We start from the raw sequence: 144,179 nt of genomic DNA, 5'->3' as shown, positions 1-144,179 counted from the left end.
GGGAAAAACGAACACCTAAACCTTTCTGTACGCGCTCTGATTTCTCTTATTTTATTTTGATGATCATTCCTACCTATGTAGGCTGGGCTCAACAAAATATTCTCGCATTCGGAAGAGAAAGTTGGTGACTGAAATTTCGTAAATAGATCTCGCCGCGACGAAAAACGTCTTTGCTTTGATGACTTCCATCCCAACTCGCGTATCATATCTGCCACACTCTCTCCTCTATTACGTGATAATACAAAACGAGCTGCACTTTTTTGCACCCTTTCGATGTCCTCCGTCAATCCCACCTGGTAAGGATCCCACACCGCGCAGCAATATTCTAACAGAGGACGAACGAGTGTAGTGTAAGCTATCTCTTTAGTGGACTTGTTGCATCTTCTAAGTGTCCTGCCAATGAAACGCAACCTTTGGCTCGCCTTCCCCACAGTATTATCTATGTGGTCTTTCCATCTGAAATTGTTCGTAATTTTAACACCCAGGTACTTAGTTGAATTGACAGCCTTGAGAATTGTACTATTTATCGAGTAATCGAATCCCAACGGATTTCTTTTGGAGCTCATGTGGATCACCTCACACTTTTCGTTATTTAGCGTCAACTGCCACCTGCCACACCATACAGGAATCTCTTCTAAATCGCTTTGCAACTGATACTGGTCTTCGGATGACCTTACTAGACGGTAAATTACAGCATCATCTGCGAACAACCTAAGAGAACTGCTCAGATTGTCACCCAGGTCATTTATATAGATCAGGAACAGCAGAGGTCCCAGGACGCTACCCTGGGGAACACCTGATATCACTTCAGTTTTACTTGACGATTTGCCGTCTATTACTACGAACTGCGACCTTCCTGACAGGAAATCACGAATCCAGTCGCACAACTGAGACGATACCCCACAGGCCCGCAGCTTGATTAGAATTCGCTTGTGAGGAACGGTGTCAAAAGCTTTCCGGAAATCTAGAAATACGGAATCAACTTGAGATCCCCTGTCGATAGCGGCCATTAGGTCGTGCGAATAAAGAGCTAGCTGCGTTGCACAAGAACGATGTTTTCTGAAACCGTGCTAATTGTGTATCAATAGATCGTTCCCTTCGAGGTGATTCATAATGTTTGAATACAGTATATGCTCCAAAACCCTACTGCAAACCGACGCCAATGATATAGGTCTGTAGTTCGATGGATTACTCCTACTGCCCTTCTAAAACACTGGTTCGAGCTGCGCAATTTTCCAATCTGTAGGTACAGATCTATCGGTGAGCGAGCGGTTGTATATGATTGCTGAGTAGGGAGCTATTGTATCAGCGTAATCTGAAAGGAACCTAATCGGTATACAATCTGGACCTGAAGACTTGCCCGTATCAAGCGATTTGAGTTGCTTCGAAACCCCTAAGGTATCTACTTCTAAGAAACTCATGCAAGCAGCTGTTCGTGTTTCAAATTGCTGATTCGTCCGCCTTAAAGATGCAGTTTCCTAACCTAAAACTCGTTCCGCTCCTCCTCCCATTCAGTCAGCAGTACTGGCCACCATTTATGATGATTTTTGTTCAAAATTTAAGCAGTAGCAGGTTTCAAATACTGGACACAGAGCGTTTTGATTATTGGAAAAAACGCTACCCCTAGACCACAGCATTTTCGAAGATTGGAGTGATAGGAAGTCAGCTTCATTTGAAAACTCAGATGACATAGCCCTACCGTTCGGATTCCAGTCCAATTTTGTGACTTGCCTTCCTTGACCCCACGATAACGTGTATGTTATCTTTTTCAGAGTAAACTGTGACACTACTTGTCTGCATGGCGCTCACCTATCGTAACGTACAACTTCTTTGGCTATTAACTGTGTATGTGAAAAGGCAAAGTTGTTCCTTGGTTCGGAACCCACCTTAATTTGTGTAACAGCCGACGTAGACCAGTTGAAAGGTCGGAAAAAACCTAGAACGTATCGTCTCCCATAGGGTGTTCGGGATAAGGAGAGCTCTTGCATTTAGCTGCTGGCGTCACTACAAAAAGCGAGGGAATCCGCCGTATGTTGGAAAGCACCTTACACCATTTCTGTTCTCTGCTGGCGGTGCTGTTGCAAAACACGTACTTGGGGCTAGGCAGTAAAGGTGTAGCAGGCTTATCAGAAATGTCGTAACTCGCTGGATCGTTTGCCTTTACGACCCTCAGCTGCACACAGCGTTTGAAGCTCCGTGACACTGAAACCTGTAAGACATCAGACTTAGGATTTCCGTGATTTCCCTAAATCGCTTCAGGCAAATGTCGGAACGATTGCTGTGAAAGGGCACGTCCAGTTTCCTTCCTCATTCTTTCCTAATCCGAGCTGGTGCTCCATCTCTAATGAGCTCATCGCCGACGCAACGTTAAACACTAATCTCCTCCTCACACTAGATGCAAAAACGTAGCTATTGCCAGACGAATTACGAAACACGGAAACCTAGTCTGTATAGAGTCTGATTACTATCCTAGTGATCTGTGCTTAGCTGAAAATATTTTTGGTCATGTTAGAAAGGAAAAACACCTCTTAATAACTGTTTGCGTCAATAATCGACTTCTTCGGTAACAACTATCTATCCGTTCTCCTAGATATCTTCATAGCAATCTCCAATAGAATCACCAGAAGTTACCACTCAAAGAGATCAAAAATATATTAACTGAATTCTCTGTCGGTGCTTGGCAGAACATGATAATAATATTAAAAAGGAGAAACAGTTCCTAATGTTCTGCAAAATTATATTCATTTGGTCACGAACCGGCTTTCGGATTCTCTGGTCATCTTCAGATGACAAGTGAACGTCGCAAACACTTATAAATATGATGTGCGACTTACGCGGATATTATTTATACAGAATATACAAAAATAATAGAATATTTACATATCAAAACATTGCACTTTTATCGCATATAAATAATTACGTTAACTAAAAAGTGGGTGAACAATGTTTTTATGTGCTGATAAATTTAACAACTGATGAGAAATAAGATGAATTTATAGTTTGGATTTAGTATGTGTAACGAAAATTTAATTTAACAAAGGAAAAAATGGAAAATGAGTCTGATTTTTCCCTCTGCTGAATTAAGTTTTCGTTACAAATACTGGATTCAAACTAAAAATTCATTTTATTTCTCATCAGTTGTTAAATGTACTTTCAAATAAAACCTTTGTTTACCTCTTTTTTTAGTTAATGTTATTATTTCTATGTTACAAAAATTTTCTGTTTTCTTATGAAAACGCTCTATCATTTTTGTGTCTTCTGTAAAGATAATATCTATGCAAGACGCACATCATGTTTATCTGTGTTTGCGACATTCAGTTCTCACCTGAAGATAGCCTGAGAAGCCGAAAGCCGGTTCGTGACCAAATAAATATATTTTTGCAGATCATTATGAACTGTTTCTCATTTTTAATATTATTATCATGTTCCGCCAAGCAATGACAGAAAATTCAGTTAATATATTTTTGACCTCTTTGACTGGTAACTTCTGGTGATTCTATTGCAGACTGCTATGAAGATATCTAGGAGAACGGATAGATAGTTGTCACCGGAGAAGTCGATTATTGACGCAAACAGTTGTTACAATGAGAGATTTAAAGTCAGAAAGAGCTTCTGCTATAGAGAACGGGTACATACTTGTTACCGAAGAAGTCGATTATTGACGCAAACAGTTGTTACAATGAGAGATTTGCAGTCAGAAAGAGCTTCTGCTATAGTACCAGAGAGGGTTGCATCAAGCTACAGATATGTTTCCTCGTGTACCTTTTTTCTGTCGCAACTACCGACGCGTTAAGCGGTTGATAAGTTGCTCTTATCATAAAGGATGGTGCAGAGAAATGGGAAATTTAGAACGTTAATATTGTCAACGTTGTTAGGAACCGAAGCGTAGTTGTGAAAGCGTTACCATTCAGTAATCGTGCAGTAATGGAATACTGCGGAAGGTGCTGTCGCTGTGAAAGTAGTTTAGGCAGGGTGATATTGTGATCTGCGAGAAGATTATTTCGACAGTATTGCAAGCTAGGATGCCATGCTCAAGTCACATCTGCTCATCGTGCGATTACATCATGGGCACTTAATTTTGAAGAAACTGTTTCAGCCCCGAAAAAGAAGCCTCCAGATGTTGTTCCAACGATATGTACCCCAGAGTACACTGCATTTCGATCGAGGGGAACCCTCGCCGCTCCCTTCTACAACATGCATCTGCGCCTGAGATTGGGCGACGAAGTGTACGAAGATAACTGTACGAATTAAAATTCTTTCCCTATAAATTACAGATTGGCAGCAATTAAATGCACGAGTTCCTTTGTTGCGTACGGAGTTCAGCGAACGGGTATTCGTTAAAATTAACGAGGACGCCAATTTCCTTAACAACATATCGATGTCAGACGAAGTTCACTTCCACCTTAACAAACACATTAACAAACAGAATTTCCCTTATTGGGAGCAGGAAAATTGTTGTAAGTTTCAAGAGCTTACATTACACAGCGCCAAGATGATAGTATGATGTCCTGTATCATGCCAGGGTGTCATTCGCCCTTACTTTTTTGAACGCATTGCAACAATAGTAGCATCTGCTCCGTATGTTGATATGCTTGGAACTTATTTGATCTGAGAGCGAATGGAGCCACATCACGTGTTGACCGACAGTCGATAGAAGTGTGTGGAAGGTACTCCATTTCACGGAACGGTTAAGCCCCATGGCATACGAGATGCCCTGATATTAGTGTGCCGATTCATTCTTGTGGGGAAAATCTTAAGCAATATGCACCGTACACGTTTTGCCCGATATCCAAGAACTGAAACAGAAGATTCAAGACGAAATTACTGCCATTCCCTGAGATACGCTAGACCACGCATTCCGGATTTCTGGTTGTTGTTGTAGTCTTCAGTCCTGAGACTGGTTTGATGCAGCTCTACATGCTACTCTATCCTGAGCAAGCTGCTTCATCTCCCAGTACCTACTGCAGCTTACATCCTTCTGAATTTGCTTAGTGTATTCATCTCTTGGTCTCCCTCTTCGATTTTTACCCTCCACGCTGCCCTCTAATACTAAATTGGTGATTCCTTGACGCCTCAGAACATGTCCTACCAACCGAGCCCTTCTTCTAGTCAAGTTGTGCCACAAACTTCTCTTCTCCCCAATTCTATTCAATACCTCCTCATTAGTTATGTGATCTACCCATCTAATCTTCAGCATTCTTCTGTAGCACCACATTTCGAAAGCTTCTATTCTCTTCTTGTCCAAACTAGTTATCGTCCATGTTTCACTTCCATACATGGCTACACTCAATACAAATACTTTCAGAAACGACTTCCTGACACTTAAATCAATACTCAATGTTAACAAATTTCTCTTCTTCAGAAACGCTTTCCTTGCCATTGCCAGTCTACATTTTATATCCTCTCTACTTCGACCATCATCAGTTATTTTGCTCCCCAAATAGCAAAACTCCTTTACTACTTGTAGTGTCTCATTTCCTAATCTAATTCCCTCAGCATCACCCGACTTAATTCGACTACATTCCATTATCCTCGTTTTGCTTTTGTTGATGTTCATCTTATATCCTCCTTTCAAGACACTGTCCATTCCGTTCAATTGCTCTTCCAAGTCCGTTGCTGTCTCTGACAGAATTACAATGTCATCGGCGAACCTTAAAGTTTTTATTTCTTCTCCATGGATTTTAATACCTACTCCGAATTTTTCTTTTGTTTCCTTTACTGCTTGCTCAATATACCGATTGCATAACATCGGGGAGAGGCTACAACCCTGTCTTACTCCCTTCCCAACCACTGCTTCTCTTTCATGTCCCTCGACTCTTATAACTGCCATCTGGTTTCTGTACAAATTGTAAATAGCCTTTCGCTCCCTGTGTTTTACCCCTGCCACCTTTAGAATTTGAAAGAGAGTATTCCAGTCAACATTGTCAAAAGCTTTCTCTAAGTCTACAAATGCTAGAAATGTAGGTTTGCCTTTTCTTAATCTAGCTTCTAAGATAAGCCGTAGGGTCAGTACTGCCTCACGTGTTCCAACATTTCTACGGAATCCAAACTGATCTTCCCCGAGGTCGGCTTCTACCAGTTTTTCCATTCGTCTGTAAAGAATTCACCTTAGTATTTTGCAGCCGTGACTTATTAAGCTGATAGTTCGGTAATTTTCACATCTGTCAACACCTGGTTTCTTTGGGACTGGAATTATTATATTCTTCTTGAAGTCTGAGGGAATTTCGCCTGTGTCATACATTTTGCTCACCAGACGGTAGAGTTTTGTCAGGACTGACTCCCCCAAGGCTGTCAGTAGTTCTAATGGAATGTTGTCTACTCGTGGGGCCTTGTTTCGACATAGGTCTTTCAGTGCTCTATCAAACTCTTCGCGCAGTATCATATCTCCCATTTCCTCTTCATCTACTTTCTCTTCCATTTCCATAATATTGTCCTCAAGTACGTCGCTCTTGTATAGACCCTCTATATACTCCTTCCACCTTTCTGCTTTCCCTTCTTTGCTTAGAACTGGGTTTCCATCTGAGCTCTTGATATTCACACAAGTGGTTCTCTTTTCTCCAAAGGTCTCTTTAATTTTTCTGTAGGCAGTATCTATCTTACCCTTAGTGAGATAAGCCATTTTGCTTACATTTGTCCTCTAGCCATCCCTGCTTAGCCATTTTGCACTTCCTGACGATCTCATTTTTGATACGTTTGTATTCCGGCTTTCTATAACTGGCTATTATGGGGCGTTCAATAAGTAGTGCAACACATCTGTTCTCTGCCAATTCTGTTTGGGAAAATTAAGAATTTATCGTGGGACATCGTGAAATATTCCAGCTTCAGTCCCTACAGTTTCGTGATATTCTGGTATGTGGCAGCATTATACATTGCCTTCAAAATGGCGCCTATAACGAAGACGCGTTTCAAGCAGAGAGCTGTCATTGAGTTCCCATCGGGGAAAACCAGAGCATCGCGGATATTCAAAGGCGCTTGCAAAATGTCTACCGAGACCTGGCTGTGAACAAAAGCACGGAGAGTCGTTGAGCGAAACGTCTGTCATCGCAACAATGTCGCGCAAACCTGTCCGATCTCCTGCGTGCCGTCCGGCCGCACACAGCTGTGTCTCCTTCGATGTTGGAACGTGCGTGTTCGTTGCCGCAAAAAAACCGAAGAACCTGTCCTTCTCCATTACAACGCAGACCTCGCACGAGTCTGGCAACCCGAGAGGAGCTCACAAAACTTCGTTAGATTGTTCTTCTTCATCCACTCTAAAACCCGTACCTCTTACCTTCTGACTTCCATCTGTTTGGCCCAATGAATGATGTGCGGGCGCAGTACGTGGATGATGTGGAACTTATGGATGCAGCGAGACGCTGGCTCCGACGTTGACCAGTAGAGTGGTGCCGTGCGGGCATACAGGTCCTCCCAGTAGGGTGGCGTAAGGCTGTTGCATTGAAAAGAGATTATGTTGGAAAGTAGGGATTTGTAGCCAAAAGAGTGGAGAATAATGTGATGTATTGAAATACCAAATAAAAACCAACCTGCTCTCAAAAAAAAAAAAAAAAAAAAAAAAAAAAAATGTGTTGCATTATTTATTGATCGCCTCTCATACAGTGTGAAGGCTAAAAGAGAGTTCATCTTTCCGACGTCATCTGTAAGAAGTAAAGAGACAGTTTGTGACAGTTTGTAGTGAAAACACGAATGGCATACTATATACATGCTCTTTCGTCAGTAAAAAATATTTTTTTCTGCGCATATTCGTGTAAATTACGTTACTTCAAAACTTCCCGTTATTCTGCGCCACATTATATTTTTATGACTAGGCCACTGGTGTCTGCAAAGAGGCGAGAGGTTTAGGCACTTTTAGCATAACGTAAACGATACAGTGAAAAATGCTATGGCTTCTAAAGTTGCTGCGTCATTTATGTTAAAGGGAAATTATGGCTTTTTCTTTGGCACAGCTGTGTTGTTGTGTCGACCTGAACTCTAGCAGATATGAACGTTAGCAAATCAGTGCTAAAACAGAACCCTCAAATCTTTTTTATGCCGATTTCCCGTAGCCGCTATTGTTGGGTACAGGCATTGCAGATCATTAGACCGATCCCAGAACGCGATAGTGTTATACAGTAAATGTGCTTGTTTCAAGTGCAGAACATCCTTCATGGAAAATTGCCTGTCACTCTGAAGTTAAGACATCTAATGGACAGTCAGATGGAAAACAAGTAAATCGTGTCGCTAGGGCCTCCCGTAGGGTAGACCGTTCTCCGGGTGCAAGTCTTTCGATTTGACGCCACTTGGCGACTTGCGCGTCGATGGGGATGAAGTGATGATGATTAGGACAACACAACACTCAGTCCCTGAGCAGAGAAAATCCCCGACCCAGCCGGGGATCGAACCCGGGCCCTTAGGATTGATATTCTGTCGCGCTGACCACTCAGCTACCGGGGGCGGACAAACAAGTTATAGAACTGTTTATTATGTCAAAAGTAAACGCCTCAACTGTTAACATACTTATCCAACTATGAGAAATATAGTCAATGCCTTCATGGAAACATGTCTGTGGTTGAATACGATTTCACGATTACTGCCGCGTGGGCACCTCTTCGCCTGAAGCAAATCGACAGTTACGAATGTCTTTCTTCAGGGCTCCAAAGATATGGAAATCTCATGGGGAGAGATCGGGACTGTAAGGAGGATGTGTAAGCGTACTTTAAACAACCATGGCAACATGTGGGCCTGTCTACATTTAGCCAAGGTTGTTTAGAATACGCTGCAGAAGTTTCTCACTGAAGCCTTTACACATCTTCCATACAGTCCCGATCCCTCTTCATGCGATTTCATGCTTTTTGCAGCTTTGAAGAAAGATATTCGTGACCGTCCATTTGCTTCGCACGAAGAGTTGCACCCTGGGTGCACTCATGGTTCCGTAGGCAACAGCAATCATTATTCCATGAAGGCATAGACCGCCTTGTCTCACAGCGGGAGAAATGTATTAACAGTTATGGCGATTACTTTTGAAATAATCAACAGTTTACTTTCTTTTTTTTCCATTTGCCTCGTTTTCATTTGACTGCTCTGGGGCATTAATACACACGCTTTTATCTAGCTCATAGGACATAGTATGTGTGACACTGTCGATTTTGCACGAAAGCTATAATTTTTCTAGGTTTACTCAAAAATCCTTTGTTTAAAGGTTGTTGTACGAGGGCAGTTCAATAAGTAATGCAACACATTTTTTTTCTCGGCCAATTTTGGTTGAAAAAACCGAAAATTTCTTGTGGAATATTTTCAAACATTCCCGCTTCGTCTCGAATAGTTTCATTGACTTCCGACATGTGGCAGCACTGTACGGAGCTGTTAAAATGGCGTCTGTAACGGATGTGCGTTGCAAACAACGGGCAGTGATCGAGTTTCTTTTGGCGAAAAACCAGGGCATCTCAGATATTCATAGGCGCTTGCAGAATGTATACCGTGATCTGGCAGTGGACAAAAGCACGGTGAGTCGTTGGGCAAAGCGTGTGTCATCATCGCCGCAAGGTCAAGCAAGACTGTCTGATCTCCCGCGTGCGGGCCGGCCGTGCACAGCTGTGACTCCTGCAATGGCGGAGCGTGCGAACACACTCGTTCGAGATGATCGACGGATCACCATCAAACAACTCAGTGCTCAACTTGACATCTCTGTTGGTAGTGCTGTCACAATTGTTCACCAGTTGGGATATTCAAAGGTTTGTTCCCGCTGGGTCCCTCGTTGTCTAACCGAACACCATAAAGAGCAAAGGAGGACCATCTGTGCGGAATTGCTTGCTCGTTATGTGGCTGAGGGTGACAATTTCTTGTCAAAGATTGTTACAGGCGATGAAACATGGGTTCATCACTTCTAACCTGAAACAAAACGGCAATCAATGGAGTGGCGCCACACCCACTCCCCTACCAAGAAAAAGTTTAAAGCCATACCCTCAGCCGGTAAAGTCATGGTTACAGTCCTCTGGGACGCTGAAGGGGTTATTCTGTTCGATGTCCTTCCCCATGGTCAAACGATCAACTCTGAAGTGTATTGTGCTACTCTTCAGAAATTGAAGAAACGACTTCAGCGTGTTCGTAGGCACAAAAATCTGAACGAACTTCTCCTTCTTCATGACAACGCAAGGCCTCACACAAGTCTTCGCACCCGAGAGGAGCTCACAAAACTTCAGTGGACTGTTCTTCCTCATACACCCTACAGCCCCGATCTCGCACCGTCGGATTTCCATATGTTTGGCCCAATGAAGGACGCAATCCGTGGGAGGCACTACGCAGATGATGAAGAAGTTATTGATGCAGTACGACGTTGGCTCCGACATCGACCAGTGGAATGGTACCGTGCAGGCATACAGGCCCTCATTTCAAGGTGGCATAAGGCCGTAACATTGAATGGAGATTACGTTGAAAAATAGTGTTGTGTAGCTAAAAGATTGGGGAATAACCTGGTGTATTTCAATGCTGAATAAAACAACCCCTGTTTCAGAAAAAAAATGTGTTGCATTACTTATTGAACTGCCCTCGTAAAATGATTATTACAGTTCGCTAGTAATTATTCTGTTTCAAGATCATAATCAGTTGTTTCTTATACTTTATGTAGGAATTTACCCAGGATGGCGAGAGCCTGGACGGATCCTGGGTTAGCTATCAATGCACCCTCTGAGTTGACTACAAAAAGTACTCCATATCTCTGCTATTTTCTTTGAAGTCCTGTTACAGGACTTAAAAATAATTTCGACAAAATAACCTCTGTTTACTACATACTATTACATTTGAGTATAACAATAATATATTCGCACTCTTAAGGACAACCTTGGCGAGGTCACTGAGTAGATTCGTTGATTGAAATCGAATGCTGGTAATTGGTATTAGACAACACACAACAGTGCATTTAATGGGAATAATATGTCAATCGCGATATTAAAATTAATTGGACATAACATTTCAGCACACTTCTGATCTCGTAAGTGTCGATGCATTAAAATGTGTTGTCTGCTAGTTCAGGTTAGAGGTTGCCAGAAATTAGTTGCCGTACATTCATTGCCTGACAGATATTGGGCAACAGCTGTTGTATTTATTTCTAGTAACGATAAAGCCATCGGCTGTATTTATTGATTTTATTTACATGCAACCGGTTTCGTTGTTACAATAGACCACTTCGGGACCGCTGCACAGAAGTTTTTCGCATAACGACAGTTTCTGGTCGATCTAAAAAAAAGTGTGGATATGATCGTTGTTATAAACGTGATAGCTCAGAGTCGTAGAGGAGCTGTATCGGCCTTGCAACTGCCTAGGAGAACCTGGTGTCAGCTGAACAGAATCTGATGTGGAAACGGAAGAGTTAAGTCATCCATGTACAAATGGGGAGTCTCCGTCGCCCCTTTGGGTGACTGTGAACTTCTGAGCAGACCACTGACCACGTTGTAGGGCAATGTCCCAACAGATGATTCACTGAAGGCTGGAGAGGTACCATCATTGCCTCTCCAGAAACATTGGAATGGGTAGATTCTCTTGACATTACGCTACAAGGTCAATTGAGCCCAGAGCTCTTGCATATTCCTTTTGTACTACATTGTGTAAATATGACTGTGAACCGTATGCGTATATCCGTCCGATAAGTAAATAAATAATAATAGAGGAACCGAAACCTGTTGCATGTAAATAAAACTAATAAAACAGTGGATGGCTTTATTGTTACTACATTGAAATCAGTTAATACTGGTACATGTAATTTGATTTCTGTCGAATCAAGTAGTACCATCAGCCACTTCCCATAGGGGCGTGTATATATAATACAAGCACGGCAATAACTCACACAGAACAGCTTGTACGACGTAGGGGATTCACAAAATTCCATTTTATGAGTTAAACATGTACAGTCTGGGAAATTTAATTACTCCGTCGGGCTACGCCTTGTTGTCAGTTTGACAGCAGTATCTCGAAGACAGCAATAATGGAAATAGGTATCGCACAAATGAGCATCACTTCTCCAGCCTTCTTTTCTTTCTCTGTTGAGGAGAGAGTTCAAAAACGTGGACGGGAGAATATCTCATAAAGCAAGGAAATGTGCGCTCGACAATGGAGTGCCTTGTTTTATCCTTTCTCACTACCTTCTAACAGAGATAATAATCTTCACCCCAAATGATGAAACATCTGTTAATTAATGTCATCTTTCTTATATTCTCTCTTTTTTTAAAAAGGTGTAGTAAACTTCCCGGCTCCTTGGAGCAGTCAATGCCTCAGGGGTGACTGTCAGTTTTCTTAGATATATTAACTTTTCTTTGCCATCTATAAAATTTAATTCTTGTAGCAAAACACATATCCAAATTTACCAACTCAGTTACATAAAAAATATCAATTTTAGTGTCTTGTCCCTCTTGGGAATCCTGCCGACAGCCCATGACCCAGCCGAATTAAAGTTCGCTCGGACGTTTATGAAAAACCCAACATCCAGATGACGTGAACTGACTAAATCCATATTCGGAGGATGTGTAGAGCACTGTGTAAGCCTACTGCAGTGTCGCTGTTACATCTACAGTATTATACCTGCAAAGAGGGAACGTAGGTGCCTCTGTTATTTGAAGAGTAGCTACAGTTGCATAAGGATTGCGAGATTGCACGGACGCGGACTTGCGGAACTGTGAAGACACGGCGTTTGCACAGTCATGTGAAACGGAAAATGGGTCATTTTATTGTATGTAACAGTTGAAACTTAGGAGTTCGGGCGCTCCGTAAAACATAATGTTGTGAAGGATATTTCATAAGTAAAGAATAAATTTTTGTGCGAAAAAAGAGTTCTGAGTACTAACAACTGGTCACGCTGCGGAAGGATGTGTGTAGTCCGGTAATTTACATGATTAACGAAACTGCAACGACTGGTTTATGAACTGCAATGCTTAGTAATTCAAACCGGTGCAATAATAGCCCACCCAGCGAAAACACTAGTACAGTTGACCAACTGTAGATTCGTGACTATAAAGTCTGAGAGACACACAATGCATGGCTCAAATGGCTCTGAGCACTATGGGACTTGACTTCTGGGGTCATCAGTCCCCTAGAACTTAGAACTACTTAAACCTAACTAACCTAAGAACATCACACACACGCATGCCCGAGGCAGGATTCGAACCTGCGACCGTAGCGGTCGCGCGGTTCCAGACTGTAGCGCCTAGAACCGCTCGGCCACCCCGCCCGGCCACACAATATATGGCAGTTCAGATTGAAGGTTCTTAAGTTACGAACAATGTAGTCAGAACGTTGCTCCTTGTTGTGAGGATGTATGAGCGATATTTACAAAAATTTAATGATGGCTAATGTTGGAGTGAACCGCCTCCAATACAGAGCGGGGTTTCTCAAACTGTGTTCCGGGGAATTCTGGTGTATCGCGAGAAGTGAATTAGAGTTCCGCGAAAAACTATTAATAAAACGGTGTTTTTCGACATTTTGATGATACTAATTATTTCTCAAAATTTTATTATTTACTTTGTGTTATTAGTTGTTATTTAAAATTGAAGTAATAACTAAATAAAACAAGTTTTTCTTCTTTTTTGTAAAAGAAACTTATTAACCTTCAAAACAAAGAAGGTTTTTCATGAAAATTCCAGGATTCTCAAAGTTTTTCGTAAAAGGAAAAGTTTCGCAAACCATGGTGTAGAGTACAGCGACAGGTGAACTTTATGAAAACTGGAGGAGATTCAGCAGCACAGTGAAACAGGCCGCGGCGCAAAGGTACGTGAAATTGAGGCACTGGTCAACAAACGTATATCTCACGTACTGCTACTCGTATAAAAGACTGCCACATGACTACACAAGTCAAGGTCTCGTATTTAAAATGATTGTGGCCGGACAGTGCTAACATTGCCACTTTACTGCTGGCCGCCTGTTATATGGCGCTCTTAACTGGGCAGCGTCGAGAGGTCGAAAGAATGTTGACTTAAGGAGTTTCGAATACAGAACTTGGATGTGGCCCGAAGAAGCGGAATATGCTAAATTCAAATATTTGGAGTAGTGAAGAAGAATCAGCTTTGGCACTGCCTCAAAATTAATATGACACAGTCTCATTTATAAATGAAGCATAGAGATTAGTGCGAACAATGACCTTACCACCTTATTTTCATTGCAACGCTTTCACTCCTGCAACTGATGTTAGTACACACATTCAAATTAAGCATTTTTCCGTTTCACGTGATTACATACACGTTACACATTATATTAGGTGAAAATATGAGGGCGCAAGATCAGATGAATAACTTGGGTGAGGAATGACTTCCAACCCAACTCCTGCATAGTGTTTTTGTCAGTCTATCAGAATGCATGGGGGAGTTATCGTGGCGAAGTAGCACTTCACGCAGTCTTCCTGGTCGTTATTCTCGGACCTCATCTGCAAGATGTCTCAGTTGGTGACAGTGAATGTCAGCACTGATGGCTGCATTTGGGGAAGCAAGTCGTAGTACACCACACCGTCGTTGTTCCACCAGATGCATAACATTGTCTTTCGTGGAGGCGCGCAGATCTTCGTACTGGCAGTTGCTGCTTTGTTTAGGCTCAACCATTCCTTTCTTTTCCTTATGTTAGCATAGTATGAGTCAATTGATGACAAGGAAGCAGAGATACACACATGGCCACCTGCTCATTTTTGCGATAGTGGCTTAGAGAATGCGGTACCCATACAACCAATTTTTGAACCTTTCTCAGCGTACGCGAATGTCTCACGATGGTGGAAAGATCACAGTTCATCACACAGGCCAGTTTTCGAGAAGACTGACGTGGATCATTGGATTAATGCCTTCAAACGATCTTCATCAAACCTCGAATGTCTGTCTGGAAGTGGAGAGCCACTAATATCAAAACCATACTCCTTAAAAAGAGAGAACCATTTTTTCTACGGTGATATATCCAATGGCATTATCCCCATACACGGCGAAATGTTTCAGGCTGCCTCCACTGCTGTTACCCCTTCATTGAACTCAAACAGAAGACTACGAGGGAAATGTTCCAATTTCCGCATTAGGCACTCCTTTTTCTAACGTCCAGAACTCCACTTACTGTCTCCAAATGACAAAATGACAATCTGTAAACCCAAATAGCAACACTGAACTATAAATAAAAAAGACAAGCGATAAATGAAACCATAGCAAACGGAATACCGAGATGAAAAAAAAAGACGCTGCAGTGATGGTACTATCATATTACCAGCGACACTGGAGTATGCTTATAAGTAAACCAACAATAAGTAATGGATATACACACAATTCCGCTTATGTGACCAGAAACGTGTTGCGCCGAGCTCTTTCAGAGAAGAATTGTCGATCGAAGCGCAAGCACGAAAGCAAGACCGGTACCTCACCTCGGTCTCAAAGGGTTCGTCATCAGCCTTTGACAGTATCGACATGTGATGATGATCGTTTCGCGTAAAATAAGTTTGTAATGCTCTAGGGGCCGAACCGCACAATAACCCTGGGTTCGGTTTGGGGCAGCGGTGGGGTGAGTGGACTGCTGAAGCTTGTTGAGGGGTTGTGGGCCACTAGGTCCCCAGTTCCTTACAATACAATACGATACAATGGGTGCTTGCTACGAGATTTCGCTTGATTCCACACAACCCTACATAATGTACCTGTGATACATTTCCTTCCTCATGACAAGTTTTGGCCATAACACTGCAGGCGCAATGAGGTCGCCGCTGCAGCATTTTCGCTGAGAAGTGTTTGATCACCAACCATCTCTGCTCACATGAACCGCTGTCTATGACAACATTCTGGCACAGGCACCAAACTGTAGACCCGCGTAGTGAGGTGGCGGAAAGCACAGCCATCTGCTTCTATGACGAGGGTATTGGGAAGTTGGTACAACGCTATGACAAATGTCTAAGTCGGATCAGTGACTATGTAGGGAAGTAGCTGGTAGGTTTAGCGAACCGTTTCAAGTCAAACATTTTTGACTTTCACTGTGGGTTCCATCTCGTGTCCGATCGGACCTTACTATCCGAACAGTTCTTGTAGTACAACACGACTTCACATTGTACCGATTTCACGAAGTCACAACTTGTGAGTTTAGTGATGCAATTTTAACCGAGTTTAGTGTATATCGTTATGAAAATCATAATTTAGCATTTAGTTAATTTCACTCCTTTGGGTATTACCGAACTACATCGCAATAAAATATTTCATAAATAATAGGGTCATGTATTCCACACATATGAGTGTGGGGGAACCAAAATGTGATAGTGTCCGTAATAACTGTTTCGCACAACGACAACTGTCCCATATGTGAAGCCCATACGTAAAAAAAAAAAAAAATAATAATTTTAAATATAGACTTCACCTACGGGATAGTTGTTTATTAAAAAACCCAGTCAGTTCCATGTAACCACAGCCCACACCACTATGGAGCCACCACCAGTTGCCTTGTGATAACTTGGCACGATAATGCTCAAAGGGCCCAAACTAGTTAATTGTTAAATTATGAAATGACATGTTTATTTCCCCCCCCATGAACCATGGACCTTGCCGTTGGTGGGGAGGCTTGCGTGCCTCAGCGATACAGATAGCCGTACCGTAGGTGCAACCACAACGGAGGGGTATCTGTTGAGAGGCCAGACAAACGTGTGGTTCCTGAAGAGGGGCAGCAGCTTTTTCAGTAGTTGCAAGGGCAACAGTCTGGATGATTGACTGATCTGGCCTTGTAACAATAACCAAAACGGCCTTGCTGTGCTGGTACTGCGAACGGCTGAAAGCAAGGGGAAACTACAGCCGTAATTTTTCCCGAGGGCATGCAGCTTTACTGTATGATTACATGATGATGGCGTCCTCTTGGGTAAAATATTCCGGAGGTAAAATAGTCCCCCATTCGGATCTCCGGGCGGGGACTACTCAAGAGGATGTCGTTATCAGGAGAAAGAAAACTGGCGTTCTACGGATCGGAGCGTGGAATGTCAGATCCCTTAATCGGGCAGGTAGGTTAGAAAATTTAAAAAGGGAAATGGATAGATTGAAGTTAGATATAGTGGGAATTAGTGAAGTTCGGTGGCAGGAGGAACAAGACTTCTGGTCAGGTGACTACAGGGTTATAAACACAAACTCAAATAGGGGTAATGCAGGAGTAGGTTTAATAATGAATAGGAAAATAGGAATGCGGGTAAGCTACTACAAACAGCATAGTGAACGCATTATTGTGGCCAAGATAGATACGAAGCCCACGCCTACTACAGTAGTACAAGTTTATATGCCAACTAGCTCTGCAGATGACGAAGAAATTGAAGAAATGTATGATGACATAAAAGAAATTATTCAGATTGTGAAGGGAAACGAAAATTTAATAGTCATGGGTGACTGGAATTCGAGTGTAGGAAAAGGGAGAGAAGGAAACATAGTAGGTGAATATGGATTGGGGGACAGAAATGAAAGAGGAAGCCGCCTGGTCGAATTTTGCACAGAGCACAACATAATCATAACTAACACTTGGTTTAAGAATCATGAAAGAAGGTTGTATACATGGAAGAACCCTGGAGATACTAAAAGGTATCAGATAGACTATATAATGGTAAGACAGAGATTTAGGAACCAGGTTTTAAATTGTAAGACATTTCCAGGGGCAGATGTGGACTCTGACCACAATCTATTGGTTATGACCTGTAGATTAAAACTGAAGAAACTGCAAAAAGGCGGGAATTTAAGGAGATGGGACCTGGATAAACTGACTAAACCAAAGGTTGTACAGAGATTCAGGGAGAGCATAAGGGAGCAATTGACAGGAATGGGGGAAATAAATACAGTAGAAGAAGAATGGGTAGCTTTGAGGGATGAAGTAGTGAAGGCAGCAGAGGATCAAGTAGGTAAAAAGACGAGGGCTAGTAGAAATCCTTGGGTAACAGAAGAAATATTGAATTTAATTGATGAAAGGAGCAAATATAAAAATGCAGTAAGTGAAACAGGCAAAAAGGAATACAAAGGTCTCAAAAATGAGATCGACAGGAAGTGCAAAATGGCTAAGCAGGCATGGCTAGAGGACAAATGTAAGGATGTAGAGGCCTATCTCACTAGGGGTAAGATAGATACCGCCTACAGGAAAATTAAAGAGACCTTTGGAGATAAGAGAACGACTTGTATGAATATCAAGAGCTCAGATGGAAACCCAATTCTAAGCAAAGAAGGGAAAGCAGAAAGGTGGAAGGAGTATATAGAGGGTCTATACAAGGGCGATGTACTTGAGGACAATATTATGGAAATGGAAGAGGATGTAGATGAAGATGAAATGGGAGATATGATACTGCGTGAAGAGTTTGACAGAGCACTGAAAGACCTGAGTCGAAACAAGGCCCCCGGAGTAGACAATATTCCATTGGAACTACTGACGGCCGTGGGAGAGCCAGTCCTGACAAAACTCTACCATCTGGTGAGCAAGATGTATGAAACAGGCGAAATACCCTCAGACTTCAAGAAGAATATAATAATTCCAATCCCAAAGAAAGCAGGTGTTGACAGATGTGAAAATTACCGAACTATCAGCTTAATAAGTCACAGCTGCAAAATACTGACACGAATTCTTTACAGACGAATGGAAAAACTAGTAGAAGCCAACCTCGGGGAAGATCAGTTTGAATTCCGTAGAAACACTGGAACACGTGAGGCAATACTGACCTTACGACTTATCTTAGAAGAAAGATTAAGGAAAGGCAAACCTACGTTTCTAGCATTTGTAGACTTAGAGAAAGCTTTTGACAATGTTGACTGGAATACTCTCTTTCAAATTCTAAAGGTGGCAGGGGTAAAATACAGGGAGCGAAAGGCTATTTACAATTTGTACAGAAACCAGATGGCAGTTATAAGAGTCGAGGGACATGAAAGGGAAGCAGTGGTTGGGAAGGGAGTAAGACAGGGTTGTAGCCTGTCCCCGATGTTGTTCAATCTGTATATTGAGCAAGCAGTAAAGGAAACAAAAGAAAAATTCGGAGTAGGTATTAAAATTCATGGAGAAGAAATAAAAACTTTGAGGTTCGCCGATGACATTGTAATTCTGTCAGAGACAGCAAAGGACTTGGAAGAGCAGTTGAATGGAATGGACAGTGTCTTGAAAGGAGGATATAAGATGAACATCAACAAAAGCAAAACAAGGATAATGGAATGTAGTCTAATTAAGTCGGGTGATGCTGAGGGAATTAGATTAGGAAATCAGATACTTAAAGTAGTAAAGGAGTTTTGCTATTTGGGGAGCAAAATAACTGATGATGGTCGAAGTAGAGAGGATATAAAATGTAGGCTGGCAATGGCAAGGAAAGCGTTTCTGTAGAAGAGAAATTTGTTAACATCCAGTATTGATTTAAGTGTCAGGAAGTCATTTCTGAAAGTATTCGTATGGAGTGTAGCCATGTATGGAAGTGAAAAATGGACGATAAATAGTTTGGACAAGAAGAGATTAGAAGCTTTCGAAATGTGGTGCTACAGAAGAATGCTGAAGATTAGATGGGTAGATCACATAACTAATGAGGAAGTATTGAATAGGATTGGGGAGAAGAGAAGTTTGTGGCTCAACTTGACCAGAAGAAGGGATCGGTTGGTAGGACATGTTCTGAGGCATCAAGGGATCACCAATTTAGTATTGGAGGGCAGCGTGGAGGGTAAAAATCGTAGAGGGAGACCAAGAGATGAATACATTAAGCAGATTCAGAAGGATGTAGGTTGCAGTAGGTACTGGGAGATGAAAAAGCTTGCACAGGATAGAGTAGGATGGAGAGCTGCATCAAACCAGTCTCAGGACTGAAGACCACAACAACAACATGTTTATTTCAAAACAAAACAACGACTTAGGAGAAAAATTAACCTCCTTCGGGAAATTCTCAGCGGCTGTGGACCCATACTTACAAAAGCCTATTTCGTGTATACATTTGTTGATGCAGCGGTGGCTCCAGTCTTTATCTGGACATGTACACTGCGGTGACAAAAGTAATGGGTCACCTCCTAATATCGTGTCGGACCTCCTTTTGCGCGGCATAATGCAGCAGCTCGACATGACATGGAATCCATGAATGGCTGCAAATTGTCTCCAAGCAGTCGAATATAATCATTTATAGTCAATGATCGGTTCAGTTGGACCAGAGGACCCACACCATTCCATGTAACCACAGCCCACACCATTATGGAGCCAACACCAGTTTGTACAGTGCCTTGTGAATCTTCGGTTCATGGCTTCGCGGATTCTACGCCACACTCGAACTCTACCATCAGCTGTAACCAGCTGAAATCGGGACTCATATGACCAGGCCACGGTTTTACAGTCGCCTATGGTCGAGGTGTAACGTCTTTGACTAGTAATTGAAACGTTCTTGATCCCACTTTCGAAACCCGCCACCGCCACCTACAGCATTGATGAGCGAAGACTTCCGGCATAAGAACTCACCCTCATTCTGCCACCGGCCTTGTCAAAGAGGGTATCACCATGATCCCTCCATTGGCAAAAGATTCCGGCGGAATAGTTCCGGGGGGGGGGGGGGGGGCAGGATGACTATGAGAAAAAGATTGATTAACCAACGAAAGGATAACGTTCTTCCTGTTGCGGCGGCCGGCCTCAGTGGTCGAGCGGTTCTAGGCCCTTCAGTCTGGAAGCGCGCCACCGCTACGGTCGCAGGTTCGAATCCTGCCTCGGGCATGGATGTGTGTGATGTCCTTAGGTTAGTTAGGTTTAAGTAGTTCTAAGTCCTAGAGGACTGATGACCTCAGATGTTAAGTCCCATGGTGCTCAGAGCCATCTGAGCTATTTGAACTGGTCGGGGCGTGGAAGGTCAGAAGCTTGAACGTGGTAGGGAAGCTACTAAATCTGAAAAGGGAAGCAGTGCAGCGGCAGTCACGGAGCCGAGAGGACGCGCAGCAGAGCAGCGGCAGCATTTGTGTGATAAACTGTAAATTTAGTCTTTGTTTTGTTTTTCGTTCACGTGTTTCTGCAAAGAAGTGAACTGTACGTGTGTATTTTTCTGTGTAGAATAGTGGTTAGAAAATTAATACTAGCTTTTGCTTTTGCGTAAATCTTGTTAATATCCTTATGTAGGGCGGCTTCCTAGTATAAATTTTCCGTGTAGAGAAATTTATTTCTGTTTGATAGCTTGCGGTCTCAGTGTTCAGTGAGAAATCTGCACACCAACTTTAAGTGTTACTTTATTCTCCTTTGATATATTTTCAAACTCAGTAGCGCCATTTCAGTCCATATATCTATTTTATACACAGTATGATATGGCCAGGGACTGTGCTTGTTGTGAGCGAACATAAGGGGAGTTGGCTGCTGTCCGTAAACAGCTGGAAGCTGCGTTGGCTACCGTCGACAAGCTTCTAGCTAATGTTCGAGGTTGCGGTGGCGTCGGGGCGCCAGTGACGAGAGCTGCGACACCTTTGGTGCCACTGGAATCCCCCGGTGGTCCGGACGTCGCTGCGGCTTCCGATGCGCAACATCTGAGCGGTCCGTCCTCACTCCAGAGTGGGTGGCAGACAGTGGTGTGTTCGCGTGTCACTGGGCGGAAAGCGAAAGAGGGAGTTGGCCGTGCGGCTGGCTCCCTATGTCTTAGCAACAGGTACGAGGTGCTTCTCACTGTTGATGATAACTCTGAGCCAACACGAGACGCCTCTCCTGTTGGGCCAGCGGTCGATTTTCCTGCCCAGTCCGGACAAGTACAGAGGGTGCATATGATAGTCATTGGGAGCACTAATGTTATGCGGGTGATGGAGCCCCTCAGGGAGATAGCAGGCAAGGCGGGAAATTCCAGTGTGCATTCGCTATGTTTGCCGGGAGGTCTCATCCGTGAAGTGGAGGAGGTCCTTCCGACGGCTATCGAGCGCAATGGGTGCAGCCGGCTGCATGTGGTGGCAGGTATCGGCACGAATGACGCCTGTCGCTTGGGTTCTGAGGCCATCCCCGGCTCCTTTCGGCCGCTGGCTGATTTGGTGAAGGCAACTAGCAACGCACGCAGAGTGCAGGGTAAGCTATTTGTAGCATCGTACCCGGGGTTGATCGCGGTGCTCTGGTTTGGAGCAGAGTGGAAGGTCTAAACCAGAGGCTCAGACAGCTCTGCGACGGTATCGGATGCGAATTTCTCGACCTCCGCTATCGGGTGCAGAATTGTAGGGTTCCCCTTAATAGGTCAGGCGTGCACTACACGCAGGAAGCGGCTACTATGGTATCAGAGTACGTGTGGCGTGCATATGTTTTTTTTTTTTTTAGGTTAGAGTACCTCTCCCTTGGGAGCAAACGCGATTTGCCTGTTAAATCAGCCACAGCGACCTCAGACAATCTGGGTCCTGGCAGATCAGAGATAGAAAAGATTTAGTAAACTGCAGGTGCATCTAAGGGAAGGTCCCAGAATTAGTATCGTTTATTCAAGGTTATAATGCACAGATAGTATTGGGAACAGAAAGATGGTTGAATGGTTGAAGCCAGGCGTCAATGACAAGGAAATCCTAAGGTCAGACTGGAATGTTTATCGTAAGGATAGGTTAATCGCCAATGGTCGCGGCGTGTTTATTGCAGTAAAGAAACTGATAAGATCTAGCGTGGTTATCACAGATTCGGAATGTGAATTAATCTGTGTGAAACTGAGTATCAATGAGCGGTCAAAAATAGTGATCGGATGATTTTATAGATCACCTGGGTCAGGATCTGTAGTTGTAGAGCGCTTCAAACAGAGCTTGCAGAATATCATCAGTAATTTTCCTGATCATGCCGTTGTAGTAGAGGGTGACTTCAATTTGCCAGGTGTAGACTGGGAATGTTATGCCATCAAATCTGGTGCCAGAGACAGGGAAGCGTGTGGCATTGTTCTGGATATCTTGTCCTAAAATTACCTTGAGCAGACAGAGAACCAACTCGTGAGGGTAACGTCTTAGACCTCCTGGTAACAAACAGACCTGAACTTATCGAATCAGTTACCGTAGAGGAAGGTATTAATGATCATAAGGCTGTGAGAGCATCTATGACGGGTCCTACAAAGAATATTAAGAAAAGTAGGAAGATAAATTTGCTCATCAAGGGTGACAGGATACAAATTTCAGAATATCTCAGCAGTCAGCATTAAATATTCGGTGATGAGGACGAAGATGTGGAGAACAGATGGAAAAAATTCAAAGGCATCGTTCAATATGCCCTAGATAAGCATGTTCCGAGTAAGGTTTTAAGCGATGGGAGAGATCCACCATGGTTTAACAGCCGTGTTAGAAAAGCGCTACGTAAACAAAGAACACTTCATCTCAGATTCAAGAGAAGTAAAAATCTAGCTGACAAGCAAAAGCCGAACGAGGCGAAAATGAGTGTAAGGAGAGCAATGAGAGAAGCGTTCAATGATTTTGAAAGAAAGATGTCGTCAACCGAGCTGAGTAAAAACACAGAGATTTTGGTCGTATGTAAAATCAGTAAGTGGGTCAAAACCATATATTCATTCTCTCAGCGACCACACCGGCACCGAAACGGAAGATAACAGATAGAAGGCCGAAATACTGAATTCCGTCTTACGAAGTTGTTTCACCGCGGAAGATCGTAACACTGTCCCTCCTTTTAAGTCGTCCTGTGGACGTCAAAATGGCAGATATTGTTGAGATAACCGATAGCGGAATTGAAAAGCAGCTACAACAGCTCAGTAGCGTAAAGGCTTCAGATGAAATACCTGTAAGATTCTATAAAGATTATGCGAAAGAACTTGCTCCCTTTCTAGCAGTAATTTATAGTAGATCGCTTGAGCAATGAAAGGTACCTAATAACTGGAAAAGAGCGCATTCCATTCCTGTTTTTAAGAAAGGCCGTAAGACAGATCCACACAGTTATAGATCTATATCGTTGACGTCAATCTGTTGTAGAATTATGGAACATGTTTTATGTTCAAGAATTATGACGTTCTTGGAAAATGAACAGCTCCTCTATAAAAATCAACATGGTTTCCGCAAACAGAGATCCTGCTAAACGCAGCGCGCTCTGTTCCTTCATGAGATCCACATCGCAGTGGACAACGGCGCTCAGGTTGATGCCGTGTTCCTTGATTTCAGTAAGGCATGTCGTTTAATGAAAAAAATACGAGCTTACGGAGTATCGGAGCAGACCTGCGACTGGAATCAAGACTTTCTTGCAGATATAATTCAACACGTCGCTCTTAAGGGATCTAAATCGACAAATGTAAAGGAAATATCAGGAGTACTACTGGGAAGTGTGATAGAACCGTTGCTGTTCACAAAAAAATATAAATGATCTAGTAGAAGGCGTCGGATGCTCTTTAAGGCTATTCGCAGATGATGCAGTTGTTTATGCCAAAGTAGCAACGCCAGAAGATAGTAAGAATTTGCAGAACGACCTGAAGAGAATTGATGAATGGTGCAGACTCTGGCAGTTGACCCTGAACGTAAATAAATGTAACATATTGCGCATACATAGGAAAAGAAATCCACTAATGTGCAGCTACACTATTGCCCAAACAGCTGGAGACAGCGTTTGCCGTAAAATATCTAGGCGTAATTATCCAGAGCGACCTTAAATCGAATGACCATATAAGACAGATAGTGGGAAAAGCAGACACCAGACTCAGATTCAACGGAAGAATCTTAAGCAAATGTAACTCATCCACGAAAGAAGTGACTTATAAGGCTCTTGTTCGCCGATTCTTAAGTAGTGTTCATCTATCTGATAGAGGAGATACAGAAGATGCAACGAAGAGCGGCGCGTTTCGTCACGGGATCGTGTAGCTGGCGAGAGAGCGTTGCGGAGATGCTAAACAAACTCCACTGGCACACGTTACAAGAGGCACGTTGTGCATCACGGAGAGATTTACTATTGAAATTTCGGGACAGCACTTTCCAGGAGGAGTCAAACAACATATTACTTCCCCCCACATACATCTCGCGTATTGACCACGAGGAGAAAATTTCGAGAAATTAGAGCCAATACAGAGGCTTACCGACTATCATCCTTCGCACGCACTTTTCGAGAGTGGACCAGGGTTGGAGGGATCAGATAGTGGTACCGAAAGTACCCTCCACCACACACCATTAGGTGGCTTGCGGTGTATGATGTAGATGTAGATGAAATGCAAAGGCTCAATCTAGAAACACCTGTAGTATAGGTCAGTGAAATGAAATGGACGGAAGACAAGGATTTCTGATAAGATGAGTATAGGAGAAAATGGTATAACGGGAGTAGGATTCGTTATGAATAGGAAGGTAGGGCAGAGAGTGTGCTACAGTGAACTTTTCAGTGATATGGTTGTCCTTTGTCAGAATCGACAGCAAACCGACACCGACAGCCATAGTCCAGGCAAACATGCCGACGTCGAAAGCTGAAGATGAAGAAATAGAGAAAGTATATGAGGATGTTGAAAGAATAATACAGTACGTAAAGGGAGATCAAAATGTAATAGTCATGGGGAACTGGAATGCAGTTGTAGGGGGAGGAGTAGAAGAAAAGTTTACAGGAGAATATGGGCTTTGGACAAGAAATGAGAGAGGGGAAAGCCTTATTGAGTTCTGTAATAAATTTCAGCTAGTAGTAGCGAATACACTGTTCAGGAATCACAAGAGGAGGAAGTATACTTGAAAAAGGCCGGGTAATAAGGGAAGTTTTCAGTTAGATTACGTCATGGTCAGGCAGAGACTCCGAAACCGGATATTGGGTAGTAAATCGTACCCAGGAGCAGATACTGACTCAAATCACAATGTACAAGTTTTGAAGAGTAGGCTGAAACATAGGAGATTAGTTAGGAAGGACAGTGCGCAGAGAAGTAAGATACGGAAGTACTAAAGAATGACCAGATACGCTTGAAGTTCTCTGAGGCTATAGATACAGCAATAACGAACAGCTCAGTGGACAGTACAGTTGAAGAGGTAGGGACATCTCTAAAAAGGCCACACGGAATGTGGGAAACCGGAACAGAAGGGAATCGAAGCATTTGAGATGTGGCGCTACAGACGAATGTTGAAGACTAGGTGGACTGGTAAGGTAAGGATGAGGAGGTACTGCGCAGTATCGGAAATAAATAAATACGTGGAAAACACTGACAAGAAGAAGTGACAGGATGATAGGTCATCTGTTAAGACATCAGGGAATGACTTCCATGGTATTAGAGGGAGATGTAGAGTGGAAAAGTTGTAGAGGGAGACAGAGACTGGAATACATACAGCAAATAACTGAGGAAATGAAGAGGTTGGCACAGGACAGGAATTCGTGACGAGCCACATCAAACCAGTCAGAAGGCTACTGACTTAAAAGAAGAGCGTCTAACCGATTTGGTCACGAGCCTAGGAGAGGCACTGCTGTTAGCGAAGGCACAACTGTCAGTCGTCTGCTGCCCTAGCCCATTATTGCAAAATTACGCTGTACCGTCCTATCGTATACGTTTGTCGTACGCCCCGCATTGATTTCTGCGGCTATTTCAGGCAGTGCTGCTTGTTTTTTTTTTTTTTAGCACTGACAACTCTACGCAAGCGCCTCTACTCTCAGTCGTTAAGTAAGGTCGTCGGCCACTGTGTTGCCCATGGTGAGAGGTAATGCCTGAAATTTGGTGTTCTCGGCACACTCTTGACGCTGTGGAAATCGGAACATTGAATTCTCTAACGCTCGACGAAATGGAATGCCCCATGCGTCTAGCTACAACTACCATTCTGCATTCTAAATCTGTTAGTTCCCGTAGTGCGGTCATAATTACGTCGGAAACCTTTTCAGATGATTCACCTGAGTACAAATGCCAGCTCCCCCAATGCACTACGATTTACAACTTTTGTTCGCGATAATACCGCCATCTGCATATATGCATATCACTATTCCATGACTTTTGTTATCTCAGTGTATACCAATTAGCGTAAAATACTTGGTACTTATATCTGTCCTAAAAAAAAGTGAATGCATATGCCGCTGTTCATGGTAATTCCTCCGTCAGATGAGGACATTAAGCTCAGTGGACCCTTAGATGCTCTAAAACAGGAGTAGTTTGGGAAGACAACGGCTGTCAGCCTCCCACATCATCTCATGCTAAACAATACACACTACACCTACACACACTCGTTACACTAACCTGTACCAAGCAGATACACATAAAGTGCCTGGCACCAAGAGCGTTCAAGTGGTATCAGTTAGAAAGGGTTGCACTCAGCCTTGAGCGACACATTGCGTAGTCAACTTTCCATTTTCACACAATACTGTGCTTCAGTACACTTAATGACTTTCTCCACCAGCTTCATCCCATTATTATCTACATCTGCTGTGTCATATGTTCTGGCCATCTTGTGTGACATTGTTGTATTGACAGTACAAATTTCCCTCTTTTTCCGCTACTGCATCTTCCTTAGTTTTAAGGTTTGGAAGTTCGCTGTTTAACTTTCTAGAGCTGTGCATCAGTTTTATTTTACCTTCATGTACCCCTTAGCTAATTTCAGTGCTGAGTGTCTTGTCTATTTCTATGGTACATCTAATTCCCCTTCTTCAAGCATCATTACTCTTTTGGCATACTCAAACAACGGCGGTGATGTGTTGCAAGTCCATCTTAAATCCTTAATACGTGTCTTAATCGATTGTCTACTTTTATTACTCCCGTGTGTTACTGTCCTTAATGCGAACGAATCGTTTCTCTCTGTTCTTCATTCCTCTTCTTCTTAGGCTGTCGAAGGTCTCGTTCAGTCTAACGGTCAGAGTATGCAAAGATACGATTATTTTTCTGTAATCTTCCTACCAAAATCAGAACTCCATTTCTGGTCCTATTATCTTTTTCGTATAGAACTGATATTCGTCCTGCATCTCTTTCAACTTTCTTGCTGTTTGTAATTTACTAATTAAAGTTTCTGTCAGAGATGCAAATAATGTTTTATCATTGATTAGTTTCGATCATTTTGTCCGTTCTCAAACCATTGCCTATATTAGAAGATGTACTGTTATTAACAAAACACGAAATACAACGTTTTCAAACATATTGTATGCACAGATTACGGTTGCGCAATAAAACTTTCGTGATATACCTGCATTTCTAATGTTACTCTGTACATAATACATTTGTTTTTACATCAGATCAATACATCAAATGTTACATTATTGTAATAGGATTGTCTTGATACATTCAAAATTCGATAGGCGTCTTCAATTCTTTGGATATAAAAATTTGACAGTCACTTTCAGTTATGTGGCCATACGCTCTGTCTATCCGCGATCACAATGTTGCAACTCAGTAAGTAGATAGTGTATTTGCAAAGGTCTCAGAGTGTTTTATAAATTACTGATATGTCATAAGGTAACTGCTTTACTGAATCATGAATCTTTGAATTATTTTTGAAAAGAGGAAAGAAATATTGTATTTAAATACGAACTATTCTTTCATCAGTTTGTCCGGTTCCTTAATCTTCCATCTATATATTAGCCATTCTTCGAGTGTGTCTAACTTCATCCCTTTAGGTGCCAAGTATAAAATTTTCATAGTAGTGCCAATGTCACCGCTGTACATTTTGTGCTTCGCAGACCATGGCCAAAGAAAGTCTTGTTATAAAGTTTTGACCAGTTTGGCCTATATAAAAGTGATCAGACGTTATCCTTTGTAATTTGTACACACCAGATGCATGTCGCTTTTTTTCATTTTTTATAATTTTATGAAGTTTAAATCTCAAGTACGAAATGCTGCTTGTACTGTTTAGGAAAAGCGGGCGCTAAGTTTTCTGTAATCGGCAATAATATTTCAATGAAATAAACTTTTTTCCTGCCTTATGTGTTTTTCTTTTTTTTTTTGTTTTTATATTTTTTTGAGAATTTGTCTTACTGAGCATTCCTTAAAACCACTGGCTGCTGCTACACGTCTGAGGACAGTTGTACTTCCGATTCAGCAGAAGAAGCGAATTACCATAGCAAAGAAATACGTCTTTTTATGTTGTATGGATATCTTGTGTCATCCCTTGCTATTGCATCTGAGTGTGCTGGTGTACGACAAATGGAAAATGTCAGCTTATTTTGTGCCCTTTTTACGGGTAAGTGGAAGACTGCTCATCTGTTAATTTTCACGTTAATCAGCTTGCTTTCTCTCCTGTAAGTCGATGAAGATATATTTTTTCGGAAAAATCATTCGCTGTGACCATTTTTATTTCTTTTTACACACTCGTACAGAAACAGTCTGGAGAGCCAGGATCCAGGAGAGTAAGAAATTTACGAAATCCCAGCATGCTGGAGTAGCTATGCGTCAGCAACTTCTATTAATCAGTATAACGAAAAACCAGTGCAAAGTTGCAAATTTTACTTTTTTTTATTCACTCAATGACTAATTTCGGGCGCGAGAGCCATTTTCAAATCATCGTAACATAGAAATGGTATTTATGAAGATGTAAAATAAAAATCATGTAAAAAATGTGCAACGAACATATTCATTGCACATTCTTCACATGGTTTTCACATCTTCGGAAATACCATTTCTGGCTATGTTACGATGATTTGAAAATGGGTCTCGGCCCGAAACTAGTCGTCGAGTGGTATATACACGTAAACTACCTCGGTCTGCGTCTGGGGCCGCACTGTGCAGTTGGTGCAGTCGATAGCGTTTTCGGTTATCGTGCAGGAGCTCGACGGTTCGATTCTTGGTCGAAGCTTATTTGTCTTTATAAGCTAAAAGTAATCTGAGTGGTACGAAATCTGGCGTCTTAATCGTCATACAGCGATTACTGTGGGCCATTTACAAAACATTTGCAGTTACGTTTTACGAACACAGAAATGGAAATACAATCGTTTCCACTGGTCAACTTTCAAAGAAGCCTTTTGCACCTCATGGACGCGAATTGTTTCGCACCGCTGCATCTACTAGATTCCAAACTTCTTTTGTGTGTACCCTCCCACAATGATTCCGTCGATTAATACGAACTATTATTCTTGCCACGTTCGGCTCCATTACATTTCATAATGACCTTACGTCACCAGTAGGGCTAGCAACGTCCTTCGCAAATAATTTTAGTGGGCCCATTCGGGGAGGGGGGGGGGGGGGTACATAGAAAACAGGTTTGGAATCTAGTAGATGCAGTGGCGCGGAACAATTAGAGCATAGGGCGTGCAAAAGGCATTCTTAAAAGCTGATCAATGAAAACGATTGTACTTCCATTTTTGTGTTCGTAATACATAACTGCAAATATTTTGCAGAAGCCCCACTGCAGGTAGTAACAGAGTAGTAATAATGGTCGTGATTACAGTGTTGCCAGATTGCCAACCTTTAACGTCCAATTACTGTCCGAAAAATGCGCTGGACGAAATTTGGCGAGACACATTTTTGTAATGCCAGTATGTGGGGAACCGCGCTGGGAATTCAGAATGCACGAATTTTTCTTCAACCCGTAAAAAATAAAGTAAAATTTAAAACTTTGGACTGGTTTTTCGTTATACTGCGTAATATTCACGTGGAACTCCGATACATTACTGGCCATTAAAATTGCTACACCAAGAAGAAATGCAGATGATAAACGGGTATTCATTGGACAAATATATTATACTAGAACTGACATGTGATTGCATTTTCACGCAATTTGGGTGCATAGATCCTGAGAAATCAGTACCCAGAACAACCACCTCTGGCCGTAAAAACGACCTTGATACGCCTGGGCATTGAGTCAAACAGAGCTTGGATGGCGTGTACAGGTACAGCTGCCCATGCAACTTCATCACGATGCCACAGTTCATCAAGAGTAGTGACTGGCGTATTGTGACGAGTCAGTTGCTCGGCCACCATTGACCAGACGTTTTCAGTTTGTGAGAGATCTGGAGAATGTGCTGGCCATGGCAGCAGTCGAACATTTTCTGTACCCAGAAAGGTCCGTACAGGACCTGCAACATGCGATCGTGCATTATCCAGTTGAAATGTAGGGTTTCGCAGGGATCAAATGAAGGATAGAGCTACGGGTCGTAACACATCTGAAATGTAACGTCTGCAGTTCAAAGTGCCGTCAATACGAACGAGAGTTGACAGAGACGTGTAACCAATGGCACCCTATACCATCACGAGGGGTGATAGGCCAATACGGCGATGGCAAATACAGGCGTCCAATGTGCGTTCACGGCGATGTCGCCAAACACGGATGCGACCATCATGATGCTGTAAACAGAACCTGGATTCATCCGAAAAAATAACGTTTTGCCATTCGTGCACCCAGGTTCGTCGTTGAGTACACCATCGCAGGCGCAGCGTCAAGGGTAACCGCAGCCATGGTCTCAGAGCTGATAGTCCATGCTGCTGCAAACGTCGTCGAACTGTTCGTGCAGATGGTTGTTGTCTTGCAAACGTCCCCATCTGTTGACTCAGGGATCGAGACGTGGCTGCACGATCCGTTACAGTCATGCGGATAAGATGCCTGTCATCTCGACTGCTAGTGATACGTGGCCGTTGGGATCCAGCACGGCGTTACGTATTACCCTCCTGAACCCACAGATTCCATATTCTGCTAACAGTCATTGGATTTCGGCCAACGCGAGGAGCAATGTCGCGATACGATAAACCGCAATCGCGATAGGCTACAATCCGACCTTTATCAAAGTCGGAAACGTGATGGTAGGCATTTCTCCTCCTTACACGAGGCATCACAACAACGTTTCACCAGGCAACGCCGGTCAACTGATGTTTGTGCATGAGAAATCGGTTGGAAACTTTCCTCATGTCAGTACGTTGTAGGTGTCGCCACCGGCGCCAACCTTGTGTGATGCTCTGAAAAGCTAATCATTTGCATATCACAGCATCTTCTTCCTGTCGGATAAATTTCGCGTTTGTAGCACGTCATCTTCGTGGTGTAGCACTTTTAATGGCCAGTAGTGTAGTTACGTGGAAATCACTCTTTTGCCATCCCGATGTGATTAAAATGGCGGCGAGTCAGTCCGGCATCAAATGATTCTCGCGCAGGGTGGACAGACGCCGGCTGTGGTAAGCGCGCGTGTGGCGGTGCTGCGAGGTCGCGTGACTGCAGCCGGGCTGCGGCACGTGCCAAGCGGGCCAGCGCCGGGAATAGAAGCCCGGACACTACGCAACGCCTGTGCGGCACGCGCTGTGGCGCACGCCAGCTGGCCGCGCTACGCAGCCACGCACTGACCACCGGTCACCACCTTTTTCCATGCGATACCCAGATACGAGCCGGAAACGTCCGGCAGCCAACTTGGGTGTGCAGACTGGAGGAGGAGGAGGAGACTAGTGCTGAGTGTCCCGTCGGCAACGATTTGATTAGTGACGGAGCGAAAGTTCAGATCAGGGAAGAGGGTGAAGGAAATAGGCCGTGCCCTTTCAAAGGAACATTACCACCATTTGCCTGAAGCGATTTAGCGAAATCATGGAAATCCTAAATCAGGATAGCCGGACGTGTGTTTGAACCATCGTCCTTCCGAATGCGGCTCCAGTGTGCTAACTACTGCTCCACCTCGCTCAGTTTTGGTGTGCACCCCTAACAAGGGAATGATCCAGTCCCACATGTCCAGCCGGCCGGAGTGGCCGAGCGGTTCTAGGCGCTACAGTCTGGAACCGCGCGACCGCTACAGTCGCAGGTTCGAATTCAGCCTCGGGCATGTTGAAATATGCCCAGAATTTTTTTTTATACAGGAAGATTACATCGGAAGAAAGACCCTTTCAAAATCTTAGCTGCTAAGACGTACAGCAAGGTTTTTCTTACAAAAAGCTGTAAATTGCAAGATTCTGAGCTCATAAGGTAGCTGGAGGATTGTACACTACTGGCCATCAAAATTGCTACACCACGAAGATGACGTGCTACAGACGCGAAATTTAACCGACTGCAAGAAGATGCTGTGATATGCAAATGATTAGCTTTTCAGAGCATTCACACAAGGTTGGCGCCGGTGGCGACACCTACAACGTACTGACATGAGGAAAGTTTCCAACCGATTTCTCATACACAAACAGCAGTTCACCGGCGTTGCCTGGTGAAACGTTATTGTGATGCCTCGTGTAAGGAGGAGAAATGCGTACCATCACGATTCCGACTTTGATAAATGTCGGATTGTAGCCTATTGCGATTGCGGTTTATCGTATCGCGACATTGCTGCTCGCGTTGGTCGAGATCCAATGACTGTTAGCAGAATATGGAATCTGTGGGTTCAGGAGGGTAATACGGAACGCTGTGCTGGATCCCAACGGCCTCGTATCACTAGCAGTCGAGATGACAGGCATCTTATCTGCATGGCTGTAACGGATCGTGCAGCCACGTTCGATCCCTGAGTCAACAGATGGGGACGTTTGCAAGACAACAACCATCTGCACGAACAGTTCGACGACGTTTGCAGCAGCATGGACTATCAGCTCGGAGACCAAGGCTGCGGTTACCCTTGATGCTGCATCACAGACAGGAGCGCCTGCGTTGGTGTACTCAACGACGAACCCGGGCAAAACGTCATTTTTTCGGATGAATTCTGGTTCTGTTTACAGTATCATGATTGTCGCATCCATGTTTGGCGACATCGCGGTGAGCGCACATTGGAAGCGTGTATTCGTCATCACCATACTGGCGTATCATCTGGCGTGTTGGTATGGGGTGCCATTGGTTACACGTCTCGGTCACCTCTTGTTCGCATTGACGGCACTTTGAACAGTGGAAATTACATTTCAGATGTGTTACGACCCGTGGCTCTACCCTTCATTCGATCCCTGCAAAACCCTACATTTCAGCTGGATAATGCACGACCGCATGTTGCAGGTCCTGTACGGGCCTTTCTGGATACAGAAAATGTTCGACTGCTGCCCTGGCCAGCACATTCTCCAGATCTCTCACCAATTGAAAACGTCTGGTCAATGGAGGCCGAGCAACTGGCTCGTCACAATACGCCAGTCACTACTCTTGATGAACTGTGGTATCGTGTTGAAGCTGAATGGGCAGCTGTACCTGTACACGCCATCCAAGGTTTTTTTGACTAAATGCCCAAGCGTATCAAGGCCGTTATTACGGCCAGAGGTGGTTGTTCTGGGTACTGATTTCTCAGGATCTATGCACCCAAATTGCTTGAAAATGTAATCACATGTCATTTCTAGTATAATATATTTGTGCAATGAATACCCATTTATCATCTGCATTTCTTCTTGGTGTAGCAATTTTAATGGCCAGTAGTGTATAACCCTACCGAAACTGTAGCGGACTGCGCACATTCAATATGGCAGGCACACATCCTTGATTGGCAGCGCGTTGGTAAACAATTTTTAAAACGATTTTCGGTTTTCGTTGATAAGTTTCTCCGAAATAGTTGTCCATAGTCACTGTCCACGCAAATTTGCAACTCAATTTGTATCCATAGTAATCACCAGTTGTTTTTGTGGTAGTGTAAGTGTTAACAGTGCAGATAAAACTGAATTAATATTCATTGTGTCTAAGTCTTAATGTTAAGCAGTGTGTAGAACCGCTTTTGTGCCATAAAATCTGACTGTGAACTGTATAAATGGAAGAAAGACTTACACGAAGTAATAAATATGCGCCCAAATTAAACTCACAAAACTACGAAAGAAAAATTCCCCGAAAGATTTACTATAAAGGATGGCCACAAAGTTCTATTACCAACCTCCCCCCCCCCCCCCCCCCCCCGCCACCTATACATAAACCCCGAAACTTGAATAAATAATATGAACAACTGTTCTTTAGAGGAGTTTTCTTGAGATGCGAAACATGTAGAGTCGCTCGTGAGAGGCAATGCGCTGATAAAGATCTATGAGACTGGGCCCACCGAATAGTAGTTGAGATGAACATTACTGATTTAAAGTTTTCTTCGACCTGGTTAAGCAGATTCAAGATGACATACTGTACAGGAAGCCGCTAAACGACGAAGTTTACTTCAAGTAAAATTCTACAGGAGACGCCATAAATTCATAACTGACGTGAAGATGCAAACTGCACTTCATTTCGAGGTGAAAAAAGACAGAGTCTGCGTGCAATCGATTAATGCTGTTACACACTCATATACGATAACAATGACAGTGACTGGGTTACTGTTTTCGTAGGTTTATATCTGTCTTCAGGGACCTCAAGGCAAATGAGGATCAGAAATAAGATAAAAGGTCTTTCTAATGGTACAATCTTATAATCGATGTATCAAAATCTGAATAATTAGGAAAGAATAATTTTTAACATTTCATTGGAATCAGTTTCCAGCTGCAGAAATTAATTCATTGCTCTTATTGGTCTCTTGCCCTGCGCATAACAATACCCCTCTGTCTTTCAGGAGGACGACGGGAAAACTGTTGATATAATTCAGATTCCACCAGGAAAAACTAATGTGAGTCTCGCTAAAGAAGTTTTTCGCCTGTGGAAAGTATTTTTAAGGAAATTTCCGACAGCATCGTGTCATTTGAGGTTTATCAGGAGAACAGAATCCTTAAATTTCAGTCGTTTGTGCATTGTGAGTTGACATCGGTACATTTTACGAACTGCTTAAGTATGCTCGGTATGAAGCACAACAAGCAGAGCAACAAGCAGGACCAGTTTTTACTCCACAGCAGTTCCGTCTGAGTAAAATTAATAATTAGGTTGACGTGCCTGAAAGCATTAATTTTTCTTCCGTCAGGTGTGCCTGCTGAAAGGAAAATGTATGTTTTCGTCATTCGAATGACACTTCGTTATTGTCACCACTAGAGAGAATAAACACGGAACTATTTCACTGTTACTAAAATATACATTATTCAAAAATTATTGTATGAACTATGCTGCAGGAACTGTCGTAAAATGATTTGTGTAAGAAATATTTCAGTTCAATAAATAAGTCACTGTTCATGGAAGTCATCTGTAACGTAACATCACACACTGCCTTTATTTATTTTTTTCCTGATAGCGACCTTTGTAAGAACTGCATATTGAAAGGTGGCTACACTGAGTCACAGCGCCAGAGATTGCGCCAAAGATTATTACTCCGCCGCCTCCACTGGGCAGTTGTAGTTCAGAGGATGTCGAGGGCGGTTGTTGTTCTGTTGGGCGAGAGAGTAGACGCTGTTCAAAATGGTTCAAATGGCTCTGAGCACTATGGGACTCAACTGCTGAGGTCATTAGCCCCTAGAACTTAGAACTAGTTAAACCTAACTAACCTAAGGACATCACAAACATCCATGCCCGAGGCAGGATTCGAACCTGCGACCGTAGCGGTCTTGCGGTTCCAGACTGCAGCGCCTCTAACCGCACGGCCACTTCTGCCGGCAGTAGACGCTGTTCGGTTGGTGTAATGTATAGATGGAAGAAGTTGCAATTGTCAGAATATATTTGAGAAAGGAGATGGGCTTTTGATTTATGATGCTTGTGTAATGGAATATTTTCGTCAATATATAATGAGGTAAAAAGGTATTACAGTTTTCTTTAATGACAATCCCTCTTGCTCACAGGTACAGTCAACAAAGCATCTGGTTCGTGTCATTTATTAGACTTGTAATTCTGGTTTCTATGCGCAATTATAGTATTTCTGGTTTTTCAATTAGTTCATTGTAAATGGTGTTTAAAATATTTTGTCGTATTGAGAAAGAACCGAGCCAGATACATGTACGTTGAGTCACATTACCACACACACAGAACAGTTACATTTGTGCTTTGTTGTTTCGTAGCTTTTATAGTTGCAGGGGACTTAATTAATCAATTGTGTAAATGGAAATTCCTTGTCATTCTTTATTTTTATTTTATGCAGTCAGATTGCGTGCTAATACTAGTCAGGGCCAACCGGCTACGAGACTTCGTAACCGGTCACACAGCTACAAAAATTATAGCATTTATTCATTTTCTTTTTAATTAAGCCCCCATGCAATATGCAGTAATTTAACTTTTGATACGGCACATTAAAGATATGTGACATTATTTATGTGGTTTAGATGCTTGAAATTCGCTTGTGTCGCTCCGGATACTAGCATTACGCAGCGCTGTGCTCTCTTGTCACGATGAGACGCGTTAGGAAGGATAGGCTGTACAAAACTCTGTCATAAGCGGTTCTTCGTACGACCAAAGCGAGTAAACTCAACAGCTACAAAAAATACTTGTAGAGTATCTTAGCAGCTAAAATTTTGACAGTGCATTTCTTTCATTCTCTTATTCTCATATAAAAATATCATTGTGTGTTTCGATATGTCGCAGTAGACCATCCCCTTGTAGCAACATCAGTCCACCTTTGTCACTCGAGAAGCACCGATGAATGACGTGACTGGTGTATGGAAATACTTCAGAAAACAGAGAATTTGTCTTAATACGACGGAAACAGAAGGGTACTACAACCATGCGTGCACTATATTTACAATTGTTAAGTTAAACTGTCAGAATAGTTTAACAGCATAATCTCAGCCATCAGCGTCGGTTTATCCATACAGCACAAGTGGCACATGCTGCGAGCCTAGCACTGAGAGGGTGCTCACAGCAGCTGTGTCCAGTTTCTTTAGGTCACATTAATCGTTACCATTTTGGAGTGATTCGTCTTCATGGACCTTCAGCTGAATTGATATGCTGTTAATTCGATGATCCATTCAGCTGTTTGGTTGACGGTAATTAGTTAGCACTATCGATTTCGAAATTACGCAATTTAATCTTCAGAAGTGCTAGTGGAAGTTCAATCGAAGTACGTAATGAGCTCCAAAACAAACCATATCGAAATTCAGTAGAACTACAGTGAACATGGGATATGGCAGTTCTTGTGTATGCGCAGTAGGGCCAAACATACAGTAGTTGACGTTATATGCCTGTAACTTACAAATAAAACCACCTACACTAGCCACTCATCTTTTATTAATGTGTTGGATACGACTAACAAGGAAGTTTACAGTCCTCTTTACCCAAGAAATAATTTGCTGTAACCCATTAGTGCATGTGTTCAAGCACTCCATGCGAAAATGTCGAATTTGGGATATGCTTAAAAAATAGGATTGCACTGATAATTTATGTACTTAAATTTTCAGTTATTGGTAGTTGCCTTCAAAGCAACACACGCCTGAAGTTGTCATTTCCACTGCTCAGTACGCTATGTATATTGTTTTTAGTGTGGCTGCGCATAAACTCTCTCGTTTCTGCCTTCCTGTTTCTTTCGTCGGGTAACCGCAAGAACACCCCCGCAGTAAACTACTCGTCCGTTGCCATTGTGTTGAACGAGTCGTCAGAACTTGCATAATGTATTGAAGCTTTCAGAATTTGAAAAAAGCGTATCGCTTAACATAAAAACGTACTTAGCTGTTACTGATTTCAGGAACGACTCTGATAACATTGTTGTTGTTGTTGTTGTGGTCTTCAGTCCTGAGACTGGTTTGATGCAGCTCTCCATGCTACTCTATCCTGTGCAAGCTTTTTCATCTCCCAGTACCTACTGCAACCTACATCCGTCTGAATCTGTTTAGTGTATTCATCTCTTGGTCTCCCTCTACGATTTTTACCCTCCACGCTGCACTCCAATACTAAATTGGTGATCCCTTGATGCCTCAGAGCATGTCCTACCAACCGATCCCTTCTTCTGGTCAAATTGTGCCACAAACTTCTCTTCTCCCCAATCCTATTCAGTACTTCCCCATTAGTTATGTGATCTACCCATCTAATCTTCAGCATTCTTCTGTAGCACCACATTTCAAAAGCTTCTATTCTCTTCTTGTCCAAACTATTTATCGTCCATGTTTCACTTCCATACATGGCTACACTCCATACAAATACTTTCAGAAACGACTTCCTGACACTTAAATCAATACTGGATGTTAACAAATTTCTCTTCTTCAGAAACGCTTTCCTTGCCATTGCCAGCCTACATTTTATATCCTCTCTACTTCGACCATCATCAGTTATTTTGCTCCCCAAATAGCAAAACTCCTTTACTACTTTAAGTATCTGATTTCCTAATCTAATTCCCTCAGCATCACCCGACTTAATTAGACTACATTCCATTATCCTTGTTTTGCTTTTGTTGATGTTCATCTTATATCCTCCTTTCAAGACACTGTCCATTCCATTCAACTGCTCTTCCAAGTCCTTTGCTGTCTCTGACAGAATTACAATGTCATCGGCGAACCTCAAAGTTTTTATTTCTTCTCCATGAATTTTAATACCTGCTCCGAATTTTTCTTTTGTTTCCTTTACTGCTTGCTCAATATACAGATTGAACAACATCGGGGACAGGCTACAACCCTGTCTTACTCCCTTCCCAACCACTGCTTCCCTTTCATGTCCCTCGACTCTTATAACTGCCATCTCCTTTTTGTACAAATTGTAAATAGCCTTTCGCTCCCTGTATTTTACCCCTGCCACCTTTAGAATTTGAAAGAGAGTATTCCAGTCAACATTGTCAAAAGCTTTCTCTAAGTCTACAAATGCTAGAAACGTAGGTTTGCCTTTCCTTAATCTTTCTTCTAAGATAAGTCGTAAGGTCAGTATTGCCTCACGTGTTCCAGTGTTTCTACGGAATCCAAACTGATCTTCCCCGAGGTTGGCTTCTACTAGTTTTTCCATTCGTCTATAAAGAATTCGTGTTAGTATTTTGCAGCTGTGACTTATTAAACTGATAGTTCGGTAATTTTCACATCTGTCAACACCTGCTTTCTTAGGGATTGGAATTATTATATTCTTCTTGAAGTCTGAGGGTATTTCGCCTGTTTCATACATCTTGCTCACCAGATGGTAGAGTTTTGTCAGGACTGGCTCTCCCACGGCCGTCAGTAGTTCCAATGGAATATTGTCTACTCCGGGGGCCTTGTTTCGACTCAGGTCTTTCAGTGCTCTGTCAAACTCTTCACGCAGTATCATATCTCCCATTTCATCTTCATCTACATCCTCTTCCATTTCCATAATATTGTACTCAAGTACATCGCCCTTGTATAGACCCTCTATATACTCCTTCCACCTTTCTGCTTTCCCTTCTTTGCTTAGAACTGGGTTTCCGTCTGAGCTCTTGATATTCATACAAGTCGTTCTCTTATCTCCAAAGGTCTCTCTAATTTTCCTGTAGGCGGTATCTATCTTACCTCTAGTGAGATAGGCCTCTACATCCTTACATTTGTCCTCTAGCCATCCCTGCTTAGCCATTTTGCACTTCCTGTCGATCTCATTTTTGAGACGTTTGTATTCCTTTTTGCCTGTTTCACTTACTGCATTTTTATATTTTCTGCTTTCATCAATTAAATTCAATATTTCTTCTGGTACCCAAGGATTTCTACTAGCCCTCGTCTTTTTACCTACTTGATCCTCTGCTGCCTTCACTACTTCATCCCTCAAAGCTACCCATTCATCTTCTACTGTATTTATTTCCCCCATTCCTGTCAATTGCTCCCTTATGCTCTCCCTGAATCTCTGTACAACCTCTGGTTCTTTTAGTTTATCCAGGTCCCATCTCCTTAAATTCCCACCTTTTTGCAGTTTCTTCAGTTTTAATCTACAGGTCATAACCAATAGATTGTGGTCAGAGTCCACATCTGCCCCTGGAAATGTCTTACAATTTAAAACCTGGTTCCTAAATCTCTGTCTTACCATTATATAATCTATCTGATACCTTTTAGTATCTCCAGGGTTCTTCCATGTATACAACCTTCTTTCATGGTTCTTAAACCAAGTGTTAGTTATGATTATGTTGTGCTCTGTGCAAAATTCTACCAGGCGGCTTCCTCTTTCATTTCTGTCCCCCAATCCATATTCACCTACTATGTTTCCTTCTCTCCCTTTTCCTACACTCGAATTCCAGTCACCCATGACTATTAAATTTTCGTCTCCCTTCACAATCTGAATAATTTCTTTTATTTCATCATACATTTCTTCAATTTCTTCGTCATCTGCAGAGCTAGTTGGCATATAAACTTGTACTACTGTAGTAGGTGTGGGCTTCGTATCTATCTTGGCCACAATAATGCATTCACTATGCTGTTTGTAGTAGCTTACCCGCATTCCTGTTTTCCTACTCATTATTAAACCTACTCCTGCATTACCCCTATTTGATTTTGTGTTTATAACCCTGTAGTCACCTGACCAGAAGTCTTGTTCCTCCTGCCACCGAACTTCACTAATTCCCACTATATCTAACTTCAACCTATCCATTTCCCTTTTTAAATTTTCTAACCTACCTGCCCGATTAAGGGATCTGACATTCCACGCTCCGATCCGTAGAACGCCAGTTTTCTTTCTCCTGATAACGACATCCTCTTGAGTAGTCCCCGCCCGGAGATCCGAATGGGGGACTATTTTACCTCCGGAATATTTTACCCAAGAGGACGCCATCATCATGTAATCATACAGTAAAGCTGCATGCCCTCGGGAAAAATTACGGCTGTAGTTTCCCCTTGCTTTCAGCCGTTCGCAGTACCAGCACAGCAAGGCCGTTTTGGTTATTGTTACAAGGCCAGATCAGTCAATCATCCAGACTGTTGCCCTTGCAACTACTGAAAAGGCTGCTGCCCCTCTTCAGGAACCACACGTTTGTCTGGCCTCTCAACAGATACCCCTCCGTTGTGGTTGCACCTACGGTACGGCTATCTGTATCGCTGAGGCACGCAAGCCTCCCCACCAACGGCAAGGTCCATGGTTCATGGGGGGGCGAAACTATCCGTGCGAAGCATCTATTTTTAGAGTGAGTGGACACTAGAGCATTGTTTGCAAAAATATTAGTTCATAAATTATTGGAAATATAAGCAAAGCGAACATTTGGAAATAAGTAAGATAAATGTGTTCCTTATCATTGTCCTTACCCAGTTTTCCAAAATCACAAACATCATCAGCTAAGTTAAATGTAACTATAAGTTGTATTATACATTGTATTATTACTGTATTGGTAATCATGAAAAAGTACGTGAAATAAATAACAAATACCTTAGAAAAGTTTTTAAATAGGTACGTTATCCATACGTGAAAATAAGATTAATATTATGATAATTATGAAACCAGGACAGTAAGCAATAGCCAATTTGCCAACTTGAAAAAAACAAGTGAATAGCTTTTCCTAGTTAACATAGAAACATATTTGGTAGAATATTTCCGCGACTTGTCTGTTTGAAATATAAGCAAAACAGCTACATAACCAACCACTAAAGCTTAAGATTTTTTATTTATAATATCTTCCTGAGGATATTCTCATCGTCAGTGGCGTGCAATTGATAATGGAACAAAGCCTCCGAAACACTTCGTTAATAAAATAAAACTTATAATTTAGTGAAAGCTTACGTTGTGTTTTTATTTATGTTTTATGATTCCTACTTACTTCCGATTATTAAGGACTTCATGTCTAGTTTATTTCTTGTACAGTGTTTGGACATGAACTCCATGCGAAACACCGTCTTTCAGCCAAACAAAAATTCTATCCTCGTAAGATTAGAGATGTTTACAAAACAGACTTAATTCCTCTCTCGCCATCGTATACCGCCATTTTACAATTTCGCATTTAATTTCCAAGTATTTCTTTCTCAAGAAACATTTAGGTGTTTTCTTCTCAGCAGGCAAACATTCTAGACGTCACACTCCACAACTGGAGTTAAGATTTGTGTTAAAGAAAAAAGATTCAGCGGTAAATAAAATTTGTCATATGCGTGGTTGTAATGATGCGTGACGCTTCTATGGCCCCGGTGATTCCACTGTCATGTTCTTCTTCTACGACATCTGCCTGATAACAAAAGAGACATTAACCTGAACATATTACATACGATGAGTCATACCATCTCTTAAATCAACAGGAAGGAAAAGTCTTTCCAATAATATATAATATGTACGTATGTAACTTGAGTACTCTCCAACATGTTCGTAAAAGGAGTTAGAAATGCGGAAGTGATCTGATGCTAAAGAAAAACAAGAAAAAAGAACTATGAAGGTAGATACGAATTCCTCTCGATGAACGAACTACCATCTGTAAGTTTTATTCAGTTTAAATGTTCAGTAGAAGTAACTGGCAAATCGTGTACCTATAAGACATGTTGATATCAAACCTTCACAAAATTTTGCAATGCTCTTTAAAGATAGGGTGCCTGCAAAAAGTTATAGGCCCACATGAGAAGAACTGCATTTATCATAACTTACTAATGGCAGAACATATATTTTTCGTCTTTTTATCAGTAATCCTCTTTATTTCTCCGAAATTTCAGTCAATTTTCTGCAGAATGTGCTATCATTTGATAGTATTGTTTTGTTTTCTACTTGCTGTTTTCCAACAATGAAGATCTCGAAATTGTTTTTATGGAAGTTGTTACACCTTGCTGTATATCCAAAGACTATTAATTGTCTTATTTCAGCTTCAGGGAAAGTTTCTCTTGTCTCTTGCTAAATTACTGCATAAATGTCCTTACTGAATGACCTAATATTATTTATTAACCTTCTTCACAGTAACAGCCCCACTGCTACTTCTTGTTTTATGTTGTCAGTGAAGAGAGTGAACATTTATCGGTAAAGTAATACACTTGAAGTCCACTCCAAAATTTATTCCTTGTTTGTTAAAAGCCGTTAATGAATCGTTAACTAAACTTGATTTTTTTCACGTGCATAGAAGTTAATATATGGGGATATCTGATCAAGGTATTTCGACGCTCTCCAGTACTAGAAAGATTTTGACTAGATTGAAACAGTAGGCATTGAAAGAAAGAGAAATCTGTGGACTGAAGAGCAAAGTCAGTAAGAAACCGACGAAACCGGGATAAGTGAGAATACTGCTGTTAAACGTTTATTTTGGCATCAGAGAAATATCTTGTAGCACGGCCGGCCGGAGTGGCCGTGCGGTTCTGGGCGCTGCAGTCTGGAGCCGAGCTGCCGCTACGGTCGCAGGTTCGAGTCCTGCCTCGGGCATGGATGTGTGTGGTGTCCTTGGGTTAGTTAGGTTTAATTAGTTCTAAGTTCTAGGAGACTGATAACCTCGGAGGTTGAGTCGCATGGTGCTCAGAGCCATTTGAACAATTTTTTCTTGTAGGACGTGCGGGAACATGACGAACATAAAGTCGGCGTTTAGTAGATAACGTGTAAAAGTCAGGAGACGTAGCAAACACGAGAGACGTCATACAGATTCAAATGATGCCGAGGTTACTCTTGAAAAACGATTTTACGTTTAATACGTTGTTTCTAGTTTCCCACAACACAGAATAGAATAAGTTATTTTAAAAGTATATAATCAATTACGCTAGAAACTGAGGTAGTTTAAGGAATTGGTGAAGGGGTGACTTCGAGAAGTAGTGGTGACAAATACACGGTCATAACAGAAGAAGTTCCTAAAAATAAAAAAAAACAAAAAGCATAAAAAACACAAACCAACGAAAGAGAAGCTTCTGTGCGCTTATGCTGCAGGGGGAGGTAAAATAACAAACGTTGCAGTAAAGTACTAAGTGATGAGATACTAAACAACAGGGCGAGGAAAATCGTGTCGTTGAACTCTCAAGAAAATAATTACCACTTCCCTACGACATTGCATAAGGAATACTCACGTAATTTGACAATGTAAGAAGAAGCAAACGTTTACTCTAGTAAGCAAGGAGATTACACTACACTATTAAGTTTGAGGGTGTACGTACACGAAGCTATTGACAGATGATATACAGAAATACGGAATTTACTAGAATAGTCGAAAGACTGTTGGAAAATGAAATAAATTTAGAGATCTTACACCGCAGGTAATAGTCAACAAAAATGATTTTGCAAAACGTTAATAATACTCACACTGATAGCGAATTCGTTGAGGCCATGGGATGGAGACGGGGGAGGGGGAGGGGGGGGCCGGTGGAGGAAGGGGGGGGGGGCAGACGTCCTTAATAAATGGTTCCGGAAGGCCTCAGATTCCTTCAGGCTAATGCTCCTTGACTGGTTGATTCCTTCAAAGGGGCGTTGGCAGCCTTCCCACACAGTGCTCTGGTGTCCAACCTTGTACTCACTCATGACTCCTCGTTGACCGTGCGTAAAAATTCGAAACCGTTTTGCTAACGAGACACACACTGAAATGACCAAGTCATGGCATAGCTTTATGCACATATACAAATGGCAGTAGTATTTCATACACAAGGTATAAAAGGGCAGTGCATTAGCGGAGCTGTCATTTGTACTCGGGCGATTCATGTGGAAAGGTTTCCGGCGTGATAATGACAGCACGATGGGAATTAATAGACTTTGAAATCGGAACGGCAGTTGGAGTTAGACGCACGGGTCATTCCGTTTCGGAAATCGTAAGGGAATTCAGTATTCCGATATCCACATCGTCAAGAGTGTGCCGAGAATACCAAACTTCAGGCATTACACCTCTCAAATGGTTCAAATAGCTCTGAGCACTATGAGAATTAACTTCTAAGGTCATCAGTCCCCTAGAACTTAGAACTACTTAAACCTAACTAACCTAAGGACATCACACACATCCATGCCCGAGGCAGGATTCGAACCTGCGACCGTAGCGGTCGCGCGGCTCCAGACTGTAGCGCCTAGAACCGCTTGGCCACTCCGGCCGGCATTACACCTCTCACCACGGACAAGGAACACTGCGTGGAATGACCGCAGAATTTAACGTGGACGTACGACGAATATATCTGTTAGGACAGTGCGGTGAAATTTGGCGTTAATGGGCTATGGCAACAAACGACCGACGCCAGTGCCTTTGCTAACAGCACGACATCGCCTGCTGCGCCTCTTCTGGGCTCGTGACCATATTGGTTGGACCTTGCATGACTAGCAGACAGTGGCCAGGTGAAATAAGTCTCGATTTCACTTGGTAAGAACTAATGGTAGGGTTAGAGTGCGGCGCAGACCCCATGAAGCCATGGACTCAGGTTGTCAACAAATTACTGTACGAAGTGGTGGTGGCTCCATAATGCAACAGATTGGATCCTCTGCTCCAACTGAACCGATCATTGACTGGAAATGATTATGTTCGGCTACCTGAAGACCATCTGCAGCTATTCATGGACTTCATGTTCCCGAACAACTGGGCATTTTTATGGATAGCCGGCCAGGGTGGCCGAGCGTTTCTAGGCGCTACAGTCTGGAACCGCGCGACCACTACGATCGCAGGTTCGAATCCTACCTCGGGCACGGATGTGTGTGATGTCCTTAGGTTAGTTAGGTTCTAAGTTCTAGGGGACTGATGACCTTAGAAGTTACGTCCCAAGGTGCTCAGAGCCATTTGAACCATTTTTATGGATAACAATGCTCCATGTAACAACATCATAATTGTTCGCAATTTGTCTGAAGAACGTTCTGTACAATTTGAGCGTATTATCTGGCCGCCCAGATCGCCTGACATGAATCTCACCGAACATTTATGGGATAAAATCGAGAGGTCAGTTCGAGCACAAAATCCTGCACCTTCAACACTTTTGCAATTATGGACGGCTATAGAGGCGGCGTGGCTCAATATTTCCGAAGGGGACTTCCAACGACTTGTCGAGTCTATGCGATGTCGAGCTGCGTCGGGCGAAAGGAGATCCGACACGATATTATGTCCCCCCAGGGGATCCACAACTCTTTAGTGGATACGTGCGTAGCGAGCACGGGACCCCGAGCTTATGTGGCCTTCCTTCCTTTCCGGGCTGCATACCTTCCCTTTCCGCATCCTTCCCCATCCCCCATCTTTGCCCCCCCCTCACCTCTGGCTCTTTCCTTCCCCTTCTCCCCCTCTGGGAGTATGGTTTGTGCCTACGTCCGGAGACGGACGCTTGTAAATGTACCGCATTCTTCGCCTTCCTTGCTTGTATGTCTTCATCCTTCCTATGTACTTCTCTTTTCCTTATCTCTTCTCTTTACCCTTTTCTCCGCTGCGACGTTTGAGAACCCTCTTCTTTCCTTTCCCTTTCTCTTTCTTCCTCCCTGTGCGTGTCTGAAGGCCGACCCACGCACTTCCATGCGTAGCCGGTGACGGGGTAACGCGTAATTCCCCGCTCCTGGTAGACAGGTAGGACACGTACGTACCCCCTGGTAACGGCAAGGCCCAGGGAGGGGTGATTACCCGAGCTGATACCTTCCGAAAGTGCCGATTGGTCCCTCCGTCCGTTTGTCGGGAGGTGTGACCTGAGGTGTGAACAATCACCTAAGGCGGGAGTGCCCTCAGAGAGGGCCCCCACAAGGGAGGAACGCGCCATCGGAGACGCCGGTAATCATGGGGGATTCTTCCGCAATGGTTTCCTCACCTTCCACTATGTCTGCTCACAAACGTGAGTTCACTGAGTCTCAGCCACAGACAGTTCTTCCATCGTTGCCACAGTTCCTTGTTGTTTCTCGGTCTGACGAAGGTCACGACTTCTCCACAGTCAACCCTTTCATTATTCAGAAAGGTGTCGACGCAATTGCAGGTCCTGTAAAGTCTTGTTCCAGATTAGGGAATGGCACCCTGTTGTTAGAAACAGTCAGTGCCCTCCAGGCACAAAAATTGCTGCGTACCTCACTACTACACACCTTCCCTGCCCGGGTGGAACCACACCGTACTTTAAATTCCTCGCGTGGAGTCGTTTATACACGCTCCCTCGATGGCTTGTCTGACGAAGAAATTCAGCACTACCTGTCTGACCAGGGCGTAACGGCTGTTCATAGGGTTATGAAAAGGGTTGACACGAACATCATTCCAACCCGCACTGTCTTCTTGACATTTGACAAAGTTCAACTCCCATCAAAAATCAAAGCAGGCTATGAGATAATTTCCGTTCGCCCTTACGTCCCAAACCCTACGCGTGGCTATCGGTGTCAGCGGTTCAATCACACCAGCCAGTCCTGTTCCAATCCGGCCAAATGTGTTACATGTGGCAAGGATGCCCATGAGGGTGCTTGTCCACCTCCATCCCCTCACTGCATCAACTGCATGGGTGACGACGCTGCTTCCTCTCGAGATTGCCCCGTTTTTAAGGACGAAAAGCTCATCCAGGAAATCAGAGTGCAGGAAAAGGTGTCGACCTTTGCTGCTCGAAAATTATTCGCCAGTCGACAGCCCACCGTGCCTCAGAAAGGCAAATACAGCACTGTCCTTGCTTCTCCTCGGCCAACAAAGGAGGGGGCCACGCAGACTTGCGACCTCACCTTTAGTGCCACAGTCGTCAGATCGGCCAGCGCAAAGATCGCCCGTTCAAACTCACCACTTTCGCCTGCCCACTCTCTGGCTCACTCTTCGTCGGGTTCTGCTAAATCTCGAGCCCAAAAGTCAGACACCAAGACTTCGAAAAAAGAGCATACCCGTGAAGAGTTTTTACGTACGGCAACTTCCCAACCATCGGTTCCTCCTTCCTCTAAACATCATACTTCCAAGAAGGCTACAAAGAAACCCAGTTCCTCTCCTTCTCCGCCAAGGCGTGTCCCATCTACAGCACCACCTGGCGGAAATCGCCCTCGGCTGTCTTCTGTGTCGCCGAGGCGCACTGCTGGCGGCCGATCAACCGGCCGATCGCTGGTGGCAGGAGCTGCTCCTGACCAACCTATGGATCAGGATCTTCTGCCTTTGGCTGAATGCCATTCCATGCTGTCGGTCGCAAGCTCAGAGCAGTCGTTGAGTTGACAGCGACCTTGGTCACATTCCTCCATTTTCTGTTCACCCTATGTCCATTATCCACTGGAATATCCGCGGTATTCGAGCCAATCGGGATGAATTGTCGATCCTCTTACGATCCTACTCGCCAGTCATCTTCTGTCTTCAGGAAACAAAGCTGCGTCCCCATGACCGCTTTGTTCTCCCTCATTTTCAGTCCATCCGATATGATCTCCCCTCTGTTGAAGGCACTCCAGCACATGGAGGACTCATGATTCTTCTCCATGATACTCTCCATTATCACCCAATCCACTTAAACACTTCCTTCCAAGCTGTCGCCGTCCGTCTTTCCCTTTCCGGATACACGTTCTCTCTTTGTACTGTATACATTCCATCGTCCACACCAATGGCACGAGCTGATCTCCTTCATCTCCTTGGTCAGCTTCCACCCCCATATTTGCTGGTTGGGGACTTCAATGCCCACCACCCGCTTTGGGGAGCTCCACATCCTTGTCCACGTGGCTCACTATTGGTAGACGTCTTCCACCAAGCAGATCTAGTTTGCCTCAACACTGGGGTCCCTACATTTTTGTCAGCCTCAACGACAAATTTATCTCATTTGGACCTTGCGGTCGGTACTGTTCCGCTAGCTCGGCGCTTCGAATGGTTCGCCCTTGATGATACACACTCCAGTGACCACTTTCCATGTGTCCTTAGACTGCAGCCTCAACTGCCCTACATGCGCCCTCGACGCTGGAAGTTTGCCCAAGCCGATTGGAAACTTTTTTCGTCTCTTGCGACATTCGATGACCGTCACTTTCCCAGCGTCGACGATGAGGTCACACATATTACCGACGTTATTCTTAGAGCTGCGGAACATTCAATGCCACACACCTCCGAATTGCCCCGGCGCCCCCCGGTTCCTTGGTGGAACGAGGCATGCCGTGATGCAATACGTGAGCGGCGACGTGCTCTCCGCGTTTTCCGCCACCATCCTACTTTGGCCAACTGTATCCGCTATAAGCAATTCCGAGCGCGATTCCGTCGTGTCATCCGCGATAGCAAGAAGGCAAGCTGGAAATTCGTTATTAGCTCATTTAACACCTACACTCCCTCCTCCGAAGTTTGGAGACGGCTTCGACGGTTCTCAGGCGCGCCTAGTTTCTCCCCGGTCTCTGGGCTCACTGTCGCGCATGATACATTAGTGGACCCCGTCGCAATTTCTAACTCATTGGGTCAGCACTTTGCTGAGATTTCGAGCTCTTCAAATTACCCGCCAGCGTTTCTCCCGAAGAAACGTGCAGCGGAAGTGCGACCTCTTGCTTTCTCCTCTCAAAATCGCGAAAGCTACAATACTGTTTTCTCCTTGCGGGAACTCCAACATGCACTCTCTTCTTCTCGCTCCTCCGCCCCAGGACCAGATGGTATCCACGTCCAAATGTTGCTGCATTTATCACCCCATAGTCTGCGTTACCTCCTTCGCCTTTATAATCGAATTTGGACCGACAGTACTTTTCCCAGACGATGGCGGGAAGCTATCGTCGTTCCTGTTCCGAAACCTGGAAAGGACAAACATCTCCCCTCTAGCTATCGCCCCATTTCTCTCACGAGTAGTGTCTGTAAGGTTTTGGAGCGTATGGTGAATTACCGTTTAGCTTGGTGGCTGGAATCCCGCAGTCTTTTAACACCTGCCCAATGCAGATTCCGAAAGCATCGTTCTGCAGTTGACCATCTTGTTGCTCTCTCCACTTATATCATGAACAATTTTCTCCGGAAACGCCAAACAGTAGCAATATTTTTTGATCTGGAGAGAGCATACGATACCTGTTGGAGGACAGGCATCCTCCACACACTGTTCTCTTGGGGCTTTCGAGGTCGGCTGCCCCTTTTTCTTCGCGAATTTATGGCAGAGCGCACATTTAGGGTGCGGGTGAACACTACTCTCTCCCGTACTTTCTCCCAAGAAAACGGGGTACCCCAGGGCTCCGTGCTGAGTGTTGTACTGTTTGCCATTGCCATCAATCCAATTATGGATTGTCTCCTTCCTGATGTCTCGGGCTCCCTCTTTGTGGACGATTTTGCGATCTACTACAGCTCTCAACGGACCAGCCTTCTTGAACGACGACTTCAAGAATGTCTCGATCGCCTCCACTCTTGGAGCATCGAAACCGGCTTCCGTTTTTCTCCCAGTGAGACCGTTTGTGTTAATTTTTGGCGACGTAAGGAGTTTCTTCCACCCTCCTTACTCTAGGTCCTGTCAACCTTCCGTTTTCAAACGTCGCTAAATTCTTGGGTCTTATGTTTGACAGAAAACTGTGCTGGTCCTCCCACGTTTCCTATCTTTCGGCTCGCTGTCTGCGATCCCTCAACACCCTCCGTGTCCTGAATGGTACCTCCTGGGGAGCGGACCGAGTGGTCCTTCTCCGCCTATATCGCGCCTTAGTGCGCTCGAAATTGGACTATGGAAGCATAGTCTACTCCTCTGCTCGGCCGTCTATACTTCGGCGTCTCGACTCTATCCACCATCGTTGATTACGTTTAGTGTCTGGAGCTTTTTACACCAGCCCTGTGGAAAGCCTTTATGCTGAGACTGCTGAGCCTCCGCTGTCCAATCGGCGAGCAGTCCTTCTGAGTCGTTATGCTAGCCATCTGTCTTCCATGCCTGCTAATCCAGCCCATGACATTTTTTTCGACGCCTCCTTTGATGTAGGGTACGCAGGCCGCCCCTCCTCCCTACTACCACCGGGAGTCCGCTTCCGTCAACTGCTCCATTCTCTTTCCTTCCGCTTTCCTAAAACCTTCTTGACAACTTGGGGTACAGCACCGCCTTGGCTCCGTCCCCGGATCTGCCTGCTCCGTGACCTTTGTCGATTTCCAAAGGATGGTACCCCTTCACTTGTTTATCGTCGGGCATTTGCTGGTCTATGTGCACAAATAACGGATGCCACATTTATTTACACCGACGGCTCGAAAACATTGTTAGGTGTAGGGAGTGCCTATATTGTTGGCGACACCCCAAATCACTTTCGGCTTCCCGACCAGTGTTCGGTTTATACTGCGGAGCTTTACGCTGTTCTCCAGGCTGTCCACTACATCCGCCGCCATCAACGGATACAATACGTTATCTGCTCAGATTCTCTCAGCTCTCTCCTCAGTCTCCAAGCTCTTTATCCTGTGCACCCTCTGGTCCACCGGATTCAGGACTGTCTGCGCTTGCTCCACCTGGGGGGCGTCTCGGTGGCGTTCCTCTGGCTCCCGGGACACGTTGGTATCTGTGGAAATGAGGCGGCCGATATTGCAGCCAAGGCTGCAGTCTCTCTTCCTCGGCCAGCTATTCAATCGCTTCCCTTCGCCGATCTACGGAGCGTTCTATGTCGACGTGTTGTTCATTTATGGCACACGCATTGGTCGACACTTAGCCAAAATAAATTGCGGGAGATAAAAGCTCCTCCTTGTGCTTGGACCTCTTCCTCCCGAACGCGTCGTCGGGAGGAGGTAATTTTAACCAGACTCCGGATAGGGCACTGTCTTTTTAGCCATCGACATCTTTTAAGCGGCGATCCTCCCCCACTCTGTCCTCACTGCTCTCAGCTGTGGACGGTAAGGCACCTTTTAATTGAGTGCCCCTATTTTAATCCGTTACGCTCCCGTCTACAGCTATCGCCTGATATATCGTCGATTTTAGCAGATGACACGCGCTCAACCGACCGCGTTCTGAAGTTTATTAGTGCCAGCGAAATGACGTCAGTCATTTGAAGCTTTTTTTTGGGGACAACCAACCCCTTTCTGTAGTGGATTTTTAAGCCTTCTTTCTGCTTTTAGTTTCTCCAATTTTGTGACTTTAGTTCCCATTGCTGCTGGTTTTCAATTTCGGTTTTTTACTGGTTCCTAAGTCACGGACCGGGCGCTAATGACCATAGAAGTTTTGCGCCCCAAAACAAAAAAAAAAAAAAAAAAAAAAAAACGATATTACGTGGTATCTCACGACTTTTGTCACCTCAGTGTAAATCGCTGACCTTATCATAGGTTATGAAACAACGCTGGGGAACATCTGAAAGACAGTTTGCATATTAGATTTTGTATCCCGCCTGGAAGGCGGCACGTGGGTCTTTTTTTTTCTTTATTGTGATTTTGATACCCATACAACAACAGGTAGGCTGGCAGCAGCACCTTACGCCGCTCTTCAGCCCAAGAGTTAACAATAATAAAATATATAGAAGACACATGAGTTTGAACAATCGAGAGGTAAAAAACAGTAGACACAGTAACATACAAAACATGAAGCCATTCACACTCGACGACAATCCACACTACAAACTGTTGACACGACGCACAAACACTGATGATTTCGATGGCACATGTGAACGATGGAGCGGAACGGTGAACACTAAACACAAAACACGACGGCACACACGAGAAACGGATGGCGATGATCTCCGGCGCGCGAAAGTCCACGTAATGTGTGCGAGTCCGGGGACCTGCCAAGAGGGGAAGAAGCGTGAGGGGGAGGGAGAGGGAAGAGCAAAGATGCCAATGGCAGAGGAGATGGAAGGAGGAGTGGAGGGATAGGGGTAGGGGAAGCCCAGGGAGGAGTGGGGAGAAAGGGAGGAGGGAGGGAAGGGGGAGAGAAGGGAGAGAGGGTGCCCAAAGGAACAAACACAGGACGCCTGGGTTCCCGGGTTCGATTCCCAGTGGGGTCAGAGATTTTCTCTGCCTCGTGATGGCTGGCTGTTGTGTGATGTCCTTCGGTTAGTTAGGTTTAAGTAGTTCTAAGTTCTAGGGGACTGATGACCGTAGATGGTAATTCCCATAGTGCTCAGAGCCATTTTTGAACAAACACAGGAAGAGGGAGGGAGGATCAAAGTTGGTAGGAGGGGTAGATGGAGGGGAGGGAGGCATCGTCAGGGAGGGGGAGCTGGCGGAATCCACCTTGGGAGAGGGTAAGGAGGGTGGAGAGATGGAGAGCAGGTGGGACGTGGAGATAGAGGCGCGGCAGTAGGCGGGGGTGGGAGAGGATGGGTGACACAAGTGGTTGAGGAGGGTGGAGGAAAAGGAGGAGGTGGGGGAACGGAATGAGGTCATACAGGATCCGCGTGGGGGAGGGGAGACGGATGCGATAGGCATGGTGCTCAAGGATCTGAAGGGATTTGTAAAAGGTAGGGGGGGGCATAGATCCAGGCAGGATGGGCGTAACAGAGGATAGGGCGGATGAGGGATTTATAGGTGTGGAGTATGGTGGAAGGGTCCAGACCCCACATACGGACAGAAAGGAGCTTGAGGAGACAGTCGGGAGCGTGCCTTGGCTTGGATTGTCCGGAGATGGGGGGTCCAGGAAAGGCGACGGTCGAGGATGACGCCAAGGTACTTAAGGGTGGGGGTGAGGGCGATAGGACGGCCGTAGATGGTTAGATAGAAATCGAGGAGGCGAAAGGAAGGGGTGGTTTAGCCTACAATGATCGCCTGGGTTTTGGAGGGATTTACCTTAAGCAACCACTGGTTGCACCAAGGGGTGAACCGGTCAAGATGGGATTGGAGAAGGTGTTGGGAACGCTGCAGGGTGGGGGCAAGGGCAAGGAAGGCGGTGTCATCGGAAAACTGGAGAAGGTGGATGGGAGGTGATGGTGGCGGCATGTCCGCCGTATACAAAAGGTACAGAAGGGGGGAGAGGATGGAGCCTTGGGGCACACTGGCGGAGGGAAAAAAGGTGTAGGAATCTGTGTTATGGATGGTGACGTAGGAAGGACGTTGGGAGAGAAAGGAGCCGATCAGATGGACGTAGTTAATAGGAAGGGCGAACGTTTGGAGCTTGAAAAGGAGACTGGAATGCCATATGCGGTCATAAGCACGTTCGAGGTCCAGGGAGAGGAAGATAGCGGAGCGATGGGAGTTAAGCTGTTCGGAAAGGAGATGAGAGAGGTGAAGGAGAAGGTCATCGGAAGAGAAGGACGGCCGAAAGCCACTCTGGGTAACGGGAAGGAGGCGGTGCTGGTGGAGATGCTGGTGGATGCCGTGGGTGAGGATGGATTCCAGGACCTTGCTGAAGACCGAGGTAAGGCTGCTGGGATGGTAGGAGGTGACTGCGGACGGCAGTTTACCGGTCTTAAGGAACATCAGGATAGGGAGGTTTTCCACAGGTCGGGGTAGTAGCCGGTGGACAGGACTACATTGTAGAGCCTGGCGAGGGTGGAGAGGAAAGAGACAGGAGCTTCACGAAGGTGGCGGTAGGTGACACGATCGTGACCAGGAGCGGTGTTACGTTTTGTGCGGAGTGAAGCAATGAGATCCTGTGTGGTGAGTTCTGTGTGTGCCATGTTGTCAAAGTACTGGAAACCAGGTGCGAGGGGAGGGACAGAGGTGTCAGTTCAACCGCGGACATCCGGGAAGAGGGAGTAATCGAACTGGGGATCGTCGGGGATGGAAACGACATCAGAGAGGTAGGAGGCAAAGTGATTGGCCTTACTAAGGGTGTCAGGGAAGGGGTGATCATCATGGAGAAGAGGATAGTAGGGGGAGGGTTTGGTTCCGGTAAGGCGAAGGAAGGCTGACCAGAACTTGGACGAGTTTATAGGAAGGGTAGCATTTAAATGGGTGCATGTCTGTCGCTAGTCCCGGCGTTTCTTAGCCGCGAGCAAGTTTCGGATGTGTCGCTGGAGTTGCCGGTGGCGTCGTAGTGTGTCCGGGTCACGCGTGTGGAGGAAGGCACGGTAGAGACGGCGGGATTCACGGAGGAGGAGGACAGCCTGTGGGGGTAAGGCAGGGGGTGGATGGCGACAGTGGGGATGTGGGCCTCCACAGCCCCAGACAAGGTCTGCTGGAGAAAGTAGGCGGCATGGGTAATATCATCAGGGTGGTGGTAGGTGAAGGGGTGGCTATCGACCTGGGTGGAGAGGGTATCCCGGTAGGCATTCCAGTCGGCATGGGAATAATCATGGACGTACTTCGGGGGAGGGTCATTACGAGGGTCGGGGCGGAGGCGACGACCGTCTGAAACGGTGAGGACAGGGAGGTGGTCGCTACCAATGTGGTCCAGGACATCCACCGCTATGCGGCCAAGGAGGTTAGGGGAGGAGAGGATGACATCGGGAGTGGAGTTGGACTCGGGGCGGGTGTGCTGGGGAATGGGGACGAGGTCGCCTTGGAGGTAGGAGAGGAACCGATGCCACCGCCGTAACTGGACGGCGGAACGACTATGGATGTTGAAGTCGGCGGTGATCACATAGGAGGAGAAGGTACGGTCAATGTGGGAGAGGGCACGTGGGTCTGCTCCTGTAAACTGAAGGGTAGTCCGAATGTAAGAAGTGAGTAGGAGCAGGAAAAGGTAAAATGCTTCGGTACGCAATTAAAAGTGGTTTTACTCAACTTTGGCTGATATGAACACGTAGGCGCGAAGCTGTACAACAAGTTACAAAGTTACAAGTAGTCGCTCCGCACTATGAAATAGAAACAATGTTGCTTGGTCGTCTGCTCGGCATCAAACGGGCTGAATCTGGAGCGGCTCTCGTAGAGCTGCACAGCGCTGGGTAGAGGGCGCTGTCGTCAGTATCGTAGTGCCAACCTAAGAACTTGTACCTACGCCGTGGCGTCGTAGCTATCGATACCACACTAAATATTTGGAACGTTGCTTGCAAAAAATGTTTATTTTTTAAAACAAGAACAAGAACGATTGCGTTATGTTCAAATGTGTGTAAAAATTTATGGGACTTAACTGCTAACGTCATCAGTCCCTAAGCTTACACACTACTTAACCTAAGTTATCCTAAGGACAAACACACACAGCCATGCCCGAGGGAGGACTCGAAATTCCGTCGGGACCAGCCGCCCAGTCCAGGACTGCAGCGCCTGAGACCGCACGGCTAATCCCGCGCGGCGTTTGTGGTATCATACACATGCAGCAGCATCTCGCTGTCACATTAAATTGTACCAATACAATGACCATGTAACAAATATGAGTATATCGTTGTGAAACTGTAGCTGATCGATTATTTTATTTTCGTTTAGAGACGCAATTCACTTTAATAACTAAAGCGTAATCACTGCTCTGCATAACTTTCTGAAATGCAATTAAATTGGCATTTGTAATTATCACATATTTAAAAATATTTGTTCGCTGCTGTCTGCATTTATGATCATTCCACGTAGAGCCTTTTCCCACGTTTTGCTCTCATTTTATCTCACGCTTGGCTATTGGTTTGTCAAACAGCCACTAACAGTACTGCGCTGTCACATACAATGAATGCCGTTTGCTTGTGAAGTTCATTCGTAATCTTGAACTCGGTTTGAACTATTGTGATATTTCTTTTTAGTTGTGTTTGGGATAGCCAACGTCACTTGAAAACACTGAGAGGAGTGGAGGCGACGGACTAAGCTGAAATGATGCAGAAAAGCCATATATTCACATGTACAAGAAGCCCCAAAAGTCTGAATACGGTGTGGGCTTTCTGAAACTGTAAGAAGATAAATTTACGATTCGGCCACTCCCGCCGGAGGTCCGAGTCCTCCCTCGCGCATGGGTGTGTGTGTTGTTATTAGCATAAGTTAATTTAAGTAGTGTGTAAGTCTAGCGACCGATGACATAAGCAGTTTGGTCCCTTAGGAATTCACACACATTTGAACATTTCTTTGAAATTTACGATACATTATTGCGTAGAGTCAGCAACCGTGGCACAGCTGATTTGATGTACTTCGCCTGGTTTCAGTTGTCCATCAGCATCATCAGTCATTCGATATCCACCGCTCGACAAAGCATCCTGCAGAGTTTTCCACGTATTATAGTGTCCTGTAGTAAGTTTCCATGTTGTTACAGCATATTTTCTAATTTCATCAACTAACCATCTATTCAGTTTATTATTATTTCTTGAAATCCGGGAGATAACATTATTGGTCGTCTTATTATCCATTCACCTTGATACATGTCCTGCCCGCCTCGCTTCAACCTTTGTTATAATCAGAATTACCTTTTTTGCTCCAGTTTGTTCCTTGATCCACGTGTTGGTTTTTCTTGTCTGTTCTAGAAATTTTCATCAAGCATCTCACCATTGGGACCTGAGTTACTCTGTTTTTGAATAGATTTAGCATTAATAGTACACCTCTAGCTGTGATTCAAAACATTGTACACTTTGCGCTTCAAACACATCGGAATTATAGCTCTGAAACATAACGTATTTTACCAAAAGTGCTGCAGGCCACATTTGCTATCTTCAATATATTCCATGCCCATACAGTCCTGCTCAGCTCATCTAGACAGAAAGACTCATCAGCTGGTCCCGTGGTGTAATTGTTAACGTGTACAGTTTTCTTCGGTGTGTTCATTATAGATTATTTTAACCTTTTTATAATTGATTATCATGCCTCCTTTCAAACTGTATCAATTTATCTCACACATTTAATTTCACTTGGGGTAAAAAATTCAGTGCCACTAGAAAAACGGAGGGGCCTCAGTTATGCTTCATTAATACCTATTCGTCCTTTAGGAAGTGGAAACTGATCTGTTGATGCTGAGAATGGTTTTTGAACCTCCTTGTCTGACTCTTCTTACAATTCCAAATTTATCATCATCTCGATGGAGTCGATTGGCACGTGTGCATAGATCTATATACTCTGCAGAATACCACCACAAGTTGAATCAATACACTCTTTCTCAAGCGCTGTTTGCACAGATTTAGTTGAAAGCGAGACACCACCTTCCTGAACATCTTTGATTTCCGTGCTGTGTGATGATTCATACACATTACTCCTGCGCATAATTACATGCAGGACTTGAAAATGGTCGATTGTGCCTTATGCTTTCCTAAAAACCTGCTTGTTGATCTACCTAATTCATCTCCAATGTGTTTTCTTTGCGGTTCGGTACAAATATAGTGAACACCCTGTACATTACAGAAAGGAGGTAGATAATTGAATAGCTTGTTGTTTTCCGTTGTACCTCTTCACAAAATTCTATTGTATCTTCTCATCTCGTCGCTAAGACTTTTCTGAATTCCTTCGTTTTTATGGGTATTGTAACCTGCCTTTATTGTAGTTTGCTTGAAACTCTCTCCTTTTCTTTAATAGCTGCATCGTTAAGACTGAGTTTTCTTTATATTTCGCAGTCCTTATACCTGCAATGTATAGCACTTTGCTGTTTACCTAATCACAGTTTGATCTATGTTTCTGTAGTTTCCATTTTCTAAGATATTTACTTGAATCTACGAGAGACTTTAAAATGTTTGTTACAGATGTGACCCCACCTTAAGGTCATTGCGCAGCTTGAGTGGCGCATTGTCAGGAGAGAGTACATGTTCCGGCTTTCCTGTAGAGAGTTCTGTTGCGGCACGGATAACAGGTGCATCACAGTCAGCCGGCGTTAATCATGCGGAAGTGTCGCCAGCCGCCGGCCGGAGTGGCCGTGCGGTTCTAGGCGTTACAGTCTGGAGCCGCGTGACCACTACGGTCGCAGGTTCGATTCCTGCCTCGGGCATGGATGAGTGTGATGTCCTTAGGTTAGTTAGATTTAAGTAGTTCTAAGTTCTAGGGGACGGATGACCACAGCAGTTAAGTCCCATAGTGCTCAGAGCCATTTGAACCATTTGTCGCCAGCCGCCAGACGGAAAGTGCAAAGATTTAACCACCGTTAGGGGGTCAAGGAATCAGTCACCTTGACACTCTTAAGGACTCTGGTTCGTGAACGCAAGGGGAAATCTGGAAAAATTTGTTAGTTTTCTAAATAGCGTACTCAAAGAATAAGGGTTGCGAGCCAATGTAATGCTTAACAGGTCTTTTGGGAACAATTTGGTATATGAACCGCAGCTTTCCGTCTCTCACGTTTTTCTGAATTGTAATTTGTGTTGCAAGTGAAATAAAGCATGTTACTTGTGTACAGCGTAGGTACACATATCTCAAAACAAAAACAAAATACAGGGTTCGGCAAAAAGACCTCCCGTATTTGGAGAGGCCACTGTGTGTATTGTGGTGGGGATATTGATATAGAGGAGGTTCAAAATGGTTCAAATGGCTCTGAGCACTATGGGACTTAACATCTATGGTCATCAGTCCCCTAGAACTTAGAACTACTTAAACCTAACTAACCTAAGGACAGCACACAACACCCAGCCATCACGAGGCAGAGAAAATCCCAGACGCCGCCGGGAATCGAACCCGGGAACCCGGGCGTGGGAAGCGAGAACGCTACCGCACGACCACGAGATGCGGGCTGTAGAGAAGGTACCAATCGACAGCGATGTCATGTCATTTTCAGTAGGCGCAATAGCTTGGCAGAGTGAGTAACGTTAGTTTCTTGTAGAGGAGTATATTCATACTGGTGGTTCTGTCATTACTACTCAGCGAACATTTTGCATCCGGTTCGAACTTTGCCGACATAATTCTGTTCCTGAAAGAAAAACTATTCGAGTTTGGGTATCAAACTTCAGAACATCAGGTTCTGCTCTGAAAAAAAAAGAAAAATATCTAATGCCCGACGTCGGACTGTAACAACGCCGGAAAATGGGACGCGTGTGAGAGCTTTCGTCCTGCAATCTCCAGGACGTTCAGCGCCTTACACATGAAGCTGCCCTGGGACTGTCTGATAGGAATGTAAGACAAATCCTGATGGTTACCCAGTAATAAAGTGAGAGAAGTTTTGAAACCCGCAGAGCCTCTGTGTGAGCAAATTCTTCAGAACATCCCCCCCCCCCCCCCCCTGGGATTTTTCTTCTAATGAGGGTCACTTCAAGTTGTCAAGCACTGTAAATAAACACTATTTCCGCTATTAGGCATCAGAAAACCATCAGAAACATCACCAACGATCCTTCACAGCCATCGTGTGACTGTTGGCGCGCCGTTGCTGAATTTGGTGTGTGAGGTCCGCATTTTTTTGGAAGAAAATTACGTAACTATAACGGTTAATTCAAATCGCTACTCTCACTTGATAGAGACATTCCTCTGGCCCGAGCTAAACCAGTTCGTTGAGGGTCATGAGGAGGGAGAAGTCTGGTTCCAACAACACGGTGCCACAGCTCATACTTTCCGGCGTTGTCTAGAAATTTTCGGAGAGCTGTTTCGTGGACGTCCTTCCTCTTCGCGATGAGACGTCGCCTGGCCCTCCTAGGTCACCCGATCTATCACTTGTGATTTTTTCTGCGGGGACACTGAAAGGCTGAAGTGTACAAACATTACCCCACAAATCAGCAAGCACTTTAGGGGCGATCAGCCAAAGGGGTGAAATAAAGAACTGTGGACATCTACCGGGAAAGACTTCATCAATGTCTCATTTACCGAACATAATTTTTAAAATAAATTAATGTACTTTGGCATAGTGTGTGTTGATCGCAAATGAAAGTATTTTCTCGCTATCTTTCCTTCTTTGTTTGTAACAAACTTTTGAAATACAGGACGTCATTTTGTCGGACCCTCTAGAAGCTTCTTTTTTCTGGAAGTTTTTCACACTATTACGTTTAAAGTAGACAATTAAAAACAAGTTGCTGTCATAAATTATGGTTCAAGAAATTCTTAATAATGATTATAAAAAATTTCAGTAATTTACTCACAGTTTTTCATATTAAAAAGAAAAACACTTCCTAATGTTCTGCAAAATATTAGGAAGTGTTCTCATTTTTATTATAATTGTCATGTTCTGCCAAGCATCGACGGAAAATTCAGTTAATGCCATAGCTTTTCTTTAAAAAGTCTTTAAGTTTCAAATTCAAGTCAGAAGAATAGTCTGCTTTTAGTTAAGTATTTTTTTAAGACAGTATATAAAATTTGTCCTCCATTTTAATAGTTTTTTACTAATGTGTATCAGAATATAAAAAAAGTGAACGTTCAGGAATTTCAGGTTAAAGTTAAAGCGAAATTATCTACCCTGCATAACTCTGATCTACCCTAGGTCTGTATTCATCTTTTTTCTGGTGTTGTCCTCCCTTTTCTTTCTCAGACTTACTCTTGTTATTCTTGTTTGTTTGGTGGCTTCCAACACTCATTTCTCTGCTTTGAAGAGCCTCCTGCGGACAATGGTAGTTACAGTTCTTTGCATATTTAGTCCACCAGACATTCCCATTAATTTCCTAACCTTAAAACTTTGACGGTGCACCATCAGTGAAACATAAAAGAGCACCTAGCACACCAGTTTTCAAAGTTTTGGCATCCGTTCCCATATGCAGTCGGTAAAACTGTCATTTGGGTTTTGTTTCCTACCATGTAATTACTTCTCTAATAATCTTGTGTTATTAAGACAATAGAGACTAAAAGGTCATAAAAAACAAACAAGTGAAAGAAAATTCTGTGACACGGAGGTGTCATCATGTGTCCAGATGCTATTAAATTACTCTAATTTTAGGGATTTCTTCTATAGATTTCTTCGAAGAAGACATCTTGTTCATAAAACTGCAGGGAAGTCACGTACTAGTCCCCTTAAGAGAAACTTCGAGCATCTCAACAGAAAAGGGTTAGAACAGTGTAGACCGAACCACCTTTGTTATTTCCGCAACTTTACACAAGAAACACCAGGTAGGGCGCAACAATGACTAACGATAGCGGTAAAGACCCTGTAACAAATTCGTTAAGCAAATGTAGCGGGAAGAGTGGAATCAATTCGATCATTACAAATGACATCGTAGAACAGAGCTGCCCCTCGGCGACGTAGATACTCCACACTAGCTATTGGGACTCGATCAGTAAGTCGAGACGATCAACGAACCGAAGTCACGACTTCTGGAAGCCTAGCATCTCGTACTGATGTCAACACAGCAGCCGGCGCTGCTGGATGGACTGAGGGCCTACCATCACCATACAGGACCACGGCGGAAGCTGCCCAACTCCAGCGTCTCACAGGTGACGGGTATCAGCGAGCCACGTTCAGCATTCAGCGTGGCTACACAGCATCCGATGTCACGGTCCACCTGAGGGGACAACGTGGAAAGTGATCTGGAGGTATAGAGTACTCCCAGAAACGGCGTGTGAATCAAATCACATACATCGTGGCATCGCCAAGTAGAGCATCAGGGTGTAATCGACTTCCACTCCGACCTGATGCAGCGTCCTCGGCAGTTGTGAGTCTGCTACTGGATTCAGTGGATTTTTCTGCGGATTACGTAGCCACCAGATGATGCAGAAGAAGTAGCAACGATTTGTATTTTCAGTAATAAACGGAAAAATTTTGAATATTGTTTTAGTGCGTCTAATGACGCTGCACCGGTCCTTGGCCTGCATCCTGGAGAATTAGCAGGAGTTTATAGCCCGGCAGAGGCACGTGTTTCCATGTTGTGCTTCTGAGTAGACGCTGCAGAGCAACGCTCACCTAATGGATATGCAGCTACACAGAGGCAATACATAGGCGTCAGGTCACGGATACGGGCGTTAATCAGGCGAATGGATTCCATCTGTATATGACTGTTACGTGACTACTGGGGCAACCGTATAGCACGCTAAGTTATCCGAGTAGACGCGATGTCTCTCACAACCACCAAAGATGTAAGATACGTGGCTAACCGAGGTACTAGAAATACTTACACGCATCTCGTTATATTTTTGCGAACTTACAGGAAATCTGCGAGTTACTTTCACTTACTTTTTCAAACGTTTGACACTGTGGTTAATGATTTCGTGAAAGAAGCAGTCCCGTCAACTTCGTGTTCATTAGAAAAAAGAGTCAAGATCAGATTGGGAAGTGATGAGGAAGGAAACCAGAACGATACCGCCATTTGGGTTCAGTGATTTGGGGAAATATTACTGGAAACCTAAATCTGAGTGGCCAGAGGGCGGTATTTGAACCACCGTTTACCCCAATACAAATCCAGTGTCCTACCACTGGCCAACTTGCTCTGTCGGACAAGGATACCCCCCCCTCCCAAATCAAGAGCTGTAAAATGGCTCAGATGGCTCTGAGCACTATGTGACTCAACATCTGAGGTCATCAGTCCCCTACACTTAGAACTACTTAAACCTAACTAACCTAAGGACATCACACACATCCATTCCCGAGGCAGGATTCGAACCTGCGACCGTAGCTGCAAAATTATTGGTCCAATATGCTTTAGAAAAATCATGAGATACAACTACTTCTCTCGCCACTTATTCGGTTCACGATTGAGTACCACTTTTGATCATGCAATGTGTCCTAAGTAACTTAGCTTTTCTATTTACATCTACAGCTAAATTACTACTCTCCAGCTCACACTTAAGTTCCTGGCAGAGGGTTCAGAGAACCACCTACCGTAATTACAAGATTCCTCCGTTCATTTTTTTTAATTGCAACGTCTATGAGCGTATTTCTGCAGGTGTAAAATTTCTCGATCAGACACAGTCCTTTCACCAATTCTCGTTTTTAAATTAGCAAACCACCAGGCTGAGAGTTTTGTGAAATGAAATCTCCTTAATTTGTTATTCATGGGCAATATTTCATTACTTTGAATGTTTACATAGTAGAGTAAGCCTGTTGCACTTGTGAACACTGACTTGGACACTGAAATATCTGTGACAATTTATTTTGGCCAAATGCGCTTCGATCGTCAGAAGGCGTAATTTGAAATAAACAAGACAGATGTCGATTTTGTGAGCTCGATTTTCTGGACAAACTTTTCCACTACCTAGGACCAGCAAACAGCTTAGAATCTTTTTAATATAAGCATCCAATTTTTTGTCGTTGTACGCGTATGGATTGTATAGGGGAATAAGAATATGAATAGAATTCAGTGGTCACTGACAGTATCATATCTTTATTAATGAGAAATTCCAGTTTCCCTACTCGCAAATGGATTGCGTTTGTCGTAAATTATGCAGAAAGATCGCATTCTTCTACAATAGCTTTTTCTGCTTTTTAAGGTTCTAGTAGCGCTTGGAAAGCTTTAAAGAATGAATAATTCATACAGCTTCATGTTGTATTTAGTGATTTTTGCCACAGACAAGTTTTTTGAGGGATTCAACTGACTGAAGCACCAGTAGATGGTGTACCACTTTATGATGGTATGGAAACACTTGTGATTGCTGCATTTGTTATCCTTTTCCTTGCAATGATAATAATATAAATATTTGTATGTGAATGGTCCCAAACATGTGCGATCAACTGGGGATATTGTATGAACAAACCACGGTCGTTTATGATATTGTGATTTCAGTACTACATATTGAACATAGTGTGTATTAAATACAGCATTTCAAACATAGTCAAGAATTTGTACGCATATCACGCTGGATAAACATTATTGCTTCCAGTTCAAAAAGCTTCTTTATTTCTTTATATTCCATTTGACATGGTTTTATCTTGTACGGTGTGTGTATAGTGAAGATATTTTCTTGTCTTTTAAAGTGCAACGCTTGGTGGTACACTTAAAAGTTGTCCTTCCTATAAAAACGAATAAACTTCATTTAATGTAAAGCATTCTGACTTCTCTCAGTTACGGTTCCCAGACACCCATACATATATAGAGCAAGTAGAGCAACAGACGTTGTACTTGATGCCTGTAGTAATTTAATATTGACCACTAGTTAACTTTCCTTTTACTGAAACGTGATCGAATCTTCCTAAGATCAATCTCTAATTAGTAAGATGTGGGTCTAAGTCTGCTGGCCACAAGGCTTGTCAGGAATTGGTAGGGAGTTCCATTTCTCTACCAGCGCGAATGACAAATGCTGGATGGTGCACGTGGATGTGCTCCCTAGCGCATCCCACAAGCTTTCTTTATTCGTGTCAGAGGCACACTAAAATGAACGCACATACAACACATACAAAGAAAACTATACAGTATTCACCCATAACTGGGCAACTTTGATAGCACTGGGTGCTGCAGACGTTAAGTCCTTCATGCTACAGCTGTTTGGGCATGAGTTACATTTGAAGAAATGCCGGGTTGTCTGCAATTCACCGCATTCGCACAGTGTTGTGTTGGCATTTGGCAGTTGGAAGTCCCATTTAAGGAGATTGTCCCTCGATCTTACGATTTCGGTCCGTAGTCTGTTCAAGGACTTCCAGATGACCCACTTCTCCATGTGTCCAGACGGCAGGGATTCTTGTGGTGTCATCCAGTTTGACAGGTGTTGGCATCTTTCTTTCCACTTGGTGAGTCGGGTAGCCGCAGCTGATCCTTCTAAGGGCTGTGAAGTTAGGAAACTCTTCCTGGACTTTAATCTTGGCAGGTTGATGTCCAAAGAGTGGATGTGAGGTCACTGTATTTGATTTATGCATCTCGATGTTAGCGGCGACCTCTCTTCTGATGTCACATGGAGCAATCCCAGTGAGACACTGAACTTTGTCCATGGGGATTGGCCTTAGGCAGCTTGTAACGATCCTACAGCTATCATTTAAGGCTACATCAACCAGCTTTGCATGTACTGAATTGTACCACACTGGGCTAGCGTACTCTCCTGCAGAACAGCATAGGGCAAGAGCTGTTGTTCTTAACGTTTGTGGATGTGTACCTCAGTTCGATCCCGCCAGTTTCCGAAGAAGGCAGTTTCTGGAGGATACTTTCTGATTCAGCTTCTCTAGATTGTCGGACGGATGACAAAATGGTAGATATCGAAATAGACGACAGAGGGATAGAGAAACAATTAAAATCGCTCAAAAGAGGAAAGACCGCTGGACCTGATGGGATACCAGTTCGATTTTACACAGAGTACGCGAAGGAACTTGCCCCCCTCCCCTCCCCCTCCCCCCCTTCTTGCAGCGATGTACCGTAGGTCTCTAGAAGAGCGTAGCGTTCCAAAGGATTGGAAAAGGGCACAGGTCATCCCCGTTTTCAAGAAGGGACGTCGAACAGGTGTGCAAAATTATAGACCTATATCTCTAACGTCGATCAGTTGTAGAATTTTGGAACACGTATTATGTTCGAGTATAATGACTTTTCTGGAGACTAGAAATCTACTCTGCAGGAATCAGCATGGGTTTCGAAAAAGACGATCGTGTGAAACCCAGCTCGCGCTATTCGTCCACGAGACTCAGAGGGCCATAGACACGGGTTCCCAGGTAGATGCCGTGTTTCTTGACTTCCGCAAGGCGTTCGATACAGTTCCCCACAGTCGTTTAAAGAACAAAGTAAGAGCATATGGGCTATCAGACCAATTGTGTGATTGGATTGAAGAGTTCCTAGATAACAGAACGCAGCATGTCATTCTCAATGGAGAGAAGTCTTCCGAAGTAAGAGTGATTTCAGGTGTGCCGCAGGGAGTGTCGTAGGACCGTTGCTATTCACAATGTACATAAATGACCTTGTGGATAACATCGGAAGTTCACTGAGGCTTTTTGCGGATGATGCTGTAGTATATGGAGAGGTTGTAACAATGGAAAATTGTACTGAAATGCAGGAGGATTTGCAGCGACTTGACGCATGCTGCAGGGAATGGCAATTGAATCTCAATGTAGACAAGTGTACTATGCTGCGAATACATAGAAATAAAGATCCCTTATCATTTAGCTACAATATAACAGGTCAGAGAATGGAAGCAGTTAATTCCATAAATTATCTGGGAGTAAGCATTAGGAGTGATTTAAAATGGAATGATCGTATAAAGTTGATCGCCGGTAAAGCAGATGCCAGACTGAGATTCGTTGGAAGAATCCTAAGGAAATGCAATCTGAAAAGAAAGGAAGTAGGTTACAGCACACTTGTTCGCCCACTCCTTGAATACTGCTCACCGGTGTGGGATCCGTACCAGATAGGGTTGATAGAAGAGATAGAGAAGATCCAACGGAGAGCAGCGCGCTTCGTTACAGGATCATTTAGTAATCGCGAAAGCGTTACGGAGATGACAGATAAACTCCAGTGGAAGACTCTGCAGGAGAGACGCTCATTAGCTCGGTACGGGCTTTTGTTGAAGTTTCGATAACATACCTTCACCGAGGAGTCAAGCAGTATATTGCTTCCTCCTACGTACATCTCGCGAAGAAACCAGGAGTATAAAATCACAGAGATTAGAGCCCACACAGAGGCATACCGGCAATCTTTCTTTACACGAACAATACGAGACTGGAATAGAAGGGAGAACCGATAGAGATACTCAAGGTACCCTCCGCCATACACCGTCTGGTGGCTTGCGGCGTATGCATGTAGATGTAGACAATGTTCCTTGTAGGTCAGTGTACGGTCGAGAGTGACACCCAAATACCTGGGGTGGGAACAATATTCTAGTGCAACTCCATTCCAGAATATTTCAAGTTTCCTGTCAGCTTATTTATGTTTCAGATGGAATGAACACACTTGCGTTTTCTTAGGATTGGGTGCGAGTTGATTCTTTTCATAGTAAGTACCAAGCTGTTGTGCACCGTTTGTAGGCATTATCTCTACATCTTCAAACCGATTGCTGTGGGTAGCAAGAGCAAGGTCATCAGCATCTTTTGCATCCTTGTGGCTGTGGTTGATCCTTAGTGTGCACACTAAATAAAATAGCTGACAGTACACTTCCTTGAGGAAGACCGTTCATTTGAGTTCTCCATCGGCTGATCCCACACTTGCCCGATGGGATTTAATTCGGGGGATGGGCAGACCAGTCTATTCGCCCAATTTGTTCCCTTTCAAAGAGCTCCTCCACCTGTGCTGTTCGATGCGGTAGCGCATTGTCATCCATGAAAGTGAAGTCAGGGCCGAATGCACGCGCAGAAAGACGCACATGGAGGAGGAGTACAGTGGCACAATAACGATGACGGGTGAGTGCACCGTATTCAAAGATTTGATGGTCAGCACGTCCACGCAACATAATGCTTTCTCAAAACACAACACTGGGCTACCAAAACGATCATGTTAGATAATGTTCCTGGGGTCATTACGTTATAATGTGTGCCAACTATAGGGAGTTACATAAACATTTTTCCTTTTCGCTAGCATTTCAGCACTGGAGCGAACATGTCGCTATCATTTTTCAAAGCGTATTTCATCACAACATCTGTAACTCATTTGGTAATACGTTTAGTCGATAGTGCTGTGAAAGACAGCTTTCGATAACGCATGTAACTCTGGGCAATATTTCAATTAAAGCGGTAGTAATATACAAACTCCTGAGCTGCAGTGTATGATTTCGTTTAACTTTGGGGCCGTGCTGAGTAGCTGCCTGGTTTGAGATGCCATGTCACTGATTGCTCGGCGCCTCTGGCCAGAGGTTAGAGTCCTCCCACGGGCATGGTGTGTGCGTGTATGTGTGTGTGTGTTGGTCTTAGCATAAGGTACTTTAAGTCGGTTTAAGAGTTTGGTCCCTTAGGAATTCACACACACATAACTTTGAACAGTTGTTTGCTGGATGATTATCCTATCAAGCTCTAGCATAACATCCGTGTTTCATTAACATGGTGGTGTAATGGAACACTGCTATTAGTATTAAACCATCACTGCACATTTTGCTTCATATAATATAAAGGGGCAGTTTGCAGAAAATGGTGTCATCCTTTAAGAAATATTAAAACCTACGATTCTGCATACTGAGTCACACATATTGCCTCAAGGGAAGGGGCTCTCATGAGCGAAGCAGATTTCGAAGTTGTATCGTAGAACTGGGAAAAGTTTTGTCTCCTATACTGGATGAGTGCCAAAGACGTCGTATGTGGGTGAACAAAGTAAAAGTTCAGCAAAGTAAATAAAACTTACAAAACGTCTCAATGTTCACCTGCGATACTGTGAAATTCTGGCTGAAATTTAAGAGAATTAGATCTCCCGGAGTCGAACACCAAAAATGTTCTGAGTACAAAGTTTTAGACAATTGGTTGAATGTGCAAGGGATTGCACTTGCGTGTGTGTGTGTGTGTGTGTGTGTGTGTGTGTGTGTGTGTTTAGATATAGCCGGCCGTAGTGGCCGAGTGGTTCTAGGTGCTACAGTCTGGAACCGCGCGACCACTACGGTCGCAGGTTCGAATCCTGCCTCCGGCATGGATGTGTGTGATGTCCTTAGGTTAGTTAGGTTTAAGTAGTTCTAAGTTCTAGGGGACTGATGACCTCGGAAGTTAAGTCCCATAGTGCTCAGAGCCTTTTTTGTGTAGATATTTACTTTGTGAAATTTCACGGCATGTAAGTAAACTAGACATTCTGTGGTCGAACCCACAGCTTTTCGAATACAAAGTTATTTGGAAATCCTGTGAGATGATATAGTTCCCATGTGTCTTAGGACACTTAGCTGTTTATGTCATAAGACCGTTGCCTAAAGGTGAAAGTGGTTTGTTTTTTACCTTGGGAACTAGGGTAAATGAGCTGTTTTTGACCCTGAATTGTGATCGAAAGAACAAATTACCCTTACGGGCAGCCCATTTGTTTACCTGGCAGTGGAGATTCCTTTGTGGCTGTTGTTTTTGTCCCGCTCACTGACTCGTCCTACAGTGCTGGGTATTCTCAGACAAAAGAGTGCGCATGCCTGTTAATTGTGTTGGGCAAGGTCTGGACTCAGGAGTCGCAGTTTCCGTCGCTCGAGCTCTGGCAGTGCGAGATCGGAACAGCAGCTGGCCTACGGCCAGGCAGTCTGGCTGCACCGCAGTTATAGAGTGACCGGCTGCCCTGGGTGCTGGCTGCTGGCTGTCGATAAATGTGGGTCAGCTACCAGCGCGCCACTGGCGAAAACCCTGTCCTCCTTGCTCAGACAATGCTTGTCCGGTGCGGATCAGACAGACTGCTAACAAGAACCATGGGCTCACCCTTATTGTTTCTACCGATTACACTGTAATCACATATCTCGTAATTACAGCTCCGATCTTCAGGATCCGTGATTACTATTGACACACCCAAGAAAAGATGCATCTCCGAAGTATCTGGTTTTGAAATCCGTTCGCAGTCTTGTATACCTCCACAAGATGAGGCAGCCACGATATGTTACGCCGGCCGTGGTGGCCGTGCGATTCTAGGCGCTTCAGTCCGGAACCGCGTGACTGCTACGGTCGCAGGTTCGAATCCTGCCTCGGGCATAGATGTGTGTGATGTGCTTAGGTTAGTTAGGCTCAAGTAGTTCTAAGTTCTAGGGGATTGATGACCTCAGATGTTAAGACCCATAGTGTTCAGAGCCATTTGAACTACGATATGTCACTCCAGATGCACAGCTGTTATTATGCGTATACAGTATAGTGGGCAGAGTACGTTATTAAATGTGTAGATGATTTCGGGCTAAGCATAATCCGAAATTCAGTACGCAGGGCTACCGTATATGTCCTCTACAACATCACTAACCTGGCTGGGCATCGAATTGAACTGAGCTTGGATGACAGACACGGATCCAACATTTCACTCAACACTCGTACTGTCTGGCAAGTGGCGGTAAAACGCGACCTGAGATTTACAGTTGCTCAGACCTGGAGAACGTGCTGTCAAGGTGGCTCAGGGCAGCACGGGAAACGTGCGGTCTTGTGTTATCTTGTTGAAAGATAACGTAATGTTGCCTCAAAGATAGCAGTATTCGACTTTAGAACGTCATGGATGTATCGGGTGCTTCCAAAGTACAGGCTTTGCGAGCCAGAGGTACCATTAATCAGGTGCTGGACCTTAACATGTGGATGACGAATGCAATCTGGCAAAATTCGTTCTTCTCGGGGCATACAAACACGGATACATGTATCGTGAAGCTGTACGCAGAATCGAGATTCGTATGAAAAGACGACCTGATGCCATTCCATTTTCTTCTCGGCGGGGTCAGGGATTTTCTCTGCCTCGTGATGACTGGGTGTTGTGTGATGTCCTTACGTTAATTAGATTTAAGTAGTTCTAAGTTCTAGGGGACTGATGACCATAGATGTTAAGTCCCATAGTGCTCAGAGCCATTTGAACCATTCCATTGTCCAGTGTGGTCGACGCAAGAGCAGCTGCAACAGTGTTCCAGACGCTATCGCACGGTACGTGTGGATATTTGTCTTCGTGCATACAGTCCTATTTCTTGACAAGACAGACGTGCCTGTAAGATGTTGCAGAACTGAGAAAAAATTTGTTTGCATCTCTAACGCTCGTCACGCGGGATTTCTGACATCCTGCTTGACACAGGTCCCCCCTGCCCTCCCTCCCGCCTAGAATCAGCCGATTCCGTATTTGCGTGGGCGTCGTCGGATTCCGACCTACATGAACAGCAATATCACCACTTCCAAATTCCACCTTAAGCCGGAAGACCTTTCTCCTGCTTACACGATGCGTAACACGATCTTCTCATTAGTAATCAACATTCGACTGCGACTTTTTAGTAAGAAACGCTCCTTTTATTCTTTCCTTATATACTAAATGTACAAGTGTTTTTGTTTTTATATACCTCCAGCAGTCACATTAAAATGTAAATCATTTGCGTCTTCAAGCACGTAGTACACTTGATGCCAATCTGACGTTTGTTATTCGCCGTCTTCATGGTATCGCAATTTTAAAGGCTAGCAACGTGTATCCACAATGAGAAAACAGTGTGGCGCATAGTGGGTGTTAGGAAGTATTTGTCTGCTTTGATTAAATTGTATAACCGTGGTCTAGAGGTAGGGTCTTTGATTAATAATCAGCTTCTCATAACTATTTTATACGACCTTCTTCATACTCAGTGAGGAGTTGATATTGGTGTCTTAAAGGCATTCTTGACTAAAATCTGCTCACTACTTACAATCTCAAATATAAGTAAAGTTCACGACCTTTACAGCGTTTATTTACAGAGAACTTGATTTGTATCCTCGTAGCGGCGTACTAGCGCCACCCTTACGCGAATGGCACGAAATTTGACCAACTTCATCTTTCAGAACTAGAAACACGCCTACCAACTTTCTTCTGTCGCGCAACTCTTTCTTGGTATTGCGATTTTTTCCATCAGCGTATTTTAAGCAAATTTTGCTGAAACTGATTTTCCATACGATGCTGCCTAGTCATCGAAGTCTGTTTTAGCTCAGTCGCAAAACTCACCACTAATTCTTATGTTCACTTATTAATTTCTTTCTGGTGCGAAAACTCTTCATTGAAGTTGTGGCGGAGCTCACGTAAAACATGAAGGTACATTTGCTGAATCTAATAGAAAGAATAATTTCTGTTGAAATTCCCCTATAATGATAAAGGAAGAAACAAATACAAACAATTGATAGCACCACCGCGCAGTTTAAGCATCTTAACTGTGAAAGTGTCTTAAGACGTACTGTGTATAGTAAGGGATCAATTATGTTTCTTGAATATGCAATTATTCTGTAATGAAAACTAGTGGAATCTGTAGATTCTGAAAAAAACATTTATTTTCGAATAATGATTGCTATATAATCTCATTGGATCGAGCTTTTTTTTTTTTTTTTTTTTTTTTTTTTTGAGCTTGGATAAAGTCAAAAGTGTTTCAGTTCCCATTAAAAAGATACAGTAACATTATTTCTTTTGCTTCTGCATTTAACATATTTTAGTGAAACTCGGTGATGTTGCACATTAATCGGCTCTAAGGATTCAACGAAGTAAGTGATGCATTATGACGACGAACTGCTTTTAGAGTGGCGTCTTGTATTAACATGAAGACACCTGTCTGAATACTATGCATTGAAGCAGTTAACTGCAGTTTTTGCGTGAACAAAGCTTATGAATAACACAGTAAGTGCAGATACTTTCTACGCGATAAACTGTTTCTAACATCCGCATTCATAAACAAATAACGTGTGAAACAGAGCTGTGATCCCGGACGCTCTAACCCGACAGTAGCACGAGTCGGATGTGATAGAAAGTTCTCAACAGCGCGTCTCTAAAAGCTGGAACTGACAACAATGTAGCTTAGATGAACACTTGCAATTCTAGCGCGGTGGAAGCTACATGACGCAGAACGGAGCTGGTACATAACTGTACCATAAGTGATAATGACACTTGTCATGGAGACGATCAGAGACCTGTCAACAGAGAAGAAGCCAGCGGCCGAGAATCGCAGAGGAGGCACTTCCTCTGACCACTCGGTCAGCAGAGAGCGGATCTCCTCAGCACGGCCCACTGCTGCTCTGCAGGATTCCACAGCCAGCACGATCCGCAGCAGAGAGTGGATCACAAACACCTGACCCGACACTGATGTCAACAGCTCCTGCTGGTTGCCCATAGCCACACGAAGAAAAGCATCGACCTTGTGGAGCACGAGGAAGATGATGGACGCCACGTCGCAGGCCATGACGAGTCCGAAGTGGTCCTGCAGCAGCCGAGCGGCGCGTAGCAGTGAGATGTACTGAGAACGGACGAACCAGAGGTCCCCCAATACTTGGGAACCTCTGAAAGAACAAACTGCATTTGTGCACCCAACAGCACGACCTGTAAAGAAACAGAGAAAATTATATGGGGCTGTGATAAATAAGAGGGTGGAGGGAGGTCACAATGGAACTTGGTGGTCTAATATGTGCCCAGTGTTTCTGTGTTCATTCAGCGTATGTGCCTGACTGGGAGGTACACCGCCTCCCCTCACCCCATTTGTGGATATTCTGAGCACTGCAAATCGCAAACACATACGGAGGCGACGTAGCCAAACGTGCTTGCCTGGAACGGAAAACTATTGTAGTCTATATGATAACTTTCTCAGCATTGATACCAAAGAACGTGGAGAAAACCTAAGGAAAAATGTGGTGTCACCGCCAGACACCACACTTGCTAGGTGGTAGCCTTTAAATCGGCCGCGGTCCATTAGTATACGTCGGACCCGCGTGTCGCCACTGTCAGTGATAGCAGACCGAGCGCCACCACATGGCAGGTCTAGAGAGACGTACTGGCACTCGCCCCAGTTGTACAGCCGACGTTCATAGCAATGGTTCACTGACAAATACGCTCTCATTTGCCGAGACGATAGTTAGCATAGCCTTCAGCTACATTTGCTACGACCTAGCAAGGCGCCGTATTCAATTGATAATTAATATTATGAAGCATGTACCGTAACGAGAGATGTTCTACAATTGCGGATTAAAGTTAAGTATTATATCAACTACGTACTTTATTTGCAATTCTCAAGATATTGTCCTGTTCCAGACCTCACGCCAGTCAGCGTGTAATTAAACGCATGCATTTCGGCCTCCTCTAGAAAAACAGTGTTGGCTTTTCTGCCAACACTACGAAAAATATGGGTAAAACGAGGTAAAAGAAATAGTTTGCATCGAGAAAATGGTTATGATACATAGAAGGAAACTTGCATTGAACCTGATTAATAAATTAAGCGAGGAAAGGGAACCAGTTACAATTAAGAGCGAAATTATAGTAAATAAAATACACAGATTAGCCAAAACATTATGACCACTTGCTTAATAGCTAGGTTGTTCGTCTTTGGAACAAAATACATCTCTGATTCTGTGTATCAGGCTTCCGACAGTTTGTTGGTAGGTTTGTGGAGGTATGTGGCATTAGATGTCATGTAATTCACATAATAGCGGTCCGCTGATTTGCGTATGCAGTGAAGGCTCCTGATAGCGACCCATATAGGTTCCATAGGATCTACGTTAGGTGAATTTGGTCGCTGAGAGATCAACGTGAGTTCAATATAATACTCCTCAAACCATTGTAACACAGTTCTGACACCCAGACACAATGATACTGCTGAAAAATGATTTCGCCCTCAGGGGACACATCAAGCATGAAGGGAAGTCTTCAATTACTACAAGAGGTCCCATTCAAGTACAGGAGAATGTCTTCCATAGCTTAATATTGCTCCCACCAGCCTGCGTCCATGGTGTGTTGCATGTTTCGAGCCACCGTTCATCTCGATAACAGGATTTGTGCAGATGACCATCGACCTAGCCTATAGCGCGAAAAATGCTGTGGCTGCTAGATGCGCAGTCGGCTGGGGAAGCGTGGGGAGAATGGTAGTGGTGGGGTTTCGCTTAGAGCGCTGTAGGGGAAATGTTGAGCGCTGGAGGGGAAGTGCTGTTCTAAACTGAAGTCTACACTCACATTCTTTGTAAATATTAAGTGGGGCTTCTCCACGCCCACACTTGTATGGTGACCATTCAAGATGATCTGCTGTCACCTCTGCCTTCGTTAGTATTTAAAAAGAATTTCGCTGAAAATGCAGTGATTTGTTTTCGCCTGGCTTGTTAACAGCGTCATGAGTAGCGAATTTTGAATAAAATCTACACATTTCTCTGGCTGCCATGTCAAAATTTGCTTCTTTTGCCGAAATAAAACGAAATTTACAACGTCTCGCCTCAGTAACAGATTGTGTAGACACAATTTGCGAGAGAATTCTGAAACAGTGGTTTATTAAGTTTGTTAAGTGAGTAACTGAGGAAAAGTAAAATCAGTAGCTTATAAAAAAGCACATCCTCCATACAGAAAACCTTATGTCTTCACTTATGTTGTTCCAAAACCCACAGCATTTCTCCTTTTACCAGCTATCGATGGCCCTTAAAAATTACATTTTTTTACCGAAGCACTCTGTAGTTCTTGGAATAACACGGTAGATAATGAAGTTTTACACAATAACGATGTGGTAAAATAGTCTCCTCTTCCGGTGCTATCATTTGCCAGAATCTCATTTCGATATCTGAAACCATTTATGAAATATGAGGAATGTTGTGGATATATCACTGTGGCTTTATTGCCGGCGCGGCGCGATCGCAAATGAGTGTGCTACATCAAATCAATTTGGTGACAAGTAGATTCCTCTGCCCAAGTCTAAAGAAAAATTCGGTATGGTAACTAAATTTTATACGCAACAACATATTATGTAATGTGCATGAAACTCAAAATCATAGCGACCTCAATTTTTCATTGCACACTTTTCCGAATTTCGCGCGATGTCTTACTTCCATGTAAATATCACAATAACTATGACCATTAGCGAAATGATGGGCACATCATCATGAAGCTGAAATATAAAGCTATAAACAAAAATGTGACTGACCCGAAGAGCCGACACGTTTCTAATGATCGACGTCTTAATCCCGATGTTCCCGTGGCCACTGCAATCGTAAATGACGAGGTTGTTGGGTCAGCATGTGAGCACGTAGGGGTAGGCTGCTAGGAAGCTCCATGTTCAACAGAGTACGAAGAACGGTGTGCTCTGAAACACTTGTGCATGCGCTTGCATTGGGATCTTCCACCAGAGATGCCACATATTACGATCTATCCTACTTTAGAGAGCAGACAAGCCTCGTAATCCCACGTTCTGTGAAAAGCCATGCACATTCAACCATTTAGCACCTAGTGGTACTTTGACTGTCCTTCTAGATTCATGCTCATAAATTAAGGATAATTGCAGAATGTGGTGCCACACAACGTGGCACTACACAAAACTGGTGCTAATACCATAGGCACATAGGGAACACACACGACAATATCTGTAAGTCCACGGTATTGGTGATTAGTTGAGAAAACCGTCCCGAAACACATGTGCTACAAAACGCCACTGTTTCCTGTGCATGTACCCCGACATCAATACGGGATATGATCACTATGCAACGTACACAGGGAGCACAATAGGTTGGCATACTCTGGGTCAGGTGGTCGAGCACCTGCTGGGGACTAGCATCCCATTCTTGCACCAGTGCCTGTCAGAGCTCCTGAAGCGTCCTAGGGGTTTGAAGACATGCAGCGATACGTCGACCGAGAGCATCTCAGACATGCTCGATGGGGTTTAGGTCTGCAGAACAAGCAGGCCACTCCATTCACTTGATGTCTTCTGTTTCCACGATGGCATCTCGGTGGGGCGATGCGTTATCATCCATCAGGAGGAAGGTGGGACCCACTGCACCCCTGAAAAGCCGGACATACTGGTGCAAAATGACCCGATACATTTGACCCTTACAGTTCCTCTGTCAAAGACATGCAGGGGTTACGTGCACCAATCATAATCCCACACCACACCATCAAACCACGACCTGCATACAGGTCCGTTCCTGGTTCACGCCAGATGAAAACCGGGCGAGAATCACTGTTCAGACTATACCTGGACTCGTCCGAGAACATAACCTGGGACCACTGTTCCAATGACCATGTACTGTGTTCTTGACTCCATGCTTTACGGGCTCTACTACGACGAGGGGTCAGTTGAATGCACCTTGCAGGTCTCCGGGTGAATAAACCATGTCTGTTCAGTCGTCTGTAAACTGTGTGTCTGGAGACAACTGTTCCAGAGTCTGCGGTAAGGTCCCGAGCAAGGCTACCTGCAGTGCTCCGTGGCCGTCTGCGGTCACTGATAGTGCGTTATCGGTCTTCTTGTGGTGCTGTACACTGACGACGTCCCATACTATAGCGCCTGGACACGTTTCCTGTCTGCTGGAATCGTTACCATAATCTTGAGATGACACTTTGTGGCGCACGGACGGCCCGTGCTACGACCTCCTGTGTTTGATCAGCCTCCAGTCGCCTTAGTATTCTACCCCTCATAACATAATCAGTATGTGTTCTTTGAGCCATTTTCAACACACAGTCACCATTAGCACGTTTGAAAACATCTGCGCCCTTACTCGCTGCACCGTACTCTGACATGCACCAACACACCTCTCCGTATGTGGACTGCTGCCAGCGCCACCGTGCGACTACCGCAGGTCAAATGCACCGCATGGTCATACCCCGAGGGGATTTAAACCCGTAAACCACCCACCAGAGCGTTGTTTCACCGTGTATCACCATTATCCTTAATTTATGAGCATGAGTGTACCTCACGACCCTAGCATGTCAACATTCGATCAGCTTCGTTCACAGTTCTGTGTAATAATAATCTTTTGTCGAAATTGCTTATCTCTATGTATTTCCCCTTTTGCAGTCATATCTTCTCTACGGTAATCCCCCTTCTGTGTCTGCTCTGGTTACATACTTTTGTTACTGCCCCCGTGCCGACAATGCCACCAGGTGGAATTCGTCATGGTGGGTAGTGATCATAATTCTTTGGCTTATCAATGTAGTTCATCAATTCCTTCTTTATGGAAAGGCCAAAGAAAAGTTGAAAATTCAAAGATAACAAGAACACCTCAAAATAAACCAGATATATTTTGTATCCCATTTTCTCTACAACAAACGTTTTGGGGGTGAATGACATATATACTGAACAGGTAAGCATTTTGATTTGGCACCAAACTGCTTGATATGTGTGTCTGTACGTGTGTTATCCAAAAAATATGGAGGAAATATAAACTTATTGCACTTTCGAAAAGTCAACGAACAGGCTTCAGACCTAGAAAGGTTCTAAGTCTGGCATTCCACTCTCACTTTAGCAACGTAATCAGTCAGAGTAATATTCATACTTTAGGTCATGATCTCGGTGTTCTCCAGTACTACGTTTGGTATGCGTGGTTTATGACTCTTTTCTACATGATAAATTTTTGGGCAGAATGTTCTTATAACATGTAGAGAACAAGTACCCAAGGGGACGCTTTGGAGGCGACGGAGAACATGGACAGAGAGATGGATTGGGGGCCACGAATTCAGAGCGCAGCGACCAGGCTGTGTGAGTGATTCTAGGAAGCAACACTCAGTGGATCGTACCTGCAGAGGGTCTCCTGTGCCAACACTCTCCTCTTTCTGCTTAGTCAGATAGGAGGGCGCCAGTTCACAAAACATTTTACCTGCATCAGGCGGTAGTCCATCGTAAAACTGGCCAGTTGGTGGAAAGTGCATGGAGGAAGCCATTCTAGGGAGACTGCTGCAAAACAAACTTTCGTGCAAACGGTGGGAAGGTCATAAAACTCCTTGAATTCTTATGTCAGAAGCTGTGACGATACAGACAGAGCAGCTGGTGCACGTGTTTAGCCTGATGCCAGAAAGTTGCTAGGTTCTTTTGGTGAGTGGCAAAAACATATACATTTCATGGGCACGACTGTCTGGGAAGCTTAAAAACTTTCTTTCAGAAATTGGTAATGGTCGACCTGCATAGATTAGATCTCTCTGTAAGTGAGGGTCAGTGGTACCATCAACGTAGATTTTTTTCTGCCAAAAACATGGCCATGCTTACCATGCGAGTGACACCTTCCTTGTCTGAAATATCATTTTTTCGGACAAGAGAGATTTAGAGTCTCTGACTGGGTCCTCTCATGGTGTGCAAAGTGGAGTCTTGATCCCCCAGTGTTGGAACCCCGGTGCTGTGCCTGGATTAGCTACCAGGCCAACAGAATAATCAAGAGGGGAGATTCAATAAGTAGAGTAAAGTTCAGTTGGTTTGTACAACGTGGGGATAAATTAGTTTTTGCTAATTTGGCTCCCGTACTGAGGCTTGGTAGAAAGTGGCTGTGATTCTTTGCTGTCTTCGTCTTCTAGCCCTCCCCTGGTGGAGAACTTCAGGTCGTTCCATAGAGGGTGACGCTTGTGGTCTGTATCTTGTGATAGGCTAAGAGACAGTGGCAGCTTCCAACTGTACTGATAGTGCAACTGCATATTATCTGGGACATATCGTGTGTCACGTGGGTGAACTTAGTAGACCTGAGTCGGCCGTCTGACGTTTGATAATTCCAGCACGCACTGTCGTGCCTGTGTGTCAAATTGGTTTGGCCATACCAGTGAAATCTGCCGGGATTTTAGGGCCCAGATAGGGAAGTTCTCCGGGTACTGATAATCAGAACGCCAGACCGCGTAGTTTGCAAATTTTCGTGGATGCGTCAGAACATCAAAGCTGCTGCAGCGCGCTGCTCCTCGCCCACAGCGCACTGTTTTCTGTTGCTGCCCGAATCAAGGTGAAAAGTTAAAATACTGCTGCACCGGTGCAGATTTTTTAAACGACATTCACAACTCCCTGTCCTCAGGTGAGCCATAGTTTGAAGTATACTTGCTCGTATTTGATTCCATTTGAACAGAATTGGCCTCACATTGGATTCATGTAAAAAAAATTAAGTTGCGTTGTAAAATGGGTTAGTTCAGGGGAGAATCTGTATAGCATCCACCCTAATGCTTGCTTTGCCAGTAAAAAAAATTAAGTTGCGTTGTAAAATGGGTTAGTTCAGGGGAGAATCTGTATAGCATCCACCCTAATGCTTGCTTTGCCAATAAAACATCATTTATCTTCTGATTTGTGTTTGTCTTATTTTGTTCAAGATTTATCTGCTCTTTGCAGTTATAAAGGAATTAATAAAACTTGTCATTTTTTTAAAACTTAAATACAGCAATATTCTCATTCATACTCCCTCAGCTATTCACTGTTTATATTTTATTGTATTGGTAGATGGATATACCAGCAATTTAAATTTCAATGTTATTAAGTTAATTAATTTGTTATTAACTTGTGTTCTGAAAGTAGCTGCAAGTATAGGCATCAAAAGTGTCAGCGGTAAATTAACTAATTTCACAATTTGAAGGTCACTGAGAAGATAATACTTTTCTTAACGTAAAGATAATGACATTTAGTATCACTCAGACTTATATTTATGATTAAAGCAAGTGACAGCTTGCAAGGCTCAAGGAAACCACTGCGAAAATAATCACACAAGTTGGTCTGCTGAATTTGTCCCCTGCATGTCACACGAGATTTGCAGAATCTTACGGGACAAGCTGTGCAGCAATTTAAAGGCTAACACTTACTTCAAATTATTCACTGAGTTCATGAAAATAGCAGATTCTATGTACTTTCAACAAAGAAGACAGTAGAAGAAGAAACCAATGTAAATTCTGCCTCAGGGAAGTGCACTGGAACCAGTAGATGGAGAAGTCAACGTAATTGTCTGCCTCAGGGCAGTCTACTGCCACCAGTTTTATTAATATGTGCACAAATGACAAACGAGCTTAAGAAACATGAAGAATTTGCTCTACTGTCGATGATCTTGTTCTTGTTGCACAGGCTAAAAACTTTTTGAAGAGCAGCTAACGGAGAGTAAAAATAAAATGTATCGAGATCTAAAGCTTTGACGCCACATGTATGAGCATTTCACTTAAGATTATGAATGAACACACACAACATTGGTGTAATATAATATTTATTATTTGTTACAAGAAGCGGTGTTCAGCTGTTATGCAATCATCAGGTACAAAGATTAAGTATGTGATGCAGTATAATTTTGTCGGCTCAAAGGTTTTAAACTAAAGCATGTACAGAGTATATCCATTCCCAGAGATAAAAAATATTTATGTTAGAATTAAGAATAAAACTAGTGAGATTATATCAGTGTAAATGCAATGTAGGCTTATTTAACTAAGATAAAATATGTGACACATTAGCTAATGAACTATAGACAAATTACAACGGTTGTACAGAGAAGAACGTAAGTGAAAAAAAAAAAAACTTTCGTGACATATTCCAAAGTTGTGGCTGAGCAAAATAATCTTGTCTGTAGTAGACCCTCCGTTACAAACCGATAGGATATAATAGTAATATTACGCACGTGAGTGAAGCAGCTGCGATTACACAGTTTTTTTTCGTTTTTTTTGGGGGGGTGGGGGGTGGGGGGTGGGGGGGAATTAAATGACATCGAATAAACACAACCAAACAATGGCTGTCCCACTACCTTAGTGGACTCCATAATACACAAAAAGCAGAAACAACTGGTATCCTCTCTTCTGTACCCTGTCCCTGACCCACCATCTGATGAATGCGATTAATAGTGTACAATTACATACTTAGGAAAAATGTCACTGGATGTAGCCAAGAAGCATAAACCTGTGAATGTAAAAACAACATTTTATGTGCACAATATTATTGGACAGTTTTTGCCCAATGGTAAACATAGCACTCTAGCTTTGAAAAGGAATGGAATGTATAAATTTACTTGTAACTGTGGCAAATTCGATGCAGGTCAGTCTGACAGGTCAATACATATCCGCTTGAAGGAACACCACAAGAGGAGGAGACTACTTTTGCAGAGCATCTGCTTAAAGAAGGCCATAGTTACATTGTGACACATGAAGTATTACGTCACATCTACAAATCAAGAAAGATGAACTATCTTGAAATAATGGAAATTAATACAGACACGGACATCGACCCAAGATTAGTAGTGAATGACCCTTAATCACCACTTCTAACCGCAGATACGTCTCATACTCTCATCCAGGCCATATTGTAAAGCACCCCTCTCGCTCACATGCTTCATTTCCTTTATTTCAGTTAAAAAAAAAAAACAGATGCTTCACTCACGTTCTTAATATATCACTTTTATACACTGAAGCGCCAAAGAAACTGGTATAGGCACGCGTATTCAAATACAGAGATATGTAAACAGGCAGAATACGGCACTGCGGTCGGAAACACGTATATAAGACAACAAGTGTCTGGCGCAGTTGTTAGGTCGATTACTGCTGCCACAATGGCAAGTTATAAAGATTTAAGTGAATTTGAATGTGGTGTTATAGTCGTCGCACAAGCGATGGGGCGCAGGTAGCGATGATGTGGTAATTTTCCCATATGACCGTTTCACGAGTGTGCCGTGAATATCAAGAAGCCGATAGAACATCAAATCTCCGACATCGCTGCGGAAGGAAAAACATCCTGCAAGAACTGGACCACCGACGACAGAAGAGAATGGTTCAACGTGACAGAAGTGTAACCCTTCGGTAAATTGCTGCAGATTTAATGCTGGTCCATCAACAAGTGTAAGCGTGCGAACCATGCAACGAAACATCTTCGATATGGGCTTTCGGAGTCGAAGGCCCACTCGTGTACCCCTGATGACTACACGATAAAAAGCTTTACGCCTCACCTGGCTCCGTCAACACCGACACTGGACTGTCGATGACTGGAAACATGCTGCCTGGCCAGACGAGTCTCGTTTCAAATTGTGTAGAGCGGATGGACGTGTAAGATTGTGGAGACAACTCCATGAATGCATGGACCCTACATTTCAGCAGGGGACAGTTCAAGCTGGAGGAGGGTCTGTAATGGAGTGGGGCGTGTGCAGTTGGAGTGATATGGGACCCCTGACACGTCTGGATACGACTCTGACAGGTAAGTGTCCTGTCTGATCACCTGCATCCATTCATGCCCATTGTGCATTCCGACGGACTTGGGCAATTCCAGCAGGACAATGCGACACCCCACACGTCCAGAATTGCTACAGAGTGGCTCCAGGAACACTATTCTGAGTTTAAACAATTCTGCTGGTCACCAAACTTCCCAGGTATGAACATTATTGAGCATGTCTGAGATGCCTTGCAACGTACTGTTACGGATTTATGGACAGCCCTGCAGGATTGTCAGTTCCCTCGAGTACCACTTCAGACAGTAGTCTAGTCCATGCCACATCGTGTTGCTGCACTTGTGCGGGCTCGTGTAGGCCCTACACGATGTTAGGCGAATGTACCAGTTTCTTTGGTTCTTCAGTGTATATTATCTGTTTGTAATTTAGTATCTATTAAAGACAAGATTATTTTGTTGAGCCACATTTTTAGAATAGGTCACGAAAGATTATTGTTCAGTTTTGGTCTTCTGTGTACAACTGTTGTAATTTCTCTATAGTTCATTAGTTAATGTCACATATTTTATCTTAGTTAAATAATCTTACATCGCATTTACGCTGAAATATTCACACTTGTTTTAGTCATGATTCTAACATTAACATTTTCATCTCTGGAAATGGTGATACTATGTACATGCACTAGTTTAAAACCTTTGATCCAACGAAATTTCACTGTAGCACATACTTATCTTTGAACCTGATGATGGGTAACAGTAGAAAACCGTTTCGTGTAATCGCAGATTATTGCACCAGTGTTGCGTGTGTTTCATTAATAATGAATAATATATTCTACCAATAACCGACGGAACGGTCAATCAACGCAATTTCACTAAGATCTAGCAAGTCATATAAAAGGTTGTCAGAAACCAACTGAAAAGGCTGTAAGGGTGATACAGGGTAGGTAGTGCTGAGAAACAATTGTTCAGAAAAAAATTCGATACGCTGCGTCATTTAGAAGGTAATTAGCGTTGAAGTTAGCCAATCAGGCTGTTGCGCGCGCAAATTCAAGCGTCCTGCCAGACGCAATTAGTGTTCGTTCTCGTACTGTAGATGATAACACACGGGGCTGCTCAGCCGTTGGCTCCGGTTCGATCCTTACTGCTGAAACATATCCAATTTATGTGACACTCTCTTGCTCCGTTTTAGGATTCCAAACGAAGAACACGTTCGGGACACCGTCTCTGGCGGGCCGCTTGAGTTTGCGCACACAACGGCCTGATTGGTTAACTGCAGTGCTGATCAGCTCGTAAACGGCGCAATGTATCGAATTTTTTTTCTTAACAGTTATTACTCAGCTCAACACCTTGCAACAGTCTCACAAGCTTTTCAGACAGTTTCTGACCACCCTGCATATGTAGAAGGTGTTACAAGACGACACCGACAAACGTCTAGGGGCTGTAGAGGGAGTCGAGAGGAAGAAATAGAGGATAGGAACCCGTGTCTGGTAACGTCATCCAACGACGCTACAGAGTATTAAATTTATAGGTGCTGGCGCCTGACCCTAGGCCACACTTTCGACAGCAAATGTCACTTTTTATGGTGACGAACCGAAAAAGTCCCGTAAAATTGTTTGTTGTGTAGTGATGAGACTGACTGCCACGATCGCCAGCGGAGAAAATGGAGTTGGCTGCTGCGTAGAGAGGCTTTGTTTCTTATGAATGTGATGCTCTTTTGTTCCGCTGGATGATGGTCTCGGGCACAGATATCCATCCATAGTTCCTTTTTCTCCTGGAATCCTCTAAGATCTCCAGCGTTTTTCGGTATACAGGGAAAAATAAACTGTGGAGGGAAACCAAAGAGGAGTTGTTCGACATAAACGAAAGCCGGGAGTCGTGTTTCTACATTCTAAAGATGATATCCATTCAGATTTTGTGCCAGTCGCACAAGAGTGGCGTTAGTAGCTCCACCATGAGAAGCGGGTTTACTTTAAAAACGTACTGTAGCGGTCGTGAGCATTAATTACCTTCGAGACTGGACGTAGTGGGATGCTAGTAGTCAACAATGCCTTTAAGGCGACAAAGAGGCCGTTATCAGTACCTCACTGAATTTGAACGAGGTCGTACAACAGGGCCACGAGAAGCTAGATATTCCTTCTGCGATTCTGCAGAAATTCTTGGCAGCAATGTAGCCCCCGTACATGACTGCTGGCAGCCGTTGTCACGAGAATGTACAGTCGCTAGAAGAGCAGGCTTCGGACGGTCATGTGGCACTGCCGAGAGGGAAGACCATTATGGTCTTCGTATGGCTCTACTTCATCGTACTGGATCTGCAGCAGCAATTTGAGCAGGAGTTGGCGCCACAGTGACACAGTGCACTGTTAAAAATCACTTACTTCAAGGACAGATCCGAGTCAGACGCCATGTAGCTTGCGTTCTACTGACCCCAAGCCATGGCCATTTGCGACTTCAGTAGTGTCAAGTGAGAGCTCCTTGGAGGGCAGGGTGGAGGTATGTTGTGTTTCGTGATGAAACCTCGATATCAGTGATGGCTATGTGATGGTTAGAAGGCTGCAAGCAACCTGCCTACCTGTTACTCACTGGAGCTACACCTGGAGTTATGGTCTGGGATGCGTTTTCGTAAGACAGTAGGAGCACTCTCGCGGTTATCCTATGCACCTTGACTGCAAATTTGTTCGTTAGTCTGGTGATTCGCCCTGTTTCGCTGCCATTCATAAACAGCATTCTAGGGGGTGTTTTCCAAGAGGATAACGCTCGCCCCCATTCCTGTGTCGTAACCCAACGTGCTCTACAAAGTGTCGACATGTTGTCTTGGCCTGTTAGATCACCTTATCTGTCTCCAGTCGAGCACATATGGGACATCATTGGACCACAACTCCAGCGTCATCCATAGTCAGTATTAACCGTCACTGTTTTGGCCGACCACGTCTAACAGACGTGGAACTACTTTCCACAAACTGACATCCGGCACCCGTGCAACGCAAAGCTTATACATTTGCATGCTTTCATGTAACATTCTGGCGGTTACACTGGTTACTAACGTACCAGCATTTCATAGTTGTAATGGCTTATTTCGCGCTTACATTAACCTGTGATCTTGCAATGTTAATCACAATCATTAAATATGTTACCTAGATAAACGTATTCCGAAAATTTCATTATTCTACATAAATTATGTTTTGTGTTGCGATTTTTTTTCCGTCAATGTATTTGACTAATAGAAACAAATATGTTATACTGAATGGCATATGGTCCACAGAAATTGAAGTAATATCAGGTGTGCCCTAGGGAAGTGTTAACGATATCTGTAACATTTTCAACATGTTAAATAATTTATCAGATAGGATCAACAACACTATTGGATTGTTTACTGATATTGCTGTTGTCTACAGAAATTCAGAAGGACCTGCATAAAACCTTCACTTGGTGTAATGAATGAGAGCTCTCTGTATATGTGGGTAGTTAAAGGTAATGCTTATAATAATGACTATAACAGAGCTAAGGCACCAGGCTGTATCTGATTTAAAGATTAGTGGTTGAACATCATGAACGTGTCATCTCATATAATTATCTAGGGTAATACTTAGAAGCGACATGAAATGGGATGATCTGGTAAAATGAGTAAGAGGGAAAGAAAATCGGAGACTAATATTTGTCTGGGGTTCTGGAAAAAAATGGATTTGTAAATGAAAGCGCATTACGGTTCTAGAGTAATGTATTCAGGGTCCTTGTCGAGAAGGCATAACAGCAGACACCCAACAAATTCAGAGTGCTGCTAGGATCATAGCAGTGCAGTATAGGCCATACGGGGGTGTGAAAGAAATGCTATGGGAACTTAAATCGGAAGCCTCGGAGGAAAGACAATGTAATTCTCGCAAAACCATATTCGGTAAATTTAGGGAAAAATCTTCCCAATAGCACATATCTCGTGTATACATCATAAGAATGAGATATTAGAGTTTAGGTCACTTACAGAGGCGTATAGACATCCATTTTTTCCTCGCTAGATACGAGAATGATGTTGGACAGAAAATGAGCAATGGCAGTTCGATGCACTCTCCAGCCGTACCTTCCACAATAGCTTACAGAGTATATATGTAAATGTAGATATGGATGATCTTAATCCTAATGACCATTGAGTTAGATATGTGTGCACTGAATCCAGCTGACAAATCTTCATAAGTTATGGGGGATGGCTCAGCAGTCATTGATCAGAATGCTTCAGTATCTCGTGGACCCCACACCACAATATGTTGCTGTCGTAACAAGGTTTTAGAGTGCCGCTAGACACTAAACACCACTAGTCGTCTCTAGTTTCACTACTCGTGAGTGAAGAGATTGCGAAGCTACTTCAGTTCTGATTTCGCTTACACTGTACTGAACAAGAGTAGTAGGGAAATATTTGCATACACGTTTATAGCCTAATGGTACTAGGAAGCACATTGAGTTAGTAAGTTCGACTCAAAAAGAGAGGTAGATGAGGGGAGACATTCTGGAATGGACCTGTGGATTTGGGAAGGGACCTGAGATCCTGGATCTCTGGAAAGGTCTCTCTGTGACAGGGTTTGTATGTAGAGGTATCTGACAGCTGGCAGATTCCGTCTGGCAGGTAATACCTGCAGTTGAGCAGCACGCACAACGCCTCCTCAAAAAATTCTCCAACTCATTCACATCCTACTATCACCTTTGACTACCACTATCCACCCCCTCCACAAGAACCTCCATCAAACCTCTCCCACTTGCCCTCAAAGCTGGAAAACCCTGCCTCACAGATGTATATTTATCACACCTCAGAAACCCTCCCACCATTATAGAGAATCCAGAACCTAAACAGACCCAGAACGCAGTCATGAACCTGCCCTCCAAAACCTTCAGTCCCATTGAAATACATGTCTTTTCCAAAGGTCTTAAGTTTTACCCCACTTCCAAACTGAGTTACTGGACTTTTTAAAAACGTTCTCTTCTTCTCCCAGTCTCCAACCCCACCAATTAGACTGAGTCCAAAACCCTGCCTGACTCAGCTCACTCTTCCACCCAACCACGATCCACCTCCTTTGCCACCAAATGACCCCATTAACTTCCCAGAATTTGCTAACCTCGAATCTTGCTTCACCACCACTCCCCGAATCCTCAACATGGAAACCAACCTCTCGTCTGCAGTAAAAACCACACTCCACCACCTAAAAACTGATCCCGACCTTGCATTTCTACGTGCCCACAAAGGCTGCACCACTGTGACTATGAACTGCAGGGATTACATCTGCATACATATTCCTGAAGCACCATATGGTGCGTGGCCGGGGGTACCATCTACCACTACTAGTTATTTCCTCTCCTGTTCCACTCGCAAACAGAGCAAGGGAAAAATGACAGGCCGTTTCCCTCCGTATGAGCCCTCCCTTCTCGTATCTTATCTTCGTATTCCTTACGCGGAATGTATGTTGAAGCAGTAGAATCGTTCTACAGTCAACTTCAAATGCCGGTTCTCTAAATTTTCTCAGTAGTGTTCTTCGGAAAGAACGTCATTTCCCCCTCTGGGGATTCCCATTTGAGTTCCCGAAGGATCTGCATAATACTTGCATGTTTGCTCGAATCTACTAGTTAGAAATGTAGCAGCCCGCCTCTGAATTGCTTCGATGTCTTCGCTTAATCAGATTTGGTGCGGATCTCAAATACTTGAGCAGTACTCAACAATGGATTGCACTAGTGTCCTACATGCGGTTCCATTAATAGAACAACATTTTCACAAAATTCTTCCAATAAACCGAAGTCGACTATTCGCCTTCCGTACCACAATACCCACATACTCATTCCATTTCATACCGCTTTGCAACATTACCCCCAGATATTTAAGCGACATGGCCAGTGTCAAGTAGGACACTTCTAATGCTGTATTCGAACATTAAGGATTTGTTCATCTGCATTAACTTATACTTTTCTACATTTGGATAGAGATACTAGTGGTCACGCCAGCTAAAAATTTTGTCTAAGTCATCTTGTATCCTCCTACAGTCACTCAACGACGACACTTCTCGTACACCGGAGCATCATCAGCAAACTACCACAGATTCCTGCCCACCCTGTCGGCCAGAGCATCTGTGTATGTGGAAGACAATAGCGGTCCTATCACATTTCCGTGGGGCAATCCTGACGATACCCTGTCTTTGATGAACAACGTACTGGGTTCTTGGCTTCTATTACTTAAGAAGTCTTTGAGCCACTCATATTTCTGGGAACCTATTCCGTATGCTCGTACCTACCTTAGCAGTCTGCAGTGCAGCACTGTGTCAAATTCTTTTCGGAAAACTAGGAATATGGAATCTATCTAATGCCTTTCATCTATAGTTCGCAGTATACGATGTGAGAAAAGTTTCGCTAGAGTGCTGCTTTCTGTAACAGTACTGATTCGTGGACATCAGCATTTTCGATCTCAAGGATATTTATGATACTGTAACTAAGAATGTGTTAAAGAATTCTGAAGCAAACCGATGTTAAGGATATTGGTCTGTAGCTTTGAGCGTACGTTCTCTTTCATTTCTTATGCACAGGAGCCACCAGCGCTTTTTTCCAGTCACTAGGAACTTTGCTCTGGTCGAGACATTCGAGATAAATGCACGCTAAGTGAGGGACTACAGCCGTAGATAACTCTTTATCAAAACGAATTGGTATTCCATCCGGGCCTGGCGACTTATTTGTTATCCAGTTGTTTCTTTATGCCAGGGATGCTTATTACTACGTCGTCCGCACGGGAGTCTGTTCGATGGTCAAAGGACGCTTCGTTTGTACGATTCACCAGCGTGAACGATTTCTTAAATGCGAAATTTAAAAATTCGGCTTTCGTTTTGGTGTCTCCTAATGCCACAACAGAATGATCAACGAGTGACTGTATGGAAGCCTTAGACTCCCTTAGCGATTTGCTAAATCACGGTGGGTCTTTTCTGTCCTTAATCCACTTACTCGTTACATACTTCTCCAGAGATCGATTACAATCTATTCAACCTTTTCCCACAATTCCTCTACGTCCAACATATCGGATCTTAATGATGTCAGTGCATTGTCTAAGTGAGATGCTGAAAATTGCATATCTACTCTTTCTAGCGGAAACACCCTGCTAGCATTCTTGAATCATTCTCTCTCTCTCTCTCTCTCTCTCTCTCTCTCTCTCTCTCTCTCTCACACACACACACACACACACACACACACACACACATATATATATATATATATATATATATATATATATATATATATATATATATATATATATCTCAGGGTGTTTCAAAAATGACCGGTATATTTGAAACGGCAATAAAAACTAAACGAGCAGCGATAGAAATACACCGTTTGTTGCAATATGCTTGGGACAACAGTACATTTTCAGGCGGACAAACTTTCGAAATTACAGTAGTTACAATTTTCAACAACAGATGGCGCTGCAAGTGATGTGAACGATATAGAAGACAACGCAGTCTGTGGGTGCGCCATTCTGTACGTCGTCTTTCTGCTGTAAGCGTGTGCTGTTCACAACGTGCAAGTGTGCTGTAGACAACATGGTTTATTCCTTAGAACAGAGGATTTATCTGGTGTTGGAATTCCACCGCCTAGAACACAGTGTTGTTGCAACAAGACGAAGTTTTCAACGGAGGTTTAATGTAACCAAAGGACCGAAAAGCGATACAATAAAGGATCTGTTTGAAAAATTTCAACGGACTGGGAACGTGACGGATGAACGTGCTGGAAAGGTAGGGCGACCGCGTACGGCAACCACAGAGGGCAACGCGCAGCTAGTGCAGCAGGCGATCCAACAGCGGCCTCGGGTTTCCGTTCGCCGTGTTGCAGCTGCGGTCCAAATGACGCCAACGTCCACGTATCGTCTCATGCGCCAGAGTTTACACCTCTATCCATACAAAATTCAAACGCGGCAACCCCTCAGCGCCGCTACCATTGCTGCACGAGAGACATTCGCTAACGATATAGTGCACAGGATTGATGACTGCGATATGCATGTGGGCAGCATTTGGTTTACTGACGAAGCTTATTTTTACCTGGACGGCTTCGTTAATAAACAGAACTGGCGCATATGGGGAACCGAAAAGCCCCATGTTGCAGTCCCATCGTCCCTGCATCCTCAAAAAGTACTGGTCTGGGCCGCCATTTCTTCCAAAGGAATCATTGGCTCATTTTTCAGATCCGAAACGATTTCTGCATCACGCTATCTGGACATTCTTCGTGAATTTGTGGCGATACAAACTGCCTTAGACGACACTGCGAACACCTCGTGGTTTATGCAAGATGGTGCCCGGCCACATCGCACGGCCGACGTCTTTAATTTCCTGAATGAATATTTCGATGATCGTGTGATTGCTTTGGGCTATCCGAAACATACAGGAGGCGGCGTGGATTGGCCTCCCTATTCGCCAGACATGAACCCCTGTGACTTCTTTCTGTGGGGACACTTGAAAGACCAGGTGTACCGCCAGAATCCAGAAACAATTGAACAGCTGAAGCAGTACATCTCATCTGCATGTGAAGCCATTCCGCCAGACACGTTATCAAAGGTTTCGGGTAATTTCATTCGGACACTACGCCATATTATTGCTACGCATGGTGGATATGTGGAAAATATCGTACTATAGAGTTTCCCAGACCGCAGCGCCATCTGTTGAAAATTGTAACTACTGTAATTTCGAAAGTTTGTCTGCCTGAAAATGTACTGTTGTCCCAAGCATATTGCAACAAACGGTGTATTTCTATCGCTGCTCGTTTAGTTTTTATTGCCGTTTCAAATATACCGGTCATTTTTGAAACACCCTATATATATATATATATATATACACACACCCACACACACACGTTATCTGCGACAATGGACAACATTGTTCCAGAAATAAATTAAAAATGTAACGAATTCCCAGTTTTGGAAGGTTCCTCTTGGTTGTAAGGCAAGCACTGGACTACGGTAATCCCCTGTTGTTAATTATTTCTAATTGCGTCTCCTTCTGCCCCACTAGCATCTCGCTTGGTGTGTAACAGGAAAGAAAAGAGCCTTAACAATGGGCCGGAAATCAAACAGCCCGTTCTGTCCTTTGAAGCAGTGAATGGAAAGTACAAAAACAAAAAAACAAAAAACAAAAAGGAAAGAAAAGGAAAAGATGATATTGAAAATAGACTGTTTTAAGTTCCAAGAGTTAGGAGTTAGAAATACATGAGCTGCTTTTGATTAACGCCTAGTTCATCTCAAATTTAGCAGTACAGTGATTGAGTGGCTGTTACGTGCTAGTCGTCAGTAGATCGGTTCTGACTGCAATTTTGCAATGCGAATTCATCACATTATTAAGTTTAATACTGATTATCATTCTCATTTCAGTCAGACAACGTAAGCTCATAGACATTGCATCTAGCAAATCGTAAGATTTGCACTAGATGGTTTGGAGACTGTCTTCACCAATATTTGACATAGTATACACGAGGACTTCACCTCGTTGTTCAGCAGTGACTGTTACAGTGTAACGTTATTTGATATTTCATGTGGTAAGCCACGCTTAGGAATTAATAAAACCCACAGGCGTTATGATACGTGTTGCATGAGTTACTATCCTTATGACGTGAAAAATTTTGTGCCAGTTGACTTACGTTCTTACCTTTCAGGAACAGCGACTGTAGCGAAGATGTTCATATATTTGTATGTTTCGTCATATGTCGCTTCAGTGTATCGAGGCACTGTTCCACCCAGTTGACGAGCGATATAAACTGGAGGAACCAGGCTAATGTGGACAGATCAAATACAAAACCCAAAATGATAAGTGCATCACACAACAGTTGGACCGTCCAATGAATGTAGGCATCTGAAGCCCATCTCGCAGGTAGAGAAATGATCAGCGCGAAAACTCGGAAATCAAGTTTCCAGCAGCGGGGTCTCGGCCTACTCTTCAGCGTGTCTCTGACTGACTCCATGATGGTACAGGCGCCCTCTAGGTGGATGTACCCTGTGCAGAGAATCTTCCACAGCAGTATTACGGAAGTACAGTTGCTCGTGCAGAGATAAAAGTACGACAGCATCCTAGTGAGCAAAAAAGGCTTTGATTGACAAGGAAAATCTTCAGACGTAGCGTAAACAAATACAGAGACGAAGCATGTGATCCATATGGAGGGTATGATGCGTTTAGAAATCTCTCGATGACATTGACCCCAGTACGAAGGAAGGAAACCGAACGCTTGCCACAGCTGCAGTATGCGAGGCCTGTGTCCCTCCAGTAAGCTGTCAGCTTTTCCCATGCTACACGAACGTCTGCCCTCTGGTCGTTAAAACATGGCCGTCTCCTAGTTGGGAGGAAGAACTACGGACAAAAGACACGTAAGCTATAGAATCGACTTTTGAATCGACTCAGTAATTTTATTTGGTTCTTCGATTGCCACTTGAATAGATTGTTCCACTCTAAAAGAAATGCATATTCTTCACCTTGTTTGCTCATGTAGAAATGTATGGAACTGCTTCTGTAATTTTTTCGTAAAAAATTTTTCATGCAAATAAAGATCGTGTCAATATAACTGAATAGCCAAAGTCAGATCGTAACCCGACAAGTCTTCGTTTTTACGACGATATTTACTCACATGTCAGATGTGAAGACATCATAAGCCATTCATTCGGAGAAATTGTATTTTTAGTGCAGAACTGAGATGTCGTATACAGTCAATGGTGAGTAAATTTTTTATACTCACAAGAATAGGGGAACTTACTTTTCCTAATAAATTGCTCTTTTATTGGTTGCGTATTCCTTTTATTTTCCACTCCTTATAATGCGTTTCGCCATCACAGACATAAGATCTGTGGCATAAGATGTAGCAAAAGGAAAGGTGAATAACGGTTTTTGTTGAATGGCAGAATATACAAAATGTAATGTGCGACAAGAGGGAGAACAATTTCCTATACGTGACGGAATGAGTTGAGTTACATACCTTAATGGTTACACAGTATTTAATTAACTGTAAATATTCCTCCTTGATATTAATTCACAAAATGGCTCATGCTATACAGCAAACATCTTTGACACAAGGTGGTGTTAATGACATCATTAATACCAGAAAAAATTATCCGTGACATGTGAATGCTTATGTCAAATTATACTTGTGTCCTAATTATGTATTCTACTGTGCTTAAATAATGGATTCCATTTTATAAGATGTGTAGACATATACATACAGGATGGTCCATTGACAGTGACCGGGCCAAATATCTCACGAAATAAGCATCAAACGAAAAAACTACAAAGAACGAAACTCGTCTAGCTTGAAGGGGGAAAGCAGATGGCGCTATGGTTGACCCGCTAGACGGCGCTGCCATAGGTCAAACGGATACCAAATGCGTTTTTTAAAAATAGGAACCACCATTTTTTATTACATAGTCGTGCAGTACGTAAAGAAATATGAATGTTTTAGTTGGACCACTTTTTTCGCTTTGTTATAGATGGCGCTGTAATAGTCACAAATGTATAAGTACCTGGTATCACGTAACATTCAGCCAGTGCGGACGGTATTTGCTTGGTGATACATTACCCGTGTTAAAATGGACCGTTTACCAATTGCGAAAAAGGTCGATATTGTGTTGACGTATGGCTATTGTGATCAAAATGCCCAACGGGTGTGTGCTATGTATGCTGCTCGGTATCCTGGACGACATCATCGAAATGCCCGGACCGTTCGTCGGATAGTTACGTTATTTAAGGAAACAGGAAGTGTTCAGCCACATGTGAAACGTCAACCACGACCTGCAACAAATGATGATGCCCAAGTAGGTGTTTTAACTGCTGTCGCGGCTAATTCGCATATTAGCAGCAGACAAATTGCGCGAGAATCGGGAATCTCAAAAACGTCGGTGTTGAGAATGCTACATCAACATCGACTGCACCCGTACCATATTTCTATGCACCAGGAATTGCATGGCGACGACTTTGAACGTCATGTACAGTTCTGCCACTGGGCACAAGAGAAATTACGGGACGATGACAAATTTTTTGCACGCGTTCTATTTAGCGACGAAGCGTTATTTACCAACAGCGGTAACGTAAACCGGCATAATATGCACTATTGGGCAACGGAAAATCGACGATGGCTGCGACAAGTGGAACATCAGCGACCTTGGCGAGTTAATGTATGGTGCGGCATAGTGGGAGGTGTGATAATTGGTCCCCATTTTATCGATTGCAATGTAAATGGTGCAATGTAAGCTGATTTCCTACGTAATGTTCTACCGATGTTACTACAAGATGTTTCACTGCATGGCAGAATGGCGATGTACTTCGAACATGATGGATGTCCGGCACATAGCTCGCGTGCGGTTGAAGCGGTATTGAATAGCACATTTCATGTCAGGTGGATTGGTCGTCGAAGCACCATACCATGGCCCGCACGTTCACAGGATCTGACGTCCCCGGATTTCTTTCTGTGAGGAAAGTTGAAGGATATTTGCTGTCGTGATCCACCGACAACGCCTGACAACATGCGTCAGCGCATTGTCAATGTATGTGCGAATATTACGCAAGGCGAACTACACGCTGTTGAGAGGAATGTCGTTACACGTATTGCCAAATGCATTGAGGTTGACGGACATCATTTTAAGCATTTATAGCATTAATGTGTTATTTACAGGTAATCACGCTGTAACAGCATGCGTTCTCAGAAATGATAAGTTCACAAAAGTACATGTATCACATTGGAATAACCAAAATAAAATGTTCAAAGGTACCTACGTTCTGTATTTTAATTTAAAAAACCTACCTGTTACCAACTGTTCGTCTAACATTGTGAGCCATATGTTTGTGATTATTACAGCGTCATTATCACAAAGCGAAAAAAGTGGTCTAACTAAAACATTCATATTTCTTTACGTACTACACGAATATGTAATAAAAAATGGGGGTTCCTATTTTAAAAAAACGCAGTTGACATCCGTTTGACCTATGGCAGCGCCATCTAGCACGCGAACCGTAGCGCCATCTGGTTTCCCCCTTGAAGCTAGACAAGTTTCGTTCTTTGTAGTTTTCCTCGTTTGACGCTTATTTCGTGAGATATTTGGCCCGGTCACGATCAATGAACCAACCTGAATATAAGAATCAACGAGAGTGTGCTGAAAAGTAGTGTCTCCGAATCTTTTATGTGAATTTAACGTTTTTAAATAAAACAAACGATACTAACGTTCTACATCTTTGTTGTTCGAATGTACGTATTTATTTATCAACATAGCCGCCCTGGCAACGAAAATTTCTCACAACGAGAGACCGTCAGTGCAGAATGTTTAACATTGTTGACGGAGCCACAACCTCACGTCTGCTTGCACTGCTTTCTGTCAAAGTGAAGTCCTCAAAGGTGTTCTTTAAGTTTTGGAAACACAAGAAAATCGTATGGGACCAAGTTGGAACTATATTGAGGATGACCGATGATAGTGAACACAAGGCGGCGAATTGTTGCAGATGTCGCAGCGATTGTCTGTGGTCTGGCATTGCCTTGCTGAAGGAGACGGTACTCCATGTATGGACGAACTCTTCGAATTCAAAGAGCGATTACGGCACACTGACTCTCGTGCACCGAGATAGTAACGTAACACACCGTCGTGTTACACGTTACAATTCGGATCCCTCTAGCGGCACAGGGCTGAAAATATGTAGACCTGAAGAATAATGATGTAGAATGTCAGAAACGCTGAACTGAGGTGTCAGGGAGCAACTCGGTTGAAGCTGCCATAATGTGCCAACAGAAAATAATGATTTTGAAATGCAATGAACCTACCGGAAAAAAGTAAGTTAAATGCTTCCTTTGTGTGGCCTTAGCGTCCGCAAGTGGTTAAAGTCCGTCTCCGCATCTGCTCGAAGCACCACAAAAGATATTGAAATCACACTTCATTAATCCTTGTAATTAACTTTTAATAGCTGTAGAAAGCACTGTTTATAGTAAATGAAAAGCTCCAGTTTGCTTTTTTTCTACAATATTACTTTTATTGTTAACCCGTTTCCGGCTAACTAGGCCATCTTCAGACATTTACTGAGTATTATCACCAGAGAAGGTAAATGTTAGCAAACAACAATGGAAGAGAAGTAACACATCTAGACTGAAGTAGAAACATACAGTAAGTAACATTTTTGCAATGAAAAAGTAAAAACTGAACAGCACATAAATATCAGTGGAGTAGACAGGAAAACCTTTAGCACAACATAGGCATAGCATGCCTACATAAGTTTCTATTAATAAACAAAACTAATAAAATAAAATAAAATTAGTACTAGACAAGGCTGCATCATGAGGAAAAGTTCCTGATGTATTCTGTAGTTACATTGATAACTGTCTCTTTAATTGGTTGTGTATCACTCTCCATGTCTCATACCTCCTGATGCAGCCTTGTCGAGTACTAATTTTATTTTATTTTATTAGTTTTGTTTATTAATGGAAACTGTTATGTAGGCATGCTTTTCCTATTTTGTGCTAAAGGTTTTCCTGTCTACTCCATTGTTATTTATGTACTGTTCAGTTTTTACTTTTTCATTGCAAAGATGTTACTCACTGTATGTTTCTACTTCAGTCTAGATGTGTTACTTCTCTTCCAATGTTGTTTGCTAATATTTACCTTCTTTGGTGATAATACTCAGTAAATGTCTGAAGATGGCCTAGTAAACCGAAAACCGGTTAACAATAAAAGTAACATTGTAGAACAAAAGCAAACTGGTGCTTTTCGATTTATTACAATGTTGTTCTACCAAGAACCGACTGAAGATTCTGTTAATACTGTTTATAGTTCTAGAAAAGAAAACAATATTGTAAATATGTTTCATTCCAGGTACTGATGATGTTTTAAATCAACAAAAGGAGAAACACATGTAAAAATAAATACACAATTTTAATTAGTTATAAAAACGGATACTTTTAATAATCAAAACAGTGTGTTTACGATGTTTAATATGTTATAAATCTGATATCACGGATAGCGTCTTCCATTGTCTAAGGAAATGTGTAATTGATAAACCGATTACCAACGAATGATTATATAAAAGCCAGCAAGTTCTTTACAAAATGACTATTCCCAAGAGTCGACATACATTAATTGTGTCCTTGAGGCAACGTATGGCAATCTATAGTGAAGAAAGCTGGATTATGCTTTCTTTCACTGTCAGATAAATACTAATGAGAAATTTATAAAACTGCAGTGCTCGAAACCAACAACTTCTGTGATGGGTGAGGTTGACAGTTTACGTACTATCACTTCTAGAACTTCAGCAAGAACAGTTTCATTCCCTTGTTGCAGCACTGTTTCATCCTTAAGCAAATGACGAGACAGAAAGTTTGGTGTAGACTTTAAATTGTCAGCACTAACCGACTCCATGATGGAAACAACGTTGCACTTGTTTGTCACAGAATTTGTCACGGACAATGAAAGACAATCGAAAAGAAGCTATTGAGGACGGCAAGGATAAGATGGAAGCATTTATTTGGAGCCAGCCTAGGTGCCAAATAATATAGTCGTTAATTTTGCAAGCTGAATGAAAGTGCTGATTATTTAGTGACTCTCCTGTCCTACCGATCAGTTGATAGCTAAGCACCAAGAACTATCAAATTTGTACAGTTGATTTGAAAGAAAAGTGGCTAATGGGGAACCACATATATCAAAACAAAGAAACGCATTATTAAATTGTATTTTCGATGAAACAAGGAAATTAACCAGTTGCTCAGTTCCCCCTATAGCCAGTTGGCTTGGTTGGAGATGTGTGCTATTTCATGTTTTTGGAGACTGTCCTGATTATTATGAAATATAGAAGCTCATCTGATAGATACTGAATACAAAAGCATATTTGACTACTACAGAATATAAAGGCACGTTTAACTGACAATGACCTGCCACTGTGGCCGAGCGGTTCTAGGCGCTTCAGTCCGGAACCGCGCTGCTGCTGCGGTCGCAAGTTCGAATCCTGCCTCGGGCATGGATGTGTGTGGTAGCCTTAGGTTAGTTAGGTTTAAGTAGTTCTACGTCTAGGAGACCGATGACCTCAGATGTTAAAAGTCCCGTAGTGCTTAGAGCCATTTAAACCATCTGAAAATGAATAACAAAGCACAATGGAGGTAATGGATTATTACACTCCTGGAAATGGAAAAAAGAACACATTGACACCGGTGTGTCAGACCCACCATACGTGCTCCGGACACTGCGAGAGGGCTGTACAAGCAATGATCACACGCACGGCACAGCGGACACACCAGGAACCGCGGTGTTGGCCGTCGAATGGCGCTAGCTGCGCAGCATTTGTGCACCGCCGCCGTCAGTGTCAGCCAGTTTGCCGTGGCATACGGAGCTCCATCGCAGTCTTTAACACTGATAGCATGCCGCGACAGCGTGGACGTGAACCGTATGTGCAGTTGACGGACTTTGAGCGAGGGCGTATAGTGGGCATGCGGGAGGCCGGGTGGACGTTGCCGAATTGCTCAACACGTGGGGCGTGAGGTCTCCACAGTACATCGATGTTGTCGCCAGTGGTCGGCGGAAGGTGCACGTGCCCGTCGACCTGGGACCGGACCGCAGCGACGCACGGATGCACGCCAAGACCGTAGGATCCTACGCAGTGCCGTAGGGGACCGCACCGCCACTTCCCAGCAAATTAGGGACACTGTTGCTCCTGGGGTATCAGCGAGGACCATTCGCAACCGTCTCCATGACGCTGGGCTACGGTCCCGCACACCGTTAGGCCGTCTTCCGCTCACGCCCCAACATCGTGCAGCCCGCTTCCAGTGGTGTCGCGACAGGCGTGAATGGAGGGACGAATGGAGACGTGTCGTCTTCAGCGATGAGAGTTGCTCCTGCCTTGGTGCCAATGATTGTCGTATGCGTGTTTGGCGCCGTGCAGGTGAGCGCCACAATCGGGACTGCATACGACCGAGGCACACAGGGCCAACACCCGGCATCATGGTGTGGGGAGCGATCTCCTACACTGGTCGTACACCACTGGTGATCGTCGAGGGGACACTGAATAGTGCACGGTACATCCAAACCGTCATCGAACCCATCGTTCTACCATTCCTAGACCGGCAAGGGAACTTGCTGTTCCAACAGGACAATGCACGTCCGCATGTATCCCGTGCCACCCAACGTGCTCTAGAAGGTGTAAGTCAACTACCCTGGCCAGCAAGATCTCCGGATCTGTCCCCCATTGAGCATGTTTGGGACTGGATGAAGCGTCGTCTCACGCGGTCTGCACGTCCAGCACGAACGCTGGTCCAACTGAGGAGCCAGGTGGAAATGGCATGGCAAGCCGTTCCACAGGACTACATCCAGCATCTCTACGATCGTCTCCATGGGAGAATAGCAGCCTGCATTGCTACGAAAGGTGGATATACACTGTACTAGTGCCGACATTATGCATGCTCAGTTGCCTGTGTCTGTGCCTGTGGTTCTGTCAGTGTGATCATGTGATGTATCTGACCCCAGGAATGTGTCAATAAAGTTTCCCCTTCCTGGGACAATGAATTCACGGTGTTCTTATTTCAATTTCCAGGAGTGTATTTAAAGGAAAGTGCAACTTGGATAATGTTACTGATTTCTCAAAAGACGTTCCAAATCATCTGTTCTATTGTTCTTTATCCAACCACACTTTAAACAACCAAGCAGTCCTGAGGATGTAGTGGACAAATCGCATCTACCCGTAATCGTGTTCATAGTCTGCTTCACGCTGGAATACGAAACATAAAGAAAAACGGTACTGTAATGTGCATTCTGCATTGGTTCTGACCACGTGTTTCCTAAGACTTCGCATCTCTTAATTCAAATATTCTCTTACTAATTCTTTGCCAGAAATAATATACTGATGTTCAGACAGAAGTTCCGTTTTAACAACATATTCTTAGCGTCGGGCATAAACATCATGCGAACAAGTGCTAAACAAATCTTCTTCAGTTTAAAATCTTGAACATAGCTGTAAACAGCAACTGTGAAACAATAATCTTGGAAAAGATGAAAGAATCGGCCAACCACTGACGTAACACAAGTGTATTAGAATCCTTGGCCTAGGTATCGATAATTATAATATTATCTTCTTCAGAACCAGATTGTGACATCAGTTACATATTCTGTAGAAAAGGTACTTGCCAACTTGGCAAGTTATATCCGATAAGTTCATATGGATTTTTTTTATGAAGACTGTGATTTGTCATTTATTGTTTTTGAAGTGAACTTTTACTTCATAAGAACCAAACAGTTTCATTTCAACGTACCTTTTGTGCTCAATTTGAAACAAGTATCACGGTCTGCTTCTGAAAAAGATAATTTTGAATTATCGAAGCCTGTCAAAGGTTCTACGCAACTGCTTGGCTGATTCTTTCATCCTTTCCAAGATTATTCTTCAGTACAGTTAACAATATACAAGAAAGGCCAAATACTGACAGATTAATCAAATGCAACAATGTTATACGCGAATTACGAAGCATTCGTACGAAGCATTCGGCAACAAAGAACATCACACCTACAGAAGAACTCACGAGGTGCACCTTTATACATGTATTGAGAAATAGCATGAATAACACGCTACATTAGATATAATATGCAGTTAATTCTATAAATCGAACCTCCAGACGCTCAGTCGCATTATACAAATATACTCGCGACGAATTCTTCTGTTCCGCACAGCTAAAACACCTCAAAGTTGACTAAAATAACTTAATTCTTACGCATTATGAAAGAGCACACGTAAAAGCTGCATACATTTTGCCCTCATTAGCCCCTGTCTGGTAACACAGAGGGGGGCACGATGCTCACTATCCACCACGTGGTACGCAAAATCACCAATTTTCAAATACAAATTACTGTCTAAAAAGTTACAAGCCAACCACGTATTTCAATGGAAAATATTTCTAAACACTTACGAGTCATACAACTGAGAAGTGACCACGGTAATGACATTTGAGTTCACACAAAGCAACATGGCAACAAACTCTAATAAATGACTTGACATGTTAATTCATGAACCATAACATGTACAGAAACACATTATAATAAAACACCGTGAGGTGAAGCATTTATGTTCGGTTCCGTTCACTCGCATGTGTGCGTTCAAGTGGTAAAGACATCTGTAGCTGCGTGCTTCCCGGTTGCCTTGGCGCGAAGGAATAGTGATTCCGAGAAGAAGGTAGAGTATGGAAATTTTGTGCAAAGAACACCTAAGTATTTTAATTTGCAATATGAACAGAAACTACGTCTTTTTGAAATCAGGGACGACCGTTACAACAAGAACAAACGTGATACAGCATTCAACGAAATATTTATTTATTTAACCTTATCTAATAAGGGCCATCAGGACATCTCTTACATTGGACCAGTGTTTCACACATACAGTACCTTTTTACATCATAGTTAGCTGAGAAATGACTTTTAATACGAAAAATAGTATTAGTGATTTGAGTGTATGAAGTGGTAGTGAGTAAATAATACTGCCTATGAACTAATGAAATTAATACCAACGGTACTTGTGCTATGCAGCTGCTGCCACTCATAATGATAAGAGTAATAATAATAATAATAATTATCCCGTGGAGGCCCGGGAAAAGAATAGGCCTCCGGTATGTTCTGCCAGTCGTAAAAGGCGACGAAAAGAACAAACCACTAATAGGGCTAACCCCCCTTTTAGTGTGATTAGTTGGTTCAGGACGAACTAAAGAAGCCTCGGACAAGCGCCGTCATGGTCGGGGACGACGCTTGAACCCTATGCCCGCCCACAATGGTAACGACACTGCTAGCCAACTGGAAAATGATTCAAATCCAAATAGAGGTGTTTTGCAGGATATGCTTCCTGCAACCACCCTAGAAGGAAAACAAAGACAGAGGATGAGATGGTCAGATGAAGTTAATCGAAACCTCATGTTCTGTTATTACCAAGCAACAAACCTAGGAAACAACACAACTGGATACAGATCACAAGTATACACAACATTTATTACCAGATACCCAGAATTAAAATTTTTAACAGAACAACGACTAGCTGATCAGATCCGTGTAATAATTAAAAATAACAGGATACCCCAGTCAGAATTAGAAAACATCAAACAACAAGTACAACAAATACTGGAACAAAATAATGTGCAATCAGAAGAAGAAGAAAATACAGTAATGGACTCAAACATCCCAGAGCAAACAAACAAAGAACAACACGCATCAGTTAAACAGTCAGAGGAAAACGAAATCTTAAGACAGCCACCAGAACAAGCACAAATAGAACACAAAGTGACACACATGTTAGATATAGAAGAAAAATTTCAGCTGACATATATAGAATACAAAGACACAAATACAGACATTAAACCATTCTTGCAGAGACCGCCAAATAACCCACAAGTCGAAACAACAATAAAAACTATCAACACAATCATACACAACAAAATAAATGAAAACACAACTATGGAAGAGTTACAACTACTGGTTTATATAGGAGCACTCACTACACTAAATATACACACTAGGCAGAGATCAGAACCAACCAACACACAGAAGAAACCCACAAAACCAGCATGGCAACACAGGCTACAGATCAGAATAGAAAAACTGAGAAAAGACATCGGGCAGCTAACACAATTTACAAGAAATGAAATGTCAGAAAAAAACGAAAAAGGTTAGGTAAAATCTCACAACAAGAAGTGATAGAGCAATTAGATGAAAAGAAGCAGAAATTACAAGCATTGGCCAAACGACTTAGAAGATACAAAAAAAGTGAAAATAGAAGGAAACAAAACCAAACATTCAGCACAAACCAAAAGAAATTTTACCAGACGATAGATAACACACACATTAAAATAGACAATCCACCAAACATAACAGACATGGAACACTTCTGGAGCAACATATGGTCAAACCAGGTACAACATAACAGGCATGCATGGTGGATACAAGCAGAAACAGATACATACAAGATCATACCACAAATGCTGAAGTGATAATTTTGCAACATGAAGTCACCCAAGCAATTAATTCTACTCACAATTGGAAAGCCCCCGGAAAAGATCCAATAGCAAATTTCTGGCTAAAGAAATTCACCTCAACACATTCACATCTAACTAAATTATTTAACAGTTACATTGCAGACCCATACACATCCTCTGATACACTTACACATGGAGTAAATTATCTGAAACCTAAAGACCAAGCAGACACAGCAAACCCAGCTAAATATCGCCCCATAACATGCCTACCAACAATATACAAAATATTAACTTCAGTCATTACACAGAAATTAATGACTCATACAACACAGAACAAAATTATAAATGAAGAACAAAAAGGCTGTTGCAAAGGAGCACGAGGATGTAAAGAGCAACTGATAATAGATGCAGAGGTGACATATCAAGCTAAAACTAAACAAAGGTTGCTACACTATGCATACATTGATTACCAAAAAGCTTTTGATAGTGTACCCCACTCATGGTTACTACAAATATTGGAAATATACAAAGTGGATCCTAAATTGATACAGTTCCTAAACATAGTAATGAAAAATTGGAAAACCACACTTAATATCCAAACAAATTCAAATAATATCACATCACAGCCAATACAGATTAAGCGTGGAATATACCAAGGAGACTCATTAAGTCCTTTCTGGTTCTGCCTTGCTCTGAACCCACTATCCAACATGCTAAATAATACAAATTATGGATACAATATTACTGGAACATACCCATACAAAATCACACATCTGCTATACATGGATGATCTAAAACTACTGGCAGCAACAAATCAACAACTCAACCAACTACTAAAGATAACAGAAGTATTCAGCAATGATATAAATATGGCTTTTGGAACAGACAAATGTAAGAAAAATAGCATAGTCAAGGGAAAACACACTAAACAAGAAGATTACGTATTGGATAACCATAGCGACGGCATAGAAGCGATGGAAAAAACAGATGCCTATAAATATCTAGGATACAGACAAAATATAGGAATAAATAATACAAATATTAAAGAAGAACTAAAAGAAAAATATAGACAAAGACTAACAAAAATACTGAAAACAGAATTGACAGCAAGAAACAAGACAAAAGCTATAAATACTTATGCTATACCAATATTGACCTACTCATTTGGAGTAGTGAAATGGAGTAACACAGACCTAGAAGCACTCAATACACTTACACGATCACAATGCCACAAATATAGAATACATCACATACATTCAGCAACTGAAAGATTCACATTAAGCAGAAAGGAAGGAGGAAGGGGATTTATCGACATAAAAAACCTACATTATGGACAGGTAGACAATTTAAGAAAATTCTTTATAGAATGAGCAGAAACTAGCAAAATACACAAAGCAATCACTCATATAAGTACATCGGCTACACCACTGAAATTTCATAACCACTTCTACAACCCTTTAGATCAGATGACATCAACAGATACGAAGAAAGTAAATTGGAAAAAGAAAACACTACATGGCAAGCACCCGTATCATCTAACACAGCCACACATCGATCAAGACGCATCCAACACATGGCTAAGAAAAGGCAATATATACAGTGAGACGGAAGGATTCATGATTGCAATACAGGATCAAACAATAAACACCAGATATTACAGCAAGCATATTATTAAAGATCCCAATACCACAACAGATAAATGCAGACTTTGTAAACAACAAATAGAAACAGTAGATCACATCACAAGCGGATGTACAATACTAGCAAATACAGAATATCGCAGAAGACATGACAATGTAGCAAAAATAATACATCAACAGCTTGCCTTACAACATAAACTAATAAAACAACATGTTCCCACATACAAGTATGCACCACAAAATGTACTGGAGAACGATGAATACAAATTATACTGGAACAGAACCATTATAACAGATAAAACAACACCACATAACAAACCTGACATCATACTCACCAATAAAAAGAAGAAATTAACACAACTAATCGAAATATCCATGCCCAATACAACAAATATACAAAAGAAAACAGGAGAAAAAATTGAAAAATACATCCAACTGGCTGAGGAAGTCAAGGACATGTGGCATCAGGATAAAGTTGACATTATACCAATTATACTATCAACTACAGGAGTCATACCACACAATATCCACCAGTACATCAATGCAATACAGCTACATCCAAACTTATACATACAACTACAGAAATCTGTAATTATTGACACTTGTTCAGTTACCCGAAAGTTCCTAAATGCAATGTAACGTATACCGTACAGTTAAAAGGAAGTCACGCTTGATCAAGGTCCGCGTCACCTTCCATTTATAACCAGACATAACGTCTGAGACAAGAAAGAAATAATAATAATAATAATAGTGACAGAGATAAAGAAAATTAAAGGTGTACAAAACAGATGTTTTCTGGTACAGCTAGTTCTGGGAAAGGAAATATAAAAATATTGCATCAGCTAAGAATATAGGGAAACGAGGAAGATCAGTTTGGAAAGAGGGATGTACGGGGTAACGATTGCGTACATGACAATGGTAATCCATATTGTTGCTTTAGTAGATATGTCATTGACTGTCTTCTGAAACTGGGGATGTTATTCAGTTCTCTAACGTAATGCAGGAGGTTATTCCAGGATTGTGTTGCTGGTACGGAGAAGGACTTCGAGAAAGTGGCCGAACCATGGAGTAAGACAGAAAGGATTTTGCTCTGACGTGAGAGGATGTTTCTGCCATGTTGTTCAGAGAATGGCGTTAAGGTCGAGGAGAGATCTGAGGGACATTGCTCATTGATAAGACGTAGATAAGGCAGAGAGTATGGAAATCTCTGCGCTTGTCCGCACGCAGCCAGAATAACTGTGCATGTGATGGTGAAATGTGATCAAAGAGTCGAACATCACAGATATGACGAAAAAAGGCATTCATAACCAGTTCCAGAAGCCATGATCTTTCCTGAGAAAGTCCTTGCGCGATAACATATGTGTAATCATTAATTGGAAGTATTAGTGCTCGTACAAGTTTCTTTCTCCTATCAAGAAGGAAGAGCTTTTTATATTTTTGTACGGCATGGAGAGACGTTGATGCCTTCTTGTACATTGCAGTTACGCCTGAATGTAATTTAGATATTATTCTTCGTTACTCCTAAACTCTTTGTTGGAGGAGAGAAGTTGATATTTGTCCCACTTAGGGTTTAAGATGGCAGGGATTCCCCATAATTCGTGCTAATGAATCTAGAACGACGGTCCGGTACAGCTTGAGCTTAACCGTAATCCTGCTCCTATTTTAATAGTACACACAGGTCGGTATTGAAATTCTCAATACTTGTCTTGAGGCTTATTGGTTTTGCACTTAGGTGCAGCTGTAGGTCATCAGCGTACGTGTAGTGTTTGCAGTAGGACAAAACTGATGAGACATCATTGGCACACAATGAAAAGTCTTTAGAACCTAACACCGAACCCTAGGGGCCACCTGATGCTACCTGTCTCCATTGTGACGATAGCGTACATGACGACGGTAATACTTACTGTTGCTTTAGTAGATATGCCATCAGCTGTCTTCTGAAGCAGGGGATGTTGTTGTGCCAGACATTATGCATTGCTGCCGAAGGGTCAGAAATGAGCGAAACCAATACATTGCACTTTGCGAGAAATTTAGGCTGCTAAATTTGACAAGTAAAATGTCATAGTCTACAATGTTAAACGCTTTGCTGAAGTCTAAGAAGCACGTGATAGCTGCCTCCTGTGCATCCATGGCAGGCTTCAGTTCATCTGTTACCTTTCTTAAGGCAGATGTTGTGCTGTGATTTTCACGCAAACCTGACTGGTATTCGTCTGGTAGGGTGTGTGTAACTAGGTAGCTTTTAGGTAGCCGTGGACTATGTATTGTAAGGCCTTGCACAGTGCAGGAAGAATGAAAATAGGCTGTTAAACATATATGCTGCGGCAACGTACTTTTTACGTAATAGCTTAATTAGTCCTCGTTTCCTGGCATCAGGGAAAACACTTGTGGTTAAGAAATGGTTGTCAGTGGGCAGTAGTGGGTAAAAAAGAATCTTCATCATTTCGCCTCTGATGCTATTGTGTCCAGTAGATGCTGATCTGATACGCACGATGGCTTTTTTGACGTTATTTGCAAGTAACAAGCTTTAGAGAGAATTTTTCGTAACCCTCAGAAGTAATCATTCAGTCTCTGTTTCGTTTGTGGTCCTGTTGTCGTTGTAGGTAATGCGACGTACCGGTTCAGTTCATCGGTTGGAACTATGGGATCAGCTGCAGCTTTTACTTTGCCTGTACCAAGACCACGCAAATTTCTCCACGAGGCAGCTGATCTATTTCTGTTGTAGGTTAACGCATCGGCATGCCTGAATCTTGCATTTCTCATAGCGTGACTGACTCTCTTCCCCTTTAGCTTGTAAGAAATGTGATTTTCACGCTTGGGGCGTAGTTTTTAAGCCCGATGTGCAGCCTCTCTGAGGTTTGCGAGCTGTTTTAGTTCAGTTACCCAAGATGTATGTTTAGTTCTTACTTAGCCCGTCTTCAGTGGAGTATATTTATCTTATAGCTGTGTTTGTTAGTAAATACACGAAGTTTTTCGTTTATGTCCTAGAAGGTGTCTCCCAAACTATATCTTGCATCTTATTTGCAAGTTCAGATAAATTGATACGTTTGAAGTCTCGATATGTAGTAGGTTTCAGTTGCTTTCTGGGACATTACAGCGAGTACGTCATGAAAATTACGTCTTAGGTAGGCATGCCAGGTGCAGATATTTGAGAGGTACGAATTAATGTGTTTAGGGCTTTCGTTGCAAATATATCTATAAGAGTGTGACTACGGTTCGTATGATGATTAGTAGCAAGATGTACGACGAGAATTGACAGACTCTGAATATGGAGTAGTAGTTGGACCTAGACTTATGAGACGTTACATTTCGGATATCGTTAGGAATTCAGTATACCACGATCTACAATGTCAAGAGCGCGCCGAAAACACCAGATTTCAGGCATTACCTCTCACCATGGACAACGCAGTGTCCCACGGTCTTCACTTAACGACCAAGAGCAGCGGCGTTTGCGTGGAGTTATCAGTGTGTGAAATAACCTCAGAAATCATTGTGGGAAGTACGACGAACGTATCGTTTAGGACACTGTGGCGAAATTTGGCGTTAATGGGCTATGACATCAGATGACCAACTCGAATGCCTTTGCTAATAGCACATATCGCATGCAGCATCTGTCCTCGGCTCTTGGCCGTATCGGTTGGACGCTGAACAACTGGAAAAACATGGTCTGGTCGGATAAGTCCTGCTTGCAGTTGGTAAGAGCGGATGGTATGGTTAGTCTGTGGCGCTGACCCCCGATGCCATAGACGCAAGTTATCAACGAGGCACTGTGGAAGCTGGTCGTGGCTCCACAATGGTATGGGCTGTATTTGTTATATCCTAGCCAGTAATGCCACCCGAGCCCGCTGCCAAAAGGTTGGCAGCATCAAAGTCCGGACGCCGTCCGCATAAGCAGCGCCAGCGAGACAGGAAATCGCCGCAAGTCTGCGCGCGCCACCGCTGGCTTCTGGTTTCTTAAGCGCTGGAGTCGCGAGCGCTAGGACAGTTCTGTATTCGCCGCTCAGTTGTATACTCGCCACCGAATTGTGTACTTGCTAGTTAGTTGTGTGTTCATCGCAGCAGAGTTGTTGTTTGTCGTCAGCCGACGCTGACCTAGCCGCTCCGACTCGAACTAGACAGATTTCTGTAGACACGGAGTTCACTACTGTGTTTCTGTATCTTCGTTAATAAAGATAAGTACCGACTTTTATTTAATCAGAGTGTTTGGGTTTTCATCTTTCTGTTCACTGTTCCAGCGGACCGGTCGGCCCGCTATTAAAAGTGTGGCGGTGACTTCGTAAGCCGTTTCTACAGCGAATTGTTTGTCGCTACGAACGCCGCCACAAAAGTATTTACGTAGAACGGGCTGGGTCTTCTGGATGTCTGGTCACTTGGAGACCGTTTGCAGCCACTCATGGATTTCTTATTTGTGGATGACAATGTGCCATGTCAATGGGCCACAGCTGTTCGCGATTGCTTTGAAGAATATTCTCAACAATTTGATTGAATGATTTGACCACCCAGATCGTCCGACATAAATCCCATAGAACATTTATGGGACGTAATCGAGAGATCAGTTCGGGGTCACTTTCACAACTGTGGACGGCTATAGAGACAGTATGGCTTAATATTTGTGCAGGGGACTTCCAATGAGTTGTTGAGTCCATACCACGTCCATTTGCTGACACAATTTTAGGATGTATCCCATGACTTTTTTTTTACTTCAGTGTATAATGCAGTGACTTTAGTGAAAGCAAGAGATGCTGATTTCTTGTTAGCACTCGAGACCATGACTGCTGAGCCTACAGCACTTGCACATAATTTGTGGCGCGTCAAACCACAAGTGATATTTCTCGTTCGCTTTAGCGTGTGCTTTCTTGCAAAATGTGTAAATGGGCACATAAACCACAGGTAGCGCAACATGCGACTATACTTTCCAGTAGGTTTTTTACTTGAGTCAGTCTGAACATCTCCAGGACTACTAACGACACTGCAGCGAGTGGCGTATGCAGTGTAAGCCGGCAGATCTGCTATCGCTATTTTGGCTGTGAACCTGCATTATGTTTGATCTGTCTAGACTTGTTATTCTGGTAATAACACCGGTCAAGAACTCGTTTTTTAAAACATTGGTCGTAATTATGTTATTTTTTGTTCAATAATGACGTCCAGAGGCAACACACAACATCCCACAGGTAAAAGAGGGCAGACAGATCCTGGTGCTCTGGAAGGCTACACTTAAATTTACATTTATTGGATTTTCTCATTTTGAGAAAACGGAAGGAACTATCTGTTTACCTCGCTAAAAACATTGAAAAGTCAAGATCACATAAATATTTATTTACACAAAAACAGCGGGTTTCGATAGACTTTGCTGTCATCTTGAAGTCTTAAAATATCTTTTTGTTATGAAACGTGTTCATTTTAAGTCGGACCTCACACCTTCAGGTAGATAAACAGCAGAGTGTAGTTCTGACAAACCTTCTATAATGTGCTGTTTTTTATCTACATGACAACTTGGCGTGAGATCCGACTTAAAATGGACACGTTTCATAACAAAAATATTTTTTTAAGACACAGCACTGCTTAGTGCAATGCTGGCCTATCTACTAATACTGGCTAACATTTGTCTGAGAATTGAATTACGAGAAAATTGACTTTACTTAGTGACACAGCTGCACAGCTGGTCGTCTGATTACTAAAGAACACATGACTATGATGTGACAAAAATTCTGGACTATTTTAATTTAGAAAAGTGACTGAATCGGGACTGGCGACGACTTTAGGGGAAATTATACTTTTATACTTGACTGGTAAAAACAATTATATTCTGAAAATTTTTTACGTTATTCATAAAGATCTGCAATCCATTACACGGGTAAATTGAATATATTACAAATCTGGGTCAACTGGAGCTGACGAATCACAAAAGGAAAGATTGAAACAAATTCATATTAACATCTCAAAGTGACTTAACTACACGCAGGCCAATAAAAATAATAAAATTTACCTTCAAATAGATGGTTGACTTAAGTACACTGTCGATTTTTCATGATATTAACAATTACTCATTCGTTCATCATCATCTCATTCCATGGTATCATTTAGCTCTGTGGCTGATCACTATTATTATTCAGTCCCATATAATAAAATTGTACAATTTGTTCTGCACTGTGACTTTAACAACTGCTAACTGTAAATTGCGCTGTACGAGCGACAGCAACTGTAGCAACGAGCGACTGCAACTGCGGCAGAGACTGCTCTGACCTGCGACTCTATTGCAGCTCTCTTTTGACAGGGGTAAAGATATTTTATGTCTCAGGCAGCGCCTGTGAATTGTCGTTCTAGCAAGTGAGCAATACATCGAGATTACATTTGCTCCACCAGGGTGGAGAACCCATAACAGTTTAGTAGAAGAATAATAGACGTGTCTGAAAAAGGCAATCACAGACGCTGGACAGACAAATATAGGTACCTTGACTAACAGAAGAAATATAATAGCTGACAGATGAAACAAGGAAATACATGAAATGTTCAGTAAAAGGTAGAAATACAGCGATATAAGATATTTAGGAATGATATAAATGGGAAATACAGGGGAGCCAAGGAAAAATGGCTGCAGGAAAGGTGTGAAGAAACTGCAAAAGAAATGACCATTCGAAGAAATGACACAACACGTAGAAAATCAAAAACATCTGGTGAAAGTAAAAGCAAGGGCGGCAAGATTAAGAGTGCAATGGGAACTCCACTGTCAAACGCAGAGGTGAGACCACCTATCTGACAAAGGTGTAGGTGTGGGGGTGGGAGAGGAAAGGGCGTGTTGTAGAAGCAAAACTCAGGAGCAAGACTCTTTAGTTCTGTTATTTGTACAAAATATGTGCAAAAGTAGTGTGGGTGTAATGAGCGCCTATCACCCCTTCAATCCTAGTGGGGATCGAAGGCATAGTTTTATGGTTCGCTAGGCTCGTAGGTGACAGTCGCCATGATAGATAATCCCTAGGAATAGCGGCGGGAGAGGGGGTAGAGGTCATGCAACGATAGTTCTAACATTCTGCGTGGTGTCTGTTGTTCTATGTCGTGTCTCCCTACCACTTTCGCGCAACGACGCTCTGAGCGTGTTTTTTTAGGGAAATGATTAGTCTGAACCTGGGACCTGTTGCTGGTAAGGAGACGCCAGACCACACATGACATCTAGAGTTCAGAAGAGTTAAGTGAGACTAGCAATGATATAACCAAATACTTAATGATTTCAGCGTCAGCTCCACTGCACTCCCTGTAAAAGAATCTTAATACTAACTAAATTTAGTGGAAGGGGTTCAAGGCTTTCCTATTTTTAGTTAGCTGGTAAAATAACGTCGAAAAAGCAGTTAAGTTTACCATTGGAAATTTTATTCTACTCACAAAACATTGTTTATAAATTTCACTATTGATAAAAGGAAATGTTTTAATACAGGATGATAAAAACCAACTGCGTTCAACAAAAACGTGAACGAATATTCCCTGAATGTATTTCCAAGTCCTACAATGCATCGAAGGATGACCTATGGCATATCACATCTATAATCTGGGTTTAAATTCAGTTTCACAAAAGAGAAAACTACCAAAATGGTGTACTGTGACCCTCAATCATCTTTAATTACTTATCTAACTTGTCGTAAATTACAGTGGCTGATGTGGCTTCTCAATAATTATACAACAGAAAAATCATCGCGTTTCAGATTTTTACTTCAAGTGGCAAATGTGAACACCATGAGCTTTAATTGACGATCGACACTAGTATTACGTAAAAAGGGGATGTAACAGATGAGACTTCTGCAGTTTTGAGTGAAGCCTTATGCGTTCAAAAATGCGGCATCGCGTGCGTTCATTACCTTGCGGTGTTCGTCAGGGGGCGGCGGCCGGCGTAGCTCCATACAGCTCGCTGTCTCGGAAGTAACTCACTCCTAACTTCTCCTTACTACCATTTACCGAAGTTGGTTTAAAAAAACTATCTGGCTGTGTTTTCATCTGACCAATCAGGGTCTCAATGTTAACCTTAAGCTCCACCTACAAAAATTCTGTCTATCCAATGAGAAATGTTATACTTTTCGTGGTGGGGCAATTTTTTAACGTTTGCAACGTAACAGAGAAGCGAAAAAGTCTCACGCTAAAACTTGCAGCTGGTGTGGCCCTTTTAGTGTTACTGTAAAATCTATACAGTTCTTCTGGAGGGCTCTATCTTTTAACATGGGCTGGGGGTGGTCCTGGCGGTTACTGTTCGTGGTGAGGCAATGTTTTTAACGTTTGCAACGTAACAGAGACGCGAAAAGGTCTCACGCTAAAACTTGCGGCTGGTGTGGCCCTTTTAGTGTTATCGTAAGATCTATACTGTTCTTCTGGAGGGCTCTAGCTTTTAACATGGGCTGGGGGGTGGTCCTGGCGGTTAGCTGGCGACGTGAGTGTCCATCCCTTATCGTAGGGCCTTCTAGCTTAACACGGTTCTGCTCTCGGCTTCTGTTCTCGTTTCTCCCCTCGGAACTGCGTCTGTCTCACGGTGGGAAGGTATGACATGCATTTAGGCATTCTTGTGTTAGTCTGTGGTATTCCATTTGCTCACTCGTTACTCGTATTACTTTGGTTAATTTAATGTCACGATTTATTCGGAGCTATGTGACATACTACTGGATTTGCTTATCATGTCAGGGTTTTCATGGAAGGTGTAGGATTTGCCTGACACCTTACATAGTGCCATATTGACAAATCTCTGCTGTGTTAAATTAATATCTACCACAATTGGCACTCATATCAAATGCTACATGGTACCTGGGGAAAAAGGTACTGTATCTACTTGACATCTCTATGGCTGAGATCTCTATGGCTGACAGTAAAAAGGGGTGACTCAAAAGCAAAACTCTCTCAGGATTGCCTGGAGCAATTTTAATCATATTTGGTACACAAACATAACGCGGGCGTAAGAAGTCCTTACTGCACCTAACTGGGGAGGGGGGGGGGGGGGTGATATTTAAAAAGGAAACCGGAATGGCAGAACAAATTCGGCTTGCAGAAAGTCCACGGTTCAAGATCAAATACATCACATGACTGGCTCTTATCTCTCCTTGTCAAACGACACTGCCAAGTTTTTAGATTAGATTAGATTAGATTAGATTTACTTTCATTCCAATTGATCCGTAGTGAGGAGGTTCTCCAGGATGTGGAACATGTAGTTCATGAGACATGAAGACAAGAAGGTGGATCAAAGATCTAGTTCTGTAGCAAGAGAGAACCTCCAAAGAATTTTTCATGAATGCAACAACGAACCCACTTTTTTCTGGAGTATTGTTTGTAAGCTGAAATAAATGTTGCTTCCAAAACTCCTCGACTTTTAAACTAAATACATATCTACGAAATGTGTGTAAAATGTATATCTGTGTGTGTGGGAAGTATGTGTTACATATGTATATGAAGGTGTGAGCGAAAAGCTAGTAGTTATGATTATTAAACTAGTTATTACGTTTGTTGAAATCTCGAAGGGCCCATCAATATCATCCTCAGCCCATAGGTGCACTAGATGTAGAGATGGAGTGCCTTAGCCGGCCATGGTGGTCGTACGGTTCTAGGCGCTCCAGTCCGGAGTTGCGCTGCTGCTACGGTCGCAGGTTCGAATCCTGCCTCGGGCATGGATGTGTGTGATGTCCTTAGGTTTAATTAGTTCTAAGTTCTAGGGGACTGATGACCACAGCAGTTGTGTCCCATAGTGCTCAGAGCCATTTGAACCATTTGGAGTGCCTTAAGGTCAGCACACCGCTCTCCCGGCCGATTATCAGTTTGAGACTGAAGTCACTATTCTCAGTCAAGTAGCTCCTTAACAGCGCTCGGCAGACCGGAGGTTCAACCAACAGCACTTAACTTCGGTGTTATAACGGGAACTGGTGTTACAACTGCGGCAAGACGGTTGGCTACTACGTTTGTTGCTTTAGGCTTATTAGATGTTAGGATTGGTCGCACGATATAAAATTTATAATACCATTAATACTATTCAAGATGCTAGTCAAGGAAGTGAGATGTTCAAGAAACAAAGATAACAACATATGTTCCAAATGGACAATATGGTAACTGACAGAAAATTTGGCGACGAACATGTATCGTTAATTTTCTGGAGAGCACTTTACAGACAGGTATCTTACAAAGCAGTAGTATAACTTTGGGCCCCTTACATCTTTTATAGATTACATTTACCCTGCAGCCTCTAGTTAAGAAGTGTACAACCACCATGTTACTGCTGCTGAAATTAAAAAGTTGCCAGCAGATCACCAAGTCATCCTTGATTATGTTAATATGAAGAATACATTAACTGTTATTCATATACACGAAGAATTCGAGAAGGAAACAATCATCTAACTAATATGTTCATTAAGAGAAAATGTAGACACGGAACAACCTGAAAATACACTAATGTTCAGAAAAAAACAAACACTTTGAAAGACTAAAGATAGGACGTTCATATCCACAGGACATGTACATTAGCATGTCCTGCAGAAATGATTAGCACTTGGACCATGTCGGCCCTTAGGTTCAAGATCAACATCAATATCACGGCGCAACACCATTTACCGGTAAAATGTGTCTGCGGCTCAAATTCGTTATAACCAAACAGGGAAAATCCAGAATTGAATAATGCAAGATTATGAAAAGGATACATTTCTACTGATAATATAACGGAGCTTCTGTGCACATAGGCACATCAAAAAGACTACGGCACAAGTTGGATTTTGGCCGAAAAGGCCTTAATCGGAACTTGATAAAACAAACACAAACACACACACACACACACACACACACAAATGCAACTCACATACCTGTATTTGCATGAGGGCCTGTGTGTGTGTGTGTGTGTGTGTGTGTGTGTGTGTGTGTGTGTGTGTGTGTGTGTGTGTGTGTGTTTGCGCATGTTGTCTAATTCCGATGAAGGCCTTTTTGGCTGAAAGCTTACTTGTTTGACGGTCTTTTGTTGTGCGTACCTGTGCCTCAGCATCTCCACTATATGGGGTTTAGTAATATATCCTTTTCAAAATTCTGCAAATTTGTTATAATCATAGCCACAAAGCTAACTGCTACAAGGTATTCTGTTTAAAGTACAAAGTGACCACGATTCATGATCTATCACAGAAAGGGACATAAAAGACTAGTTTGAATTTATGGTTCAAGTGCTTCAGAAAGAAATTCATATGACTCATAACAAATTTTCAAAAATGCCAATAACACAGGCATGTTTGATGATATATTGGTCTCTGCAGGGCACCATTATACAACAAGACTGTTGAACATTTACACTCTGCATTCTTAACTGAAAGATTAGTCATAGTTATTTCTTTCCAGGATAGCTGCTGCTGATGGATATCACAAAAAATGGTTCAAATGACTCTGAGCACTATGGGACTCAACTTCTGAGGTCATTAGTCCCCTAGATCTTAGAACTAGTTAAACGTAACCAACCTAAGGACATCACACACATCCATGCCCGAGGCAGGATTCGAACCCGCGACCGTAGCGGTCTCGCGGTTCCGGACTGCAGCGCCTAGAACCGCACTGCCACTTCGGCCGGCGATGGATATCACAAACTTAGACTTTCTTCATGTGACAACTTTTACTAAACTGAATAACACTGATGTACTGGTATTACAAAAACAATTTTAGCTAAATAACTGAAAATATGGAATCTGTTCAATAAGTCGCTAGTAATATGTTGGTGAAGATGTACATTAGTTCTTGCCGATTTTACTGTATGTAGATATTTGTCTATGCTTGATGGTGCTGAGACAAGTAATTTACTATAAGACACACAGGGTGACAAATGTCAGGAAACACCCCAAAAATAGATGAGAAATGTTGAATGTGTAATGTCACCAGATGATGTGCCTCATTCATGTGCAGTGGCTGGGCTTGGGCATGAAAGGATGATTGAGCAATGCAATAGTTACATTTGAGTTAACGGTGCAAAATTTCTAATATCCTTTGTAAATGTTATCTGCTGTAAATGTAAAAGTTACACAATTATTGTCCTCGCTGCAGCAAAGTAAAAGCTGTTCTTATTCGCCGGCCGGAGTGGCCGTGCGGTTCTAGGCGCTATAGTCTGGAACCGGGCGACCGCTACGCTCGCAGGTTCGAATCCTGCCTCGGGCATGGATGTGTGTGATGTCCTTAGGTTAGTTAGATTTAATTAGTTCTAAGTTCTAGGCGACTGATGACCTCAGAAGTTAAGTCGCATAGTGCTCATAGCCATTTGAACCATTTTGCTGTTCTTATTTTGTGATTTTTTTTTCATTTTGTCCCCCCCCTCCCCTCCCCTCCTTCTCTATCTTTCTCTCTCTTTCTTTTTTTAAGAAAACTTAGGTCATCTACTGGTAATTATGCAATTCGGAAGCTTATACGTATTTACTTGTGACTTCATACAATACGTTATTATTGTACAATACCGTACTTTGCAATAATTTGTTCCATGCATGGTGGCATCAACGCGTATAAGGTGCGATTGGCGTCCTGTGTGATAGCCATCAATGCTGCATTTACTGGTTCCACAGTTCACCTCTAGTGGAATTGGGTAACAGGGCTGCCCCCGTCGGTTACCATATCCCACACGTTTTCGATTGGCTACAAGTCTGGTGATCTGGCGCGCCAGAGCAAAAGGCTGACATCCTGTAACACCAAGAAGGCACGTGTTCGTGCAGCAACATGTGGTCGTGCATTGTCTTGCTGAAAAATGGCGTCTGTGGTGTTGTGCGGGAATGATATGGCTACAGGTCGCAGGATGTCACACTGCCCTGGATACGCACCATCTGTGATTTGTAGTTGTACCCAATAGCTCCCACACCATAAGGCCTTGAGTTGATGCTGTATGTCTTGTACGAATTCAATCACTGTGATGCCGCTCACCCTGTCAGCGGCAAACCAAAATGCGGTTTGTTTGAAATCAAACAAACTGGATTCGACTGAAAACACTATCAGATGCCATTCCTGTCCCCAGTGACGTCGTTCCACACACCATAGCCCCCTAGCATGTTTCTACACGTTCGTCAGAGGAAGGCGGATCTGGAGGACGCGCAAGTAACGCAAGCTAATCCTGTAATAAACGGCGACGGACCGTCACCCCTGATAGTGTACGATGTGTTACACTGTTCCACCGTTGCACCAGAGCTAAGGAGGACGCAGATCTGTCCTGTAATGCCATTCGAATGAGGTGTCGATCTTCTCGGGCAGTGGTCTGGGTTGTGCGATCTGACTCATCTCGTCGTGTTCTACGGCCTTCCGTGAACCGTTCTGCATTCAACCGTTGCACTGCCGAAACACACACGAGCAGCAATTTCCCAGATGGATGCATCACATTCTCTTATAGCAATAACGCGTCCTCTTTCAAACTCAGTCACGCATACGTCTGCGAGGCATCCTGCACGTTTGCTCAAGTTATACTGACCCATTACCTTCGGTTTATAGCGGCGAGAGTCGCAGGCACATTGCATCGATAGGCGGTGTTAAGCCGCGATGTCGATGTTGAACTTGAACCCGCGGGCTGACATAAAATCCTAATTATTTCTGCAGAACGTACTAATGTACATGTCCTGAGAATATTTGCGTCCCATTTCTAGTCGTTCAAGGTGTTCTGCTTTTACTGAACATTAGTGTATTATGTTCATACTGCTAGTTGCGGCTGCTGTGACGTTACGAGTGGCTGGCTAGCTTTGCGGAGAAGCCGAGAGCGGGCCACAAGTATGCAGGACACGACCGGTGAGTGGCGGAAATGTCCAATGCGTGACGCGACGGTTGCTCTCTTACCGAACACACTGCGAATGTGGAAACACTCTAGAGAAATCGTCGTGATCAGAAGAGCTCACTGAAACTTTAATCGTCGTTCTAAACCCAATACTTAAAAGTTACAGATGTTTCAATTGTAATACTTTATAAAATTAATAACGAGTGAACCATTCATGTAATTTTTTTTTTCAAATAACTTCCGGGAATTCCGCCAGGCAACACTTTAAGCGACTGCCGACTGCGCTCCGACATATCGTGTAGCCAAGCATCTTCCTTCTCTGTTGAGTCCAAAACAGGTCGGTGTGAACATCATATCAGGAACTCAGCTGAGTTTTTTAAGTCGTTTGGAGGGACTGCGGTTGAATGACTCTGATATTTTAGCGAGTTTCGATGTAGTCTTTCTCTTCACTCGTGTTCCTCTGTCTGATTCGTTGCGGTTAATTGAGGCTAGGTTTGGTGCTGAATAAACCTCTTTCGGCATGTGTTGACATCCACTTACTTTTTATTCAATGACCAGTATTACGAGCAGACAGATGGAGTTGCGATGCGCAGTCGATTGTCTCCTGCGATGCAAATTTGTTTATGGAAGACTTCGACGAACGTGTATTGGAGTCGGCGCCTTTGAAACCCACCTGTTTCTTTATATATGTTGACGATACGTTTGTTGTTTGGCCTCATGGTAGGGAGAATTTGAATGCCTTTTTGCGATGGAAGTGGAAGTGGATGGTTGCCTTCTCTTTCTTGGCGTGTTGGTTAGGAGGAAGGATGATGGATCATTGGGACATGCAGTTTACAGGAGAAGTACTCACACCGACCTGTACTTACAGGCTAATAGTTGTCACCATCCGGCTCAGCGTGAAGGGGTACTTCGTACCTCGGTACACAGGGCACACGTCGTTTCCGACGCTGGGACTCTGCCAGCTGAGCTGTCCCATCTTGAAGTTACGTTTCGTCAAAATGGTTATAGTGATAGACAGATTGAACGTGCGTTGCGCTATCGACCAACTGTGCATCGGGTGATTGATGATAATTCTGAGTTGACCTCTAAGTCTAGTGCCTTTTTGCCTTACGTAGGAAACACTTCCAACAAGATTGGTCCTATTTTACGGAAATACGATGTGAAATGTGTTTTCCGACCTCCATCTAAAATTAGAGTGCTTTTGGGTTCTGTTAAGAATGATCTTGGTCTGCGTAAGGCGGCTGTATATCGCATTTCTTGTAGCTGCGGTATCGCATATATTGGTCAAACTATCAGGACCGTTGAGGACCGATATACTGAGCATAAACGGCACACATGATTACAACAGCCAAGTAGATCTGCTATTGCCGAACATTGCTTGGATACTGGTCACACCATGTTATATAGTAACACCGAGATATTGGCATGCCCGTGCAGCTATTGGGACAGTGTTATTAAGGAGACAGTTGAGATTAAATTAGTGAGCAACCTCGTTAACAGGGATGGAGGTTCTTGTTTAAACTCTGTTTGGAATCCAGCTCTCTCCCTTGTCAAAAAACAGAGGGGCAGAGTCAATGCTACCTCACCTGCGAGTTCGTAGTCTCACTATAGATAGCTCTGACTTTGGTTGTTCAGTATGTGTGTTATCTTTCCTGCATCAGTCCGAGAACCGAGGTTTTAAATTTGCATGTACGTCTCCTGTACGTTGCAGTTTGCCTTGAAAATGGCGGGGTGTTCTCCCGCCGAAATATCAGCAGTCGCTGAAAGTGTTACCTGGCTGAATTCCCGGAAGTTATTTGAAAGTTGTATAGCCAGGAGAAACTCAGGTCTCACATTCATGCCATGTGTACATACGATTCGTCATTGGAAGTTGACGACATCGCTAATAACCACAATATGTTAGTTTTGTAATCAGGCATATGCATTAACAATTTACTACGAATTTTCCACAGATAAACGTACATGATATTAACATGACTGTTTCAAACCATTACTCAATATTTCCTTATACGAGGGTTATTCCAAAAGTAAGGTCCGATCGGTCGCGAAATGGAAACGACTATGAAAATCCGATAAAGCTTTGCACAGATGTGTTGGGTAGTGTCTCTAGTATAACCCCAGTTAGCATCACGTCGCTCTTCTCATTTCTGAGCTCGCAGTGAGTGCGTAAAGATGTCTAGAAAATAGTGTCTGCCGCCAAGTACGAGGGCCTGGTGAGAAATTTCGCCTGAAGCTATGCAGCCAACATTACATAACTGTCGTGCTGTTTCGTCTTCACGACAATTCCCAGCCGCATTCTGCAGGGGCAATGAAGATGCTCCTGCATCGTTTTCAAATGGAAATGTTAGATTACCCACAATACAGTCCGCAATTGTCTCCCCCTGAGTTTCATCTCTGGTCACATGAACCGCTGTCTTTGAAGACAACATTTTGACACAGACAACGAGGTGTAGGCCAGCGTGGAGAATTGGCGGAAAGCACTGGCGGCTGCCTTCTATGATGAGGCTATTGAAAAGTTGGTACAACGCTATGACAAAAGTCTAAGTCAGAACGGCGACTACGTAGAGAAGTAGCTGAAAGGTGTAGCTAATTGTTACAAGTAAAACATTTCTGATGTTCACTGTGGTTTCAATTTGGCAATCAATCGGACCTTACTTTTGGAATAACCCTCGTATATGCAACCACAGATTTATGATTTAAGAGGTATTCGTAGTTTAAAGATTTATTTAAACACGTTGGAGCAGTTGCTGAATGTAATCTATTCATAAAAATATACATTTGAAAAATGTATAAATATTTTAATGAGATTTCACAACTGAGATTTTTCTCTGTGTACTAGTGTATAGGGTGCATTTTCAATTGTCTTTTGTAACAGCGTAGTGGTCATTAGTAAATGCGCAAGATGAATCCAGTAGCGTGAGTAGTAGCTTACAGGTATGGTCAGAAGCACGCATGTGGTCTTTCATGTGCGGTCGTTCAGAGTGGTAGGTTGGTGAGTTGCATTGGGTGCTCAGAGAGCCATGTGAACTAAGGTACCATTCGTTGCACTCAGAAAATTGCTTGTCGTCACAGGTTGAACATTTAGAAATTTCACATTACTTAGAATAATTTCGTGAGAGTAAGCTCTGGACTGTATCCATCAGGACCTATGTGGTTTATGGTAATTCTTTTTGTGCGGCCACACGAATATTGACGTCGTTTAAGCTGTTTGAGGCACCTGCGAAGACAGGTGTAAACTACAATTTTCTTTGTATTTATTATTCATCACAGTGGGACGAACTTGATAGTTCTTTTGTCGCAACAGTGACTGAGATTGATGAACTTCAGTATCGTAGTGATTGTTTATGAGATTTCCGTGCTGTCGAGCTTTAAAAATTTGCTGTTGATTTTTGAGAGCTATGTTGTTGTATGAACTCCATTCGCATACGCTTCTGTATTTAAATGCTGTGTTTTAAATGCTATGTTCGCACTACGTGACTACATGTTATATCGCTTGGTTAATTGCCAGTAAACCCCCGAGTCCTTAAAGAATCAAACTACCATGTTGATAGCTGAAAACGTGTGATAGCAAATGAGTTACTGAGCGAGATGGCGCAATGGCTGGCACACTTGACTCGCATTCGGGTGGACTACTGTTCATACCGGCGTCCGGCCACCCTGATTTAGGTTTTTCGTGATTTCCCTAAATAGCTTCAGGCAGATGTCGGGACGGTTCCTTTGAAAGGGCACGGCCGACTTCCTTCCCTAGTCCGTTGGGACCGATGACCTCCCTGTTTGGTTCCCTCCCCCAAATCAACCAAACAACTAACAAATTAATTAACATGTTAACTATTTGACGTTAAGCCAGTAAGGGAGAAAAAGTTTAGAAAATGTTTCAAATAATCTGTAAAGTTTGTTGAAGTCGCTAAGTGTTCTCATTCTCAAATACTGGATAAATGAAGTCTCAGTAGCTTGCGCGCTGTGCGTGACGCTGCTTCAAGACATACACAGTAATATTTTCCTTGCTGTGTTAAACCTTTAACATCGGATTTTACCTCTTAATCAGTAGAATATGACAGCGTTATAAATTTGGTCAGTGAATAAATGAAATACCAAAAATCAAAATTTTGTTCGTCCTAGATGTCATGAAATAGGCACGCTGCAACTCGGATCTTGCACCAGGAAACATGTACGGAGTTAGCCGTTTAAGAATGTAAATTTTTTAACTCATTTATCCACTTTTTTGCAAACCTATGTAAGGCCGACATTTGCGTTTTGTTTGCATATTTCATTAACACATGTTTGGATTCATCTTTATATTATTTGGTTTAACCCACTTTACTATCCTAAGAATTTCTGTACAGTTATTGCATATTTGAGTTACATATGCACTGATCAGCCAGAACATTATGAACACTTATCTAACAGCCTGTGTGTTCACCTTTGGCACGGATAACAGCGGGGACGCGTTGTGGCATGGAAGCAATGAGGCCTTGGTAGATCGCTGGCGCCGCAAATGCGCACACAGGTTACCTAATTCCCGTTAATTCGTGAGAGGGTGGGCGATGAGCTCTGGCACCACATTCAATTAAATGCCATATGAATGAAATTTTCACTCTGCAGCGGAGTGTGCGCTGATATGAAACTTCCTGGCAGATTAAAACTGTGTGCCGGACCGAGACTCGAACTCGGGGCCTTTGCCTTTCGCGGGCAAGTGCTCTACCAAGTGAGCTACCCAAGCACGACTCACTCCCCGTCCTCACAGCTTTACTTCTGCCAGTACCTCGTCTCCTACCTTCCAACTTCACAGAAGATCGCAGGAGAGCTTCTGTAAAGTTTGGAAGGTAGGAGACGAGGTACTGGCGGAAGTAAAGCTGTGAGGACGGGGCGTGAGTCGTGCTTGGATGGCTCAGTTGGTAGAGCACTTGCCCGCGAAAGGCAATTGTCCCGAGTTCGAGTCTCGGTCCGGCACACAGTTTTAATCTGCCAGGAAGTTTCTAATGCCATATCCGATCGGGTTCACATCTGGTGAGTTAAGGGGCCAGCATATCAACTGGAACTCGCCACTATGTTTGTCGAGCCACTCCGTCACACTCCTGATATTGTGACATAGCGCATAATCCTGTTGAAAAATGTCACTGCAGTAGGAGGAAAACATAATCGTCATGAAGGTGTGTACATGGTCTGCAGCCATTGTTCGATACTCCTCAGCCGTCATAATGCCTCGAACGAGCTTCACTGGACCGATGGATGTTCACGTGAATGATCCCCAGAACATACTGGAGCCGCAGCCAGCTTGTCTCTGTCGTGCAACACGGGTGTCAAGGAACTGTTCCCCTGAAAGACGACGCATTCGCGCCCTCCCACTGGCGTGATGAAGAAAGTATCGGGATTCATCAGACCATGCAGTGCTGTGCCACTGTGCCAACGTCCAGTGCCGATGGTCACGTGGCCATTACAGTCGCAGCTGCAGATGATGTGGTCTTAACATTGGCACACGCATGGGTTGTCGGCTGCGGAGGCCCATCGTTAGGACTGTTGGGTGCACTGTGTGTCCAGACACACTGTCCAGCATTTAAATCTGATGTTAATTCCACCTTAGTTCGTCGTTTGTCCTGTTTTACCAGTCTGCCCAGCCTACGACGTCCGACATCTGTAATGAGGGGAGGACGTCCAATCCCACGACGTCCGGATGCGCTTTCACCTTGGTTTACCACGTGTTGAAGACACTCACCACAGCTCTCCTTGAACACCTGACAAGACGCGCAGTTTCCGAAATGCTCTTGCCTGCAGGCCATCACAATCTGCTCTCAGTCAAACTGAGGTAAATCGCACGCCTTCCCCATTGTAAACACGGTCAGCACGCTCACTGATATAAGCACAGTGCGTGTGTCATTCTTCGCCAGGTGACGCTGCGATCTCCTGGACGGGCTTACATCAATAGTAGGTCGGTGGTCATAATGTTCTGGCTGATAATATACACATTCGCTAACTAGTTCTTTTTGCTATTGAAAAATTTGATGTAGTTGATGAGTGTTTGAGTATTTACTTGTTAAAGATATGGGATTAAAACAGACGGTGCACAACCGCCCCTTGTTGATTTCAGGAGAGCCATGTTAATAAAGTTTTGGGCCGTGCATTGCTCACACTAATCCAAAGGTAGCACTGTAATTAGTGTTGTTAGGAAGGGATTGGTGCTGCCGTCGTATCGTGCAACGGTTTCTGTAAAAAGGACAAAGGTAAGGGTTAAAATACTCAAGGGTCTAATCAGGATCAAGAAGATGCTTTTTATGTTTGGCACTTCTGTTAATAAAAAGGCAGTGTTCTATGATTTTGTTAGTACCAAATTTAGTCAACAAGAAATACAAATGAGTACCACAAAAATGAGTAAATTGTGAAAGCAAAGTGAAAGATATGTATGGAAGTTTAGACTGCGAAACAAAATAAGTATTGTCAGTGACATGAACTGTCCAACACTAAGGTTTTTATTATGAAGGACGTATTTTAGTTTTATGGTTCAAATGGCTCTGAGCACTATGGGACTTAACAGCTGAGGTCATCAATCCCCTAGAACTTAGAACTACTTAAACCTAACTAACCTTAGGACATCACAGACATTCATGCCCGAGGCAAAATTCGAACCTGCGACTGTAGCGGACGCGCGGTTAAAGACTGAAGCGCCTAGAACCATTCGGCAACAACTGCTGGCTTTAGTTTTATGAGTGAATCTTTTCTAGGTTAACTTTAGGTCAATTTTTTATGACTGTTTCACTGTCAAGACCTCATTAAATTATTTTAGTACTAAATATGAATCTCGTATTTTCATTTTTTTGAGAAATGCGACATAATTATCTTTTGGAGGACGCCGTGGTTGATGTAATAATTCTTTTTCACCATTTTACGTAACCACGTGGCACTTACACATTTTTTTTCACAATTACAAGTTTGCAAATGTAACCTATAGTTATCTTGAGCTCACATGGGTGCAGCGTAAGAAGTCCCGTAATACGAGGGCGTGCTGAAACGTAATACCCAGAATTTTTTGCTTGAAAACTCTTTCAGCTTTTTAAATAAAACAAACTTTATTAACGTTTTACATCTTTAAATAAAACAATTTATTAACGTTTTACATCTTTTTTCTTCGTGTGTACGTATTATTTCTCAACGCAGTCATCATGACGACGACCACATTTCTCGGAGCGAGAGACGAATTTGTTGACACCGTCACTGTAGAATGATGGACTCTGTTGACGGAGCCATAACCTCACCTCCACTTGCATCGCTTTATCACTATCAAAGCGAAGTCCTCGAAGGTGTTCTCTAAGTACTGGAGACAGATGAAAATCAGATGGCCCCAATTCGGAACTGTATGGAGGATGATCGCTGACGGTGAACGCAAGGCATCGGGTTGCTACAGATGTCGCAGCGCTCCTGTCCTGTCTAGTATTGTCGTGCTGAAGGAGAGGACGACGAACTCTTCGAGCGCCGACATAGTCACATTACATATCGCCATGTTACACGCTACAATTCTCAGCCCTCTAGCGGTAGGGGTCTGCAAATATGTAGATATGAAGAATTTGTTGGCAAATGATGGCTGAAGTGATCGCTGTATCAAGCAGAACTCTACAGATAACCATCTCTGAATGCTGGCCCCTATTTTGACAAGGTTGGAGTCTTCCTGCACATCGGTCAGGTGGCATGTAGATGGAGTAGTAAATCGCCGAAACTGGTAGCCAAATAAAATAACAGTTTGGAAATTAGACGGCTGAAAGTTGTTTGATTTGACATTCTGTACTGAACAGCCGACTCCTACAACCATCTTTGAGAAGATAGACATACAGAGAAAGATGTAGAATGTTAATTACGTCTGTTTCATTTAAAAAGCTTAGAGACTTTTTACATAAAAAATTCGGAGCCATCACGCCCTCGTACTGTGGCTTATGTTGTCATATTTAGTAAAAACTAATTTTCATCCTTTTAAATAAAAGAAGAAACAAAAAAATTCTATTCTTGCTTACAAAGGACAGCTTACCTACTGTCAGAATGTGCTGTATGCCACAGACTGTAATACGTCGATTTAATACATCGGGGCCGAGGTAAATAGTGCCTCTGGAATTCAGAAGGAACCGTCAGTGGGAACTCCTGCTATGGGTGCATCGCCCGGAAGTAGCAGATAAGCTGTGCGTGAGGGCTTGCTGCTGCTCTAGCAGGCTTTATGCATCGGCTTAACGAGTTCCCTGTACTCAACGTTGGCAACAGGTAGCCCGGATTATACGCCAGCGGCAAGAGGTGAATTTTCTCTCTATAGAGAAAAACCTGTTGCTGAGAGGACCTGAGCAAAGGAAGGGCCTGCGCATTGCCCAAAATTGGAGTCTTCAAATATGTTAAGACAAATAGAACAAGTAGACCGATTCTAGAAGATTGTTAACAATTTGGAGGCAGCCAAACGGAAGGGTCTCCTGTATTTTATGGATACGATGACTGAACTACAAGGGCTCAATGGTAGGTAGAGCAAGTGGTAGTCTTCGATTTATTGGTAGGATACTGACAAAATATCATCAACTTACAAGTGAAACTACTTAAAAAACACTTGTACTTCCCATATTAGAATATTGTTTAAGAGTGTGGGACCAGAACCAACAGGAAATGCTTAACCTATTCAAAAAAGTTTTAATTAATGAATTAATTAATTTTAAGGAAATTCCGCCATTTGACTGTAAATTATTACATATCTACCTCATACTACCATTATTTCGGGTTCATGGACATTCTAAAGTGCATGTTGAACTGAAAATTAATGAAGCACACATATACATTGCAGCGCATAGGAACAGGAAGTTTTACGTAGGTTCCTGAAAACATTACTTACTTGCTATAAGACTTGTCCAAGTGACATGTTATCCTCGGAAAAGCCATATTTCTGGTCTTATAAACCAACTGTCATGTCACAGGATACGAATAAACATTAACTCACAGTGTGGTTTATTTAACAACCAATACACTGCTGTTTACGCCAAACTGTCTAGTAATGGTTATTCACTGTGTACAATGTCAACCGTGTATGTATCCCGGATATTCACTCGTATCTTGTAACACAACAACTTGGTTATAAAAGCAGAATTACGATTTTTCGGCGATAAGATGCCCTATGGACAGGTCAGGTATGTTGTAACATGTAAGCAATGTTTTCAAATTCAGAATGACTTCTTGCTTCCATGCCCTGCACTGTGTATGTATGCTTTACTAATTTTCAGTTCAACATTCACTTGATAATGGATATAAAACCGAAAACATGATTGTGTGAAACAAATGAACAGTACGAGGGGCGTTTAATAAGTAATGTAACCCGTTTTTTACTGAAAGCAGGTTGCTTTTATTCGGCATTCCAGCACAGCGTATTATTCCCCACTCTTTTGGCTACAAACCCTATTTTTCAACATAATCGCCGGCCGCTGTGGCTGAGCGGTTCTAGGCGCTTCAGTCCGGAATCACGCGGCTGCTACGGTCGTAGGTTCGAATCCTGCCTTGGGCATGGATGTGTGTGATGTCCTTAGGTTAGTTAGGTTTACGCAGTTCTAAGTCTATGGGACTGATGACCTCAGATGTTAAGTCCCATAGTGCTTAGAGCCATTTGAACCAATTTTTTCTGTGCGACGACCTTACGCCACCTTACTGGCAGGGCCTGTACGCTCGCATGGTGCTACTCTATAATTCGACTTTCGAGTCAACGTCTTACTTCATCAATAACCTTCCCATCATTCACGTACTGCGCCCTACGGAATGGATTCATCATTGGGCCAAACGGATGGAAGTCGGAAGGTACGAGATCCGTTGAAGTTTTGTGAGCTCCTCTCGGGTACGCAGTATTGTGTGAGCCCTTGCGTTGTCACGGAGAAGGAGCAGTTCGATCCCATTTTTGTGGCGATGAACACATTGCAGGCAGTAGTCGCGGCCGTCCGTCACGCGGGACATGGGACAAGTTTGACTGACCTTGTTGCGATGACGGCAGAGGCCTCGTCCAACGACTCACCGTACGTCTGTTTAATGCCAGGTCTCCGTAGACATTATGCAATAGCCTACGAATATCTACAATGCTTTGGTTCTCCGCCAAAAGAAACGCAGTGACAGTTCTCTGTATGGAACGCATCTCCGTTACAGACGCCATTTTGAAGACTACGTATAGCGCACCCAGCTTTACGAGCTGAAGCGGGAATATTCCATGATGTTCCACAGCAAATTCAGTATTTTCTCAACCGAAAATGGCCGAGAAAATAAATGTGTTGCATTACTTATTCAACGCCGCTTGTCTCTTGGAAAATAGTACACTGCTACAGAGATAGTGCTGTACTTCTTTGAATATGATTTTTCCTTCATGGAGGACACAGTCATGTAGAGATTTTTGATGGAAATTTCCGCCATTTAACTGTAAATTACTATTCATTTGCAAAATACGAGTACTCATGGCAGTCAGAGCTGCTTCAGCGGAGACACAAATTCATGTAATAAATAATGAGGATATAAAATATACGCGAAAATGGTACATAACAGGTTCAAGACGGTAGCATATGCTGTTCTGTCAAAAGAGTAATGTAGGATAGATCAATAAAAGGTAGATTAATTACAGAATGTATTTAGTCTCAAACAGATGTCGGAGAAAAGAAAAGAGTTCAACCTAACGAATTACGTCGCCTCTGTTTACTATGAAAATGATTTTGATGGGGAGCAGCTGTGGAGCACAATGCAATAGAATGGATATCCTATACATCTGATTCACGCAATACAAACATATAAAGCATGGTCTGAGGTATAAATTATGAGAAAATATTTTAATCAATCAAGGTGTGCGGCAAGGTTGTTGCAACTGTCCAACACTGTTTGACGTATACACGGATGAAGTAGTCAGAAAATGGAAAGGAAATATTCAACCCAGAGTAAAGTAACACAAATATAAACAGGACGCTATTCCTTATTCTAGAACATGAAGACAAACTTCAAAGATCATTCTATTCGTTAAATTTTATTAGCATAAATTAAAATCTGCAAATACCTAGGAACGGAACAAAAGTTATGGCATGGAAATACAGTAATAGAAAAGCAAACTATGGAAGTAGTCTCCAGTCTTAATTACCTAGGTTGTGAACTATTTATTAATGAGGCCGAGATGAAAGAGAAACTTCACAGATATAAGATATATCCGGAACAAATCCAAGCCCAGTGAAAGGTAAAACACGAGAGCAGACGCAGATTAATTTCTATAAGTCTATGGCTGTACTGACTTGCTGTGTGGAGTGACATATGGATGAGTGAAATAAATTACAGACGTAAAATACGGTCTTCTGAAATGAGATTTTTGAACCACAAGAGGTTACTCCCTAAGAGACAGAAAAACGAATTAACAAATTAGCGATTAAAAATACTGCCTTTGACTGACAAAATACCACGAAACGGAGTAAACTGGAAAGGCACGTACTAAGGATGGACGATAACAGACTCCCTTTCGAAAATCATGCTACTGAAAGAAGAGACGTTGGTTGTCCCGTGAAGAGGTGGTCGGAAATCTAATATCGGAACAAACTAATAGGCTGTCCATGAAAATTAAGTCAGTAAGTAATTCCTTAAATACAAGATGCATAAAAACCATTGCCACGCTCTTTACTTCACAGTATTCAGAAATGTATAGCTTCCTTCCTATCGAATGTAAATAACTAATTTTGCAGTCGAATATATTCTATGGTGTTCACTACTAATGTCATAAAATTCATTGTAAAACAGATGTTTGCGTTTTTCTTGAATACAATAGTACTCCAAACTTCTCGCTTCTCTACTTTCCCAATTTTTCCACAGTAGACGATTAACTTCTATACTATGCCATGCTCCAGACATACATTCTCACAAACGTAGTTCTCCGGCCTGTATACGATACTATTACACTTCTTGGTTCGTCGGTCATGGGTTACTCTGCATGCAAGGATGCAGAATTCTTTTACCACTACATGCTCCACAATTTTGATGTTCGGCTTGTGGGAAATATGCCAGCTAGAATGACGTTAATTAAGTGTATCAGAAATACGTCAACGAAACTGAAATAATTCTCCCAGAATGATGTCAAGTGCCCACGCCCATAACCTTCCTAGGACCTGTAACGGAAAGCCTGAGAATTTGAAAACGGGAAGTCTGTCACACCGTGTGCCAGTGACCGGTAAAAAGTCATGATTGTTAGCTGCCTATACATACAGGTCGGAATGAAATGGGTACGGTACGTGAAAATGAAAAAGAAAGTTTATTTCCGCAAGTAAAACGCACCCTTTTCCCTGCTTTACTGAATCAAATAAATAAATAATACTTTTTGTGCTCTTCGTTACGACTGTATCAGGGTGTCATATCATTACTCCTCTGACACTAATCTTAGGTTCCCTTCAGTAACGTCCCATTATTATCCTACTGTTTTTACTGTTTCAGTCAGTTAGATTGCTCTATGGAGCTTTATCCGTGTAGCCGACTCCTGTAAGATATCGTAAAAGTAATGTAAATCGGAAAAAATAGAGAATCAGAAAACGACTTACCTCCATTCTGACTGTGTAACGGCTTGGACGCATATTGGTTAGCCATATAACTGATGCGACTGTTTCTATTCAACTGTCATAAAAATAATATCGTAAAGACAGAGATTTTCTTTTGCGCAAGATTTTTAAAATCCACACAATTACAGTGAAAGGTAAAGAGCTTGAGACGCTGAATGAAATTTTCGCTCTGCAGTCGAGTGTGCTGATATGAAACTTACTGGCAGATTAAAACTGTAAGCCGGGCCGAGACTCGAAATCGGGACAATTGCCTTTAGCGGGCAAGTGCTCTACCAACAGAGCTATCCAAGCACGACTAACGCCCCGTCCTCACAGCTTTAATTCCGCCAGTACCTCGTCTCCTTCCCCTCCAAACTTCGCAGAAGCTCTCTTGCATACCTTGCAGAACTAGCACTCTTGGAAGAAAGGATATTGCGGAGACATGGCTTAGCCACAGCCTAGTGGATGTTTCCAGAATGAAATTTTCACTGTGCTGCGGAGTGTGCGCTGATGTGAAATTTCCTAGCACATTAAAACTGTGTGCCAGGCCGAGACTCGAACTCGGGACCTTTGCCTTTCGCGGGCAAGCACTTGCCTGCGAAAGGCAAAGGTCCCGAGTTCGAGTCTCGACCCGGCACACAGTTTTAATGTGCCAGGAACTTTCAGCTTGAGACGGTATTTATCGGTAGTTTAATAAGGTTGTGGTGTAAGGACAGTTGTATAAATTGACTGGTCATCTGTCAGGCGAGAGTGAAACCAAAATGGTGGACTGCCGGTGCTCCGGACATAGTGCAAATAGCGCAACGTTTTTAAACACTGCGGCGAGCTGCAGCGCTGGGAGTGAACTTGGGCGGACAAGTGGCGAAAACTGTGGCTAAGAGCCACTCAGGAAAGGGAAGAGGTAGCACGCCCCGCGCTACCTCTTCTGCCCCCTTCCTGCCGCGTTCAACTCAGCAGCCGCCATACCAGCACTGTTTGCCAACCTGAGAATCCCACACGAGGCCTTGCTATTCCGAGGGCAACGGCATCTACGCACGGTCTGCAGCGAAGTAGCTGTGTTTACACGGTGTGAACTTATGAGGAGTGCAAAAGGTTTACGCCTGAACACTGTGGAAGAATTAGAAATCTTTATGCATTTCAAAAATAATTCGTCAACCCTGTTGAATAAACAGACGTATTTCCGAGAAAAAGTTTTCCTCGAATTATTTGAAGGCGTAATTTAAATATATTGCTGATTTTCTGTTTTACCCTGATTCCAGTGGTATTTTCATTTTGTAAACTCAAATTTAGTAACAGATAAATAAATGTAATCAGGTGTGGAATGTTGACATGAGTGACTACTCTAAAATTTTTCCAGCTTTGTTAACCGACTACACGCTCTTTTATCAGAAGATATTATACGCTAACCTAATTTCTCAACAGAGAACGGTTTATGGGCTTCCTAGTACATAGTTTGTGTGTGAAAATATAGTTTTGTATAAAAGAATACGACCAGCATTCCAGTTTTACTATACAGGGTGGTCCATTGATCGTGACAGTGCCAAATATCTCACGAAATAAGCGTCAAACGGAAAAACGACAAAGAACGAAACTTTTCTAGCTTGAAGGGGGAAACCAGTGGGCGCTATGGTTGGCCCGCTAGATGGCGCTGTCACAGGTCAAACGGATGTCAACTTCGTTTTTTTTTTTAAATAGGAGCCCCATTTTTTATTACATATTCGTGCAGTACGTAAAGAAATATGAATGTTTTAGCTGGACCACTTCTTTCGCTTTGTGATAGATGCCGCTGTAACAGTCACAAACATATGGCGCACAATTTTAGACGAACAGTTGGTAACAGGAAGGTTTTTTAAATTAAAATACAGAACGTAGGTACGTTCGAACATTTTATTTCGGTTGTGCCAATGTGATACATGTACCTTTGTGAACTTATCATTTCTGAGAACGCATGCTGTTACAGCGTGATTATCTATAAATACCACATTAATGCAATAATAGCTGAAAATGATGTCCGTCAACCTCAATGCATTTGGCAATACGTGTGACGACATTCCTCTCAACAGCGAGTAGTTCGGCTTCCGTAATGTTCGCGCATGCATTGACAATGCGCTGACGCATGTTGTCAGGCGTTGTCGGTGGATCACGATAGCAAATATCCTTCAACTTTCCCCACAGAAAGGAATCTGGAGACGTCAGATCCGGTGAAGATGCCGGCCATGGTATGGTGCTTCGACGACCCATCCACCTGACATGAAATGTGCTATTCAATACCGCTTCAACCGCACGCGAGCTATGTGCCGGACATCCATCATGTTGCAAGTACATCGCCATTCTGTCATGCAGTGAAACATCTTGTAGTAACATCGGTAGAACATTACGTAGGAAATCAGCATACATTGTGCCATTTACATTGCCATCGATAAAATGGGGGCCAATTATCCTTCCTCCCATAATGCCGCACCATACATTAACCCGCCAAGGCCGCTGATGTTCCACTTGTCGCAGCCATCGTGGATTTTCCGTTGCCCAATTGTGCATATTATGCCTGTTTTCGTTACCGCTGTTGGTGAATGACGCTTCGTCGCTAAATAGAACGCGTGCACAAAATCTGTCAGCGTCCCGTAATTTCTGTTGTGCCCAGTGGCAGAACTGTACACGACGTTCAAAGTCGTCGCCATGCAATTCCTGATACATAGAAATATGGTACGGGTACAATCGATGTTGATGTATCATTTTCAACACCGACGTTTTTGAGATTCCCGATTCTCGCGCATTTTGTCTGTTACTGATGTGCGGATTAGCCGCGACAGCAGCTAAAACACCTGCTTGGGCATCATCATTTGTTGCAGGTCGTGGTTAAAGTTTCACATGTGGCTGAAGACTTCCTTAAATAACGTAACTATCCGGCGAACGGTCCGGACACTTGGATGATGTCGTCCAGGACACCGAGCAGCATACATAGCACACGCCCGTCGTGAGTTTTGATCCGAATAGCCATACATCAACACGATATCGACCTTTTCCGCAATTGGTAAACGGTCCATTTTAACAGGGGTAATGTATCCCAAAGCAAATACCGTCCGCACTGGTGGAATGTTACGTGATACCACTTACTTATACGTTTGTGACTATTACAGCGCCATCTATCACAAAGCGAAAAAAGTGGTCCAACTAAAACATTCATATTTCTTTACGTACTAGACAATATGTAATAAAAAATGGGGGTTCCTATTTTAAAAAACGCAGTTGATATCCGTTTGACCTATGGCAGCGCCATCTAGCAGGCCAACCATAGCGCCATCTGCTTTCCCCCTTCAAGCTAGACGAGTTTCGTTCTTTGTAGTTTTTTGCGTTTGACGCTTATTTCGTGAGATATTTGGCCCGGTCACTATCAATGGACCACCCTGTATAATCAGACGCAATTTTATAATCAGATTTTATACGTTGACGAAATTTCACGACAAATAACCGTTTATTGTCTTCCAGGTAATATTGTTCTTTTGTAAAACAGGTCTGCATTACGAGTATGACTAGCCTTTTGACGGCAACTTACAGAAAAAAGAATTGTCCTGGAGCCACTTCAGAAGACACCATCCTGATTATCTTTGACAACAACGATTGACCTCAGTCGTTATGGTAACACGTGTCGTCAATGATACATATATTTGAAAGATGGCCATCTTACTACGAAATCTCCTTGGCAACGGCGTTCGTAGACTGCAAGTTCAGGCCAGAAGAGTGCGCCAATGTTCTACTAAATTTCGTATTATTCAGAACACAGTGTAATCACTGTATAATTGTCATAGATGATAATTATTCTACATTTATTCTATACACACTTCCTATTGATTAAATAGCCGACGCTATGGATATATTATACTGGTTAACTAAATCATTTCCGTCAGATGGTATTACAAGAAATAAGAGTAATAATTTTTAAATTGTCTCGTTACAGTAACTCATTATTTTTAACAGTCTGTTCTGTCCTATAGACACTATTTTTTTATAATTACTCACTTTTAGATAAACAGTATTTCTAAATATTACGTAATTTATGTAAATCGTTTCTCATTGCCTGACGTTGACGTCATATAACACAAGCGCGCCCCCACCAGTTCTATATAACGCAATACCGCCTCGCCAACAGCATCACTATCAGCGACTGAGTTCCACTGACCATTCTGGACGTTGTCAACTTCAGTTGGTGGGTAACGACTCTTCGACTTTAATAAGTATAAATTGCTTTATTTTAAGTCATTGACTTCTTCATGTAAGTGGTACGATTTCTACCCTTCACAGTGTTATTCTGAAGATGACATAAGACTAGGCCGAAACCGGTCATTTTGAATAAAATAGCCATTGCGGTCTATACTGTTTTTCACTAATTTTATATAGCTTACAAGATCGCTCCTCTCTGAAAATAACCAAACAACCGCCGTAAAACCATACGTGAGAGCAGATACCTTTTCACGTGCGTTTGGACCCATTTCCTCCTCCAGCTGCTGACGAGTGCATGGCGAAGGACTCGGTCAGAGCAGACTGTGGGTAATGCGGGACACTAGTTACTTATGTGGTGTACCTATCTCCTTTCCATTCACTCATTTGCCCCCAACCTCAAAGAAGGAAAATGAATTATCTTAATATCCGTAGATGGATAATATAGCTATAGTTTCTATTTATTACATGCATTTACCCACACAGATGTAGTTTTTGCAAATTTGATAACTCACATAAAATCGATTTTGAGGTTCTTAAAGCCCATCGTCGCTTTAGACGCCTCGTGTAATGGAAAACGCAAGCACACTTTCAATAAAGATCGGAAGCTAGCTTGGGTCTCTGGACCGAGGCAACCAGAGGCAAAACATGGTTCATTATAAATCAGTAAGCTCGAAACATAACTATGAAAATCTCTTTCATCCTACTATATGTCAAAAGTTGGTTTACTAACAATTTGCCAGGATTAATTGTAAAAAAAAAGAAGAAAAGGACGCATCACAATAACAGCTAGTTGACTAACAACCAAACCTCCAGATGTCAGACACTCTGATCCGTACAAAACGTTGCTATGTTTGATAGAGTATCAACCAAAACTCAGATTTAGTTCGTACTATGTGATGTCGTCAGCAGAACGGACATAAACGTTAATCAAAAGCAATACCAGAACTATGGAGGCATGCGTAACTGTGAACACCTAACAGACGCTGCGCCAGCCGCAGTGGCCAAGCGGTTCTAGGAGTTTCAGTCTGGGGCATAAAAGTAAACGTGCGCGGCCCGACCCTGTGACTACATCAAGCTGTTCTTTTTAAGCAGTAGGCCACGCTAGAAAATTAACCCTTAAGATTTGAAACTAGTAGCCAAATGTAAATACTACAACTGTTAAGATTCGATAACAAACGCTTTATGAAATTTAAAGAAGTTGCCGTTCCCTGTCAACAAGATGTCGAAATGACATCATGTAAAAAAGGGATAGGTTGACAGGACATTACAGAACAGTTAATTTGATAACAGAGTGGTGTGTGTATGGGGGGGGGGGGGCGGGCAAAGCACTCTTTACTATAACAAATAACTTTAAGTACACGTAGTTTGCAGTAGTTACACAGAGACGAAGAGAACTGCACAGGACAGACTAGCACCAACAGCTGCATAAAATCAGTCTTTGGACTGAAGACCACAACATCAGCTACTGTGTGATCTGAATGCCCATAAACCCAAAGAGAAGTTTTTTACGCATATATATCACAACAGTTCAGGCATATACGTCGAAGTTACAAGAAAAATATGAAGAGACGGAGGAAACTGAACGTGTAATTCAGTACGGACGACCGGAAATCTGAATAAGATAGGGAATAAAGCACAGAATCACGAGAGAATATGGGTTCTGTAGTAGGAGTGAGAGAATGTAAAGTAAATGAAAAGTAAATGATGCAAGTGTTGCTCCTAATACTTCTATATGCTACTGGAAAAGACGAAATTTCACGAAAAATTTAATATAAAAAAATGTTCAATTTTTTGTAATAATCTTGACTTCTTTTCAAAGTATCGTTACTATTATTTTCTACACCCTAGTGGATTTCCAGTCCACTCATACGGTAGACCCGCACCGTAAAAGGAACGACTAAATTTTTGAGCCGCTTGTGTTCGGTACAACCGAACCCAGTATAAGTTTTCTTTGACTAAGGGGAGCTGAGCGTTACTGGTGCAGGGTCAAGAGGGAGGGGTGCGTAGGGAGGAGTGGCACTGTACCGTATCATTTATAAACATTTTTGAAACCGGGTAAAGTACCAGCGTGTTCATCGTCGTAAGATTATAGAACTGATCGATAATCCTAACTGGGCATGCGCCAGAATTGTTTAACAGCCGTATCAACAATTGTTGAGTACATGTCGTTAAACACGCTACTATACGGGCATGCCTAACATAGTTGACATCGTGAGAACATTTTTACATGTAGTAGTACTAATATTTTAATAGCTTAGTTTAATATCCAGATGGTTTAGTATAAACATCTCATATTTGTTCCGAAATTTTGTACACATTACGATAACTTGATGATGTGAAACGTGGACACTAACGACGAGCAGCAGCTCAGGGCGTTTGAAAGCAGGGTTTTGTGAAACATATTTTGGAAAGTTTAGGATAACAATGGTTTCTGGAGATCTTGAACGAACTGAGAGTTGGATCGCTTCATACATGGAACTGACATTGTAAGAACAATGGAACGTGGATGAACAGTGCGGGTTGGACATGTCCTTAGGATGGATATCTGACGAACAACTAAAAAGATTTTTGAATGGAGGTCAACTGAAAGAGGCAGTGAGGAACGCCACGAACGTGGCGGATAGACGATAAGAACAAAATCCCTCAGGGTTACAGGATGGCAGAGCTACATTGGAGAGGACCGAATGGAGAAAACTTGTTGAAGAGGCTAAGACCCACTCAGGGTTGTAATGCCTTGAGAAGACTACGATAATATGGAAATATGTGTACGCATATGAAACACAACGGCTCTTGCTGTTTTATTTGCCATATCGTCAATTACACCTGAGAAGATTCCACGCATTCTCTTCTACAGCCAGCAGTCTTATATCATCAAGCCTCTGTTGAGGTTTCTTTCTTCATTAATGTTGGACAGGAGACACTGCAACATTTAATTTGTTACGTTAATATTTGGCAGAAAAATTTGGAGGCTGCTGATTAAAGTGTCGCAACTGTAGTATTGCTTTTGAATAAAATGACGGCATCAGTTGCAATATTTTTTTTCTTTTTAAAAACCAAAACCGGTTTCGGCCAACAAGCTTGTTATCTAGTAGTACACGTCGTTTTGTCTTCTTCCAGGACGCCTGACGTATACTACAGGTAATGGCCTTGTGGGCCGAAACCTGTCTTGGGTCTTTACATAATAAGAAAACCGCAACTGGTGCTGACATTTTACTAAAAATTTAGTGGAATATCATTCCATATAATGATGAAGCAACTGACCTGAAAGGACGCTGCACGATATAGTAAGCATTGAGCCGCAGTTCTCTGAAACTGTGGTCCCTTGCATCGTCAAATTTTTTTGCAACCGCACCTAACTGCAATATTTGTGTTCTACTGTCTCATCTTACAGGTTTTAAGGACAATCGTGAAACATTTTTTTAGTGATCTGTCTCAGAAATGACTCTGGTTCAATAATTTATGAATAGGTTTCACAACAAACCTCCAGGAATTTATGTTTTCTATTTTCCACTACAAGCCATTAGGCTTACTGTGTATATTTCCGCCCATTAGTATAGCCCTGTTCTTCGTCCATGCATATTCTGACGATTAATTAATAAACTGGCGAATTCATAGAAGATACTTGCACAATACCTTTCCTGTTAAAAGACAGTTGTTTTGCGTCATGGAGAAGTCTTAATAAAACTCTGAGATCCTATGTTCAAAGAAGAGATAGGCTATTCTCTCCTTCATACACTTTGCGAAATGGCCGTTACAGAACAGGAATGGAGCAGAGAAGATGGTTTGCGAAGTATAAAGCGTCGTCTGCAAACTCCATCCCAGTCGCACTCCAACGTATTCTGTCGTTTCTCCCTCGTTCTACCTGCCACCGACCCAATTCCGTAATTTGAGTCTCCTATAGTTCTTTATGGTCTCGTTGCTGTAAATAACTATTCAAACTGACACTAGATAAATCCCGAGATAACATTGGCAATTTAAGGCCCCTTAATTGTCTACTTTCAGAAATGTAGCTACAAAATCGTTTTGTCTTTTGTGATCTATCTGCAATCTACGTCTTCAATTATTTACTGAAGGTATTCCAAACTCCACCATAGTTTTTACTCTCTACAGCTCCCTCTAGTACCATGAAAGTAGCTTCGTGACGTCTTAATAGATGTCCTATCATCCTGTCTCTTCTTCTTGTCAGTGTTTTCCATATATTTTTCCTCGCCGGTTCTCGAAGAACCACCTCATTCCTTACCTTATCACTCCACCTAGTTTTCAATATTCTTCTGTAGCAACACACCTCAAATGACTCGGTTCTTTTCTTTTCCGGTTTTCCTACAGTGAACGTTTCAGTACCATGCAATGCTTTGCTACAGATGCACATTCTCAGAAATTTCTTCCTCAAATTAAGACCCATGTTTGATAGTAGCAGACTTCTTTTGGCCAGAAATTCCATTTCTCCCAGTGCTTTTTATGTCCCGAATTGAACTTCGCCTACTCCGTGATCCCCAGTTTTGATGTTAAGTTTCTCGTTGTCCTCATTTCTGCTACTTCTCATTACTTCCGTCTTTCGTCAGATTATTCTCAGTCCGTGTTCAACACTCATTGGAATTTTCATTCCGTTCAACAGATCCTGTAAGTCTTCATCACTTTCACACAGGATAGCTATGTCATCAGCGAATCGTGTCATTGATATCCTTTCACTCTGAATTTTAATTCCACTCGTGGACCTTTCTTTTATTTCCGTCATTGCTTCTTCAATATATAGATTGAACAGCACGGGTGAAAGGTTACATCCCTGCTTCGTTTATCAACCGCAATGTCTGAACTGCCTCTCTGATGCCTTCACCTTCCTACAGCCAAACTGATCGTCCTCAGCTTTATTTTCCATTCTTCTGTATATTATTCTCGTCAGTGACTTGGATGCATGAGCTGTTACACTGATTGCGCCAAATGGTATGTCGCCAGACTCATACATTCTACACACCAACGTGAATAGTCGTTTGTTGCCACTTCTCCAAATGATTTTAGAAATTCTGATGGAATGTTATCTATCTCTTCTGCCTCATTCGACATTAAGTCTTCCAAAGCTCTCTAAAATTCTGATTCTAATACTGGATCCCCTATCTCTTCTGTATCGACTCCTGTTTCCTATCACGTCATTGCCAAGTATTCCCCTCCCCCTTCCCACAGATGCCTTCACTGTACTCTTTCCACCTATCCGCTCCCTCCTCTGCATTTAACGGTGGAATCCCTATTGGACTCTCAATATTACCACCCATGCTTTGAAGTTCACCACAGGTTGTTCTGACTTTTATATATGCTGAGTCATTCCTTCCGAAAATCATTTCTTTTTCGATTTTTTCACATTTTTCATGCAACGATTTCACTTTAGCTTCCCTGAACTTCGTATTTGTTTCATTCCTAAGTGATCTATATATTTGTATTCCTGAATTTCCTTGAACATTTTTGTGCTTTCTTCTTTAATCAACCAACTGAAGTATTTCTTCTCTTACCCATGGTTTATTCGCAGTTACCTTCTTTGTACCTATGTCTTTCTTTCCAACTTCTATGATTACCAATATTAGACATGTCCATTCGTCTTCAACTGAAATGCTACTGTTCGTCACTACTGAATTGTGATCTGAGTCTGTATCTGATACTGGGTACACATTGGAATCCAGTATCTGATTTCGGAATCTCTGTATGACCATGATATAATCTAACTGAAGTCTTCCCGCGTCTCCCGCCCTTTTGTAAGTATACACCTCCTCTTGTTATTCTTGAACATTCGCTATTACTAGTTGAATTTTTTTTGCAGAACTCATGTTTTTCTTCTCTCTCATTCCTAGTATCAAGATCATATTCTCCGCTAACTTTTTCTTCTTCCCATTTAACTGCATTCCTATCCCTCTTGACTAATAGATTTTCGTCTCCCTTTACGTACTGAATTACCTGTCCAGTATCCTAACATACCTTCTCTGATTTTTCACCTTTGGCTTGCTACGTCGGACTGTGTACCTGAACTACCGTTGTCGGTATTAGTTTATTGTCGATTTTGATGAGAACATCCCTATTATTGAACAGTTCACAGTAACTCACTTTCTGCTCTACCTTCCTGTTCATAATGAATGTTACTCGCATTTTACCATTACCCTGTATTTATCTGAGGAGAAATCCTTGTCTTCTTCCCAGTTCACTTCACTTATCCCCACTATGTCTAGACTGAGCCTCAGCATTTTTCTTTTCAGATTTTTTTAGCTTCCCTACCACGTTCAAGCTTCTACATTCCATACCCCAACTCGTAGGACTTTAGCATTTCGTTGGTTATTCAGTCTTTTTCTCATGGTCACGTCCCTCTTGGCAGTCCCCTTCCGTAGATCCGAATGGGAGACTAGTCGCAGTCTTTTTCCAATGGAGGGATCATCATGACTCAGTTTTCAATGTCCTGTGGATAAACGGTATGTGTCTTTCATGTAGTGGTTTCCATTGCCTTAGGCATCCTCATGCCGTTGACCATTGCTGATTTTTCTGCCTTTAGAGGCTGTTTCCTATACAAGGGCAACAGAGTACCTGGACACCTGTTCGCTCCTCTGTCCTCTTTGACAAGGTCATTGGCTGAAGAGGGTGACTTCTTATGCTGGAAGTCTGATAATTTTTATTCCAAACTTAAGCGGGGTTCGTACCCAGGACTGAGGACGTTTTGATTACTAATCAATCGCTGTCCCTAGACCCCTATATAAAGTTATTAAGTCTAAGACGAATAGGGGATATATCTGTTTCAAAATTATACATACTGTGAGACGAATTTTAAATATAAGTTAGACAGTTACTTCACATGACAGCTAAAGATACATAAGATGACAATTACTTTCATGACGAAGATGAATAGTTTCTTACTGTGGTAAGACCATGAACTTTAGGAGTCATTACAGTATTAGTGAAGTGAGTTGGGTTCAGGTACAACGAGGGAGGAACGATAGGATCCTTTCGAATGTGTGTGGGCTGGAGCGTTGTACACAGCGATTGGTAGTAAAGGTATATGTCGTGACGAATTTAGAGTATGGGACTTGTTGAAGGTTCGGCGGCAGAGGATGGGCAAGTCACAGAGGTTCATGCAAGGTGAAACGTGGGTGTAACGGTTCTGTGAGATGCCTGAATTGGAGATAAGTGGGTAGGATGTGAAGTGCTGAGATTGGGTTTTCCTATTTTCTCAATGGATTCGAAAGCGATTCAATAAAAACAGGTGGCTTTTCTATCGGATGTGTTGGCATAGGATGAGTTGGTGGAGGCGTATGGATGGAAGATTAAGTTAAGTGCATGTCTCTCTAGGGTTTCTAGTGGTTTAATAAAATTATAGCGAGGCAAAGATCCAGGCAAAATTACTGTTGGTTTGGATGGGAGAGATGAGGGTTTTATTTGGTCTCTTCATAAATTATTTGATTTCATTTTATGCGCTCATAAACGAAGGGCAGACAGCAAACTCTACACACATATTTACTCCGTTAATCAGGCGCTACCATTATGTTTGCCTGTTGGTCTTGTCCGAGACGTGGAGGAGGCTCTGCCGGCGGCTATCGAGCACACTGGGTGAAATTGGCTGCAAATAGTGGCACATATCGCCAAGAATGACGCGTGTCGCTTGGGTTCTGAGGCCGTCCTCAATTCCTTTCGCCGGACGGACTATTTGGTGAAGGAAAACTTGGAGTGCATGCAAAGCTCACTATTTGTAGCATCGTACCCAGGGTCGATCGCGATCCTCTGGTTTGAGGCAGAGTGGAAGGTCTAAATCAGAGGCTCGGACGATTCTATAACGGCACTGGACGCGAATTTCTCGACTTCCGCTATGGGGTGGAGAACAGTTGGGTTTCCCTTAACAGGTAAGATGTGCACTACACGCAGGAAGCGGCTGCTATGGTGGCGGGGTACATGTGATGTGCACATGAGATATTTTTTTTGATTAGAGGACCCCCCCCCCCTCCCACCCCTTGGGATCAGAGACGAACTGCCCGCCACAAGCAATGTCCACGGAGAATGCCCGTCCTCCGGATGGAGAAAAGATTAATGTTAGTAAGTTCAGGATCATACAAGGAGACGGCACAGAATTAACAGCGCTTAGTGAAGGCTATAACGCTCAGATAGTGCTTCGAACAGGAAGTTGGTTAAAATCGGAACTGAATAGCAACGAAG

This window comes from Schistocerca piceifrons, chromosome 2 (assembly GCF_021461385.2).
Source record: "Schistocerca piceifrons isolate TAMUIC-IGC-003096 chromosome 2, iqSchPice1.1, whole genome shotgun sequence".
Lineage (NCBI taxonomy): Eukaryota > Metazoa > Arthropoda > Insecta > Orthoptera > Acrididae > Schistocerca > Schistocerca piceifrons.
This window is presented reverse-complemented; position numbering follows the sequence as displayed.